This window comes from Monodon monoceros, unplaced genomic scaffold (assembly GCF_005190385.1).
Source record: "Monodon monoceros isolate NGI ecotype Baffin Bay Population unplaced genomic scaffold, NGI_Narwhal_1 Super_Scaffold_7, whole genome shotgun sequence".
Classification (NCBI taxonomy): domain Eukaryota; kingdom Metazoa; phylum Chordata; class Mammalia; order Artiodactyla; family Monodontidae; genus Monodon; species Monodon monoceros.
The window spans coordinates 45,018,723-45,162,901 of NW_021703784.1; the positions used below are offsets into that span (position 1 = coordinate 45,018,723).

General features: G+C 37.9%; 2 protein-coding genes across 4 annotated transcripts; both read right to left on the reverse strand.

Moving 5' to 3' along the window:
• Positions 1–6,088: 6,088 nt before the first annotated feature.
• Positions 6,089–38,683, reverse strand: HIKESHI (heat shock protein nuclear import factor hikeshi). 2 transcript variants are annotated; one of them, XM_029208444.1, is made up of 5 exons: positions 37,823–38,353; positions 35,989–36,226; positions 13,379–13,530; positions 7,574–7,692; positions 6,089–6,641 (listed from the first exon to the last, which is right to left on the reverse strand). In XM_029208444.1, the coding sequence occupies exons 2-5, from the start codon at positions 36,137–36,139 to the stop codon at positions 6,587–6,589; spliced, it is 477 nt and encodes a 158-aa protein (XP_029064277.1). In that variant the 5' UTR covers positions 36,140–36,226; positions 37,823–38,353; the 3' UTR covers positions 6,089–6,586. The 2 variants fall into 2 exon arrangements, with proteins under 2 accessions (XP_029064277.1, XP_029064276.1); XM_029208443.1 differs by lacking the exon at positions 37,823–38,353 and adding an exon at positions 38,428–38,683 and having other exon boundaries at positions 6,292–6,641.
• Positions 38,684–56,536: 17,853 nt separating this feature from the next.
• On the reverse strand, positions 56,537–90,202 carry EED (embryonic ectoderm development). 2 transcript variants are annotated; one of them, XM_029208419.1, is made up of 13 exons: positions 89,239–90,202; positions 83,862–84,014; positions 81,813–81,905; positions 78,474–78,539; positions 77,077–77,202; positions 76,344–76,425; positions 71,373–71,464; positions 69,443–69,576; positions 66,833–66,938; positions 65,586–65,660; positions 58,177–58,335; positions 57,376–57,449; positions 56,537–56,957 (listed from the first exon to the last, which is right to left on the reverse strand). In XM_029208419.1, exons 1-13 carry the CDS (start codon positions 89,350–89,352, stop codon positions 56,831–56,833), a joined length of 1,401 nt encoding a protein of 466 aa, XP_029064252.1. In that variant the 5' UTR covers positions 89,353–90,202; the 3' UTR covers positions 56,537–56,830. The 2 variants fall into 2 exon arrangements, with proteins under 2 accessions (XP_029064252.1, XP_029064253.1); XM_029208420.1 differs by lacking the exon at positions 65,586–65,660 and having other exon boundaries at positions 56,622–56,957; positions 89,239–89,836.
• Between the last annotated feature and the right edge of the window lie 53,977 nt (positions 90,203–144,179).

Below are 144,179 nucleotides of genomic sequence, written 5' to 3' on the forward strand. Positions count from 1 at the left end.
GAGCAGGCTCAGTTGTTGTGGTGCACGGGCTTAGTTGCTCCGTGGCATGTGGGATCTCCCCAGACCAGGGCTCGAACCCATGTCTCCTGCATTGGCAGGCGGATTCTTAACCACTGAACCACCAGGGAAGCCCATGATAGAGGATTTTAAATAACCATGATTAATATGTTAAAGGCACTAATGGAAAAGATGGACAACATGTAAGATCAGATAGGTAATTTCAGCAGAGAGATGGAAACTATAAGAAGAAAAATCAAGTGAAAATACTAGAAATTTTAAAACTCAGTAAGAGAGATGAAGAATGCTTTCACCAACTTATCAGTAGACTTGACGCAACCAAAGAAAAATTTAGTGAACTTGAATATAGGTCTGTCGAAAATAATCAAACTGAAACACAAAGAGGGAAAAATGTGAAGAAGAAAAAAAATAAAATAAAAGAGCTGTGGCACAATATCAGTGGTCAAGCATACATGTAATTAGAATTAAAGAAAGATAAGACAGAAAGAATGAAACAGAAAAAAACTGGAAGAAAATAACCACCAAGAATTTTCCAAAATTAATGACAGACATCAAATCACAGATCCAAGCAGCTCAGAAAACACCAAGTAAGATTAAAAAACGAAAACCACTTAAGGCAAATCATTTTTCAAACTGCTGAAAATAAAAGACAAAGGGAGAATCTTAAAGGCACCCAGAGGGGAAAAACAACAGTTGTGGTGAATGAGATGGAAGAGTTTATCAAAAAACATAAGATTGCTGAGCAGCTCTGACAACCAAGGTGAAGTTAGAGATTGTGGTTACAGGATTTTTTTAATGCAATACTCGGTGGGCTTTTACCAATAATAAAAAAAAAAAAGTACATGTGGTTGAACTTATTCAGAACTCAGGCTTTTCTGGTCCAGGTGATAGAAAAGGAATGGGACAAGGGGACTGAATATCAGTCTGGAATATATGCTAAAAAATCAGTGGAAGTAAAAAATGCCTGAGAACATCTAACTCTACAGGCTACAATATAATGCAAAATGATATCACAATATACTTTCAAGAAACAATGTTTTTAGGGTTGTTTTTTTTTTCTTTTCTGCGGTATGCAGGCCTCTCACTGCTGTGGCCTCTCCCGTTGCGGAGCACAGGCTCTGGACGCGCAGGCTCAGCGGCCATGGCTCACGGGCCCAGCCGCTCCGCGGCATGTGGGATCCTCCCGGACCGGGGCACGAACCCGTGTCCCCTGCATCGGCAGGCGGACTCTCAACCACTGTGCCACCAGGGAAGCCCCATAAGTGTCTTTTGAGAGGTTTTAAATTTGTGGAATTCTTATGCTTCCATAAGACTGCCATAAGGACTTCCTGTGTCAGCCTAATTTGTAATTTCCAGAGCCTTAGTTATCTTTAAGAGTATTAATGAACATCAATTTAATTGAAACATAATCTTGGATAAAGAGACAATATAATTTTACTATACATGTGCTCTTATTTAATAACTGGAGTAGCTCTTAGCTACCAGGTTCAAAAGGATATTCAGATGCCCTTATATTATGTTGGTATGCATATACATTTTGAAAGAATATAAAAGACTTTGTGTAGGTAAGGGGATGTCCATGCAGAGTAATAAACACTTTTTCTACCTAGATTAAAAAAAAATTTTTTTTTGTCTTAAAACAAAAAGTGTCTGGTTGTGCTAGAATACAAGAGTACTTTTTGTAAAGACAAATTTAAGAGTATACAGAAAATGTAGAAGGTTTGAAGGGTGAACTTTGTTTGGGTTCATAATGAGCTACAAATAATAGGTTGGAAATGATTAATAAATATGTTAAAACTGTTGACAAAGTTGGTTAAGTATGATGAATGTATTCACAAAGATAGGCTCATGAAACCATTACTAGATGTTGTTACATAGAAGATAAACAGAAAGAGTAAAACTATAATTTAGACTTTTTTTTTTCTTCTGGTAAAACAGCAAAGCTATCTCTGTGCTCAGCTGAGAGTTGTCTTCTCTCATTATTAAAGAATACCACTCTGAACATTTTGATATACTCAAATCATTTTTGAAAAAAGTTCCCCACTTTTGAAAATATTAAAGTTCCTAATAATCTCAGTCACATACTCTTTCATCTTTTATGCTTATGCATCAAAATTAACAAAAGTAGACTATGTTTCAACAAATGGTATTGGGACAGCTGGATATCCACATGCAAAAGAATGAAGTGGAGCCCTACCTCAAACCATTCACAAAAATTAACTCAAAATAAATCAAAGACCTAAATGTAAGAGCTAAAACTATACAACTCTTAAAAGAAAACATAGGAATAAACCTTTACAGATTGACAGAAAAAATCTTTTCTTAGATATGACACCAAAAGCATCAGTGAAAAAGAAAAAAGATAAATTAGACTACACCAAAATTAAAAACTTTTATGCTGCGACTATTACTCTCATCAAGAAAATGAAGACAATTCACAGAATGGGAAAAATATTTGCAAAATCATATATCAGACAAGGGACTTGTATCCAGAGTATATAATGAACTGTTAGAACTCAACAATAAAAAGACAAATATCCAAACAATGGGCAAAGGATTTGAATAGACATTTTTCCAAAGAACATAAACAGATGGCCAATAAGCACACACAAAGATACTCAATATCGTTATTAGACAACTGCAAATCAAAACTAGGAGATTACCACTTTACACCCACTGGAATGGCTACAATCAAAAGAAAAAAACTAGTGTTGACAAGGATGTGGAGCTATTGAAACCCTCATACACCACTCATGGGAAAGTAAAAGCTTTGAAAAATAGTTTAGCAATTCTTCAAAAAGTTAAACATAGTTACCATGTAACCCAGTAATTCCACTTTTAGGTATATTACCCAAGAGAGATGAAAGCATATACCCACATAAGAACTGATAAATGAATATTTATATGGGCATGACTCATAATAGCCAAAAACTGGAAATAACCCAAATGCCCACCAATTGATATATGGATAAAATGTGGTATAATCATACAATGTAATATTATCAGCAATAAGAAGGAATGAAGCTCTGATACATGCTATAACATGGATGAATCCTGAAAAATTATGCTAAGTAAAGGAAGTGAGTCACTAAAGACCACTATACTACAGTGGTCTTAGATAGTAAATCACTATACTATAGTGGCCTTATAGTAGACCACTCTACTATATGATTCCATTTATATAAAATACTCAGAAAAGACAAATCCATGGAGACAGAAAGTAGATTCATAGTTGCTTAGAGCTGATGGGGCTTCTGGAGGCTGGGGATTAAATACTAATGGGTATGGAGTTTCTTTTGAGGGGATGAAAATGTTCTAAAATTAGATCATGATGGTTGCACAATCCTGTGACTATACTAAAAAACACTGAATTGTACACTTTGAGTGAATTTGATGTTATGTGAATTATATCTTAATAAGATTTGTAAGCAGGCAAATGCTGAAAGCAGGTATACATAGAAAAGTTATGGAAATAGAAGATGTGGAAATAAAAAATTATTTGATCATTCTAATAAATCCACAAATCTAAAATCTAAAAATGAAAATGGCTTACAACTATTGACCTAAGACAGCTATCCTCTCTTCAACAAAATTATTGGCTGTCAGTTTTCAATTAATTCTTCATGTGTTGCATTTTGACAATACAAGAACCAAAACGTAATAAGGTAGAACCTATTAGACATGTACTTGAAATCTAGAATCAGCATTTACAAGATGGATATGTTCCCGGTTCATACATGACAACTCAAGTATAGTTAGTTAAATTCAGAAGACAATGCCCTTATCAGGTACAAATATCATGAAACTATGAAACACATGTTTGAGCCTGCTATTTTCTCATTATTTAACATTCTAATAAAGTCCCTTACTATCCTTTTTTTTTGTTCAGTAAATTATTCAAAAAGTGACTCAGAAGCATTTTTAAAAGTGGATCCATTGGGCACAGATGGTAAATGGTGTTACTATTTTTCCCAGTATACTAAATACAGATATCGGCTGAGACTATTTCTTGCCTTTGGATATTTTTCACTCATGTTCATATCTTGTCTCCTCTGACCACTATGATTTTGCCTTTCCCATATTGAGGCATAATAAAACTGTTAAGATGTCTTTTTTGCCTAAACTCTCTTGACTTTCCTTCATTTTATGGAAAAAATGATAATAGGAAAAATTAAGTTTGGCATTCTCCAAATTTTAATAAATTCAAAACTATTCTAAAAGCCCTTTTTAAAAATCAAACTTAAAAGAAAAAGAGATTGACACATCCAGAGTTCAGCCTTCCTAGGTTAAACTGTGTGCAAGTAAAATTTGTTAATAAAATGCTTCAATGTGCCTTTGTCCCTTCAAGCTGCTATAACGAAATACCACAGACTCACATAATCAACTGAAATTTGTTTCTTACAGTTCTGGAGGCTGGCAGCCCAAGATCATGGTGTCAGCATGGTCAGCTGAGGGCCCTCTTCCAGGTCACAGAGGTCTCCATATATCCTCACATGGCAGATGGGACAGACCTTTAGGAGAAAATTGGTCTCCTAGGAGTTTAAAAGAATAGATATTAAATCTTTTACGGTGAAATTTGACTCTGAACCTGCTAAATTCCACTGCAGAAGATTTAATAGTTGTTCCTTTAAACTCCTGAGACAAATTTCCTCCCAAAGTCTCCTTCTAATATTTGAGCTTTCCTCATACCATTAGCCCCAGTCTTCATTATTGTAAAAACTGGAACTTTACTCCAGGTCAACAAAATACTTCTGCTATAATCATTATAGCACTGTCAGCAGAACCAACATCACCAAGGGAGGAACAAATGCTGGAGTTATTCTCACTGTACTGGTTATTTTCTCCAAGATTTTCCAGACGTCTATGAAGGAACTAAGCTCCACTGAGAATGTGCCCACCACAAGGAAACAATTATTGGCTTACTCTTGTTGTGATAAAATATAGATAAAAATCTATATTCCTGATATTATCTGTAACTCACCAGGAATTACAACATCAATACCAGGCTTTTGCCCACCTCCTACACCCAAACCTATCTTGGGTGTATAGGATAATTAAGAGGTTTTCTGATATTTAAAGCCCTTTTCTCTCCAGTGTAGCATGTATCCTTTAGAAGGGTAACAAGAGACTTCCAAAATGAAGTAGGTATTGGCTGCTCAGGAGAGCTCTCAGAAGTGATAACTGAACCTCTTTATGCATACCGTGCAAGACTATTACTCCAGCAGCAAGAATACAATTAGAAAAGTGGTCCAAATTTTGCCTCATCCTCTGCTGTGAAAGCCCAACAAACCAGTTTAAATATACTACCCAGGGGACTTCGCTGGTGGTGCAGTGGTTAAAAATCCGCCTGCCAATGCAGGGGACATGGGTTAGAGCCCTGGTCCGGGAAGATCTCGCATGCCGCGGAGCAACTAAGCCCGTGCGCCACAACTACTGAGCCTGTGCTCTAGAGCCCACAAGCCACAACTACTGAAGCCTGCACACCTAGAGCCCGTGCTCTACAACAAGAGAAGCCACCACAATGAGAAGCCCGTGCACCGCAACTAGAGAAAGTCCGTGCGCAGCAACAAAGACCCAACGCAGCCATAATTAATTAATTAATTAATTAATTTTAAAAAAAGCCACTACCCAGGACTGTCATGAACAATCACACTGTCTTTATATCCTCTTGGCAAGCCAAGGGACACTTTGTTTTTAGTTAATACTTCCTGTTGTATCTCTATAAAAATCATTGGACAGGTGAGATCCTGGTGGTTTCTGGTCAATGGGCATCACCAGTAAAAGTCAAAGGGTTCCCTTTGAATGAGACACAAAGGCTTTACCTTCATACAAAGAAGTAATGAATCCTATAGTCTATACACAAATGTGTAACATTTCCAATATTAAACAAAACCTGATCAGTATTATGGCAATTTTGTTAATAAAAAACGTATGAATTTGCAGATATAAAAAGTGACAACAAATCTGTTAATTGAAAAAACTTTTTTTTTTTGACCGCACCACGCAGCCTGTGGGACCTTAGCTCCCCAACCAGGGATAGAGCCCAGGCTACGGCAGTGAAAGCGCCTAGTCCTAACCACTGGCCTGCCAGGGAATTCCTCTGAAAAAACTTTTAATCTAAAGAAATACTAACTGAAAATAATTTCTCCATATGTAAAAATGTATATTGGATATGTTTTTCCAAAAGTCCCCAAATTTTTATATAGTTGATTTTAAGTTAACTATTCTAGCAAACCACTGTAAATATAAATGAAAGATTATAAATGCAATGCATTTGGCACAATATTGTGACTATGCTTTATTTTTAAGTAAAAAATGAATCATAGCCAAAACAAAATGTTTTGCCTCTGAATATTTCCAGCTTAAGGGAAAAAAGTCATTAATGATGAACATATTTTCATTTTTCAATGTTTTTAATTTTTTATAAAGATTTTAATTAACCTTCATAGTCACTAAGCAGTTTTTAAACTTAGGTTTCATGATCCTTTTGACTTCATGCTTTCAAATAGAATGATTATCTTCAAAACATGACAAATTTCAGAATCCATTAAAAATTATTTTATTCAAATTATGTTTTCCAAAAGAGAGGGTTCTGTGCTAGTCGTCTTTGAAAGTTTTCATACCTACAAAAGAAAAACATATTTATAAGAAATTTAATTAGAATCTTTCATAATGTGACAAATGACTCATCAAAAAGCAAATAACTTTACAAGTCATTTCTAAAATGCTAAGATTAAAAACTTAGAAAGTTAAAAGTTAATCTGGGAGTTTAATTATTAATTTATAAAAGACAGTAAGCATAGTGATTTAACTGGCTGTATCAGAAAGCACAAATCATAATAAATTTTATTAATTTTTTTATCTTTTACAATGAGAGCTAGAAGGGACCTAAGAAAAAATGAAATCTAACTCCTTCTCCCTCATTTCATAGATGAGAATAATTTGCTCAAGGTCACATAGCTACATTATTACAAAGCTCAAACCTAACACATTCTAGTACAATCCATGCTATACCATGCTACCACTTCTCAGCAAACTCTCCTTATGTATCTCCCCAACACTGGGATATTCAAAGTGAAAAGAAATATCTATAAAACAGAAACGTAGAAAAGCTGAAGAAATAGATTCATGTACAGGGTGCAGTATAAACCACTCTGATGTTTCATACATGTTTATTTTAGATCAAGACTTTCTACTAGTGAAAAAAAAAGTTCATTGATATTTCAAGCCTCATATACAGTACTTACAATTCAAAATATAAAAAAATGTACAGCCCTTAATTGTGGTCCCTAAAACATAAGCAATTTTATTTTCCTGTCTTTATAAAGCCAAAATGGCTACTATATAACAAAATATTATTTGGGGTAAAAATTATTCCTAATGTGAACTCTAAAATACATACTTTTTAATTGCATGCAAATGTTAATGTATTCTGATGTCCACAATAAAAGAATATGTTTAAATGTCAAAGAAGAAATACATTCACAAGCAAAAAACACACATTTTTTGTAGGTTACTAGAAGCCTTAATATGAGAGCTACAAAATGCCCCATACCATTTCAGAACCACATTTGCCGGAATGAACATTTCAGATGGACTTGGTGTCATCTGGGCCTGAGAGACAGCAAATGATGAAGCAAAATTGTAGAAGTTGTCTAACATCTTTTGTGTGAACTAAAAGTTAATAATAAATAGATTAATGGATTATACTAAATACTCCATTTAGACCTTAATATTTTTAATTAAAAATGCTGTCATATTAACTTGGTTTAAGGACTGTGAGTTCTGAGACAATCTAATGCTGAACATTAAGGCAAGTCATAAAATAACATTATGCCACAAAATCATAACAATCTGCCTTTAGTACTTTCTTTATATCTCAAAGAATTTCTATGATTATCAAATATTTTAAAGTTTATAACATGTTCAGTTTGGGAAAAAAAAAGAAAAAATGTTTTTTCATTCAAAATATCTTCTTTTATCTCCACCTTTGGAGATGCCCCTCTCCTCAAATACCACCCTCATCAAATCAACCTATTTTCTCATATAAAATAGTAACCATATCCAAGAAGTCTTTTTCTTACCAGAAAGATAAAAACTTAAGTATAAAAAAGGAACAACTGGTTACTCACCATCAATTACAAAGAAGAGAAAAGTAACACTATTTCATTTCTATTTCCTGGTCTGTTCGTTCTCACTGACCCTCAAATGGGCAAATCCACTAACATCCTCCAAGACTCCTTTGTAGAAGCAAGAAGTAAACTGATTCACATTTCTTGAGAATCAAATGGGTTTAAGCACTAAACCCCAAAATTAATGAACTACTAACGATAATACTACCTTTTATTCACTCAAAAATAATCTTCCCAACATCACTTTCTCCAAAACACAAAACTAGCCATGAAGGTTCTTGCTGTCTCTTTTCTACATGGAAGAAACATCTTATTAGGGTTTTTGTTTATTTAATAATATCGAGGTAGTTTAGTCCAAGAGACTCTACTGTTAAGGTACTTGAACCAATATCAGAGTTGAACCAATAAGATCACTAACTAAAAGATCAGTACCAGGAGAAAAAAAATCAACAGCAACCCTCCATACAAGCAAGAAAAATTTTTAAATGTAACTTTAAGAAGATCCAATTCATGACAGAAACAAAGTCTGTAAGATACCTAGGGGAAATGCTAAGACAAGCTAATAGTAAGACTTTTGTGGAAAATATTTTAAGACTGTCTTGAGAGATAAGAAAGAAAACAAATGAAAGGACTTATATACCATGTCGAGTGGAAAGATACAATATGTTCACGGATGGGAATACTTAATGTGATAAAGGCACATTAAACCTATAAATCCAATGTTATTTTCAACTAAATTCCAACAAGATTTTTCATGGCACTTGACAAGCTGATACTAAAATTATTACGATAAATACCTAAGCCTATTTTGATGACTAGGAGGAGGGACTTGGCCTTCCAGATATTAAGATTTTTCCTGGCAAAGGGACAGGCAAATTAACTGGAATAAAAGAGAAAGCCCAGGAACAAACCTAAGCATATGTGACACATGAAATATAACAAAGATGCTATTATTCACAATAAAAAAAAATATGGACTAACTATTCATTTAATGGGACTAGAACAACTAGTTTTCCATAGGGGGGAAAATGACTTTAGATCCCTTCCCATACCACACACAAACACAATTCAAAAAGTAAAACATTAAAAGCCTTAAGAACTATAAGAGAACATAACATCTTTACATATCAGCATAGGGACGAATTTCTCAAATACAAAAAACCCACAAATCATAAAGGAAACAACTGATAAAACTTGTCTACAGAAAATATGTCTGTATGCAAAAGACACCATAAACAATACTAAAAGACAAGGTAGGGGAAAAAATTTACAACATATACAACAAAGGATTATTATCCAGAACACATAAAGGCCTTTTCCCAAAATTAAAAAGTGCCAAAATTAATACAACAGAAAATTGGGGAAAATTATATAAACAGTCAATTCCTATAAAAGAAAATACAAATGCAGGCCAAAAATCTGAAAAGATGCTCAACTTCACCAACAGTCCAAAAAAAAACCCAAAACAATAGTAATATTCTAATTTCACCTATCAAGTTTGGCAAAAATTTAAGGTCTGATAAATATTAAGAATGTATAAAAACATCTACCATTGGAAATGGAAAAACAAACTGCGGCTCATTCGTACATATGACATATGACAATTAAAACAAACTAAATCGATTGCATGTATCAACACAGATAAATCTTTAAAAATAATGCTGAGTGAACAACAGTAAGTTGTAGAAGTTTGTGCAGTATGATACAAACATTTATATCCATTTTAAAAACATACGAAAGGGTAAATAACAAGAAGTAAAAATAGAAGAACCAGAAAAAAAGGGATTCAACACAGAAGAGAAATAAAAGGAATTTCTGGAGTAATGGTGAAAGAAAACCATACCTTAACAACAGCTATGCAACAGACCCAGAGAATAATCAGTCCACAGTGGAACAAAAAAGAGAGTTCCAAGAGAAATGTTTCCAAGACAAATTTTAAATTGCTATATTTAAATATATTGAATGGGAATTTACAATTGGCAGAGTTTGGGCATAAATTATTAGAAACGGAAATACAGAAATCCATGCAAAGGAAAAAAATGAGAAATTTATTAACCAGGATAAATGAAAAGTTATACAGAACAAGAAATATAATCATAGCACTACACATGGCTCAGTTCTGAAAAACATTTACCAGGTCATAATACTGAAAACTTTGAATACTAACTTAATGAAAATCTATATTGGAAAGGTGGGGAGAAAAGATATCTGTGTATTTTGGAGAACAGAGGATTAAGAGAGCTAAATCATGTTATGTATCGGTAAGTCAATGGAAAATACCTATAATAAATAAATTAATAAAGAAAGATTAATCAAGTTTCTTCTGACACATGGAAATAAATACAAGGAGAAGGAGGGAAAAAAAATGAGGGGGAGGTTGAAAGTGACTGCTGCTGAGAGGCAGAATAAAGCAAAATATAAAAGGTATAATAGAGGACAGCTGTTTTACATGTAAAACTATTTGACTTTCTAAACCATGTACTACTGATAAAAACTAAAGTGAAGTAAGAATAACTAAGAGCATAAATTAGAAACACATTTAAACACACATACAAATAGTACTATACATGTTTTGTGAACAAATATGAAAATTTTTTTAAGTACTGAAATACAGATAGGAAAGATATATAAAGTTAGAAGAGTAGCTACCTGGAGAGGAAAGGGAAGAAGAGAAGCAGAGAGCAGTGGGCTGTATCTGTAACACTTTATATAATTTTTTAATTAGTAGCAAATATAGCAAAATGTAACAGTTAAATCTAGGTGGAAGACATATGGAAGTCTTCAAATATACCCCACTATAAAGAGAGCTCTGTAAGGATGGGTATTATTTTATTTTGTCTACCTATTTTTATCTGTTTGTTCTTAAAAAATGCCTCGCACACAATAGGTATACAATAAATATTTGTGGAATGCACTTTTCTATATATTAAAATATTTCATAATAAAACATTTAATAAAAAAATATGCTTCATTAAAAAGCTCAAATAACTTATAATTATAGAGTAAAAAGTCTTCTTGCCCCTCCCCAAGGATAACATCACTTTGTCATGTATTTTCCAGACATTTTTCAAATACAATCTATATGGGACACTATAAGTATTGTTTTACAACCTGCTTTTTTCAGTATAGTTTATTTTTTAAATTACTGACAAAATTTTTAACACCCAGATTCTGCCATTCTTTAATTTGGCCCATTCTCAAGAGATCATATGACAAGTCGGCACTTAAATTCATGGCCACAATCCTCAAAAATGTGCTTCCTAGCAAGCCCAGAAGGTTTCCCTAGTCCATTCACCCTCCTCCTCTCCTAGAGGACTTGTTTAATAATCCTTTTGGTTTAGATTTCCAATACTTCTTTTCCCCTCAATCTTAGCTAATGACCTTGCTTCCTATTTCACTGAGCAAAGAGAAGGAATCAAGAGAGAACTTGCACAACTTCTCATCAGCACATTTACCAACCTCCTGTGTCTGTCTGTGCCCATATGTCCATTACTACAAACACTGTCCATTATCCTATCGAAAACCTCCCAATACGGTCTTATTTCCTACTCAAGGACACCACTTTCACAAGCCTCCCCACTCTCCTGCATCATCAATTTTTCTCTCACTAATGCTTCATTCCTGTCAAACATGATATAATATCTCCGATTAAAAACAGAAAGAAAAAAAAATTCCTTGTCCCCATAGCCCCCTCAAGCAACCAGACCATTCACCTGCTGTCCTTTATGACAACACTCGTCAAGAGTCATCTATATTCACTGTTTCCATTTCCTCCTCTCCAATTCACTCAACCTCGCTGCAAACACCCTTTCCACCTCTATGAACTCTTGTCAAAATCTTTAATAACTTTTACCTTGCTGAATCCAATGGTTAATTCTTAGCCTTCATCTTACTTGACCCATCAGCAGTGAATAATATTGATCACTCTTCCTTCTTAAAATCCAGTCTTCGCTTGGCTTCCAAAACAGCACTTTTGGGGTGTCCTCCTACTTCAGGCTGCTCCTTTCATTTCTCCTTATCTCTTAAGCGTCTCAACTTTGAAATGGCCCCAAGCTCTGTCACTGGCCAATTTTTCTATTTACAGTTACTTCTCAGTGATCACATCCCCTTCCCAACTTTAAATACCACCTCTACACTGATGACTCCCAAATTTTTACTTCTCTTAAACTCTAAGCTTGTCTTCTCCAGCTGGATATCTAACAGGCATCCCAAACATAGTACAATCAAAATTCAACTCCTGATTCCACTCCCAGCCCATACTTGTTCTTTTCACAATATTCCTGTGTTCTTGCTCCTGGATCCAACACCCTTGGAGCCATAGTTGATGTCTCTATCGCAGACCTCACATGTGATCCACACCATGAAACACTATTGGCCCCATCTTCAAATTATCTCCAGAAATAAACTACTTTTCATCACCTCCATTTCTACTTCCCCATACTTCCTGGTTCAAGTCATTAAAAGCTCTCACCTAGATTTTCACAAGAGCCTCCTAACTGATCTTCCTCCTTTCCTCTCTGCCTCACTACAGTTTCTCTCCAAAGATGCAAAAGTGATCCTTTAAAAATGTAAGTTAGATCATATTACTCTCCTGCTCAAAGCTCTCTTATGTTTTCTCTTCCAAACAGAATATAAGCCAAAGTCTTTACAAAAGCCAATGAGGTCGCATATGATTTATCCTGCAGCCACCTCCCCCATAATCTCCAACCTCATCTCCCATCTCTCACCCTTGTTCACTCTACCCCAGACACAAAGTTTCACTTTATTCTTCAAACATAACAGGGCCTTTGTAATAGCTATAACTCTGCCTAGATCATTCTCCCCTTCAGGCCTCTGCCAGACAGGTTAAAAGTCAACCCTTATGGAATTGTGTCACTTTAAGCTCCACAAGGACAAGGATCTTGCTCATCAGGTTTACAACTGTATACTCACAGCCTAGCATACTAATTGTGGAAGGAAAAGAGGAAAAGTTAATATTTAAACCCATTTTAAAAAATCACTTTGAGCTATTTTATCACTATAAAAACTTAAGTCTCATCAAAGCATTTATAAATTTTAAAATACCTATAGAGAGGAAGACAAACTGAAAATATTCATGGAAGCCAATAACTTATATCATATGTGTTTACCTTCATTTTTACATGAATTCTACCACCAAGCTAATTTCTAAAGTACAGAATGTGATCTTTAAATTATTTTAGAAAATAATGAAATGTACATTCCATTACCTGAGTAAATGAGTCAACTGAAGACACAGCAGCATTACCTACAGGAGTCTGCTGAGCCAGACTGTCCAATAATTCCACTGAAATTCCAATCTGAGCAACAGATGGAGTTCGGACAATATTCATGGCTCCGAAAGGGTGCTGGCTTCCTTCTCCTGAAAAAAATTAACATGTGCCACATATTTTAAATTTAACTTGTATACACACAAATTCCTTTATAAATACGTGGGGCTTCCCTGGTGGCGCAGTGGTTGAGAGTCCGCCTGCCGATGCAGGGGACGCGGGTTCGTGCCCCGGTCCGGGAAGATCCCGCATGCCGCGGAGCAGCTGCGCCCGTGAGCCATGGCCGCTGAGCCTGCGCGTCCGGAGCCTGTGCTCCGCAACGGGAGAGGCCACAACAGTGAGAGGCCCGCGTACCGCAAAAAATAAATTAAAAAAAATAATAATAATAAAAAAATAAAAATATAAATGTGAAGAACCTCTGATCTATATGCACTAAAAAGTTCTGTTACATGAAAGTTTGTCTCTTCTCAGATAAATGTAAAAGGATGCCTAGCTTTTACCATATTAACAAATAATTAAGAAAACCGAAATTTTCCTCACCAGAAAAATAGCTGTTACTTTTCTAAAGCTTACAAAATTATTGCAGCTAGAAATGGAAATTAAGAGAATAAGAGAAAAATAAATAAATGAGCATTAATTAGGGCTTCCCTGGTGGCGCAGTGGTTGAGCGTCCTCCTGCCGATGCAGGGGACACGGGTTCGTGCCCCGGTCCGGGAAGATCCCACATGCCGTGGAGCGGCTGGGCCCGTGAGCCATGGCCGCTGAGCCTGCGCGTCTGGAGCCTTGTGCTCCACAACGGGAGAGGCCACAACAGTGAGAGGCCCGCGTACCACCAAAAAAAAAAAATGAGCATTAATTAGATAACAGATTCTCAATGCTAACTCTGAGGGAAGGATATTTTTAAAAATTTTTAGAATTAGTTTTAATATTTTCTGATTATTCCACTAAAGAAAGAGATTTCATTGCCATTAATACTGATAACGACATGGCATATTTTACTAAATGTCATAAATCACCCCACTCAACACCTGATGATCTGTTATCAAATAGGCAATAAAGAAATTTGCAGCTTATTCGGAAAATAGTAATTTTCGCCTTTACAATATATTTATTTACAAGTAAAATATATAATACATCATAAATATATAAAATATATCAAATGTATATTTGATATATCTGAGCCTCTAAGCGTCAGCTAACTTATACATGAAAAAATATACCAGTTTTATTAATCCACATTAAGACATAATCAGAAAAGTTAGTCTAAGAAAAAAAATCATACAATGAATAGATTTTTGGTTTAAATGCTCTTTTTATATGACTATGTCTAAACAAATACTACAGAACTCTAGGACAACACACATCCCTAATAACTAGAACATTTACTGCAAGTATCAAGACTCATTAAATTTTCAAGCATATGAATACAAACATAACTGTATTATTCTGTGCTTTAAAAATACACACACTTCACTAAACATGACTGGTTTAAGATATTTTTGGTATTTTTAAATTATTTGTTTTACTTAATTTCCGCATATTTGTGAATTTTCCAGGTTTACTTTTGTTACTTCTAATTTTTATCAATGTGGTTGGAGAACATACTTTGCATGATTTCAATCTTTTAAAATATACTAAGACTTGTTTTGTGGCCTAACATACAGCTATTCAAGGAAATGTTCCATAGGCACTTGAGAAAAATGTATATTGAGAAGAATGTATATTCTGCTTTTGTTGCATAGAATGTTCTACATAAGTCTATTACGTCTAGTTGGTGTATAGTGTTTTTCAAGTCTTCTGTTTCCTTGATGATCCTCTGTCTAGTTGTTCTGTCCATATTGAAAGTAAGGTATTGAAGTTTCCAACTATTATTGTTGAACTGATTATTTCTCCTTTCAACTCTATTTCTGCTTCATGAGGCTCTATTAGGTACACAAAAGTTTGTAATTGTATCTTTTTGATAGAGTGACACTTTGGTTTCGATTTGCATAATTTTTTTCATCCTTTACTTTCAACCAATTTATATCTTTGAATCAATAGCTGTATCATGTTTTTTAATCCATTCTGAAAATCTCTACCTTTTAACTGAAGGGCTGAATTTCATGTTAAATAGATACGTGCCAGTGTACCATTTTAATTCCCTTATCATTTCCTTTACTATATATATATTTTTTATTATAGTCTTTAAATGGTTGCACTGGGGATTACAATTAACATCTTAAAATAGAACAACTCTAGTTTGGATTAATACCAATTTAATTTCAATAGTATATAAAAACTTTGCTCCTATGTAACTGCTTCTCTCCCTTATATTGTTATTGTCACTAATTACATCTTTATACCTAGTATGCACATAAGCAGACTTAAGGGTTTTTGTTTTATGCCATTGTCTTGTATATCAGATAGGAAAAAAAGCAAAGTTACAAAGTATGTATTAAGGCTTTCATAATTACCTGTATAGTCACCTTTAGCTGTGTTCTTTTTTACTTAACATGAATTCGAATTACTATCCCAGGTCCTCTCATTTCAGCCTGAAGGACTCCCTTTAGCATTTCCAATAGGGTAAGTCCTCTAGCCACTATTCCAATTTCTGTTTATCTGGGAATGTCTTCATTTCTCCAGTTCTGATGGCTAGATAATTCTTGATTGACCTTTTTTCTTTCAGTACTTTAAATATGTCATCCCACTGCCTCTGGTCTACATGTTTCTGATGAGAAATCAGCCATAATCTAGTAAGGACCCTTGTATGTGATGAGCTGCTTCTCCTGCCACTTTCAAGATGCTCTGTCTTTGGCAGTTTATCATGTCTTGGAGTGAAGTTTATCCTACTTGAGTTTGTTGAGCTACTTAAGTGTGTAGATTAATGTTTTTCATCAAATTTAGAGTTTTAGGGCAATTATTTCTTCAAATATTCTTTCTACCCCTTCTCTCCTCTTCTTCTGGGACGCCCATTATGCATATGTTGGCATGCCTGATGGTGTCTCACAGGTCTCTAAGGCTCTGTTCATTTTTCATTCTTTTTCCTTTCTGCTCTTCAAATTAGGTATTTTACCTATCTTCAAATTCACTGATTCTTTTTTGCACCTACTCAAATCTGCTTCTGAAACCCTCTAGTCAAATTTTCATTTCAGTTACTGTACTTTTCCACTCCATAACTTATTTCCTTTAAAATTTTTTTCTATTGGTATCTTCTATTTGATGACACATCATTCTCCTGATTTCCTTTAGCTCTTCAAAAATATTTGAGACAGCTTCCTTAAAGTCTTTGACTATTAAGCCCAATGTCTATACTTCTTAGGAACAGTTTCTATTCATTTCTTCTGTGAAAGGGCCTTGTTTCTTGCATGCTTCATAGCATCTTGTTGAAAACTGGATATTGAATAATGTGGCAACTCCAGCAATCAGATATTTCACCTCTCCTTAGGGTTTATTGCTACTGTTTATTGTGGCTGTTTCCTTGTTTAATGATTTTTCTGAACTAATACTATAAAGTCTGTATTTTTTGTCATTTGTGACCACTGAAGTCTCTGTTCTATTAGGTTAGTGGTTAGCTAGTGAATGGAAAGAGATTTCCTTAGAAGCCTGGAACCAAAAATTCTCCCAGTGTTTGCAGGTGGGCTTTGTGTGTTGAGACATGCCTTCAATGCTCACGCCTTCGGGCTTCCCTTGTGGTGCAGTGGTTAAGAATCCGCCTGCCAGTGCAGGGGACACGGGTTTGAGCCCTGGTCCGGGAAGATCCCGCATGCCGCGGAGCAACTAAGCCCGTGTGCCACAACTACTGAAGCCCACATGCCACAACTACTGAAGGCTGCACGCCTAGAGCCTGTGCTCTGCAACAAGAGAAGCCACTGCAATGAGAAGCCCACACACCACTACAAGGAGTAGCCCCCGCTCGCCACAACTAGAGAAAGCCCCTGCACAGCAACAAAGACCCAACGCAGCCATAAATAAATAAATAAATAAATTTATTTAAAAAAAAATACTCATGCCTTCAAGGTCAGCCAGCAGGAAGAGCTTAGGACCTTCTTAGGTCTTTCCCAAGCATGTGCACAGCCCTGGACACCCATGTGGTCTTTTAGATTCCCAGGAATCCCCAGGAGAATTTCAAAACCCTTGTTCCCCAAAGCATCTTATTCCCAGCCTTTCCTTCCAAGCTTTTTGGTTAGTCTGTTATTTGCCCCAACTGTTGTCACTGCCTCAGGCAGCAGTGACTAATACATTTACCTGTAAACATTTTTGACAAACATATGCAGAAAGTCATTTTAGCAGTGGAAGAGTTCCAAGTTAAAAGAGATAAAGGTGAGCCTTTTAAATCAGTCTTCCAGGGAACCACAGAACAAAACAAGTTAATTACAATTAATTGTGAATAAGGTCCATTCTGCTCCCTCTGGTATCAGTACCAGTACCAAGAACCTGGTCTGTTATTTTCAAGGCTACCACTGAGCTGAGGAACAAGGGTTGGGAGCAGGGTAGATTAACTACCACAAAGCTCACCGTTCTTACAGAGATTCAGTGTTTTTTCTTGATTAAATGTCCCTCTGGTTGCGATAAGCCTTTGGTTAGTTTCCAGAGTCCTGAAAAAGTTGATTCTGAGAGTTTTTGCCAGTTTTTGCTGTTGTTGCTTTTATGGAGGGATGAACTTCTGGAGTTCCTTACTCCATCCTTTCAATTGTTTTAAGCCTAGAATTATGCTAAGTCCAGAAAACGTACTGCTTTTTGCCTGTATAACAGGCTCCAATGATCTCAATCAAGGAAAGTAGTGTCAATACAACCTACTACTGCCTTAGTTGTAACTACCCAGAGAGTGATCGGCCCAAGCAGAAAGCCCTGTCATCTCTAACCTCCATCCTTTATCACATACAAGCTCTTGGCAAATAAGTGAAGCCCTAAGGAAAACTCTCTAACATCTGTTGAAAAAACTGGGGCTAAGGAAGTATTCTGACTCTTTCATTTTAAAGCTCTCTGGGACTAAGACAACTTAAGATGGGAAAAACAAAAAAACCCTCAGTCTTCAGTAATCTTTAATCTATATTTTCAAAGAAATCCACTGTGCAGTTAAACCATTCCTTTAGTCAATCTTATTCTCAAAACGGGCTTGACACAGTAATTGGTACCTTCCAAGTACAAAGGTTCTTGTTTGCAAACTATAAAGTATTGGAAAGAAACACTGGAACATAATGTACAAACTTAAAGTGAGTGTTTAATTTTGGATATGAATTCTTGACAGCCAAAGTAAAAAGAAAAACATCAGTTACACTGAGTCTTATAACCAAAAAATTAAAAAACAAAAACAGCAGGGAAAGTAAAACATCTGACCTGGTCTTTAAAAAAAAACATACATTACAAAAAGTTCTCAGTAACATTCCAATAGTAAAAGAAGCAGCAAATCTTTTAAGGTTGTTTCTCAAAGTATCCCTCTTCACTAGCCTAACACAACTCAGAGGAGAAAATCCTATAGGAAACTAGTGCTTTACTGTCAGTACACAAGGAAAAGCAGTCATCATCATTTACTATCTGGGTGTGGCTCTTTTTAAAACTATATACACTTCATTTCACAAAAAATGTTCAAAAGAATGAAGAGATTTTAAAAAACTTTATTAGAATTTTAGTAAGTACTAAAGTACAGCAAACTCAAACATCCATTCGAGATTTCCCACATTTGCCTGGTTTTTAAGTTATAAATAGCCAAAATGGGCCACGTTCTCTGAATACAACTGTTCCTCAAGTGTCACTAATAAATGTGGATCTCTAATAGATTCGAGCTTATCATCACTTCTGGTCTTTCTTCTGGCAGCTGCATTGTCAAAGTGCAATACTTGAAACCTTGAAATTTTGAAACTTTTAATGGCTCATAATTTACTGAAGAAAGAATGGCCATCTTCTTTGATCTGTAATTTGCAAAACATTGTCATTTTTAGACTTATAAACATTATTTAGAATAATCAATCCAATTAGTTTCATTCATTTCTACATTATCTTCTCATCACCTTTGTATACACACCCACTTTCAGCAATATCCACTTACAAACTGTATCCAAATTTGGAGACCAAACGTAAGAGATGAAAGAATACCAGCACACATCCTTTTACCACATGTCCAAGATTTTGTCACAAAATACTACGTGATTAATTCCTCCTTGCTGGATGACTAAATGGATAAGAATACCATATTTTCCTTTGGCCCTTAGAAATATACTGTTCAATCATCCATTTTTTTATTTGAGAAAATTCACCTAAGAGACCATCATCTGAAGATTCAATCTTGAGATTTTGCTTATATGATCAACTTCACCACCATCATGAGTCTAGAATGCTGCTATCTGCCTCACTGTATTCATTTTCTTTAATAAATTTATTTATTTTTGGCTGTGTTGGGTCTTCGTTGCCGTGCACGGGCTTTCTCTAGTTGCGGCAAGTGGGTACTACTCTTCGTTGTGGTGTGCAGGTTTCTCACTGCAGTGGCTTCTCTTGTTGCAGAGCATGGGCTCTAGGCACGCAGGCTTCAGTACTTGTGGCACACGGGCTCAGTAGTTGTGGCTCGCGGGCTCTAGAGCACAGGCTCAGTAGTTGTGGCTCACGGGCTTAGTTGCTCCGCATGCATGTGGGATCTTCCCAGACCAGGGCTCCAACCTGTGTCCCCTGAATTGGCAGGCAGATTCTTAACCACTGTGCCACCAGGGAAGTCCTTGTATTCATTTTCTGATTCACACAAAATTGTGAAACTTGTTCCCCTGTCAATTTTCTTCTCTTTGCCATCATGAACAAAATATGAAAAATTATTAATTCCTAATTCTGTCCAATAAAAGCAAAAAGCAGACAATGAAGATGGTGTCTCCAGTCTCCTTTTATACTTCTTGAAACATGACATAGTCCTTTGGACAATGCAATATGAAAACCATAGGATAAGGCAATAGCAAACTAAGGTGCACATGCTAAATCTGGCCCATAACCTGTTTTTGTATGACCTAGGATAGGTCATACAATAGTTTTCACACTTTTAAGGTTGTTTAAAGAAGAATATGTCACAGAGACCATATGTAGTACACAAAGCCTAGAATATTTACTATCTTAAGCTTTACAAAAATGTTTGCCAACCTCTGCTTCAAGTAATTCCATCATTTTTCCTTTTTCTTATTGTTTCAGCCTTTCTTTTCTTCCATAGTTGAGAATTAATGAGAAACGATGAAATAATTCCTTGGATGAAACAGCAAAATGTTTCAAGATATAGACAAAATAAGATCACTAATATCCTCAAATGCACATTAAATTTATAAAATGGTCCAGTGGACCCATATGGTAACTGCAAGATAGAATGAGTTTAAAAAATATATAAGTAAATGTTTTCTCTGGAAGACCTCTACGGAAGAATAAAACTCATGAAATATCAACCTTTCTAAGAGTTATAAGCGCCCCCAAAAAGAAACCAAAAAACTAAAAGTGAGTCCACTGGTTAAGATACTTTGGTGTGCACAGCAGCAGGGATGAAGACTAAAGAAAACTGTTATGCCAAAAATAAGCAATTCACTATGAAGTGGCATTTGAACATGACATATGCTAAAAAGCTACAGAAAAACAACTTAATTATGCCTGCTGAAAATCCTCTTAGTATTGAATATAAATATTTAGAAATCATATATATGTATATATATCCTTAAAACCTCTGCTTTATTTCTATTGATAGCCTGACAAGCCTGAAATTACATTTTTTACTCATGTATATTCTAAGAGCTATGTGACTTCCAAAGGTCTATCAATAATAAGTACTTTAAACCAGACAAAAATAACTTACCTGACATTGTAATATGTCTAGAATTTGTTTGTCTGAAATGTATTTAAACTATCAATATTTACCGAGTATCTAAAGTCCATCACTGTGCTCTATACACTCTAAAGAACACAAGGTAAAAGATACATAAACAGTCCCTACTCTCAAGGAGCTTACACTCTAATAAGTCAGTAACAATTACTTAACCTTTCTGAATAGATTTCATTATCCGGGTGATTTTTAAGATCCCTCCTACAGCTGTCTTTCTATGATTTTATAAAAACGTAATAACCATTCCTTGAGCACCAACTACGTGCCAGGCACTATTATGCATTTTGCATTATCTCTAATGCTCCGCAAAACACATGCACTGTAGGTATTATTATCCCCGTTTTACCTGGATTCTCTTCTAAGGCTTAAAGAACTTGGTCAAGACTACCCAGCTAGTCATGAGTACCACTGGGATTCAAACGGGTCTAGCAAACTCCAAGGTTGATGCTCATTCCCGTCCATTATCCTACCTGTTTACACCAAATTCTGTAGTATGAACTCTTAACTGCTTTTTATTCATTACTTACTTCACAATAAGCCATTCAAGAAAGGAAATCAAGAAACATCAGGAAGTAAAAGGTTCCCATTCTGGCTCTAGTTCCACCGCATGCAAACAGACTAATAGTAGTATCTTGAGGTGTTGTTTTGTCCTTTCTAATCCCCTTGACAAGCTCAACCCAATCTTAAAATGAAAACTAGAAAAAGTTTAAAAGTTTCTTCTTGGCAACTGAGCTAGATGAAATGAGAGACTGTATATGTCATGTGTAGAAGCCAAAGCAATGACATTAAAATATGGCAGCAAACCCAAAAAGAAAAGAGCAGAACTATAAAGAAGAAAGTTAAGTGATGATTTATGACAAACTCTAATTTTAACATTTCTTAAAAATTCCTTTTTGGTGCTAAGCCTTCTTTTCATAGATATTTTTAATGTCACTGCCATGAAAGACAAAGAAAGGCTGAGCAATGTGTCAGATTAAAGACTAAAGAAGTGTGACAATTAAATGCAATGTACAATACTGACTGGATCCTAGATGGAGGGAGCAAGAAACTGCTATAAAAGGCATTATTGGGAAAACTGGCAAAACTTTAATGTAGAATGTATATCAGACAAGGTACTGTATTAATGTTAAATTTGTTGAATTTGATAATTATACTGTGATTATAAAAGAATATCCTTGTTCTAGGAAATGTATGCTGATGTATTTAGGAGTAAGGGGGTATGATATCTACAACTTATTCTCAAAAGTTTCAGGAAAAAAAAATATCCAGAGAATGATAAAGAGTAACGAAATTAATGAATATGGGAGAATATAAAAAATTCTTTACACTATTCTTGTAATTTTTCTCTAATTTTAAAATTATTTCAAAATAAAGTTGCTCCAATTCCCTAATGCAAAAATTTTTTCAAGTATCAGAAGTGATACTTTTAGAATTTCATTCCAAACTCACACTACCTCACAGTAGGGCCCTGGCCAAAAAAATAAAAAACAAAAAAAAAGGTAAAACCCCACCATAAGGTGCATAGTTCAGGTGCCTAAAACACAAAGTATCAGCCTTTTCTCATAACAAGAGTATTCTACAAAGCTCTACTGCATTCATTACTCTATTTTATTCATATAAATATATAATCCCTCTTTATAGCACAGGTAATTTAATCAACTATTTCTTATTCTTCTATTAAGTACAATCACATACTAAAGTGCTAAAGACACACAAAAAAGTATTTAAGTTCCACATAAGTGTTTTTATTATATCTGACCTAATGTCCTACTCCCCCACCTGCTCTTCCAATCTTGGCCTCTTCCGTTGCCCATTCTCCACATAATTCTCCACTGTAGATGTCACTGGAATTCTCCCTGACTGAGGCATTGAGCCATTTCCTCATTGTATCTTGAAACACTTTAAAATAGTTAACCTACAGAGAAAAGGAAGGTTTTAAGTTGAACTTAAGTATGTGTATGAAAGAATATGTGGATGTGGCTTAAACAAACTCTTCAAATAGGATATGAACTCTACAAATAATTACCTTTGACAGACATATACATATAAACATGTATAAATATGAATAATATAAATTCTTTCAGTTACATATTTTTGGTAAAAGAAACTGCTTCCACCTTCCAAGTTCAGAATTAAAAATTTAAACCTTAATTTAAAAGATAGTGTGCTCATGTTCACATTACCTGGCATCTCATTATTCATATATAACAGGTTTTAACAGATGTTTAAGTTGTTATAAGTGAACACCAGCACTCAGCTGACCTACTATATGAATGCTGAGTTTTTTTGTGCATCTTACAGTTTAATAATGCTACTAAGGCTGGATATCAACTTCAGAACTCAGGTAAGACATTTTAAGAAAAACTTTCCAAAATTACTGTGAAAAAAATTCAAAAAGTACTGTGAGACCTGATAATACTTAATATCATAGAACTAGAAAGAAATACTAAAATTATGTGGAAAATGAGTTTCTAATTCTAATTACAGATACCTTTTGTGTTAATGAGATGGACATAATCAAAAATGGACATACATCAAAAAAGCAGCCTATCTCCCAAAAGACTTCATTAAGAAAATGAAAGATGCAGTCCACTGAGAAAATTCCCAGTACAAACCATGAAATGTTTCTCTGGATGAGATTAAGACAAAGCAAAGGTGAGCAAATAATCCTTTTGCCTCTGCTATTCAACTCTGAAGGATGTGAAAATTCTGAACTTTGGGGAAAAAATGTAGAGTATTTATAACGGATCTTTTGGCTTCCTATTACACATATCTGATTCTCCCACATGCTACTAAGAGATGCAATGTTTAACTTCAGTATGAAGATGATGAGAATGGAGATAAATATTTTTAATTCAAAATAAATTACCAAAATGTGATTTTTGCCCTAAAGTTTTCATTGTTATATTCAGAATTTCACTAAGTGGGCTGACATAGCAAGGAAAAGTGGAGATGACAAGCTATAAAAATGACCAAATCCAGGTTCATAGTTGTCAAATACAGATGTTTATTTTGTTAATATTAATTCATGGTACAGTGTAAAAAGTTAATGATTCATATAATAATCCATAGAGGAACCACTAAAAAAAATGCAAAGGTAAAAGTAAAAACCCAATAGAAGAAATATGGATTTTAAAAATACTCGATCCAAAAGAAGGCGGAAAAAAAAAACCCAAGATAAAAACTTAAACCTAACCATATCAGTAACATTGAATATTAATGGTCTAACCACCTCATTTAAAAGGCAGAGACAGAGGTCCAAAAAAAAGGCAGCACCTAACTATACACTGTTTACAAGAGATACATAGATTTATCTCAAAGTAAAAATACAGGAAAAATATAGCATGTGAACACTGGAGAGTAAGAACCCTGGAGAAGCTACATAAATTTTAGACAAAGTAGACTTCAAGACAGAAGCATTACCATAATAAAGGGTATTTCATATTGATGAAAGGGGCAATTCATTTTCAATCTTAGACACTCATAAAACAGAGGAAGAGAGAACAACTGTTATGTTTCTTTTCTTTTTCTTGCCTCACTGCACCCTTACTACTTCTATCCAACATGATGCTCAAAGGTCTGGGCAATGCAATAAGGCAATAAAAAGAAATAAAAGACATAAAATTTGGCAAAAAATTGGAAAGAAAGTCTTTCCAATTTATGAAAGCCTTTTTCATAGATGTTATGATCATCTATATAGAAAATTCTAGGGTGCAACTAGAACTATTAATAAGGGAGTTTAGCAAGATATTCAATGTGTTACCCTTTCCTTCATCCTTCAGGATACAAAGTCAATATACAAAAATCAATTGTATGACAACACCAAATGCTAGCAAAATATTTAATTTCTCTGACATCCAGTCTCTTGAAAACCAGAAGCTAATAATAAAGATTAAATAGATAATACACATGAAAGCCTAGTACAATGCATTGCATGAGCAGATATTCAATGTTACCCTTTCCTTCATCCTTCAAACATTATAAAATCTTCCTAATTGGCTGCTCTGGCTCTAATCTCAACAAGATTCTCCAACCCATCCTAGACAATGATTTTACTAAAACATCATTTTTTAAAATATCATTCTCTTGCTCAAACATTTGCCTACCAGAAAAAAAAGTAAACCCCCCATAGCATAACCAGCACACAACAGCTCCACTTTACCTTTAAACCTTACCCCTTGCCCCACATGTCCCAAATAGAAGTCTATCAAGCTACCTTTAAAAGTCTCCTCCTCACTGTCACTTGAAGGTGCAGTGTATACTATTACTTTCATGACTGATGATTTCCAAATGCAATTCCCATCCTCCCACTTCCATCCCATCCAAACCTATTCATGCTTCAGGTTCATGCTCCAGTCTAATCTTCTATAGAGCCACTTTCAATTATCTCAGCTCAGTAACCTGCTTCCTTTGAATACTGTCTTGGAGTGATCTTAATATTCATACACAGATACAGAGACCCTAAATGAAAGCAGTCATCAATTTGAAATGTATGTGCTAAGAATGAAGTTGATATACAACAAAGTCTTTACATAAGCAAGTACTTTTTTCTTCTGTAACTTGTTTAATGGAAATGTCTACAGTAATTTCTAGTATATTTCCCAAGCATTCACAATGTAAACAGACAACTTAAAAATCATGATATAGCAAAAGACATATAGTTACCCACTTTTTAAAATACAAGTTCCATACAAACAAATTTTAATTTTGTTAATATTCCCTTTTATGTGCTAATTTGAGTTTGCATACAATTTCTGTAAAGCAAAGAATCTCTTTATATAATACTCCCAGTATTTCATGATTTTTACTATGTTTTTGATTAAATGTCTCTTCCGCACTAAACACCAAGCACAGCATCTAAAGATAAAAATTGCAAGAGACTCATTTAAACTTCTCCAAGTCTCTAACCACCAAACTGTATCTAAGCTTGTGCCTTTTATTTACTTTTTTTTAGGATTTCTAGATCCCATGAAGGGAGGAAGGAAGAAGGGAAGTTTCTTCTTGTTTCTTAACATCAAACCCTCCCTTCTATATTTTCAAGTTTAGTCCCATCCTAATTCTCAACCATCACCCCAGATTGTTCCATCATCAGCCGAAAAGTATATGCATCGTATAACTCCTTTTCAAACCCAAAAGCTACAAAGAATCTTCTCTCAAACAAAATAAAACTCACAGTAACTTGTTTTAAGATGTCCTACCAACTGCAATTCTCTCAAGAGAGCAGTCCTGACCCTCTCTGACCAAAACCTTTCTGCGCAAAATTAAGAAATCTGTTCATCAACCAGCAGAGAACCAAACACTGCCAAAGTTTAACATGAAATTTGCTTCACTTCAACTAACCGTCTACCCTCCCTACTCCCATAAAATTCTTCTAGATTTCTTACTTAATAAATTCTCAGTTCAATCACAACTGCCTAAAGTTACTTCAGCAAGTCTCTCTTCCACCCTGATGTGCTAGTTAGCTAGGTTTGCTCAATGTAATAAAACTTATAAAGAGCATCTCAAAGGTTCAAAAATATAAATCCATTACAAGTCCACCTATTCTTATATTTGAATAATACAAAATTCCCTAATATGAATAAAAAGTCTAATCTTCTCTGTATAAATTAAGAATTCTAATACTGTAAACATCCGAAAAGCGCATTTTCCAAACACACTAGGAAAGAACCACCCAAAACATTTTAACAGCATTTTATCATTTGTTTAATGTTGATAATCAATAAGTCTCTAAATATTTTAAGCTGTTTTTCCTTTAATAAAGCATTGTGCTTTACTCATTAAAAATACTGCCTTGAAATTGCATTTTGTTTTCATAGATAAAAGCTATCAAAAGCCATGTTATAATGGAAATGATGAGAAATAATTTATTTTTTAAAGGCAGGAGAATAAAAGAATTACTTTTATCATAATGGAAATAAATCCATTTTCCCATAATGGATCAAGTATTACTCTGGGACTGGATTTTGGACTGTTTTAGTTAACTCCACAGAAAATATGTCACTGAGTAATTATTATTGTTAAAGTTTTGGTTAGAGCAACTGTATTAACTCATTTTTGATTGCTGAATTTTCTCCAGATTGGATGAGATAACACAATAAGGAAATGTCTGGGTTTTTATGATCTCAGAATGTTATGCCCACTGCCCCCAACCTTTTGGGTGTCACAGAGAAAAGGGAAAAGACAGCCAAAGGCAGTGCAAAAGTGACAGAATAAAGCACTTTTCACTATTTCCAAGGCATCTCCTTCACGGAATATAGTGATGATCATAAATGAAAAAGAGATGTTGCACCCCTTTCCCTACTCAAAATGTTGGCAAAGCTAGAGCAAAGAGAAGAGAAGGTAAGGTAAGGTAAGGACAATTAAATTGACAATTTAATTAGTATGTCTCCAAAAACAACCAGTGGGTCCTGGTATACTAGATGGTGGCCAATATTAACCTTAATCAATGCAGATGAGTCTGGGTACAAAATAAGCCTGCACTGTCCAACTATGCAAAGGTTAACAGTTGGCTGGCTACTAGCCTATTGCTATACAAACAAAACCCACCACTTTATGTTTAAGGCATTGCTATCGTGTTCCAAAGGTTCCTCACACCCAAACCAAAAATCTCTCTCTCTTGTCCCAAGTTAGTTGCTCCTCCGCCTATATCGCTTATTACTATTAATATCTACCAGTATCCATTTAATTTTCTAGCATGCTTTCCAACTAGTAATTTGATTAAAAAACTGTATAACAGTATCTATTTCCATTTCTCTTTCATTTTTAAATCAATATATATTCATATAAACATCTATACATTACTTTCTCTTTTCAACAAATGGTGTTGGAACAGTTTGATATCCACTTGCAAAAAAAAAAAATTCGAACTTCAACCCATACCTCGCACTAAATACGAAAATTCATTCAAATTGGATCCCAGATACAAATGTAAAATCTAAAACTAAAACCATCTAGGAGAACACTTTTGTAACCTTGGGTTAGGCAAAGATTTCTTAGACACAACACTAAAAGCATAATCCAGAGAAGAACAAACTGAAAAACTGAACTTCACTGAAATTAAAAACATGCTCTAAGTAAATCAACTATACTTCAATAAAATAATTTTTAAAAAGATGCAAGGGAACAAATCAATGAACAAGATGTCTGCAGAAAAACAAAACAAAAAAACACACAAAAACATATGCTCTATAAAAGACATAAAGAGAAAAGACAATCCAAAAACTAGAAAAACATGTCAAATCACATATCTTATAAATAACTTGTATCAAGAATACATAGAGGGCTTCCCTGGTGGCGCAGTGGTTGAGAGTCCGCCTGCCGATGCAGGGGACACAGGTTCGTGCCCCGGTCTGGGAAGATCCCACATGCCGCGGAGCGGCTAGACCCGTGAGCCATGGCCGCTAAGCCTGCGTGTCCAGAGCCTGTGCTCCGCAACGGAATAGGCCACAACAGTGAGAGGCCCACGTACTGCAAAAAAAAAAAAAAAAAAAAATACATAGAGAACTCTCAAAACTCAGTAAGCAGGAACTTCCCTGGTGGCACAGTGGTTAAGAATCTGCTTACCAATGCAGGGAACACAGGTTCAATCCCTGGTCCAGGAAGATCCCACACGCCATGGAGCAACTGAGCCCATGTGCCACAACTACCGAGCCTGTGCTCTAGAACCTGCAAGCCACAACTACTAAAGCCCGTGTGCCCTGGAGCCCGTGTGCTGCAACTACTGAAGCCCACATGTTCTAGGGCCTATGTGCCGCAACTACTGAGCCCGCAGGCCTAGAGCCCGTGCTCCACAATGAGAAGCCACCGCAATGAGAAGCTTGTGCACCACAACGAAGAGTAGCCCCGGCTTGCAGCAACTAGACAAAGCCCGTGAGCAGCAACAAAGACCTAGCACAGCCAAAAAAATAAAATAAAATAATAAACTCAAGAAAACGCAATTTAAAGAAAACAGCAAAAGATTTGAATAAACACTTCACCAAGGAAGATACAGAGAAAGCAAATAAGCACTTCAAAAAATAAAATGCTCAGTATCATTAGTCATTAGGGAAATGCAAATTTAAAACCTAATGGGATACCACTATACATCTATTAGAACATGTAAAACTGACCATGCGTTGACAAGGACAGGGAGGAAGTGGAACTTTCATATACTGCAGACTGAAATGTAAAATGGAACCACCACATTGCAAAATAGTTTGGCAGTTTCTTAAAAAGTTTAACACAGAAGTACCAGCCATTCCACTCTCAAATATTTATCTAAGATAAATGAAACCATATGTCCATACAGACTTATATACAAATGTTCACAGCGGCTTTATTTTTATGAGCTCAAAACTTAAACAATCCAAATGTCCATCAACAGGTGAATGGATACACAGATGGTGGTATACCACACAACTACCCAACAATAAATAGGAATGAATTACTATTGTAGTGAGTCATACTACAACATGGATGACTGTAAAAGTAATCATGCTGAGTTAAAGAAAACCCTAGAAAATGCAAACTATTTTATAGTGACAGAAAGCAGATCAGTAGTTTCCTGGGGTGGAGGAAGAGATAGGAGAGGGGATTACAAAGGAGCACTAGGAAACTTTTAGGGATGATGGATATGTTCATTACCTTGATTTCGGTAATGGTTTTACAGATGTATACATATACCAAAATTTACCAAACTGTATACTTTAAATATATGCAGATTACTGTATGTAAATTATAACTCAATAAAGCTATTAAAATTGTTAGTCACAAAAAAACCTTAATTTTCTCTGTTCTTTGGGGGATTTCTTTAGAAAGAATAAAAGTCATGAAATACCAATATCTGCCTAAAAGAGAAACTGAAAAATTAAAATTAGGTCCAATGGATTCTGATGATACACAAATGGTTAGAACACGTCAAATATAAATAAATACACACACACATCAATGATCTAATTCTTTAAAAAAAACCTTATTACTTCCAGAGTACGTTAGGGTATCAACTCATTTTTTTGAACACTGATATATTAACAATCAAGCATTTATCCTGCCTTATAATGACGCTACCCATAGCAAATGTCTCTTTACAGCTAATAAATGACAATTAGAATATTATCATTTTGAATTAGCGAATCTAAGCATTGCATATAAATGGCTGCTAATTTCCCAAAGAGATAACTATATGTGTGTGTGTATACATATATATAAAATACACTTCCTGATCAAAGAACACACCATTGCCTATAATAAACTTGCCAAAAAAAATTTAAAATGCATTCGAATGAAATCTGATCAAACCTCTAAATCCAGATAATTTACTGGAAATACAGACAGAATACATTAAATCTTTGATTTTTATAAAAGATACTTGAGAGATCTATCAACCAATTAATTGCAATGTAGGGACTTTACTATTCAGGTGCTGACTGAAAATATTTTAAAACTTTAAAATACATAAACATTAAGACTTCTGAGACCACTGGAAATCTGAACACTGATTAAATGTTCAATCCGATATTAAGAAATTATTTGTTTTTAAGTGTTCAGGTGTACAACAAAGTGATTCGGTTATGAGTTGGTCATTTTTGAAGCTGCGTGATGACTAGAGAAGGGTTCAATATTCCATTTGGTCTGCTTTTGTACATCTTGAATTTTCTATAATGAAGTTTTTAAAAATAAAGCTATCTTATTAAATTCACTTTTTAACTTGTATATGTACAAAGATATAAAAATCCAAAATAAATAAAACTGGCTTAGGCCAAATTTCCTCTTTCATATTGTCCTTGTCCTTTTTGATAAGGTTATATTAGCTTCAAAATCTAAACTTAGGGTAACTCTGCCTCTTTCCCTATTCTCTGACACTTTATATGAGATATGAACAATCTGTTTCATAAAGGTATAGTGGAAATTTGTAAACCATCTGGGTCTAATAGTTGTATGTGAAAGGGAGAGGTTTTTTTTTTTTTAATTGGAGTAAAACTGCTTTACAATGTTGTGTTTGTTTCTGGTGTACAATGAAGTGAATCAGCTATATGTATATGTATATCCCCTCCCTCTTGGATCTCCCTCCCAAGCCCCCCAATCCCACCCATCTAGGTCATCACAGAGCACACGCTGAGCTGCCTGTGCTATACAGCAGGTTCCCACTAGCTATCTATTTTACACATGGTAGTGTATTTATGTCAAACCTAGTCTCCCAATTCGTCCCACTCTCCCCTTCCCCCACTGTGTCCACATGTCCGTTCTCTACGTCTACATCTCTATTCCTGCCCTACAAATAGTTTCCTCTGTACCGTTTTTCTAGATTCCACATATATGCATTAATATATATTTGTTTTTCTCTTTCCAGCTTACCTCACTCTATATGACAGACTCTAGGTCCATTCACATCGGGAGAGGTATATTTTTAATTACTCATTTTAATTTCTTTATTGATATTGTATCTATTCATGATTTAAATTTATTTTTTTTAATTTATTTTTTTATTTTTTTTGCGGTACGCGGGCCTCTCACTGTTGTGGCCTCTCCTGTTGCGGAGCACAGGCTCCGGACGCGCAGGCTCAGCAGCCATGGCTCACAGGCCCAGCCGCTCCGCTGCATGTGGGATCTTCCCGGACCGGGGCACGAACCCGTGTCCCCTGCATCGGCAGGCGGACTCTCAACCACTGCGCCACCAGGGAAGCCCTAAATTTACTTGAGTCAGTTTTCTTTAGTATATTTTTCTAGAAAATAGCCAATTTCATCAGTTCCTTTGTTGTTCTCAAATGTATTGGCATAAAACTTCTTGTAAATTTTACTTAGTCTCTACTACAGTTATAGTCATGTCTCCATTTTCACATTTTCAATAACATTGTCTTCTCTTTTTCCTAAATATATCTTTTCAATAGCTCATCATTTTATTAGTCTTTTCAAAGAATCAAATTTTTATTTCATTAAGGCCCTCTATCATTTCTTTGCTGTCACTAATTTCTATTCTTAGCATTACCATTTTTCATCTACTCTTTGCATTGCTATGTTCAATACTTAACCCACTCATTTCAATCTCTTTTCATATACACACATTTAAGGCTAAGAGTTAATCTCTTTAGTACTACCTTACCTGCATTCAAAAGGTTTGATATGTGATGTTTTATTTTGCTTTGGTTTCTGTGGAAGTTTAATTTCCACGGTCATTTCTTCTATGACCCATTAGTTAAAATATTTTTGAATTTCTAAACATGGCAATGTTTTATCTTTTGATTTGTAATTACACTGCATTGTGGGTTGCATACTGATAATCTTCCATTTGCTACAGCTTGCTTCATGACTTGGCATGTGGTCAAATTTCATAAATGTTCTGTGTACTTAAAAAGTGTGTATGATCTAATTATTAGTTTCAGGGTTCTACAGTGTCCATTAGCTCAAGCTTGTTAATTCTTTATTCAAATTTTCCTTCTTTACTAGTATTTTATTTACTTGATGTATTAATTATCAAGAGGTATATTAAAATATTAACTGTGGGCTTCCCTGGTGGTGCAGTGGTTGAGAGTCCGCCTGCCGATGCAGGGGACACGGGTTCGTGCCCCGGTCCGGGAGGATCCCACATGCCGCGGAGCGGCTGGGCCCGTGAGCCATGGCCGCTGAGCCTGCGCGTCCGGAGCCTGTGCTCCGCAACAGGAGAGGCCACAACAGTGAGAGGCCCGCGTATCGCAAAAAAAAAAATATATTGATTGTAAGGTTGTCCACTTATCATTGTAAAGTCAATTTTTTTATATATTTGAAGTTATGTTTTATATACACACAAATTCATGACATTCACTTTTTCCGAGAAATATTTAAGTCTTCCTAGTGAATGATTTCATTCCTAGTGAATGAACCTCTTAATCCTTGATAATGCTTTTGCCTTAGTCCCATTTTTCTAAAACACACCTATGACAGCTTTTTGGGGGGTTCCTTGTGTTAGACATGTTACTGATAAACATCACTATAATTATTAGTTTGCTGCCTTTAAAAAACAAAATCCCATCCTGGAGTCTCCATGCTTTCTCTGGTAAGTTTAGTCAGTTTAGATTTATTTTGATAACTGATATATGTGAAATTATTTCATTTTGTTTTTCACATACCATGTATTTTTCCGTCTTTTTCTTTCTTTTTTTTTAAGTTTTCCTTAAAATTTTAACAGGATTACTTGAAAGTAGAATCAATTTTATTACTCTTTCTAAACCACAGGACCTCAGAAAGCTTACTCAGATCACTACCCCTCCTGTCATATGCACTGTTTTCCAGTACAGTATTTAATTCTTGTGCATTTATTTGTTGTATTGTTTTATGTAATCAGGTTGTCCTGATTTGTCTATATGTTTACCAATTTCTTTGCTAACTTTGAGTCTGGCATACCCTTCTACATTCAGGGATTCAGTTCCTTCCTATTAAAGTACAACTACCTTCAGTAGTTCTTTCAGTAATGGTCTATTAGTAGTAAACTCTACATCTCCACATGAAAACACGTTTATTTCTCCTTCACTTTACAGTGATAGCTTTGAGGGTTATTTTATTTTTCCTTGGCACTTTGAAGATACTCATCTACTGACTTTTGACCTCTATTCATGCTGTTGATAAATATGCTAAACTGACTCATTGCTGTTCAGTTATTAATGACTTGTCTTCTCTCTCTGGTGTCTTTATTACTTTCTCTTTATATTTAACTTCATTAAAGTGTATTGAGTTGTCCACATTTTTTTTCTACTTATTTTTTCTATTTAGGCGCAGCTACAGAAAAGAGAAAAGGTGATTTGATAATGACTGTTTTCTTAATTCTCCCAAAGACTATTCAGAACTAATACCATGCTATATGTACAAGTATTAATTCATTACATACAGTGGATGCCCTAGGACAATGATTCTCAAACTTCAGAAGGCAACAAAAACACCTAGGGAACCTATTTAAATACTTGGATTCCATCCAAGTTTTCTGATTCAGTAGGTCTGGGGTCCTACCACAAATTTGCATTTCTAACAAGTTTCCAGGTAATGCTGATGCTGCTGGTCAGGGGCTCATGCTTTAAGAACCACTGCCTTAGGATTAGGGATAATTATCTCAGGGAACCCCCACTGAGAAGGACTGTAAGAATCTGTCCTGGTTCTTAAATCTAGAGATTAGTATTTATCATCAATCTCAACAATTTTTAGCTTTAAATATTACTCTTTCCCATTTCTTCTTGTAGAATTCCAACTACATAAATAACAGCAGCTAACAGTTCATCATCTGGCCAGAACTGCTCCAGTTCATTCTTCACAGTCCTCAGGATAAAAATTAAATTTGATCATATCATTCCCTTACTTGAAATTGTTCACTGGCTCCTCTATACATACAGGGACAGTTCTTTACGGGGAGGGACACATGGATGGGCTTCAGAGTATATGCAAATTTTTTAGTATTTACATTATGTTTATATTATATTACACATACTTTTTATGACACTATCAAATAGGTCTGTGATCTAAGCATGTTAAAAATTGCTAGCCTATTAAATTCAAATGAGTCAGTGTGATACATAAGCTTTTCAGCTTTTCATGATACGTGCCTGCCTATCCTATACACCATACCTTGTGCCGTTCTGAGCATACCACGATTTCAAACTTTCATCATTATACCCATATTACCTCTACCTAGAAAAGAATGCCCAATAGGCCTCTCACAGGCCTGACAAACTCCTACTTATCTTCTCAAAAGGTCCAATATCATCTCCTCCCAGAAAATTTCCCCAACCTACTTAAGAGTTAATTGTCCCTTACCTAGTCTCTCTCAGCACTTTGTACAAACATCCGCAATTACTTTTCACCCTTCTAAATACTGGTCCATAGAACTATCTTCCTTTGTAAGAATATGAGTGATCTCAGGCAAGAACTTAATCATTATAGCAGATACTAAAATGTTTGTTAAATATATAAACATGTTATCTAAATATAACTTTGCCTTGGACTTTACAGACTATTTCCAGGAGAACACATATTTATAATCTAAGACTTTTCATGTCTGCTTTTATCTAGACTTTCAAAGGAACCAGATATTCAATGGGAGTAAATGCTACCTAGTATCATTCTCAATTTCTAAACAAAATACCTCAAGCATCAAAGCAAGGACTGTCCCTGTAAGATCTAACACCTGCAATGTCAATACAACAAACAGAAGAACACTGAAGGGGTAATCAAATCTAAGAGCTCAAAAGATCTTCGTAGAAAAAAAGGACTCTCATTGTATTTCCTATACAAGTCTCCTTGGTTTATCTGTTTATTTAAACACTGATGTGCATATTACAAATTATGAGAAGATTCCTCTCATTTTTATTAAAACACCCACTAATTCAGAAAAATCCCTTTACAAAGGTATACAGCATACAAAGAAAACCACAGTGAGTGGTTCTCTCCAGAGGCAGAGGATGGATGGGAGTGTAAGTGTAAGGTCTCTTCACTTACCATTTTTCAAATGTGTCAGTACCATTTGATTTTTTTTTTTTTTCCGGCCGTGCCATGCTCACAGCATGCAGGATCTTAGTTCCCTGACCAGGGATGGAACCTGTGCCCTCTGCAGTGGAAGCATGGAGTCTTAACTACTGGACTGCCAGGGAAGTCCCTGATTTTTTTTTTTTTTAAATAATGTTACATATTACTTCAGCAATCAGAAAAATATAATGAAAAGTAAAAAAAGCCACATTCTGTGTTATGCTATTTAAGAAAAAAGTTTAATTATGAAACTGTTTTAATATATTATTCTTACCAGATTTAAGACCTGAAATTTTGAAGATGGCACTTGGTTTCCCATTTGTGACAAATCCTAGGAGTTGCCATACTGGCATTCCATTTGAATCAGGATAGGAAAAGTAGACAGATCCTCCCATTCCCTCAGGAAATGGGACTGTTCCCAGCATAAAAACCACAACATGGTTGATATTTTCATAATCAGGCAAGTCAAAAACAAACTTATCCTCTGCCACTTGCTGTGCAGCTGTTTGCACCTAGAATATAAGAAACTCGCCTTAGTGAAATGGTTTGGTAAGTTTCTATAGCCCTTTTAGTATTGCTGTAAGCTCTGTTACCAAATATAGTCAATTATAGTCATTATATCAAGTATAACATTGGATCAATCTGATACTCTAATTATGGAATTACCAAATACACCAAAAAGAGTGCTTATTTTAATAGAAAAATCTAAAAATATACATTCAGCCTTAAAATGACTTAATGAATGTAATCTTTCAAAAACAAAACTAAATTATTTCAGAAGTGCCCTGAAAGGATTTTACTTACATAAATAAATCACTACGGTTTCAGAATGTTATAAAAATGAAAGGTTGTTCAAAACACCATGCCACCAAAGCTTTATCTTCTAGTTTGAAGGTAAAGAACCTCGGGTAATTAAAATGGGTAAGCAGTTCAGAAGTTATTACAGTCAATCCTCATTATTTGCAGATTCATTATTTGTCATTTTGCCTACTCACTGAAAAATATTTGTAACCCCCAAATTATTAAACCCTCCAGTTTAAATACAGAGAATAAAACAAAGGAAGGAAGAACATAAATATAAACCAAAATGCCTATTAGTATTAAATTCAATTTTACCAGTTTTTGGCATGCATAATCTTAAAAGGCACTTAAAATCATGGTATCTACAAGTCTTGAAATAATCATCAGGTAAAATAAATATTTCTTAAATGTCAACTCTGTCAAAGGCACCAGACATTCTGTTAATCTGTATTATGACACTCTAATCCTCGACCTTAGGAAAAAGGGTACATCTTTTACTGAGTCCATAACTTTAGATTTGGTGAATTTTTCTAGTCAAAGAATAATGTAGTTAAACGTTGAGGCATCGCTAGGTCTATTTGCCCTTCATTTTTTTTTTTTTTTTTTTTACCCTTCATTTTGATTAACATGTTCAAATATTCCAGAATTAAAAAGTCAAACACCGTCAAAGAAAATCTTGTCATGAAGGAACCCCTACTGTATATCCATTATGTAGGTTAGGTGTTAGGTAAATAAGACACAGGCACTGCTATAACTAAATTCCTTACAAATTAGTAGACAACATGGATTCCATAGGGCCTTTCTATTCTTTAGAAAAACACACACATTTTAAATGTTATTCGTTAACGAAATTCGTCCCACACTCAATCCCAGGCTGGTCCTTTCATTCTTCCTATCCGGAGCAGAAGCAATACAAAGTTATCCCACCAGTATTATCAATTACCACCATCACCAAAAGGGGCCTCCCAGTCATTCAAGGGACAGACAATAAATCTTCTGAGGATAGCCATCTCCAATTTATCTCTGTGGTTCCTTAGAACTGTGTACACACTACATTATCAAAAATTGATGAAAAAATTCAACAAAGGGGCTGCAACATTTAATAAAGCAGGGAGAAAAAAATAAAGAGAAAGAATTCTAGGTGAAAGGAATCAGGTCTGAAATGTATTTCTGAGTGGCTTCTACGGAGGCAAGCAAGATTCACCCTCCAGATTCTTCCGGAACAATCCCAGGTACTTAACTCATTTACCTAACAATTCACCAAGGAAGGTAATCTCTTTTTACCAATAAGGAAATTCACTGCTCACCTCCTTCTGGGGTCATCACAGATATCGCTCACGCTTTAAGTTTCGGGCGTTTCTATCAGCCCATTTCCAATTACGTTAAGCATATTTTTATTAGGGCCCTTCCAAAAGGACCCAGCAGTTATACTTTGCCCGAGTACCTTCATCTTCAACAAACAGGACGCTACAGACTAGATTCAAACACCACATTTACCTCGAACTCACTTTATGAGCTCAAGCGAGTATTTATACTACCAACTGAGCTTTAGTTCCTCAACTGCAAAATGAGAATGAGAACCACCATCTCACGAGTTACGGTTAAGTGTGCAGTGCCAAATAAGCGCTACATAGATGGCTGAGATGACTAGGAACAGACAAAAGGCGTGCATTGCCTAGGATAATGCACACTCGATAAATGGCAGCTAATGGTGTGACTGCTACTCTGAAAAGAGCTGTGGGGAAAGGAGAGCGAACATCCCAGCATCCCACTGCCCACCCTCACACTCTCAGCAGTCAACTAGAGGTGAGGGGGTTTCCCCGCATCCCGCGCACCGACGCACCCTCCCCTTCCCGGGGCCTCGCCCTCGGCGTCCTGCCCCCTCCCTGAGACCACCCGGCCCCATCCTCACCAGCCTCCCCGCCACCAAGCAGCCAAACATGGCGGCGGCGGCTCCGCTCAGCCAGCAAGGACCCGAAGCCGGGGACTAGAAATCCTGGGGCTACTGCCCTAGTCGAGGCCAAGAACCTTCCAGAACGTGGCGGGGGGTGCCTACCCCTCCGCTACATAGCGACTAAGCCAGCGGCAGGAACACCTTCTACACCCGCGACCTCTAACCTCGCCTTCCTAACCAGAACGCCTCTCAGGCGACGAGTACTTCCGGGGCTCACACCGCACCGCCCTTACTAAACGGGAAAGGCGGGCCAGATCCCGTATAAAACTACAAGTCCCAGAGGGGCCTGCGCCGGTTTCCGGGAAGGGAACGCGGAGGATTTGCCTGTTGGGATTGGTAGTCCGTATCCCAAATTTAGAAATCCAGAGCCGGGAGGAAAGGTTTCTCACGTTTGTCTAACATTTTAGAGATTACAGTGCACTTTACAGTCTTTTCGCTAGATCCTTACAAAAACTCTAGGAGGTAGGTATTATTATCTGCATTTTGTAGGCGATAAAATTGCCCAGAGTGACCAGCCCCAAATCTTTACACAGCACTCAGGGATGGGGCTTGAATCCAAATCCTGATTCAAATCCAGGGTTCGTTCTGCTACACAGTAGCTGAAAAGTACTGATTTTTAATCAGCTGTTTTGTACTTAATGACAACTTTACTGTAGTTCTTTCCAGCCTCACACCTCCATTTATTTGCCGAAAACAAACAACACTAAGCAAGTTATATAATATCTTCGTGCTTTAATGGCGCCATTTGTAAAATGAGAATAATAATTGTGCCTGTCCCCTAGGGTTGCTGTGAGGCTCAGATGAATTTATAAACAACCACTTAGAACCTGGCAGTACTTAACTAATGGATGTTTAATTGTAAAATGTCTTTTTTTCCCTCTATGCATTTGCAGAAAAGAAGAACTGGCATCAAGTACTGACTGCCAACAGTACTCATTCTCCCTTTCACAGCTTCAGTTCCCTTTCCTCTTGATAGGAAGGTAAGATATCTCCTCCCTGAAGGTCTCTGCCCAACTTGAAATATCTGAGCTTAGTCCACCAGCCACCAGCAAGTCTGTGCTCCTAACCCCAGGTTATATGTGGAAGATCAGAATGTTGGAACAGTCCTCTGGTCTCCACTCTGGCTCCATAAACTTGGACCACCTATCTTGTCTCAGATACTCCTTTGAGAAAGCCAAAGATGAATAGATAGAAGAGGATCTTCCTACCAATGTCTCCAACTTTCTACCTAAGAAGTCCCAGAATCTTCAAAATAAAAAGGCCACTCATTATGAGACCATTTCATGAGGGGCATACAAACTGCCTGGATTCAGAGCCCATCTCCGTCATTTATTAGCTGTATAATATTAGGCCAGTTACCCTAACACTACCATGCCTCCTTTTCCCCCTCTGTAAAACAGGATAATAATAAGGTTGTAATGAAGGTTATTACATGTAAAGTACTAAGTAGTAGCCAGAATATAGCTTAATAAACTGTTAGCATTTAGCATTATTACTTTTCCTGACTAACTTTTCATGTCTTCATACCCACCTTACTATGAAATAGTAAATAAATATATTGGTCTCTGCCTCATGTACCTGACACAGGGCTCCTGAAACCCCTGTACATTCCCAAGTGATAAGAGCACTAAGAGCATCTTTTGTTCTAATGAGGGGACTCTGGTGGGCTTCTGGGTGGCTCCTAGATGGGGGCTGGTCACCAGAAAGATGAAGCCTGATTAGAAGCTTGGGATTTTCAGCCCCTCCCCACATTCTATAGAGAGGGGAGAGGGGCTAGAGATGGAGTTAATTGATCACGACTACATGAGGAAGCATCCATAAAATCCCAAGAGTATGAGGTCTGGAGAGCTTCCAGGTTGATGAACACATCCACATACCAGAAGGATGATGCACCCCAACTCCACCAGGAGAGAAGCTCCTGCACTCCCAGACCTTGCCTATGTATCTGTTCATCTGATTGTTCATCTGTATCCTTTATCATATCCTTTAATAAATTGGTAAACATGTTTCCCTGAGTTCTGTGAGTTGTTCTAGCCAATAATCAAATCTAAGGGGGGGAGGTCATGGGAACCTCCAATTATAGCTGTGTTGGACAGAAGTTGTAGGTAACCTGGGCACTTAACTACTTGCAGTTGGCATCGGAAGTAGGGGCAGTCTTGTGGGACTGAGCCCTTAACCTGTGGGATCTGATGCTATCTCCAGGTGCTGTCTCCAGGTTGACAGTGTCAGGATTGAGTTCAATTGTAGGACACCAAGCTGGTGTCACAGAATTGCGCAGTGTAGGGAAAACCCACACACATCTGGTTTTAGAAGTACTGTGAGTACAGTAGTAGTGTGAGAGTAAAGGAGAAACATGGGAAGAAGACAGGGATTTTTCCTTTACATACTGTAACTATGTATTCTATGTATTTGTATTCTCTGAGCAACTTGTATTTTTCCACCTTTCTGTGCTTATGCAACTTGTTTTATCTGCCTGTAATATTCACCTGGAAATTTTTACATCCTCCCAACTGGCTCAAATATTTTCTTCAGGTTGGACAAAGAATTGGAGGCGGTGAGTTTAGTATCCTTTCTCCAGACTATGAAAGCCAGACTTCTATTCACCAAACTATATTATTTTTAAATACAAAAGTTCTTTGTAACTAAAGAGAGCAGAAATAGATACAATGTATGGAAGTGAAGAAAAGCGTTTCAGAGGAAAATATGTCTCCAATAATCAGAGCTCTCTGAAATAAGAATAGGTAGATATAGAATAGTGAATTCTCCCATTCACACTGATATTTTAACCAAAGCTGAAATCCACTTATATTGTTAAGGAGATTCATGGAAAACTTGGGAAAATTTACCTAGGACCTCAAAGGTACCTACCAGCTCTCGGACTACATTTGCTTCTGTGGAGAAAGAACAAATCATAGTTCAGTTTTGGCCAGGGAATCACGAACTGAATACTGGTTTTAACTCTTCCATTAACTAGCCTAGGGATGAGTAATTTATTTTATCCTTTTAGGCATTAGGTTTTCACACTTCTAGAATGAGGGCATTGAATTCTGATTTCAAGAGCAAAAATATTTTTTCTCTTCATCTAAGGAAAGTTTCCTCTCCAAAACAAGGAGAACAAGAAATAAAAGCACAGGGACATCCCTGGTGATGCAGTGGTTAAGAATCCACCTGCCAATGCAGGGGACACAGTTCCTATCCCTGGTCCAGGAAGATCCCACATGCCTCAGAGCAACTAAGCCCGTGAGCCACAACGACTGAGCCTGCAGTCTAGAGCCTGCGCGCCACAACTACTGAAGCCCGCGCACCCAGAGCCCATGTTCAGCAACAAGAGAAGCCACTGCAATGAGAAGCCGGCGCACCGTGACAAAGAATAGCCCCCACTCTCCAAAACTAGAGAAAAGCCCACGTACAGCAACAAAGACCCAACACAGCCAATAAATAAATAAACAAACAAATAAATAATTTTTTAAAAGGTGAGACAAATACAATTAAAAAGATACCAAAACCAGACAAAGATACTATAAAAAAAGAAAATTACAGACCAATATCAGTCATGAATACACATGCAAAAATCCTCAACAAAATACTAGCAAACAGAATCCAACAACACATTAAAAGGATCATACCCTATGATCAAGTGGGATTTATCCCAGGGATGCAAGGATTCTTCAATATATGCAAATCAATCAATGTGATACACCATATTAACAAATTGAAGAATAAAAACCATATGAGCATATCAATAGATGCAGAAAAAGCTTTTGACAAAATTCAACACCATTTATGATAAAAACTCTCCAGAAAGTGGGCATAGAGGGAACCTACCTCAACATAATAAAGGCCATGTATGACAAACGCACAGCAAACATCATTCTCAATAGTGAAAAACTGAAAGCATTTCCTCTAAGGTCAGGAACAAGACAAGGATGTCCACTCTCACCACTATTATTCAACATAGTTTTGGAAGTCCTAGCCATGGCAATCAGAGAAGAAAAAGAAATAAAAGGAATACAAATTGGAAAAGAAGAAGTAAAACTGTCACTGTTTGCATATGACATGATACTATATATAGAGAATCCTAAAGATGCCACCAGAAAACTACTAGAACTAATCAATGAATTTGGTAAAGTTGCAGGATACAAAATTAATGCACAGGAATCTCTTGCATTCCTATACACTAATGATGAAAAATCTGAAAGAGAAATTAAGGAAACACTCCCATTTACCATTGTAACAAAAAGAATAAAATACCTAGGAATAAATCTACCTAGGGAGACAGAAGACCTGTATGCAGAAAACTATAAGACACTGATGAAAGAAGTTAAAGATGATACCAGCAGATGGAGAGATATACCATGTTCTTGGATTGGAAGAATAAATATTGTGAAAATGGCTATACTACCCAAAGCAATCTACAGATTAAATGCAATACCTATCAAATTACCAATGGCATTTTGTACAGAACTAGAACAAAAAAATCTTACAATTTATATGGAGACACAAAAGACCCCAAATAGCCAAAGCAGTCTTGAGGGAGAAAAACGGAGCTGGAGGAATCAGACTCCCTGACTTCAGACTATACTACAAAGCCACAGTAATCAAGACAATAAGGTACTGGCACAAAAACAGAAACATAGATCAATGGAACAAGATAGAAAGCCCAGCAATAAACCCACGCACCTATGGTCAACTAATCTATGACAAAGGAGGCAAGGATATACAATGGAGAAAAGACAGTCTCTTCAATAAGTGGTGCTGGGGAAAATGGACAGCTACATGTAAAAGAATGAAATTAGAACACTCCCTAACATCATACACAAAAATAAACTCAAAATGGATTAGGGACCTAAATGTAAGACCAGACACTACAAAACTTTTAGAGGAAAACATAGGAAGAACATTCTTTGACATAAATCACAGCAAGATCTTTTTTGATCCACCTCCTAAAGTAATGGAAATAAAAACAAAAATAAACAAATGGGACCTAATGAAACTTAAAAGCTTTTGCACAGCAAAGGAAACCATAAACAAGATGAAAAGACAGCCCTCAGAACGGAAGAGGATATTTGGAAACAAATCAACAAACAAAGGATTAATCTCCAAAATATAAAAACAGCTCATGCAGCTCAATATTAAAAAACAAACAACCCAATCCAAAAATGGGCAGAAGACCTAAATAGACATTTCTCCAAAGGAGACATACAGGGGCTTCCCTGGTGGCGCAGTGGTTGAGAGTCCGCCTGCCGATACAGGGGACACGGGTTCGTGCCCCTGTCCGGGAAGATCCCACATGCCGTGGAGTGGCTGGGCCCGTGAGCCATGGCCGCTGAGCCTGCACATCCGGAGCCTGTGCTCCACAACGGGAGAGGCCACAACAGTGAGAGGCCCACATACCACAAAAAAAAAAAAAAAAAAGACATATAGATGGCCAAGAAGTACATGAAAAACTGCTCAACACCACTAATTATTAGAGAAATGCAAATCAAAACTACAATGAGGTATCACCTCACACCACTTAGAATGGGCATCATCAGAAAAACAACAAATGCTGGAGAGGGTGTGAAGAAAAGGGAACCCTCTTGCACTGTTGGTGGGAATTTAAATTGTTACAGTCACTATGGAGAACAGTGTGGAGGTTCCTTAAAAAACTAAAAATAGAATTACCATATGATCCAGCAATCCCACTACTGGGCATATACCCAGAGAAAACCATAATTCAAAAAGACACATGCACCCCAATGTTCATTGCAGCACTATTTACCATAGCCAGGTCATGGAAGCAACCTAAATGCCCATCGACAGACGACTGGATAAGGAAGATGTGGTACATATATACGATGGAATATTATTCAGCCATAAAAAGGAACGAAATTGGGTCATTTGTTGAGACGTGGATGGATCTAGAGACTGTCATACAGAGTGAAGTAAGTCAGAAAGAGAAAAACAAATATCATATATTAACGCATATATGTGGAACCTAGAAAAATGGTACAGATGAACCGGTTTGCAAGGTGGAAATTGAGAAACAGATGTAGAGGACAAACATATGGACACCAAGGGGGGAAAGCCGTGGGCGGGGGGGAGTGGGGGTGTGATGAATTGGGCAATTGGGGTTGACATGTGTACACTGATGTGTATAAAATGATAACTAACAAGAACCTGCTGTATAAAATTAAATTTAAAAAAATTTAAAAATACAATTAAGAAAAAGAAGAAAGAAATAAGAGCACAAACTCTGTCTTCTTTGACCTAAGTGATATCTATAACTCCAAATCACAAAGATATCAGTGGAAAGTGGATAGAAGAAAGACAAGTGACTTAGCAGAGCAGAGGAAGGTCAAACTCAAGTACCTATAGAGAAAGATAATAAGTACCGCAGAAGTTCAGGAATTGGAGACACCAGGAGCCACAGAAGGCAGGGGTAAGGCAGTAGACTGAAACATGTTGATTGCTTGAAACTGATGTAAGATTTTGTGTCTGACTCTCATCAACACCTCAGCCATTGGTATGAAATCTCTGGGAAAAAAGTGAATCAGAGAGGCCCCAGGCACTAGGAAACCAGATACTGAAAAAATAAATGGTTGTGGGGCAAGGCCTCCATGTACAGATTAGGTCCTGAATAAGAGTGCCGGGGTAAGAGAGGAGCATCTTGCTCACCTGCTCAAACACACTAACAGTACTGTGCCACCCAAAGTGGGGGTGGCTTTTCTAAAACATCCACTTGGAGGATGGAGGTGCCTTTTTCTATATCATCCATGCAGAGAGGGATATCTCTTATTAAGTCATCCACAAGGGATGAGGGTCACTTTTTAAAAACTCATGTAATAATACAAAACCCTTTCATGATTAAAAAAAAAATTCTATTAACCAAGAATAAAAGGGAACTTCCTCAACCTGATAAAGAGCATCTATAAAAATCCCACAGCTAACATCATACTTAATGGTGAAAGTTGTATGCTCTCCTCCTAAGATCAGTAACAAAACAAAGATGTCTTCTCCAGGCACTTCTATTCAACATTGTACTGGAGGTTCCAGCCAAAGCAATGAGGCAAGAAAAAGAGAAGGCATCCAGATTGGAAATTAAGAAATAAAACTATCTCTATTTGTGACATGAGCTTGCATATAGAAAATCCTAGGGAATCCACTAAAAACTATTAGAAGTAATAAACAAGTTCAGCAAGGTTGTAAGATACCAGATCAATATACAAAATTCAGTTGTATTTCTAAACACTTAGAATGAACAATCCAAAAATAAAAATATGAAGACAATTCCATTAATAATAGCACCAAAAAAATAAATACTTAGGAATAAATTTAAGAAGGAAAGCATAAACCTCATACTCTGGAAACTATAAAAAATAAGAAATTAAATATCTGAGTAAATGGAAAAACATCCCATGTTCATGGGTCTGCAGACTTAACATTGTTAAGATGGCATTATTCCCTAAATTGGTCTATCAATTCAATGCACTATCAGAATCTCAGCTGACTTTTCTGTAGAAATTGACAACTTGATTCTAAAATGTATAAGAAGGGAGACCCAGAATAGCCAAAACAATCTTGGGAAAAAAATGAAAAGAAAAGAAGAAACTAAGATGATTAACACTTCTCAATTTCAAAAGTTATTGCAAAGCAATGATAATGAAGACAGTGTAGTATTGAGACAGAAATAAATATGTAAATCAATGGAATAGAATTGAGAGTCCAGAAATAAATTATATCGTCTACGGTCTGCTGAATTTTCAACACGGGTGCCAAGACAATTCAATGGGGGAAAGAAGAGTCTTTTCAACAAAGATTCCGAGACAACTGGATAGCCACGTGCAAAAGAAAAGCCTCATGCCATGTATAAAAATTAGCTCAAAATTGATCAAAGGTCTAAATGTAAAACCTAAACTATAAAACTCTTTGTAGAAAACATATGGGTAAATCTTCATGACTTTGGATTTGGCAAAGGATTCTTAGATATGACACCAAAAACATAAGCAAAAAAGAGAAAAAAATAGATCATATGAACTTCATAAAAATTAAAAACTCTTCCAAGGAAACCATCAAAAAAGCGAAGAGACAACCACAGAATGGGAGAAAATATTTGCAAACCATAGATCTGATAAGGGACTTGTATCCAGAACAACAGAAACTAACACAACATTGTGAAGCAATTATACTCCAATAAAGATTATAAAAAAATAAATAAAATAAACATAAAGCCACCATATGACCCTGTGATTCTACTCCTAGGTATATACTCAAGAGAAATGAAAACAGATGTTCACACAAAAACTTGTATATGAATGATTATAGCAACATTATTCATAATACCGAAAGGTGGAGACAAATGTCCATCAATGGATGAATGGATAAACAAAATGTGGTATATCGTACAATGGAAAATTATTCATATGTTATTATATATGATTCCAACCATATGAAATATTTAGAATAGAGAAATCTATAGAGATGGAAAGTAGATTAGTGATTGCTTAGGGCCGGGGTAGGTGAGGATGTGGAGATGGGGGTGATAGATAGCTAAAGAGCATGGTTTTTTTTTTAACCATCTTAACTATTTTTTAAGTGTACAGTACAGTAGTATTAACTATATCACCTTGTCGTGCAGCAGATCTCTAGGATTTTCTCATCTTGTAAAATGAAACTCTATGCCTGTTGAACAATTGCCCTATTCCCCCACCCCTAGACTTTTTTGAGGTGATGAAAATGATCTGAAATTGACACTAGTGATGTTTGCACATATCTGTGAATATACTAAAAACCATTGAATTATACATCTTCAATGAATTGTATGTGAATTATATTTCAAGAAAACTATTTTTAAAATCAGTACCATTTGGCCTCTCACCTTCTGAGATGGCCCACACTCTGTCTGTGGAGTATGTATCTCCCTGAATAAACCTTCTTTCACGTTAAAAGAAATTAATTAATTAATTAAAATCAGTACCATTTACAATAGTATCAAAAAAAAAAAAAACTCATGCAAAAGTACCTATGAGCAAGTGGGTAGTGCTGGAGTGGGGACAGGGGGATTACATGAAAGTCTTCCCCCTCCTCCACAACAATGACATCAAGGCTCATATTTGCCAGGTAGGAGACTGAAGCATCCTTCTCAGGAAAAAGTGAACACCCCAGAGCTACAGATATCTTGAAATCTCCAGTGACAAAACTGACAGGCTGCCTAATAATAGTGAAACATGCTATTCACAAGTAACAGCCTCCTCACAGTTTGTTTGCTTTTTTTTGGCCGTGCTGTGCAGCTTATGGGATCTTAGTTCCCTGCCCAGGGATCGAACCCATGTCCCCTGCAATGGGGGTGCAGAGTCTTAACCACTGGACCATCATGGAATTCCCCACATTGTTTGCTTGTAAATGGAACATGCTACTAAGGATCAACACACATTTGAGGAAAGTCACTATCATGAAAGAGAAAGACCAAGGCAAATAAATAGTCGGGGCAGCAGGGGCAGGAGAATGAATTCAGTAGAAACAAAACAGTACAAGGAGCAAAAAAAATAGAACGCTGTAGGTATTATCCAGAGAGAGAAATAGAGTGTGTCATTGAAACAAAAATTGAATGCTATAAAAGGAAAATCAGAGAACAAGAAAGAACCCATGGAACTTGAAAACATGAGGGCTGAAAAGACAGTTTTTAGAGTTTAGAAGTGTTGTAAGATAAGGTCAAGGAACTCTCCCAGAGAAGTGAGGGAAAGAAAGAAAGGGAAATGAAGAGAAAAATGATAAAAATAGAAGATCAATACAAGAGTTTCAATATTGGACCTAGTGGGAATTCCTGAGAGAATAAAGAAAACACTGGACAATAAATTGTCAAATAAATACTATTTTCTTTAAAAAAAATCCCAGAACTGTAGAACATGAGTCTCCAGAAAGAAGAGGCTCATGGACTACCCAGCAATATGAATAAAAAACCCACACCAAGGCTCATCCTCATGCAATTTCAGAATGTGGAACTAAATAGAGATTCCATGAAGCTAAAAGAAAAAATTATGTACAATGATTGCAGGCCAAAGTGAATTGACCTCTGTGTAGCAACACTGAACACTGAAAGACAAAGGAAAGGTGCCTTCAAAATTCTGAGTGTAAATTATTTCCTATATCGAATTAAATATCCAGCCAAAATTACAATCAAGTAAAGGGCAAACTAAAGATATTTTCAGACCTGCAAAGTCTAAGAAAAAAAAAATTACCTCCCATATGTCCTTTCTCAGTAAGTTACTGGATGTGCTCCTTCCAAACAAGGGAATAAAGAGGAAGACATGAGACAAGATTCAGAACACAAGAGATTCCACTAAGGAGAGTGATAGAATTTCAAAGGTAATGGCAAAAAGAAGTCCCAGGAAATAATGCAAAGAGCACCCAATTCAGGAATCCTCAAAAAAAATGAATAGATTATTTGACATGTCTGACAACATGCAAAAGTTATACAGAGAGGTGTTTCATGGAGCTGGTGGATGGATGAAGACTTAGCCTAAGTCAGATATTCAAACTAAAGCCGAAAAAGGGGCCATTACTTAGGCCAGTGCCAATAAAATGACTTAGTACAGAACAATATTTACATGAATGTATTTGTTCCGTATGGCTGCTGTAACAAAATGCCACAAATTTGGTGGCTTAAAACAGCACACATTCAGAAGTCTGAAATCAGTTTCACCTGGCTGCAAACAAGTTGCCATGAGGGCTGCACTTCTTCCAGATGCTCTAGGGGAGAATCTGTTTTCTTGCCTCTTCCAGATTCTAGAGCTGAGTTCTTTGCTTATTCCATCTTCAAAGTCAGCAGTGTAGCATCTTGCTTCAGTCCTCACTTTGCCTTCTTCTCTGTCAGATATCACTCTCCTTCCCTCTTATAAGGATATTTGTAATTGCATTTAAAGTCCAACGAAATAATTAAAAATAATCTCCATATCTCAAGATCCTTAGCTTAATCATATTGGTAAAATCTCTTTTGCCATATGAAGTAACATTCACAGGTCCTGACTATTTGGGGAGGGCATTATTTAGCTGGGGAGGGCATTATTTAGCCTCCCAACACTATCTTAATAAAAACTCCAAATGTGGGTTAACTAGAAATTATTTAACTACATTAAGAAGATGGAAGAACAATGGAAAAGAGTATGAAAAAGAATATACATATATATGTATGCATGTATGTATAACTTAATCACTTTGCTGTACAGCAGAAATTAACACAACATTGTAAATCAACTATACTTCAATAAAATAAATTTAAAAAGAGGAAGATGGGAAAAAAGGAAGAGGAAGTGTAGATAGCTGAAATCCTCTTCTAACCAATGCTGTCAGAAAATCATCAATAACAATCATATGGTACAAGAATTTCAGCTCAGAAAAAGACATATTGGTGATTTGAAACTTTCCAAATGATAGTTCTGTCCTGAAGGGAGATCTGAATGGCTTTCTCCTGTTACTCATCTTATCATTTGTGGTAGATTGCAGAAATAGCACAAATCCTTCCTCTCCCTGTGTCCATGACCTTGCAGTGTGACTTTCCAGACAGACTCTGTTTCTTTACCCTCGTGGCCTTCTTACTTGATTTGACCAAAAGAATGCAACAGAAGTGATGTTGTGCCATTTCCATGCCCAGGCCTCAAAAATATTTGCAAGTGGCTTCTCTAGTCCTTGGAACTTTGCCAATCTACCACAGGAACAAGCCAAGGACAGCTTGCTGGATAATGAGAGACACCTGGCCCCGTTGCCTCAGCCAACAACCAGTCAAACCCCCGGAGCGGAGCTACCTGACTGCAAGCTTACCAGACACATGAATGAATGAACCCAGTCAAGACCAGAAGAACCACTCAGCTGAGCTCAGCCCAAATAGAATCATGAGATAAATAAATTTGAGATGTTTTGTTATGCAGCAAAAGCTAACTTCTGTGTAGTTCTTTCACTATCTGTGATTACATTTTATTTATTAATTTTCCTTCCCTGTAACAAATACCGGTAGTTAGCTATTTAATATCCATTTCCCCCCTTCTTCCTTGTTAACCCCAATTTTGTTCAGGAAGGCACCCCTCCTCCATGAGACTCAGGAGCCCCAGAAGAAGACCCTGCTTAATCTAATCAACAAATTTCCATTCCCTTGGTAGTGACTGGTTTAGGATCAGTCCCATAACCCAATTCTGGTCAGTGGCACTTGGGAGGAAGTCTGCTGGGGGCTTCTGAGAAAGGTTTCTTGGTCTTAAGAAAGTCACACGAAAAGATGGTCACTTTCTCCCTCTACATTGATATATCTGAAAGTGACACCTAGAGTTGTAGCAATCATCTTGAGAACAACCTAAGAAAAAAAGCACACTCAGGAAGAGCAAAGAGATGAAAATAACTTGAGTCTTTATTAATGTCTTATGCTGTTAAACCAACCAGCCCTGGAGCCAATGTCCTACCTCTGTACTTACGGTCATGCAAAATAATATATTTTTTTCTATTGCTTAAGCCAATTTTAATTGACTTTGTTGTTACTTATGGCTGATGTTATAACTAACACAACTCTTACTAGAATATAAGCTCCGAGAGGGCAGGGACCATGTCTGTTTTGTTTGCTACTGTATCTCCAGTGCCAAGCCCAGCATCTACCCCCTAGTAAGCATTTCATAGTTATTTACTGAATGAATGAAAGTATATCAATGATCATTAAATGCATCTGCGGTTGACACTTGACTAGATAGTATAAACATCTAATTAGGGAGCCTGACTCTTCTTGATTGTGAGCCCTTCAAGAACGGGACTCTGTTTGCTCCCAAGTACCTGGCATACAGTAGATCCTCTCTATACGTTTGTTGAATAAATGTTCTATGATACTAAATTCTGCCAACTTTCCAGCAGGGGGTGCACACAACTAGGTGTTCTGGGCGCTAGGCACTCTCCTTTATCGGCTCATCAGTCTCTCCTCTGCCACCTTCCCCTCCACCTTCCCCACAAGGAGCTAAAGACCACAGCAATGCCTATGGGGAAGCCCAGGAGAAGGGGCTTTTCCATATTCAGAACCTCTGTGTCTGTCCTGTCCCAGCTTCCAGCACCTGTTAGAGAAAGCTGAGAACATGTTCTATAAACAGAGAAAGTTCTCTTTAGGTCAGGGTCAAGCAAATGTTTTCTGTAAAAGGCTAAATAGTACATGTTTTGGGCTTCCTAAGCCGTAAGGTCTCTGCTGACATGCCTTTATAACACCAAGAATTGTGGAACCAACCAGCCTGGGAGACTGCCCTACTTCTGTACTTCTGGTTATGCAAGATAATATATTCCTTTATTGTTTAAGCCAGTTTTAGCTGGCTTCATTGTAAATTATAGCTGAAGATATAATTAACCACCCACAACTAGAATAAAAATTCCAAGAGGGCAGGAAACTTAATAAGTACATACATAAAAGAATAAGTAAAATAAGTAAAAGGAATGGCTGTGGCTCTGTCCTAAAAACTTTATTAACAAGAACAGACGGGGACTTCCCTGGTAGTCCAGTGGTTAAGAATCCACCTTCCAATACAGGGGACATGGGTTCAATCCCTGGTCAGGAAACTAAGATCCCACATGCTGCTGGGCAACTAAGCCCACGTGCCACAATTACTGAGCTCACGTGCTCTAGAGCCCATGAGCCACAACTAGAGAGCCCATGTCACAACTACTGAGCCCATGTGCCGCAGCTAGAGAGCCCACACACCACAACCACTGACCCCGTGCACTGCAACTACTGAGCCCACGTGCTCTAGAGCCCGTGCGCCACAACTAGAGAGAAGCCCACGCACTGCAACAAAGAGCCCGTGTGCTGCAACGAAAGATCCTGCAGTGAAGATCCCACGTGCCACAACTAAGACCCAACGCAGCCAAAAAAAAAAAAAAAACACAAGAACAGACAGTTGGCCAGATTTGGCTGAGCCCTGCTTTAGGTAAACAGGCACTGCCTAAGGCAGTGGTTTTCAAACTTTGTCAGAATCACCTGTAGGGTATGTTAAAACACTTATGGCTGGGCCTCACCTGAGTTTTTCAGTAGGTCTGGAGTAGGGCTGAGAATTTTAATTTCTAAGAAGTTAGGGTTGCCAAATAAAATACACGATGCCCCGTATATCTTAAATGTGAATTTCAGTTAAATGGTGAATAATTTTTAGTTTTAAGTATGTCCCAAGTATTGCATTATTATCTGAAATTCAAATTTAATTTGGTATCCTGTACTTTAAGTCTGACAGCCCTTAGGCAAGTTGCCAAGAGATGCTGATGCTGCTGGTCCAGGAACCACTTTGAGAAACACTGACCTGTATAATCTCTTACATACTGGAGCTCTGCTAGTTCAGAGGTCTTAAGCTGGAAAGAATACCCACCAGCTCAACTCAAGAATCTGAACAGTCTGTACATGTGAACATGTTCCTCCTTCATTCACAAAAGGGTTTTTTGCCAAAACTAGATACTTTAAATATGCACTATTTTTTTTTTTAACAATTATCCATTTATTGTGCACTTACTATGTGAGAGCTTGTTTCTAGGCTCTAGAGATAAAACAAGAAATAAGGATGATCAGGCCCCTTGCTCTCAGAGCTTATGTTTAGTGGCTGTCTGGGGTAGATATGACTGGTCATCCATCTGAGAAGTTACTGGCCTGCACATTGTCAGGTATTTACTTAAGACACATAAACTATTTTGTCTATCACCATGGCTATAAACAGGGACCCCGCAGTCAGAAATTAGTTCAAATCTCAGCCCTGCCACTTACGACACTGGGCAAGGTATTTAACAGCTTTAGTCCTCAGATTCCTCCTCCGTAAAATTGGGACAATAATTTATACTTCATGAGGTTGTTGAATGGTAAATAAAATCACTCATATAAGGAACTTAGCATAGTTCCTTGGTAGGGAATAAAATGGTCAGTACTCAACTAATAGTATAGCTACTACTACTGAAAATTCAGTGGTCTTCAAAGTATGGTCCTTGGGCCAGTGTCATCAACAGACCCATGAACTTGTTAAAAATGCAGATTCCCTGTGCCCCACCCCAAACCTACTGCATCAGATACTCCGGGATGGGGCACAGCGATGCGTGATTTAACAAACCTTCCAGATGATTCTGATGCATGTTAGAATTTGGAAAACACTACTAAAGAAAATATTATAAGAAGCCAGGAACTATATGTGCTAGGGGTTAAGAATATCAAGGCCAATAACGCACAAATCTTCCCTTTTCCCAGGACAACTTTACATAAGGCTTAGTGGTGTTCTATAAAGTGTGTGTGTGTTTGTAGTCCATATGCCCGAAACCCATCAGAAATTCATTTAAGCAAAGACTTCTTAGCTCATTTTTCATTCATTCAACATCCCACTGAGTGCCTACTGTGAGCCAGTGTGTTGAGATTGAGATTAAAAACAGAAGGAAACACTTCTGTGTTTCAACAGCTCTTACTCTGGCACTGATTTCGTAACAGGAAAACAGTGCACGCATTTCAGTGGGATACCAAAATGAGTTTCTACCAGAGATATTATGAAGGGAAGTGGAAGAAAGGCAGTAACTGGGAAACGTAGAAACTCTTTCCAGAGGACATTTAACTGAGCCCCTACAATGTGAATACAGAAAACAGCTCAGCTACCTGGAAAGCCTCTGCCAAAGCCTGGCAAGGCCACCAGAAGAAAAGAGAAAGCGCATTGGGTAAGTGAGGGGCCCTGGCCAGGAAGAAGAGACTCCAGTCTATGTGGGGTCTTGAACAGTCCCTGTCAAGTCCCAGTCTGTTCACAGCTGTCTCTCTTGGATGTCCTTATCTTGGTTGTGGCCCAGAAGACTACAGAGAAAGGCCGTAGAAAGAGGGGAGGCCTGGCAGGAAGCTGAATCAGGCCCCAATCTGAGAACTGGGACAGAAACAATGCTAAATCCCAGACACAGAGGTGACCCAACAGACAGAAGTATTAAGAATTCTCCACCACTCCCACCAGTAGCCTTGAACATGAGTTTGAGAGGTACTAGTTAGCCACAGAGAGGAAGTTTCAAATGACTGTGGAAAGTTGTATGGGGCTGGGTTAAGATAAGCATAATCTGTGCAGCAGAATCATCTGGGTGAGTTTTTTAAAAAATACTGAATTCAAATCTCTCAGGTTGGGGCCCAGAGATCAGTCATATGCTAATGATTCTGGTGCACTCACTCTTTCCACCGACCAGCATCTGGGAACCATTGCACAGCACAGGTTTATACAGGGAGCTAATTAATGCAATGCTTTGCACACCTGGCCAATTAAGTTTATAAATAAGTGATTGTCTCCTGTCTACTAGGAGCTCACATTTTAAGGCAAAGGTAATAAATTATTTTAGAAGGCCCTTCACAAAGGGTTTTGACTTCCAAGAGTTACAAACCCTGTTGCAGCCAGCTATTTTCAGGGATTTGAGGGAAACAATACAGCAACATAGGTAGCTACTCAGAACTGGGATTATTAAAACCTTGATTTGCAATCAGTCTTTCAGAATGATAAACATTTTTTTATACAAAATTTTAGTGGTTTAAAAAGTAATTTTGCATCAAAATAATCAAATAATGGCCAATAGAGTGCTATACATTACTCACAATGATTTTCTGACAACCCATGATTAAATGGTTTTAGAATTAAACACAAATACACATTCACTCATTACACAAAACATAACAGAAATCACCTGTTTTACATTTCACATCAGCCTGGAGTAACTGAAGCGAGGAAGGTGAAATGAGTCTGCTTTTATTCATCTGAAGTCTTGCTCTGCATCAGAAAATAACCACAAAACACCAAGAATCTCTTTAGAAATTCACCAGTTCAATTCCAAAATGATAGTCATTTTCTACAAATCACAACAGGTTAACCACTGCACCACCAGGGAAGTCCCTTTAATTCTGTTCTTGCCACTGTGCACAAAGCACCCTATGTTTGGGACAAAAATCACCAACTACTTTTTTTAAAATAAATTTTTATTAATTGATTGATGGCTGCATTGGGTCTTTGTTGCTGCGCGTGGGCTTCCTCTAGTTGTGGCGAACGGGGGCTACTCCTCTTCGTTGTTGTGCGTGGGCTTCTCATTGTGGTGGCTTCTCTTGTTGCGGAGCATGGGCTCTAGGCGCACGGGCTTCAGTACTTGTGACACGCAGGCTCGGTAGTTGTGGCTCAGAGGCTCTAGAGTTCAGGCTCAGTAGTTGTGGTGCACAGGCTTAGTTGATCCACGGCATGTGGGATCTTCCCGGCCCAGGGCTCAAACCCATGTCCCCTGCACCGGCAGGCAGATTCTTAACCACTGTGCCACCAGGAAAACCCACCAACTACTTTCAACCCTATGATATCCTCAATTTACTTGTGTCTCTCAACCAATACCCTTCTAGAAAAGGGGGCAATAACTCAATATACAAACATACTCCCCATTTCTTTCATTTTTCAACCCACTGCATTTAAGCTTCTTTGTCCTCTCCTCCCTTGCTCTACTGATAGTATTTCCACTAAGATTACTAATGACCAAGTTGTAAATCGAATGGCAATAATATATATTTTTTTAATTTAAAAAAATTTTTTTTTTTTTTGCGGTATGCAGGCCTCTCACCGCTGTGGCCTCTCCCGCTGAAGAGCATAGGCTCCGGACGCGCAGGCCCAGCGGTCATGGCTCACGGGCCCAGCCGCTCCACGGCACATGGGATCCTCCCGGGCTGGGGCACGAACCTGTGTCCCCTGCATCGGCAGGCGGACCCTCAACCACTGTGCCACCAGGGAAGCCCAATAATATTTTTTAACTATAAAGATAGGTTATTAAAACATTACATGTCACATCTCTTATAGAATTTACTTATTACAAAATTATTATAGAAGAAATCATTAAGAAATATAAAACCATAGGAAATACAATTTCCAATAAAGGTAAGGGTTTAGTGTAGTCAAGTACTGTTCTAATTGCTTCACATGTATTAAATCACTTGATCCTTTTACTTACCCAAGGTCAGTTAGTGGCAGAGCCAAGATTAAAATTCAGTTTGTTCTAGGGCTTATACTTAATCACTATATTATATAGCTTTCTCCAGTTACACAAATAAAACAATAATAATCACTGCAAAAAGATAAGGTGTAATTTTATTACTTTCAACATTTCTTTTCATCACAATGAACAAAACAAAATAAACTAAAATACAACACAGCTTTACAAAAATAAATTTTTATTAAAAGCAGTAGAGTCTGAGCAGGAGACAGTACAAAGAGTGTAAACAATGTAAACATCACTACATTCAGCTCAGCTTGATTGAATGCTGAAAGACAACTCTAAATGCTCTATGTGCCCTTACTAGCAAGATACGTTAGTTCTACTGTACACAGAAAACACACTCTAATTTTGATTGAGAAAAAGTATTTTATCGAAGTCGGTCCCAGCGCCAAATACTGGCATCATCACAAACAGCTATAAGAATGCTGCTATCCCTGCTAAAACTGGTTTGTCGAATAGCAGCACCACATTTATGATGAGTCAGTGTTGTGCATCTAGGGAGAAAACATGACAACAGGTTAAATACCATGCATATATAATGCTGTCAGTATCTTAACTTAAAACAATGAATCAGAAAATGAATACACATTCCAAGTCATATAGAAAGCACTTGAAAACAGAATACAGTTCACTAAGAGCCCAATCTGAAATTTCATAAAATTTGGGTATATTTTAAATCCAAGAGGTACCATATAACTTATATTCAAAAAAGAGAAATAACTTATTACCAAAGTACTTGGGAAAAACAATCATTATTAGAATAAAAAAGAAATACTTTACAATACTCTGAGAATGTAAATGTTACAAATGATTTAAGGTTGGCATTTCAAGTATCAAATTACTTCCTCTATGCTGACATAACACTTTGGAGAAAAAGTCAGAGATTATGAAGAGGAATTTCTAAATACTTACTTGGCTTTATGAGGATCTTCTACTTCTAAATCCCAAACATAAAGTTTGCCAACCTGATTGCCCAATGCAAGCATCTGTATAAACATATTAAAAAAAATCAAATTATTAAAACAAGCTATGAAGATTTCAAACAATCCTAAGACATCTTTCTTATTTCAGAAAAACCTCAGCTCCAGCCTATGGCAACACTCTTGGTTATTTCTTTGCATCTTATATTTCTTATATTGTGTAAATGAGGATAAGAGCAACTAATGCTTCACAAAGATGTCTTGAGTAAAATAAGGAGGTTATTTTGTAAATTTACGAAGAACTTTACAATTTATTTACATAGTTAGCATGTACTCTTTATTCTGCCTTAAAGAACTGTAGTAAAAGCCATAGGAAATTTCCAAAGCTTTCATATAGAAATAAATACCCAAGTAATTTATCACAAAATTCTAACACCAAATTTTGAAAAAATGTTAGATAACTAATATTTTGTCTCTATCTTCCACGTTGCTTTTCTATATAAAAAGATTAACACTCTAATCCAAAACATTAAATCTTAGTAACAGATGTTACGGAAAGTAAACACCTAACTGCCACCATTGACACCTGTCAATTTCATTTATAATGAGCACTGCAGATGGTGTGCAGAGCCACAAGGGTAGAATAAATAACATCAAAGGCCAAAGCAATTAATACAAAAAAATCAAGGTAGATTAAACTTAGAGGTAACAGAATACAGATACACTACAGTGAAAACTAAAATTGCCATGGTTTTAAGTCAAATAATTTCAAAATGTAAAAATATGTTGCTACCTTTTGCCAGAAATCCATAGAAAACCTCATGTACCAAATGTCACACTGGCTGTAATCAAATCGCCCAAGAATAGTCACATTAGACTCACTGGGTTTAATTTTATCTATATCATCTTCCATTTTGCCAGGTTTCCAGCATACAATGGCATTTTCACAAGACTTTAAAAAAGACAGAAATGAGAAAAAAAGAAATGTTAATCAAAGAACTGAATTTTAAACATTAAAAACAAAGCTTTTTCTCTACTATCATTTCAGAACTCACAGCTCTTAGAACCTGGTTATCCATCTACTGAGTCCAGTAATATACATTCATTTATATTTACAGAGTCAGTACCCACACTTACAGACAAGAAGTCTGATTATCAACAGATTTTAACAATACAAAAGCATTACACTGTCTAGAATATTCATTTTTGAAGTCACAATTTCTCTTCCAAACCAAAACAAATTCAGCTTTAGATACTTCAGCATCCAGAGACTTGAAGTATTTTATAGCAAAGGTAAAATTACAAACACTGTATTAGAATACACAGCTCTTCAATATGGCCCCTGCTTACTTCGCTGGTTTCATCTTTCCCCATTCCACTTCTAAACCCCCATGGTTCCCTTTATATCTGGTTAACTATTAATCCTCCTGTCTGCACTACATGATAGGTGCTCAAGAGATGTCATAGGAAAGCTAATGAATTCATAGAAGGGGCCTTAGAGGTCAGATTATACAGAAGGCAATAAAAGCAGTGGTTCAATATCAAGACACTGATGAGGGGATGGGATTAAAATAGGCTGAGTTACACCTTCCCTATCCTGCAACACTGAACCTTTACATACATTCTATTTAAGCAGCAAGTGGTAAAGAATAGAATGGGAGGAAAAAATGCAAAACAGAGGGCACTATTTATATTCCTGTGTAGGTCAGTGATTTGCTGGCTAAGGGATATTTGGCAATGTCTCTGGCTTCTAGTTAATAGAAGCGAGAGATGCTGAACACTTTGCAAAGCACAGAACAGCTCCTCCCACAAAAAAGAACTGTCTTACCCAACTTCCACAGGGCCAGGATTGAGAAATCCTGGTGTAGGTGAAGAATGCCTCCTGGAACTTTACAGGACACAGCCTAACAACCACATGTGGTAGCTCTGTGGGGTCACAGGGAGATTAGGGAGTGGACAATATGGTTTTTATCTTCTCTGCCCTTTTTGGATTATATAAAATCCCAGGGATATGGATCTGTTACACAAGTTCTTTATTGTAAAGTATCTTAGAGATTACCTAGGCTGATGACTCTTAACTAAGTGAACAATTGGATTGATATAGACTGTACGGCTTTCTTTAAAAACTCATCTTGACCCCAACCCTACTGAATCACAAACTCTGGGAGGGGAGGCCAAAGCAGCAGAATTGTAAAATACTTCTTCAAGTGCTTCTTACTGACTGTATTGGTAAAGGATCCTTAATCAATAGAGTTCCCTCATGGAGAACTAAATAATCTCACTAATGGATGGCTGTACTAGAAAATCATCTAGAGAGTCTTTAAACATTACAAATTCCCAGGTCCTTATGCCAGATTTAGAATATCTGGGGATGAAGCCTAGGAATCTATTTTTACAATGTCCTCCCAATAGTTCTGATGTGGAGCCAGATTTGAGACCACCAATATTCAGTTCAGCTTCCCACCTAAAATGCAGAAATCCTTTCCTGTCATCTGATTAAGCTCTAAGAGCAGAAATTTTAGAGCTACTCCTTTTTTAATTCTGCTTCCAAAACAGATGAAGTAGAGGTACTTTTTCCTATTTATCTCGTTAAGTACAGCTTAAAAGTCTGAAGGCTAGGGAGGAGGCAGACTGGTTAGGGGCCCTGGGACATGAAGAACATTGAGTTGCTTGGTTTTCTTTTGCCTCTTTGTGTATCCCAGACTGGATGCTAGAGAAGGTAGCAACTCAACAAAGCTAAGTGAAGACAAAAAAAAAAAAAAAAAAAAAAAAAGCCCCAACAAAAGCCTACTCTCTACAAAGGACCAGGAAACTGGCAACCTAGCATGAGAGAAAATTTTCAGGTAAACACTTAATACCACAGAGAAAACAGTGGACCCATCCACACATGTGGACCAGCGAAGTCCCAGTGGGGTCCCTTCTCAGGTGATAACTAAACACTTCAAGTAGGTAACACCCTGACTCCTCCCTACCCCTCATGGTAATGAGGTGACTCTCCTCCTCCTCCTCTGCCTGGGGTGGTATTAGAGGAAGCCTAGCAGAGAGTCAGAATGTTCACAACCACCCACCACTCTCAGTGTCAGTGGAGGCCACTCGGGGAGCAGTACTGAGGCCTCCCAAACCCTCTTGCTAGGGTGCTATCACCTGAGGCCCAGTGAAAAGCCTGAACTCCCACCCCAGTAGTAAAGAGACAAAATCACCAAGTCAGCCAAGTGGGGAACCTGAACTTCCCTTGCCACCTGCCAATAATGAAGCAGCACTCCCCTTCCCCAGCTGAAAATTTATCAAAGGAAGCCTTCTTAAATATCAGTAAGATCCAGAGTTTTGTAACAGTAACCAAAATATTGATATCTTAATCAAAATTCACTTGTCATACCAAGAAATGTAAAAATCTCAACTTTAATGAGAAAAGATTATCAAGAGATACCAACACTGAGATGACATAGATGTTAGAACTATCTGACAAGGATTTTAAAGCAGCTATCATAAAAATGCTTCAATGAGAAATTACAAACACATTTAAAACAATAAAAAAAAAGTCTCAACAAAGAAATAAAAGATAAGAATCACATGTAAATTTTAGAACTAAAAAAACTATAGCTAAAATAAAAAACAACTGAAGGGCTCACCAGCAAAAAAAGAGAGATGAAAGAGTCAGTAAATTTAAAGTTAGAACATAGAAATTACCCAATTTGAACAAAAGAAAACAGACTTATTAAATAACAGAGTCTCAGGGACCAAACTAAAAACATAATATTCACATCATTAGAGTTCCTAAAGGAGAGGGGGAAGAAAGTGGGACTAAATAAGAATTTGAATAATGGCTGAAAAGTTCCCAATTTTGGGACAAATTATGTCCCCAAAGACAAACCTACTACAGATTTAAGATGGTGAGTGAACCCCAAAAAAGATAAACTCAAAGAAATCAATATCAGGCATATCACATTCAAACTTCTGAAAACTAAAGACGAAGAAAAAAAAATCCCGAAAGCAGTTAAGACAGAAAGAACACCTCACCTATAGGAAAAAAAACAATTCAATGATGGCAGATGTCTCATTACAAATGACAGAGACCAGAAAGAGGGGGAACAACATTTTTCAAATGTTTAAAGAAAAGAACCATCAACACAAAATCCTATATTCAGTGAATATATGCTTCAGGAATGAAGGGGAAATGAGGACATCCTCAGACTAAGAAAAACTAAAAGAATTTGTCACCATTCTAAAAGAATGGCTACAGGAAGTTCGATGAACAGAAAGGAAATGATATAAGAAGGAATCTTGGAATATCAGAAAGGAGGAATGAACAACAGAAAAAGCATAATGAGTAAACACAACATTCTTCTGCTTGAGTTTTAAAATTCTGTTTGGCAGTTGAAGCAAAAATTGTAATACTCTTCGATGAAGTTCTCAATTGTAAAGGGAATATTTGAGACAATTATAAGTGGAGGAGAAAGAGAGAGGTAAGCTTCCTATACTTCACTTGAAGTGGTAAAATGCTGATATACTGACTGATCACATATATATCATATATATATATATAGTAACACCCAGAGCAAATACCAAAATAGCTACACAAAGAAATATACTCAAAAGTAATATAGATAAATCAAATTGGAATTCTAAAATATGTGCACATGGGCGAAAAAACCCAGAGAAATGAAAAGGATGAAAAAAATTAAATAGTAAACTTAATGTAATAATTGGTAAGTTAAGGCTCAAATATAAATGGTCTGAATGTACTAGCTAAAAGACAGTTTGGCAAAGTGAATTAAAAAATATGACCCAACTATATGCTATCTTTAAGAAACTCACTTCGGGGCTTCCCTGGTGGCGCAGTGGTTGACAGTCTGCCTGCCAATGCAGGGGACACGGGTTTGTGCCCCAGTCCGGAAGGATCCCACATGCTGCGGAGCGGCTGGGCCCGTGAGCCGTGGCCGCTGAGCCTGAGCGTCCGGAGCCTGTGCTCCGCAACGGGAGAGGCCACAACAGTGAGAGGCCCGCATACCACAAAAAAAAAAAAAAAAGAAACTCACTTCAGGTATAACAATACAGGGAGATTAAAGGTAAAAGGTTTGAAAAAGATGGGACTTGCCTGGTGGTGCCGTGGTTAAGAATGCACCTGCCAATGCAGAGAACACAGGTTCGAGCCCTGGTCCGGGAAGATCCCACATGCTGCAGAGCAACTAAGCCCGTGCGCCACAACTACTGAGCCTGCCCTCTAGAACCCGTGAGCCACAACTACTGAGCCCGTGTGCCACAACAACTGAAGCCCATACACCCTAAAGCCCATGCTCTGCAACAAGAGAAGCCACTGCAATGAGAAGCCCGCGCACTGCAATGAAGAGTAGCCCCCACTCGCTGCAACTAGAAAAAGCCCAGGCACAGCAACCAAGACCAGAGGTAGTCAAAAATAAATAAATAAACAACAACAAAAAAGGTTTGAAAAAGATATACCATTAATTAAAGGAAAGCAGGAATGGCTATACTACTGTAAGACAAAGGATCCATCAAAGCAAAAACTTTACCAGAGACAGAGATGGACCTTACATAATGATAAGAGGGTCAAGCTACCAAGACAAAGCAATACCAAATGTGTATACACCAACCAACAGAGCTGCAAAATGTAACAGAACTGAAAGGAGAAAGGGAAAAAGCCACAATTATAGTTGAAGACTTCAACACTTATTTCTCAATAATTTATTAATTATTAGACAGAATAGTGGACAGAAAATCAACAAAGACATAGAACAATTCAACCACACTGTCAACTGACAGGATCTAACTGACATTTATAGAACACTCCACCCAACAGCAGAATATACATTGTTTTCAAGCTCCCATGGAACATACCCAAAACAGGGTCATAAAACAAATCTCAAAAAATTTAAAAGAATCAAAATCATAAAGAGTATATTCTGACCAAAATGGAATCAAACTAGAATCAATAAGAGAACGATAACAAGAAAATTTCCTAGCACCTAGAAACTACACAACACACTTCATATCAAAATTTTTGTGAGATGCAGCTAAAGCAGTGCTGACAGGGAAATTTACAGCACTAAATGCTTACATTAGAAAAGTCTCAACTAAATAATCTAAGCTCCCGTCGTAAAAATAGAAGAACAAAAACAACTCACAGCAAACTAAAGGAAAGAAGGAAGACAGGAAATAACAAGAAAATTTGACAAACCCTTAAAAAGACTGACAGAAGAGAAGATATAAATTACTAACTTCAGGAATGAAACAGGGGCTATCACTAGAGACCTTGCAGATATCAAAAGGATAATAAGGGAATACTACAAACAACTCTCCACACATAAATTTTATACTAGATGGAATGGATCAACTCCTCAAATAGCACAAACTACCACAATTCACTCAATATGAAACAGTTCATTCGAATAACCTTTTCACTTTTAAGGAAACTGAGTGTTTAATTTTTAAACTCCTCCTCAAAAATTTCTAGGCCTAGGGGCCAGTATTATTGATACCAAAACCAGACAAAGGCAATATAAATAAGAAAACTTCAGACCAATATCATATCTCATTAATACATATAAAATCTTTAACAAAATATTATCAAATAGAATTCAGTAACCTATAAAAAGAATTATACAGCAAGACCAAGTAAGCTTATTCCAGTGATACAATATTCAGAAACAATCAGTGCAATCCAATGCATTAACAGGCTAAAAAAGAAAAACCAGTGATCATATCAGTTGATGCAGAAGAAGCATTTGACAAAATTTAACACCCATTCATGATAAAACTCTGAAAAAATTAGGCAGAAGGAAAGCTCTCAACTTGATAAAGAACATCTACAAAATTGTGAAAGACTGAATTCTTTTCCCCTTTAACATCAGAAACAAGCCTAGGATGTCTGCTCTTATCACAGCTATTCAACACAGGACTAGAAGCTTACCAGTGAAATAAGACAAAAAAAGGAAATGAAGAAAAATACAGTTCAGAAAGGAAGATATAAAAACTGTCCTTATTTGCAGATGAAATTATAATCTATGTAGAAAATCCCATGTAATTAACCAAAAACAAACAAGCAAAAACCTTCCTGAACTATAAGTAGTTCAAACAGATTGAAGGATTCAAGGTTGATACACAAAAATCAATTTATTTCTATCTACTAGCAATGAACACAAAGAAATGGAAATCAGAAATACCATTTATTACAGTCACTCTAAATGGAGAGACATACCATAGTCAAGGACCAGAAGACTAAGCAGAGTAAAGATATTAATTCCCCACCAAACTGATATACAGGTTCAACACAATTTCAATCAAAATCTCCCCGCCCCCCCAAAAAAATCCCAGCAGATTTTTAGTAAATGTAGACAAGATTATTCTAAAATTTATATGGAAAGACAAAGCAACTAGAATAGCTAAAATAATATTGAAAAAGAATAAAGTGGAATAAATCACTCTACCAACTCCAAGACTAATTATACAGCTAGAGTAACCGAGCTTGTGTATGTAGTACTGGTAGAGGGAACAGAATAGAAAAACCAGAATCAGCCTCATACAAGTATGGCCAAACAATTTTGAAAAAAGTACAAAAGCAATTCAAAGGAGGAAAGATAGGCTTTCAACAAATGGAGCTGGAACAACTGGATAACTATAGGCAAAAAAAGAACTTTCTACCTAAACCTCATACAAAAATTAACTTAAAATGGACCATTAAATTTAACATAAACCATTACAATACTTCTTGAAGGAAACACAGGAGAAAATCTTTAGGACCTAGGGCTCAGTGAAGAGCGTTTAAACACAATATCAAAAGCATGATCCATAAAATAATAATTTTTTTAAAAAATCAATAAATTAACTGAACTTTATCAAAATTAAAAACATTTGCTCTGTAAAAGACCCTGTTAAGAGGATGAAAAGACAAGCTACAGACTGGAAGAAAATATTTGCAAACTATTTATCTGACATAGGATTTATATTTAGAATATATGAAGAACTCTCAAAACTCAACACAGTAAAAAACAAAACAAAACAAAAACCAATCCAATCAGAAAATGAGAAGATATGAAGAGACATCATTGAAAGGATATATGGATGGTAAATAAGCACATGAAAAAGATGTTCAACACCACTAACCATCAGGGAAATGCAAATTAAGACCACGATGATGTATCACTACACACCTATCAGAACAGCTAAAATAAAAAATAGTGACAATACCAAATGCCGGCGAAGATTCGAAGACACTGGATCTTTCATACATTGCTGGTGGGAATGTAAAATGGCACGGCCACTCTGGAAAATAGTTTGGCAGGTTCTTAAAAAACTAAACGAACTTAACCATGACCTAGCAATTGCTCTTCTAGGCATTTATCCTAGAGAAGTGAAAACTTAAGTAAGTCCACACAAAAACCTATACATGATTGTTCAATAGCAGCTTTATTTGTAATAGGCCCAAACTAGAAAGGATGAAAATGTCCTACAATAGATGCATAAGGTTAAATAAACTGTGGTACACCCATTCCATGGGATACTACTCAGCAGTAAAAAGGGAGACCTATTGATACACACAACAACTTGGATGGCATTACACTGAGTGAAAAAAAAAATCTTAAAAGGTCCCATACTGTAACATTCTTGAAATGACAAAATCACATGTGATAAAATGACATAGAACTACACACGCACATTGTACAATGTCAATTTCCTGGATCTGATATTGTATTATAGCTATGTAAGATGTAATAACCAATGGGGGAAATTGGGTGAAGGGCAATATGGGACTTCTCTGAACTGTCTTTGAAACTTCCTGTGAATCTAATTTCAAGATCAAAAGTTAAAAAATAGAAAGGTAAAACTATACCCTCATGGCCAAGGAAAAAATAAATCAGGCTCTGCCCAAGAAAATGTGAAATGCCCTGAAACCTGTATCAAGAAAAGAAACTAGATAGCAGTTTCTCCAAATTTGACAATCCTAAATGTTCAGATGACATCACCACCAACTTCTCTAAATTATCAGTAAAAATATATATATATAAACATATGTATCAACATACTAGAGCAGGGGTTGGCAAACTACATCCCATGAACCAACTCCATCCGTCTGTTTTTGTACATGTAAGTTTACTGAAATGAACACAAACATTAAAAACAACAACAACAAAAAACAACCACACTACTGGCTTTAGATATTGGTTATTTTACAATAACACTGGATATCAGAGAACAGTATCAACTTGCAAGGTAACATTTTTCATCTTATTGGAACACAAATTATAATTCATCAGGATGTTTTATGCCTAAAACAAATTTCCAAATCTTTCAAAGTTATCATAAGACTTAAAAAAAAAAAAAAAAGCAATTTCCCATCTGTTATCCAATTTACCAACTGCATAAAAAACTGTGCTCCCTGCAAAGTTCCAACTCACACAAACAATGGAAATACAGCTTAACAGCAGTTACCATACCTTGGAAAGTATCAAATCACCTAACCATCGCACACAATCGACATAATTTCTATGTATGTCTCTGGTAGAAAAGTCAGGAAAATGAATTTTCTGAGAAATAAATGGCCTGAAATGGAAATATCAAAAGTTAAGAGAAAAACGTGTAGCAAAAGCTCACTAATTTTCCTTTTTGGATTTATAAAACTTTGAAAAATAAAATATATGAATACTAATTCTTCTGTGTTTCTACAAAACTAAATACCTTCTTATCTGTTTACTCGGAGCTAAAATCTCATTTCATTTTTGTTTCTACATTTACTCCATTATTAGCTCTCAACTGAATTTTGTATTCATCCTATGAAATTTCATTTACAAAAATTGCACCTTCCTGCCTTACTACATATAGGCCAAAATTAGTCACTTCAATTCTGGCTATCTAACCAATAACCAAAGACACTTGATTACACAGCTGAAAATTTCTCATAGAAAATACTAAGCTACCTACTCAATCCTTTAAAATTAAGCATTAATGGTCTATGAAAGTAAACACATCTAGATTACTTTGAAAGATAATTATCTTTTAGGAACAATGACATCATTTCAAAGTCTGCTAAAGGTAAAGTTAAGTGAGAATCCTTCCTAGAACAATTTCTGAAGATGATATCTGACAACAATTTGACATTTATTAGTTAGAACTTCTCCTGTATTTAGAAAAGTAAAATACGGTGCAACTTTTCCTTAAAGATGTTTGTGAGAAGACCATAAACTAGAGAAGTTGCTACCAATTCTGAAGTTAATTAAATGTATACCTAATATTTCTAATCTAGTAAGTGATTCAGTTTTATTTATTTTTATTTTATTTTTGGCTGCATGGGTCTTCGCTGCTCTACGCGGGCTTTTCTCTGGTTACGATGAGCAGAGGCTACTCTTCATTGCAGTGCATGGGCTTCTCATTGTGGTGGCTCCTTTTGTTGCGGAGCACGGGCTCTAGGTGTGTGGGCATCAGGCATTGTGGCACACAGGCTCAGTAGTTGTGGCTCGTGGGCTCTAGAGCGCAGGCTCAGCTGTTGTGGCTCACGGGCTTACTTGCTCCGCGGCATGTGGGATCCTCCCGGACCAGTTCTCAAACCCGTGTTCCCTGCATTGCCAGGCAGATTCTCAACCACTGCGCCACCAGGGAAGCCCTTGATTCAGTTTTTAAACTGAAGTAACTGCAGAAGTATCATATACCATGAATTAGTTGTGTCTTGGGCAACTCATATGTCCTCTCTTTGCTTTTCCCTCATATGTAAAAAGGATGTTGGGCTGAATTATTCCAAATACTCTTTCCAATTCAAATTCTGGGACCTTTTTTTTCTTTTTTTTTTTTTGCGGTTTGCAGGATCTCAGTTCCTCAACCAGGGATTGAACCTAGGCCACGACAGTGAAAGCCTGGAATCCTAAACACCAGGCCACCAGGGAACTCCTGGATTTTTTCTTTATTAAAACATTAAAATGCTATTAATGATCTGATATAAATTCTTAACTGATATAATTTTATTAATTACTTTTCAGCCAAATATGTATTATAATCTATGGTTAAACCTCTCTCAAGAAGACCAGCATAATTCACTGTTATTTTCTGTAAGCTGTAAAGTATAACTTCTATTTATTTCAGAGCTCTAGAAAATATAAAAACATAAACTGAATATTATACTAAGCCCTGGTGTTTTAAAATAAAAATCGAAAGTCATACTAATTCTTAGAGGCTTGAGATCTGACGCATGTCTATTAAAATATTTACTGATAATTACAAATTCAACTACCAATCTATTAATAATCTGGCTTGATAACCAGAAAATTAACTCTGCTAAAATGAAAAGTGCAAACAAAGTTAACATTTACAAACATATGACAGTTACAGTGAAAGTGTTAATAATAGCTTGATAAGATCCTGAAAAAGATAGTAAATGAATTAAGAGTTGAGGTTTTTCAAAAATATACTAAGAAAACTGCCAAGTTCCCACAGCTAGTCCCTCCCTTTGGTTCAAAGCTCCTGCTTTTGAATTTTCTCCATTTAATGAAGTGAGTATCACTTAAAGGAAAGCATTATTTTATCATGAATTAAAGCTAAGAACCCCATTTAAAATTATGATTTACTTCTTCTGTTTATATAATCACCTTCCACAGATGTGTGAGTTTTCAAATAATTTATTTTCTTAGAAACATAATCAATATAATAGTTTCAAGGCATATGAAATTTAAGGACTGAAAATAAAGCTCTTTCATTATGAGTGAAAAATAAAAATAAAATTATTATTTACTGTCTTGAATTAGAACTTACAGTAGTGACAAGCAGTGCTAATAACATTAGCACATGCATACCTAAATAAAAATAAGTGAAATGTGCTACTAAATTAAGATAAAAATACAACTGAAAGGGATTTTGAAAAATAAGCCACAAACATATAGACAAAAATAAAGGCCTTCCATTTAAAATCAGTGAATTTTATGGCATATAAGTTATACCTTAAAGTTATTAAAAGGGGATTCTAAAATCAGTGTTGGAGACTTATACAATAATTTTGGAAAAAGTGAAACGCTATTCAACAGCATGAGATAGTAAATTGTTTTAAGCACTACAACTGTTACCTGTTAGTTTTATTTGGATTATAATCATAAGATTCCTTAATTGCATTCATCATTCTCTTTGAATTGATCCTCCAAAGTTTAAGAGAGTGATCCATACCACAGGACATTATTTTTTCACCCAAAAGATCATAATCCTGTATGTAAAACAGAAAAGCTTAAATTAAATATATAAATTATTTCCCCAAATTATGCTATCTAATTTTCATCTGATGTCCAGTATTGTGAAAATTGTATTTCAAACCACCATACTAACATTTTGGGTTTCATATATGTAGGCCATAAGCCACAAAGTTTTTACTGCTCGAGATTTATTTTAACTGATGTGTCACCACCACAGTATATGAGCTTATACAATACGGAAGGCAAAAAAGTAAACTGAATTTAATTTTATCTATTCAATGATCTTTATTCAAATATTTCCTTTGCTTGATTTTGAAGGTGAATCGAATGATGAGGTAAAACAATTATTCTATGACACAAAAACCTAAATGGTTATGTTACTTTTCTTTGTCTAACCCTGATCAAGCAATGAAACTGACATCTGTATGTGAAATTATGAGTCCTTAAACGATTGAAATTTTACTTTATTTGTACACCTAAGTCACAAGACTTCAGGTACCTTGGTTTTAGAGTTCACTTTTTAAAAGAATAAAGGAAAAAATGTCTTAAAAAGGAAATAACATATTTAAACTTTTTCATTTGCTTTTTAACTAAGCTCCTAACAGATCATCCATTATAACCTTATTCCACCTCATTGCATAGATGAGACACTGAGGCACAGAGATGATATTTAATTTAGCACATGGTACATACATGTGTTAAGGAAAATCTCACACATCAATCCTTCTAGCAGTGAACTCCTATTGTTACAGAGAAGAGACACAGACTCCTGCTCTCATTTTAAGAAATAACAGTAGAGAGTTCTATTTAAGGAGAGTATTTTTCCCACTAAACTAGATATTCTGTTAATCCAACCTTTAAATTAATCATGAACATTGTTTTACACAGCCTGAGAACTTTAGGTTTGGTGTTTATTGAATCCACAAGTCTGGTAGCTGCTCTTTTCCTAATAACCTCACTGTCAACAGCAACAAGACACCCTTAGAGCCAGGAGCTCTCATTAGTCTTTAACTAAGGACAGTAGTCTTTTCACACATAGAACCAGGTGGATATTGCTATTGCAACTTCTAGAAAATCCAAGTTGCAAGTTCTAGAAAATCCTTTAAGGTAGGTATAATTCTCACAAAAGTATACAAACCCTAACTATAGGAATAGTTAGTACCTCCAATTAAAATGTCACATGCTTCAAAATATGGTGCCCCTTTAAATAGTTTTTAAAAAAAAGAAGAAAAGAAATGAGCCATAAGACTACTAAATAAGTAAGCTCTACACGAAACACAAGTAAATCTGAAATAACATAAAAATCTGAAACTTGACTAAAAACATTTATATCATTACAATAGATCAACAGATTATAATACGTAAGTATAAAGATAACACCATGCCATCAAAGGGAAGAGTTATCTAAAACTCAGTGTGAACAACACTTCCTAGAAATGAGTAACTTATATTTCAACTTCAAATAAAAGATGAAAAAGTTTCTTAATTGCCAAGTAGGTTAACCTTTTCCTTTAATAACTGAGAAACAACAAAAGTTAACTTGGTGATTTTAGATTAAAAAAGGAAAAGAACAAGTTCATAGTATTCGTTCATGAGAATCCAGGCACTGAGTACAGATAAAACACAAAGAGCCTTTTTGCTTTACTTCTTCATCTGTAAGTTAAAACCTTCTCTGTCACAAGTAAATGAAATAACTGTCTGCCAGACTAGGTGAAACAAACCACATGCTTTCTTATAAGGAAAGAGTTCTATGGGTATTGTTCACAGCTTTGTACACCTGAAGGTCACTGCCCTGTAGCTTTCAACTTACAGCACTTAGAACTTCATCTCTGTGCCCTTCTACACCTCCAAATATTGCCACCAGAGTGTCCGTTTGGATATTCCATAATCGTAAAGCATGATCTAGTACAGACATAAAAAAATTAATATGAACTTTTATCATTCATTTACTGTGGACTTTCAAAAGCTCTTTAAAGAAGAAAAAGCTACCAAAGTTTGGACTAAACTTACTCACAGTAAAGATTAAGAAGGAATCCATACCATATAGGAACTTAAAATATTTATATCACCTGTAGATTTAACTAGGTATGAGCTCATACTTTCAAGATAAGAAAGAAATATTTCTCTGGTCCTAAATTTGATTATTGCATATGCCATAAAACAAGGTACTAGCTTTTCTGTCTACCATATCCACATTTACAAATTGAAGAGGACAAAGTAGAATTATAAGATTTCTATAGTAAATCCCAAAATAGGATTGAAACATTCATAGTGACATAATTTTAGAGTATTATAGACCTTACAAACATGCTATAACTGTAATTTGAGCAATCTAATTTCCCACTAAACATCAGCAACAAAATAAACAGACAGCAATACTCATAAATATAGCTTGAAATATAGCAATGTCCATACTGTACATGAATATTGACATATTACATAGGTAACACTAAGAGGCAGTAATATATTGTGTTAGGGGAAATTAACATTGCTACAAAAATGATTTCTTGATTCCAATTTGTGTCCAAGTTTTTGTGCAGACATATTTTCATTTCTCTTGCAGACATACACACCTAGGAGTGGTAATTCTATGTTCAACATTTTTGGACTGCCAGACTGTTTTCCAATGTCCTTACATTTTACATTCCCACCAGCAATGGATGAGGGGGGTTCCAATTTCTCCATATCCTAATCAACATATTTTATTGTCTTTTTGATTATAGTCATCCTAGTAGGCGTGAAGTGGTATTTTTTTTATTAACATCTTTATTGGAGTATAATTGCTTTTCAGTGTTGTGTTAGTTTCTGCTATAAAACAAAGTGATGGCCCCATATCCCCTTCCTCTTGCATCTCCCTCCCACCCTCCTTATCCCACCCCTCTACGTGGTCGCAAAGCACAGAGCTGATCTCCCTGTGCCTTGCAGCTGCTTCCCACTAGCTATCTATTTTACATTTGGCAGTGTACATATGTCAATGCTACTCTCGCAGTTCATCCCAGCTTACTCTTCCCCCTCCCCACGTCCTCAAGTTCATTCTCTACATCTGTTCCTTTATTCCTGTCCTGCTCTAGGTTCATCAGAACCATTTTCTTTTTTTTTTTAGATTCCATATATATGTGTTAGCATACGGTATGTTTTTCTCTTTCTGACTTACCTCACCTTGTATGACAGACTCTAGGTCCATCCACCTCACTACAAATAACTCAATTTCGTTTCTTTTTATGGCTGAGTAATATTCCATTGTATATATGTGCCACATCTTCTTTATCCATTCATCTGTCAATGGACACTTAGGTTGCTTCCATGTCCTGGCTATTGTAAACAGTGTTGCAATGAACATTGTGGTACATGACTCTTTTTGAATTATGGTTTTCTCAGGGTATATGCCCAGTAGTGGGATTGCTGGGTCATATGGTAGTTCTATTTTTAGTTTTTTAGGAAATCTCCATACTGTTCTCCAGAGTGACTGTATCAATTTACATTCACACCAACAGTACAAGAGGGTTCCCTTTTCTCCACACCCTCTCCAGCATTTATTGTTTGTAGATTTTTTGATGATGGCCATACTGACCAGTTTGAAGTGATACCTCATTGTAATTTTGACTTGCATTTCTCTAATGATTAGCGATGTTGAGAATCCTTTCATGTGCTTGTTGGTAATCTGTATATCTTCTTTGGAGAAATGTCTATTTAGGTCTTCTGCCCACTTTTGGATTGGGTTGGTTTTTTTTTGATATTGAGCTGCATGAGCTGCTTGGATATTTTGGAGATTAATCCTTTGTAAGTTACTTCATTTGCAAATATTTTCTCCCATTCTAAGCGTTGTCTTTTCGTCTCGTTTATGGCTTCCTTTGCTGTGCAAAAGCTTCTGTTTCATTAGGTCCCATTTGTTTATTTTTGTTTTTATTTCCATTTCGCTAGGAGGTGGGTCAAAAAGGATCTTGCTGTGATTTACGTCATAGTGTTCTGCCTATGTTTTCCTCTAAGAGTTTTATAGTGTCTGGCCTTACATTTAGGTCTTTAATCCATTTTGAGTTTATTTTTGTGTATGGTGTTAGGCAGTGTTCTAATTTCATTCTTTTACATGTAGCTGTCCAGTTTTCCCAGCACCACTTATTGAAGAGGCTGTCTTTTCCCCATTGTATGTTCTTGCCTCCTTTATCAAAGATAAAGTAACCATAGGTGTGTGGGTTTATCTCTGGGCTTTCTATCCTGTTCCATTGATCTATATTTCTGTTTTTGTACCAGTACTATACTGTCTTGATTACTGTAGCTTTGTAGTGTAATCTGAAGTCAGGGAGCCTGATTCCTCCAGCTCCAGTTTGCTTTCTCAAGATTGCTTTGGCTATTCGGGGTCTTTTTTGTTTCCATACAAATTGAGAAATTTTTTGTTCTAGTTCTGTGAAAAATGCCATTGTGAGTTTGATCTGAATCTGTAGATTGCTTTGGGTAGTATAGTCATTTTCACAATGTTGATTCTTCCAATCCAAGAACATAGGATATCTCTCCACCTGCTTGTATCATCTTTAATTTCTTTCATCAGTGTCTTACAGTTTTACACATACAGTTCTTTTGTCTCCTTAGGCAGGTTTATTCCTAGGTATTTTATTCTTTTTGTTGCAATGGTAAATGGGAGTGTTTCCTTAATTTCTCTTTCAGATTTTTCATCATTAGTGTATAGGAATGCAAAAGATTTCTGTGCATTAATTCTGTATCCTGCTACTCTACCAAATTCATTGATTAGCTCTAGTAGTTTTCTGGTAGCATCTTTAGGATTCTCTATGTATAGTATCATGTCATCTGCAAACAGTGACAGTTTTACTTCTTTTCTGATTTATATTTCTTTTTCTTCTCTGATTGCTGTGGCTAAAACTTCCAAAAACTATGTTGAATAATAGTGGTGAGACTGGGCAACCTTATCTTGTTCCTGATCTTAGAGGAAATGGTTTCAGTTTTTCACCATTGAGAATGACGTTGGATGTGGGTTTGTCATATATGGCCTTTATTATGTTGAGGTAGGTTCCCTCTATGCCCACTTTCTAGAGAGTTTTTATCATAAATGCGTGTTGAATTTTGTCAAACCCAAAAGCTTTTTCTGCATCTATTGAGATTATCATATGGTTTCTCTCCTTCAATTTGTTAATATGGTGTATCACATTGATTGATTTGTGTATACTGAAGAATTCTTGCATTCCTGGGATAAACCCCACTTGATCATGGTGTATAATCCTTTTAATGTGCTGTTGGATTCTGTCTGCTAGTATTTTGTTGAGGATTTTTGCATCTTTGTTCATCAGAGATATTGGCCTGTAGTTTTCTTTTGTTGTGACATCTTTGGTTTTGGTATCAGGATGATTGGTGGCCTTGTAGAATGAGTTTGGGAGTGTTCCTCCCTCTGCTATATTTTGGAAGAGTATGAGAAGGATAGGTGTTAGCTCTTCTCTAAATGATAGAATTCGCCTGTATCACTGTGTTTTTGATTTGCATTTCCCTAATGATTAATAACGCTGAGTGCCTTTCTATGTGCTTATTGGACATTTGTGCAAGTTCTTTGGAAAGATGTCTATTCAAAACCTTTGGCTGTTTTTAATTTGGTTGTCTTTTTATTACTGAGCTGTATGACCTCTTGTTACAAGTCCCTTATTAGATACATAATTTGCAAATATTTTTTCCTTTTCTATAGGTTGTCTTTTCCTTCCTTGAGCATTACTTACAGAAAAATTCCTATTCATTTCGAAAAGCTGTCTGAAAAATGCTCTTACTGACACAGTGGGGGAAGAACAGGGTTAAAAAGTTGTGACATTAAGAACAAGTAACACATTATGGCCTATGTTACTTGTAAAGGAACACCTGAGCCCAGCTAATGTTATTAAGAGAAGAGAAAAAGTTATTAGCTCTCTTCTTAGGTGTCTATTTCCAAACAAGCCTTGATAGTTAAAGAAAAATCACACTGAAACATGTTTCATGTAAGAGTTTTAATTTGAGGACATCTTTTAACATGAGCAGACTGTGGGGGTTAGGTTATCAGTGTGACAAGCCATTAAAAGAATAAACTTGACTAGAATAATAATGTAGAAATGAAACGAGAAAGGGCAATTGAAAACAGAATGTAGAGATAAGAACAACCCAAATCATTTTAGAGAGCTCAGAAATGATTAAGAATGATTAAGAGCACTGTCTGAACCCAGAATAAACTTACAATGCTGACACAGCCATACAGAGCAAAGCAGTGCTTTCTCTTTATAAATAAGGGAAAAATTTCAAAGAGCTTACACTGGATAACTTAGCATTTTAAGGAATTCTACAGGGAATCCTTTATAAAACAAAAGTTTTACATAGAGAGAGTCAAAAGAAAGCAATATCGATCTTCAGATGCATTATTTCTTACTACATGATTGGAAAGAATGGTAAGGTGATTTGCAAAACTACCTTCAAACTATTAAAAATGTCATAACTTTGGTGATCTGCCACTTAAAATTAATGAAGCTTAACATGAAAATTCAATTGCACATAAAGTTCTAAAACTATCATAATGCAATATGGTAAATAAGGGTAATACACACTTAATCCTCAGTACCAATTATTTTATTTACATCGTATGTTAACAGTGTATTTCAAGGTCCCACCCTCCAATTCTTGGTTTGGAGATGCTAATGTAGGCTAAGATTTTTCTAAAACTTACTTCTTTTTAAATTTGGCTTTTTTCCTTAGAACAGTTTGTCCCTAAAATAAAATACTCACTCCCAAATAACCGAACTAAAGAAACATTTGCTTCTCTTACCTTTACTTACTGACAGGAGAAGATTTGGATCTCTTGGATGGAATTTCAGCTCATTGATAGCATTTCCATGGCCAACATAGTGCTATAATAAATTTAAAACATTTCTTCAACTTCCATATAAAAATCAATAAATTCTTTTTCATTAATCTTAGGAGAATGGAAAAATAGTTTCACTTGAAATAGTGGTTCTCAACCTTGGCTGCATTATTAAAAGCACCCAACTTGAAGGAAAAATAAAAGATGTTCAAGTCCCATTTGCAGATATTCTGAGCCACAGCAAGGGTTTAAAAGATTATCAGGTGATTCTAATGTACCCCCAAGGTTAATGTGATTTGTGAAATTTTTTTAGTATCAACTTCCAAGGCTTCACTTTTCAGTTCTTTACAAGGTGCTCTTGACTCTATAGCCCCTATTTAGGGGATTTTGGAAAATGAGCTCACTCTTTTCTTATTGTTCATTTAAAGCCTCTCAGACTAAAGCAAGACAAAAGGACAGAAATTATTTTAAAAGAAAATAGTTCAAATGATAAAACTTTCCCACTTATTCCTTAATTTGCATTACCCAAATGTGACAAAGGTCTCAAAAGACTTGTCTAAATGAAGCAATAGGCAAAGTACAAACCAAATTAGAAATTGCACAGACATTGACTCTGTTTTAAATTCAACATGACAAGCTTTTGCAGGTGTGCATTCAAAAAAAAAAAGCAGATCTATAGTTTAACAAGAAAACCCACCTTTATGCACTGCATTGTTATGGGATTAATTATCCTAATTATGCCTCTAGATCCAGCTACAGCCAGCAGAGGATGGCTTGTATTGCTATCATATGTCCATGCACAAGTGTAAAAGTTCTCATCAGCCTAAGAAATGCCAGTTAAGAAATATAATTTGTTTTTGAAAAGTAAACACATCAATGATCACAATACTATACACAAAAACCTCCAAAGAACTGCTGAAGTTTTTGACAAAGAAGTTCCCATTTTTCTTTACACTACCAGGTTTAACCAATGGAGATTTTAGGTCTAAAATCTATACCAAATGATCAAACAAATCCAGTCCTTCCACTCAGTTTTGATTACTATTTTGCTGTTTGCATAACTATTTACCTGTCTTTTTAGCAGACACAGCCAATGTGTAAATGAATGGGCACGGCTGTGTCCCAAATAAAAATTTATTTACAAAAACAGGTGGCCAGGGGCTTCCCTGGTGGCGCAGTGGTTGAGAGTCCGCCTGCTGATGCAGGGGACACGGGTTCGTGCCCCGGTCCGGGAAGATCCCACATGCCGCGGAGCGGCTGGGCCCATGAGCCATGGCCGCTGAGCCTGCGCATCCCGAGCCTGTGCTCCACAATGGGAGAGGCCACAACAGTGAGAGGCCCTCGTACTGCAAAAACAAACAAACAAAAAACAGGTGGCCAGCTCTATAGGCTGTAATTTGCTGATCCTGGCTCTGTCTCAGTAACTCTATGTGCCTCTAGATAAAGATCAATAACTATTCAGTTTTCCACCTTTTCTGTGTGAGACCTTCCCAGTATGGCTACAGGTTACTTTTTTTCTTATCACCTAAGGGAAGACTAAATGTTCCTGTTTTTTCTTAGTTGCTAGCTTTTTCAAATGGATCTGGAAGAAATCTTATCACCAAGCTTTGACTGTTGTACCCTTTGGCTTTTTAAAGCTTTTTCTTTATAAACCCATGTTTTACAGTATTTCCTAAACAAACTGCACATGTTTATTTTTTCCCTGTAGGCTTTGATGACCAAATACTTGGTATGACTGCCAGGCACAGCTTCTGATTAACCCAAGTTCACCAATATAACTGCCCTGAAATGATAAAATTCCAAGCAAGGTCAAAGAAACAGGAAGTTTCTGCTTTCATTTTCTATTACAGGATTTCCAATGCTCATCTCCAGACACCCACACTGTCCTCCTTCATATCCACCCTACAATGGCTTTCTAGGAATCAGGAAAACTAGATACTAGGAATCTTTTGGGTGACAGTGAAAGATAGCATTGGTTAAAGTTAAGAAAGGACAATATAACTTTAGAGAACTAACTAATTTACAAAAGTTTTGGGGTACTTATTGAAAGTCAATTTCTTTAGCCAACAATATGGAAAACCCAGGAAAGGATACATCAGCATCCACATAAGATTGCAACAACCGGATTTCTCCTTGTGAGTGACATTCATATAAGGTAACCTAATGAAAACAAAAATACAGTAAATTTTATCTCAAATGTAGAAACACACTCTTCAGCTTTTGAACATATTTTAGTCACAAATGTATCTCGAAGATGCTACAGAAACTACTGCTTTAAAAGAGCTCCTTTAAACTTAAGGAAGCTATTATAAAGCCTAATGCATTACATAATTTTCAGAATATATTAAATACTACAGTAATAATAATGGTTTCTATTTCCAATGTTTTCAACTTTTATCTCATCCATGTAATTGCACCAACTCTTCCAAGTAAATAAAGTTGAATGCCTCACAGTAAAGTATAACTACTCCCTAAAATTGTAGTTTATCTTTTTTTTTTTTTTTTGGCTGCACCACAAGGCTTGCAGGATCCCAGTTCCCTGACCAGGGAATGAACCCAGGCCTATGGCAGGGAGTCCCAACCACTGGACCATCAGGGAATTCCCATGGTTTATCCTCTTTTAAAGCTTTAAAGTCTCTGGATAGTTTTAGAACATTATTAATTACATATAAGAAAATCTAGGACTTCCCTGGTGGCACAGTGGTTAAGAATCCGCCTGCCAATGCAGGGGACACAGGTTCGAGCCCTGGTCCAGGAAGATTCCACATGCCACGGATCAACAAAGCCCGTGCGCTACAACTACAGAGCCTGCGCTCTAGAGCCTGCGAGCCACAAGTACTGAAGCCCGTGTGCCACAAGTACTGAAGCCCATGTGCCTAGAGCCGGTGCTCTGCAACAAGAGAAGCCACTGCAATAAGAAGCCCGTGCACCACAAGGAAGAATAGCCCCTCCTCGCCGCAACTAGAGAAAGCCCTCGTGTAGCAACGAAGACCCAACACAGCCAAAAATGAATAAATAAATTAAATAAATAAAAAAAAGAAAATCTAAAATTTGCCTAATAAGTTTCTCATGGACATTGCTCATCAAATATTAACTTTCTGATGTACAGTGGCCTTTTCGTCACATATTCTAAAATTAATAATATATACACTTTATTCAATTATGTACAGTTGTCCCTTGGTATCTGCCGGGGATTGCTTCCAGAACTCCCCACAGATACCAAAATCTGAGGATGCTCAAGTTCCTTATAAAATGGCATAGTGTACGCATATAACCTCACACATCCTCCCATATACTTTAAGTCATCTCTAGACCACTATGACACCTAATACAATGTAAATGCTATATAAATAGTTGCCAGCACAAAGCAAATTCCAGTTCTGCTTTTTGGAACTTTCTGGAATTTTCTTTGAATATTTCTGATCCACACTTGGTTGAATCTGTGGATGTGGAACCCACAGATACAGAGGGCTTACTCTATAATACTAAATTTTTTATAAATTTCTTTCCATTCTTCTTACAGCTTAGTCATGTTAGCAATAACCTGTTATTAATCTTAATAAGAGTCTATAAGAACTCTATAAAGATCCTTTAAATCATCTATCATCACCTATTAACAAGATAATTGCTACATTAATATTCTAAAAAAAATTCCTTATATGGATGCTAACTAGGTTGTCTTAAGAGATTATTTTGCTTTATTTTTCTTTCTTTTTTTAAAAAAAGAAGGCCAAACAGCAGACCTTTTTATAATTCAGTAACGTATAATTCAATGTCATTTTAAATGAGAACAGGGGTTCTTTTGGTTAGAAAGCCTGGAACATTACAATGAGCATACTGGAGCACAAACTATACTAATTCTAATTATACTAATATGATGGTGAAGTTAGTGAAGTATAATCAGGCTTATAGTGATGTCTGAAAAGTGGATTCAAATGAATTAATGGATTATGTTCCCAATTTTCGGAAAAAATAACCTTAATCTCTTCTTCAAACTACATCAATTTCCCTCTGAATTGTTGTTTTCAAGCTACATATCACAACCTACATTTGGCTAATAAACACCAAAAAACGCTGTTATCCCAGGTTATCAACTTGAGTATACAGTTTCAAATTTTCAGAACTTCAATGACCAGTAAAAGCAACAGAGCCTTAAATTTAATTAAAACTTCCTTAAAGACTTCCAGGAAATTACTTAAAGCCAAATTTTACTTTTTAGAAAACAGGAATAGCAAAGTTCTAGCCCAGAATAGATGCATGTGTGTTTGTATGATCCTCAAACTTTCAGAATAAAAAAGGAAAAAAGCTTGGAAATATGCTGACATGTGAGAAATACTCAGCTGACAACTCCCAAGTTAGTTTTGATTGAGAACAGAATACTAACACTAAAACAGCAAACAAATATAGGAAACATCATGCATTAAAAATCATGGTCTTTTATTTCTCTAAAAAGCTTAGCACAATTACTAAAGAAGCATAAATTTAATTTCACTCAATTAAAATAACAATTTATGGAACACCTCTCAGATTCACCTCCTTCCCCTACCCTCTTGTGCTAAAGGTAAAGAAAGTGACTTTGTTTATTGTCAATCCATACCAAGTAGTCAATTTCCTCCACCTTTCTTTTTCCAAATACGCCAATCTGTTTCTCTGTTACTTCTCATAACTCCTAGTACAGTACTAATGAATAAGCAGAATGTCAGCTAATACAGTAAAGACTTATCAGGAGGACAATTCTTCCGAAGTGATTTCAGCTTAACAGAAAACTCCTGATTCTCCCTGGTAAGCACTAGGGAATCTTCCTTTTTCCCATTTATTTAGAAGTGAATGGAAATAAACAAACAAGTCTTTGCAATCCACTTTTTCAGCCCCAGGTTTAACTAAAAAGTTTAATCATTTACATCAAAACATGGCCAGCATGGTTTTTTCTATGCATTCTCTCAGTTCAAGATACTCTGGCTTCCTAAAAACAATTCAAAACAAATGTTTATTGCATATAATTAAAATATTTTCAGTAACTATTACATAAATCCACTGGATTTACGCCTTCCATTTACAGAGAGCAACTAATTATGTTTATTATTTTTAAGAAATCACAGACTTCTTACCCTAAATTGACAAACAACTATCACAGTCACTTCTAACAAGCAAGGTCAATTTTTTCAGCCACTCAAAACAAAATATTTATGAGTACAAAATGTAAATAGAAACCTGTTTCATGAACAATTGGGAGTATATATGAAATTAAGATATATTTTCAGTCATGAATATTACTTTTAATTTTGTCAGTTTCTAGAATGCTTCACTTTTACATAAAGGAACAATATTGTCAAACCACCTATACAAAGTTTACTTCAAAATCATTACACTTCAATGTTATATTAACACCAGACTCTGATAAGCCAAATGCCAAACAGCCCCCTTAACACTCACTCTGTTGCTTCCTACAGTTGCAAACACTAATGGATCTCCTTCTTTACTGTGCCAGTTAAACTGAACTCCAAACAATGGCTGATTATGATCTTCCTATAAAATAACCAAGAAATAAGAAAAATTAATATATTTTAGAAACCAAAAAACGGTACTAAACTGACCATTCCCATTATAACTTTTTTCCAAAATGCAAGCTGCAGTTTTATATATCATATATAAACTGACTTTTGACACTTAAAAGGTATCTGTTAGTCCAGTTTTCACATTTTAAAATACTGGTGCATGATAAAGCTTTATAACAACTAAAGATTTAAATCAAAGGTTAGGTAACAAGTACTTATCAATGAAAATACTTTGATAGTTGCCTTCTATATCCTTAAACCCAACTGCATGCTTCTGAATCAAAATAAAATGGGTAATTGTGGCAAAGGCATTTAATCCCTTACGACAAAAAGGACATTTATTTTTCTGAAATAACAAATAACCTAACAGTTAATATAGTTTCTCCAGTACTCATTAAACTTTATTAGGTTTAATTTCCCTAGTACAGTGAAGCATATCAGACTCCATTCAAATCACTGCTTTCTACAGTTCTATAGAAACAACTTTAAGTAACCTTGAATTTGGGTCCTAAAAGAAAAACAACCCAAGAAGTTTTATAATGAACAGGAATACTTGAACAGTGGGGGCCAGGGGAGGCAGTGGGCTGTAACTTCACAGTTACCAGGAGGCTATAAGGAGATGTACGAAAAACAAGTATTCAGGTTTTTTTAAATTTTTATTTTACATTGGAGTAGAGTTGATTAACAATGTTGTATTAGTTTCAGGTGCACAGCAAAGTGATTCAGCCATACATATACAGCTTTTTCAAATTCTTTTCCCATTTAGGCCACCACAGAATATTGAGCAGAGTTCCCTGTGCTACAAGTATTCAGTTTTGTTCACAAAGTTATTTTTCAGCCTTAATTATACTGGCAATCTCCTGGTGTTTAATAGTAACTTTCATGTTCACTTTAAGGCACTGATTTCACTTTTAAAGTATAACAACATTTATTTCTTATCCTTCAAAAAGCCATAGCTTTAGGCTTTGGAAATATTTAATCAAAATATCCAAATGGCAGTTAAAACCACCTTCCAGATATACTATGTAAAAATAGGTTAATATACCTAAATATTAACATGAAACTACAATGGACACTTTGCTTTAGAAGAAGGAAAAAAAAAATAACAACCACTGAGATTAATTTCCCTCCTTTTAAGACAATATAATTTGACACACTGAGCAAGGAATTTTGCTACATAGACAGGAAAATAATTTCCATAAAGCCATAGCTTCTTATGCTTTCCGAAGACTTTAAAGTATATTTAGATATTTTTAAAAGAATCTATCTAACATATGTATAAGATAATATAATGTATATTTTTGCTCAGCACAGGAAAAACACTCCCAAATTTAAAAAACAGGAAATGAATACATGTAAAACATTTAAAGTAAATATCAGTAATCCTTTTTAAAAATAAAAACACTATTGAGGAAGGTAGTAATCTAAATAACTCCAACTTATTTTTTCCAAATATTGAATATTCAAAAAAAATTTTAATTTCTACCTTTTTCTTTGAAAACAATTACAAATAAAAGAGTTAAATTTTTAAAGACTGCACAAAGACATCTGTTTCAATTTATGCTAACTCAAAGTTAATGAGTCACATTCAGTTTTTTTCAGTAACAGGTACCAGAAAGTGGCTTATGCTTTTAAGTTTTACCAAAATATGAAGAGTAACATTTCTCAAAATCAATAAAAACAGTAAAGAAAAACCAGATGCAATACTAGGTACTACCCATTTAATGTAAAACAAACAAAAAAAACCTAAACAAATGTGGAATGGATTATAATAACTATGCAGTCTGCCCTACAAACAAAACTTCAGATTATTATAATTTTATAATTTTTTAACTTGACAGAGTATCTTGAGCATAAAATGTTTACCACTGAGAAATAACTCTGGAACCCATCATTCAGCACATAGACTGTGTCTTTCTGTACATACCTTGAGACTATTTACACATTTGAAAGAATATTTGCATTTCTTTGACTTCCATTTTCCCTTCCCCCAACTTTTCCTTCCAGGCGCATTTGGCGTATTTGTAGGTGTATCAGGGCGTTCAGTGTTTGTACCACTTTCTATACTGACAGCATCATCCTATGAGCAGCAAATCAGAAAAAATTATATGAAACAGCAATACTGTACTTAGGAAATGAGTTCATACTGCGTAGCTACTGACTGGCCTAAAAGAATTAATTAATAAATCCTGCAAGAAATGAAGAAATTTATTCTTGTCTCCAAATAAAAATAAAACACAAACACATTAGGATTTGTGGATATTTGATATTTCAGCAAAAATATAAACAAAAAAGTTAACCATGATGATGCTAATGGTAAGAATAATGCTGCCTTTAAATAACAAGGCACTGGTCTGTGCCAGCCACTTTACTACATTGCCTCACTTCATCTTTACTGCTCTTCATACAAGGTACTGTTAGATAAGGAAGTGTTGCTTAGAGAGCCTAAATGGTGTCTTGCTGGTTAGGGCTGCTGGTATTCAAAACCAAAAGCTATGACTCCTAAATCTGACTGACCTACATGTCTTCATAATTTATTTGACTGCTGCTCAGTTTGGAGCATGGGAGTGGGTGGCCGTTTGAGGCTACAGTGTTAGCGCTTCCTACTTTAGATGAAAATCCTGATTATCATTCAAACTCTGCTTATTTATAACACTTAAACCATTTAGAATTTTTTTAGGTTCTACATGTTATGTGCTATATACAAGTGAAATCTGACTCATAGCTCTAAAATACTCATATAATAGAGCTCCAGAAACTCACTGTAAATCCTTCCAAATGTAGAAATGACTGCAGGAAACCTTGAAAATTCACCTAACTTATACCTTGTCTCCAGTCCACAAGCTATATTAATGGTCCTCTACTCTGAGAAGAGGATTTCACTACCTCCTTTGATTACATATTCCAAAGTGTTTCTTGGAATAAAGAGATTTATTTAAACCTATATCACCTTAGGGCAGTAGTTACTAAATTCATTCCAGAGGAAGCTTTTTTTCATGGAGTGCCTATTAACACCTATGAGAACACATATTAGGAACCATTGTCTTAGAGGTTATTTTTAAATTACTGCTTCCTAAAGTTGGTTTTATGATATTACAGAACATTAAAAATTAACTGGAGTATCAAAAAGTATATTAAAAATTCATATTAATTCCTTAAAAACTATATGGTATTATACAGTAGTTCTTAGGGGTGGTTTTTCAAAACGAATGGTTCCTACCAAAATGGAACGCTTTAAAAAAAAAATACACAAATCATTCTAAAATATACTGGTTATCTAGGGTGAAAGAGAATGAAGTGGATAGACAGCACATAGTAATGCTCAATATCTAGACTGTAATTTAATGTAAATACAATCAGCTTTTATAGATATAGAAATGTAAAACTTTAGAGTTCAGTTCCTAGGTTGAAATCACTGGGGTTTTTTTTGTTGTTGTTGTTTTAATATATATTTACTTATTTATTTAGGCTGCCCGTGGTCTTAGTTGTGGCATGCACGTGGGATCTAGTTCCTTGACCAGAAACTAAACCCGGACCCCCGCAATGGAAGTGCAGATTCTTACCCACTGGACCACTGGGGAAGTCCTGAAATCACTGTTAATCTCTATTTCTCCCTACCTTTCAGTTGTATTTACACAGTTAAAACCTAGTATAGAAAACAATTTTGTGTTTCACTGGAAAACTATATAACTACTGCATGCTCCTCCGTGTTATCAGATTCTAACCCCCTTCACTGCCTTTGAACAATCTTACATCTCTTACACTGTGCATAATCCAAAGGTAGAGGTTCAAAATGTCTTCCCTTTCACGCTGAAGAAAAGTTTTTGTCTCCATTTGCAATTTCATCTGTACATTCCTTTAATCCATATACATTTGTACTGTTTGACTCACACTTGCCCAGTTCCCTCATATGAGTAAAATAAAATGTTTCTGAAAATTTATTCTTTTTCTGAAAATTATCTTTCAACACTAGAGAAATGAAATAATAAAACGGTTAGACATTTATTCACTAGCTTCTTCCCAGTCTGGAAAATTCTTCTTTCCATTCTAAAAATTCAACTGCTAATCAAGAAGCCACACAAAACATTGTTAATAATTGGGGCACATTACATGTATGTGTATGCGTGTGTGTGTATGTGTATAAACTTTTAACCACTTAATTTACCCATCTCCTCAAATAGGCAAATCAAGATCAAATGGAAATCAAGCAGTCAAATGGAAATGAAATACAGTCACAATGCTTTCATTTTATCTTTAAATTCAAACCTTTCCTAAGTATCTAATATGTGTACAAACTGACTTCCACCTTGGCCCCTCCTCAAAATACAGAATGGTACTATGCAACATATATGGCACTACCATCTACATTTGCTCAACAGGGAAACAGGGATAGTAATTTGGCCCTTAATCTTGCCACAGGCTGCTTAAGCAAAAGACATGTCTCCAGATTCAGCCTTCTGATCTCAGTACCAGACAACTATTAGTATTCTTCCATAAGCTAATTACTCTGCAGTCATATGAAAAAGTTAATAGAATGGCAGATACATATAAAACAAACTTAAAATAGGTCAGATGTTAACTAGATTTATTGTGCTGATCATTTTGCAATGTATACAAATATCGAATTACATTGTGCATCTGAAATAATGTTATTAGTCAATTATACCTCAATTGAAAAAAATTTTAATGTCCTTTCAATTCTTTGATTCACTTTAACCGTAGCAAGCGCTCAGACTACTACCTTCACTCCAACTCAAAAACACCACATTCTTTCCTCCACTTGCTTTTGGCCTTCCTGTCATTATTTGGCTCCCTCAAGAGTAAAACCACTGCCCTTGTTAGCTTTTTCTGAACTCATTTTTATAGAGTTCTCTACTCGCTTCCCTTAACTTATGTCCTAGATCTGGGTCCCTGGATGAAATTCAGAGGACCTGTGAACTTAAGCAGCAAAATAAACAAATACATAAATAAATTTAAAGTTGCATTTTAAGTTTCACTCTCTTTAAGTGAAATCTATTACTTCCTTCTATTATAATGCAGGCAGCATACATGCTAATGTTACTGTAGCTGTGACTTTCTCACCAATGAAATCAGGTATTTTTATATCACATTATAGTTGTTGCAGATCTCAAAAATTGTCTATGCCCATCATAACTATCAGAGTCACTGCAGACCTAGTTACTTAATGTGCTAATAAAGAAGCACTTGATATTAAAGCACTTTATTAAAACAAATCTTAAATGTTTTTTAAAATTCTGTAACTTTTTAATAATTTTATCACTGATTTTGTTTGTAATCTTATATACTGTATTTTATACATTTGAAACTATTATTCTGAGAAGGTTTCACAGGATTTATTAAGGTGTCCAAAGCACAATAAAGGTTAAAAGTCCCAGCCAAATGGAGGAACCAAAACAACGGCTTAGTCCAATCATCTAGTTCTGAATAGCTTTAGTATGCATCAAGGAGTACATTCCTCTTAAGGGTCTGTAAAAAGAAAATAACCTTTCAATTTATTTGGTTCCCTGAAATTTTCCTCAGTCTAACAGGTTATTGACATTTTCATTACATTTCTGCCTGATTAATATGTGGAAGGGCCAGAAACATAAGTCTAGACAATGTGATTACAAAAGAAGTAATAGTAATTAACACTTGTATGGTACTTATTAAGGAGCAGGCACTCTTTTCAGCACTTTACCTATATTATCTCATTTAATCCTCACAAACATCCCATGAGGTAAATACCGTTATTATCCCCATTTTTAAGATAAGAATCTAAGGCAACTAGGTCAAGCACCTTGCTCAAGATCAAGCAACCGGTAAGCAGTAGAGTGGGGATTTTAACCTAAGAGATCCAGTTTGTGCTCCTAGTCACTAACCTAATCTGCCTAGAGAAATTTAAGAAGAGGTGGAAATAAAACAGACACCAAGGGCTGGAATGAAGAGGGTCAAAAATGTTAGATCCCAATATATAATAAGATTGGGAAGCACAAACAGGAAAAAAACAGATTTAAAGTAACATTCAACACCTAAGCCTTCCAGAAATTTCAAGTCCAAATCCCACAAACTGACAATCTGCCAAATATCTTTCTTCTATCTGCAAAAAGAATTCTTTCCCATCTGTTCAGTGAAAATTCTGGTCTTGACACCATGCCATATATATGCTTCAGTCGGTAATGCAGTGATGTAGAACTTAGGAACTGGGTGTGTAAGGTACAACATTTATTCTTAAAACTAGCTAAACTGAGAAAAAGAAGAACTTACACCACCTTCCTATAACACTTTAAAGGTTTAAAAAAGATAATCAGATGTTGTTACCTCGGAGGGTTCACATTTCAGAGTAGTAATTCGTTGAGTGAACTGTGAAGACATTTTGCTGACCTTATTGGATATAAACTTAAAACATGAAACTGAAAATTAATGTCAGTTCGGTCATTACTGGCGTCTCGCCTAAAAACATTGGGATCAACTGTTGGGACGAACTAGAGCACTACCAAGATCCATTTAAGAGTTAAAAAAAAAAAATCTGATTCCAAAACACCTTACACATGCGAAGCCACGAGCCCACACCTAAAGACATCTACCCTGACCACAGCGGCCTAAAATCTTCCAGGTCATCCCCTTTATCTTAGTGAAAACTTACAAAAGAGTAACTGTCCCTTCTCATTCCTTCCTCAAGGGTCGTTTCCCCCTCCAAGTCAGTAGACGACCCTCTCAATCTTCCTCCTCCTGAAGAGAAGCCGACTGTCAGGCACGCCCCTTCTCCACGGACAAGACAGGAACGGACACAAAAGCCCCTTTAAAAGAGTCACCGAAATCTCTTACGTCTAAGAGCTAATCTTCCCATCCTGGACAGTCGGTATGGGTCTACGAGTGACACGGACCCTAGATTCCTTTTTTAAAGTCCATTAACACACGCTGGCCCCTCCTTCCAACTGTCTTAGAAAAACCTCTAACTTGCCTTTTAAACTACTGGAATCTCAGATCCGCAGTCTCCCAAAATCTGCCTAAAGGCCCAGACACTCCGCATGCACGCAAAAAGATCTCAGAGCCCTCTGACCTCCACCTCCACGCTCTCTCTAAAACCACTCTCCTTCGTCAAGTTTCCGCTCGCTCTCGGCCGCAGCTCAAAATCCCCGTAGAGACAAGTTCGATGTTCTCCTCCACGCCCGCGTTTTCCTGAGTAGAGGGTGACACCTCTCCCTCCCCCCACAGCCGCCTGCCCGCCCCCGCGCCTACAGTTTAAAAAGAATTTGAAACTTTCACTCCAAAGTCCCGTCCGGACTGCTCAGCGCTGCACTCACATTCTCGTCTCCAGAGAGGTCCGGGTTGCTGTTCTCGTCGCTGCTCAGCTTCTGCTTCTTGGCCGCAGGCATGTCTGTTCCCGCCGGCGCTGTAGACACTTCCCTCTCGGACATATTCCTCCGCCTCCCTCCAGGTTCCTGCCGCCTAGGGCGGGGCCTCCGCCACACCGCCGTCAAGCAAGCCCGTCCGGAGCTTGCCGCAAAGTTGCCACTGCCGCCGCCACCTCCACCACTCCCCCCACTGTCGCAAACCGCGCCCAGCCGCCGAGGCGGGCGTGCGTGCGACCCCGCCACACTGCTGAAAAAGGGGCGCGCGCGCGCGCCCTCCCGCGCGGCTTCCTGGATCCTTCCCTTTCCCCACTCCCGTCTTGCCCTTTTCCCGCCGCCCTCCCGGCGGTTTGCACGGAGAGGTGTGATCCTTGGCTTTCGAGGGCAATATTTCGTACGTCACCCTTCCCCACGACCGCCTCGAAAAAGGAGAGGCGGAACTCAGAGGGATGCCCCCTCACCACCTTCCTCCTTCCAAAGACGTTTCAGCCGCTATTGGCCCAATCCTTCGATCCCCGACCCGCTGCAAGGACTCGAAAGTCTGTGGAATGGACTAGCCTATCAATGTCCCAGGAGACGGGGGACGAGACGAGAAGTCACCTCTTGGTTTAGCGGTGTATGCCAAGGGTCCTTAATCTTGAACTCGGAGAATAACGCTCTCACATTATTCACGGAAGCTGATCACAATCTAATTTTCGGTTGCGAAGAGAAATTTTAAAATTGTAGACTGCTTCTCACTTTCCTCCCCTACCTAGCAAATGGGAGTTACCCGCTAATGGGTGCGCATGCGCTGGGGCGTATTCTCGCGCTTGGTTGTCCGGACCCGCCTCCTCCAAGCCCCTCCTCTTTGAAATCTTGTTTGTGAACCAGGTAGCCTTCCACCGGGTTTCCGTAGTCCAGGATGGATTTCTAAACGTTACAAAATCATAATCCCTGAATGCCCCCTAGTTTCTTGATGAATATTTATTCTAGTGAACGTTTATTGCGATGAATGTTTATCCTCGTCCAATTGGTACCAATATTGGGTAGGGTTTAGGTAGGAATATACTAAAATTATAATTCTAGACTCCAATGAGTTACATTCCAGAGTGCTTCTTTTACCTGTTAAAGGATTATCAAGGCCCTGAACGACAAGGCCTAAAAGTCAATGGTCATCTCCAAGCATGTATGCGACTGTGAGACAAATGACGGACAATAATTTTTGGCACACCAGATACAATAAAATTCTAGGGGAAGGCAACAAAACTGTTATGCTTCACCAAAATGTTTGCTGTGTTACTGTATCTGGGCGGTTGACAGGTGCCAAATACATTGGTGAGCCTCGTGGATTTGTTAGATGGGTGATTAAGACACATAACCAAATGAATAGCCCAGAAAAGGAGAACTATGACAAGAAATAAAAGCCAGTTCCCCCTCCCTCCCCCTTTTTTGGAACTTAGCTGTGACAACATATTTCTGGGCCTCATCTGTAAAAATGAAGCTATAGGAAGGCACCTAATACTTCTTGATCACTTACTTGATATTATATATTTTTTTGTCTTTTAGACCTCATTACATCACCCATTGGATAAACAGTATAGAGTGACCCACGATAAAATTCTAGTGTATTAGAACTACTTCTGCATGATGCCTTAACACAGAGAATACCATTATCTCTGTTTCATTAACTGCAGATTGCAAGTACTCTTGGGGATAAGGAGAGAAGTCAGTTGAGAATGAGTAAGGGAAGGTAAAGCAAACGCAGGGCAGAATAAGAAGTTTTTGCAATGAAGACTCAGGAAAAATAACGAAGCTGAAAAAATTAAAGTTAATATCTTAGTAATAGTAATTGCCCTTGTTTGTTGAACTCCTAATGTGCCAGGCGCTGCTAAGCACTCCTCAGTTGGTGAGAGAGAGATGAGACTGGTATGGAATCACCACTGAGAAAGTAAGATGTGCTTTGGTATGACATTTTCACGGACAGAGACAAACATACCCCACTTATCTGTTGATAAGGATGTTTGTGAATATAGTTCTACAAATAAAGGATAATTAACTAAAGCGTTTCCAATCCAAATTACTCTGTGTATCTGGGATCAGTGGGAGTCACCTTCTACTAATAAAATCAGAAAAGTGCTGAACATTTGGATAAAGGACATATGGAAGGAAAGTGCCTTTCAGCATGCACGTTATCCATAACAAAGCAAAAATATTTTTAAAAATATTTTAGTTTTATTAAAACTAGGAGAGATATTTTAAAAATTTGTCTGATGAGTCAGGGATAATAAATGGAAATTAGTTAATGTTCATTATTGCTAATGTTAAAAAATTATTCTGACACTTGTTAAAACAGTAAGGAACCTTAGGACTATTGTAATAAGTGTCAAGACTATCACAGTAGGAGAGAGAGATAGGGCTCAACTCTGAATACAGCAAGGATAGGTGGGGATTTATAATCAAAGAGAAGAGTGGCGGGGCGGGGGGTGAAAGAGTTCAGGACGTGCCACCTGCCGTATGCTGCTTTGGAATATTGATTTTTTTTATTTTTAATTTTATTTTTTTATACAACAGGTTCTTATTAGTTATCCATTTTATACATATTACTGTATATATGTCAATCCCAATCTCCCAATCCATTACACCACCACCCCTCCACTTTCCCCCCTTGGAGTCCATACGTTTGTTCTCTATATCTGTGTCTCTATTTCTGCCCCGCAAACCAGTTCATCTGAACAATTTTTCTACGTTCCACATATATGTGTTAATATACGATATCTGTTTTTCTCTTTCTGACTTTCTCTCTGTATAAGTCTCTGGATACATGCATGTCGCTACAAATGACCCAATTTCGTTCCTCTTTATGGCTGAGTAATATTCCATTGTATGTATGTACCACATCTTCTTTATCCATTCATCTGTCAATGGCCACTTAGGTTGCTTCCATGTCCTGGCTGTTGTAAATAGTGCTGCAATGAACATTGGGGTGCATGTCTCTTTTTGAATTATGGTTTTCTCTGGGTATATGCCCAGTAGTGGGATTGCTCGGTCATATGGTAGTTCTAGTTTTAATTTTTTAAGGAACCTCCATACTGTTCTCCATAGTGGCTGTATCAATTTACATTCCCACCAACAGTGCAAGAGGGTTCCCTTTTCTCCACACCCTCTCCAGCATTTATTATTTGTAGATTTTCTGATGATGCCCATTCAAACTGGTGTGAGGTGATACCTCATTGTAGTTTTGCTTTGCATTTCTCTAATAATTAGTGATGTTGAGCATCCTTTCATGTGTTTGTTGGCAATCTGTGTATCTTCTTTGGAGAAATGTGTATTCAGGTCTTCTGCCCATTTTTTGATTGGGTTGTTTTTTTTTTTTTAATATTGAGCTGCATGAGCTGTTTATATATTTTGGAGATTAATCATTTGTCAGTTGTTTGTTTGCAAATATTTTCTCCCATTTTGAGGGTTGTCTTTTCATATTGTTTGTAGTTTCCTATGCTTTTGCAAAAGCTTTGCAAAAGGTTTTAAGTTTCATTAGGTCCCATTTGTTTATTTTTGTTTTTATTTCCATTACTCTAGGAGATGGATCAAAAAAGATATTGCTGTGATTTATATCAAAGAGTGTTCTTCCTATGTTTTCCTCTAAGAGTTTTATAGTGTACAGTCTTACATTTAGGTCTCTAATCCATTTTGAGTTTATTTTTGTGTATGGTATTAATTTAATTCTTTTACATGTGGCTGTCCATTTTTCCCAGAACCACTTATTGAAGAGGCTGTCTTTTCTCCATTGTATATTCTTGCCTCCTTTGTCATAGATTAGTTGACCATAGGTGCATGGGTTTATCTCAGGGCTTTCTATCCTGTTCCATTGATCTATATTTCTGTTTTTGTGCCAGTACCATATTTTCTTGATTACTGTAGCTTTGTAGTATAATCTGAAGTCAGGGAGTCTGATTACTCCAGCTCCATATTTTCCCTCAAGACTGCTTTGGCTATTCAGGGTCTTTTGTGTCTCCATACAAATTTTAAGATTTTTTGTTCTAGTTCTGTAAAAAAAATGCCATTGGTAATTTGATAGGGATTGCATTGAATCTGTAGATTGCTTTGGGTAGTACAGTCATTTTCACAATGTTGATTCTTCCAATCCAAGAACATGGTGTATCTCTCCATCTGTTTGTATCACCTTTAATTTCTTTCATCAGTGTCTTATAATTTTCTACATACAGGTCTTTTTTCTCCCTAGGTAGGTTTATTCCTAGGTATTTTATTCTTTTTGTTGCAGTGGTAAATGGGAGTGTTTCTTTAATTTCTCTTTCAGGTTTTCCATCATTAGTGTATACGAATGCAAGAGATTTCTGTGCATTAATTTTGTATCCTGCAACTTTACCAAATTCATTGACTAGCTCTAGTAGTTTTCTGGTGACATCTTTAGGATTCTCTATGTATAGTATCATGTCATATGCAAACAGTGACAGTTTTACTTCTTCTTTTCTGATTTGTATTTCTTTTTCTTCTCTGATTGCTGTGGGTAAAACTTCCAAAAACTATGTTGAATAATAATGGTGAGAGTGGACATCCTTGTCTTGTTCCTGATCTTAGAAGAAATGCTTTCAGTTTTTCACCATTGAGAATGATGTTTGCTGTGGGTTTGTCACATATGGCCTTTATTATGTTGAGGTAGCTTCCCTCTATGCCCACTTTCTGGAGAGTTTTTATCATAAGTGGGTGTTGAATTGTGTCAAAAGCTTTTTCTGCATCTATTGAGATGATCATATGGTTTTTATTCTTCAGTTTGTTAATATGGTGTATCACATTGATTAATTTGTGTATATTGAAGAATCCTTGCATCCCTGGGATAAATCCCACTTGATCATGGTCTATGATCCTTTTAATGTGCTGTTGGATTCTGTTTGCTAGTATTTTGTTGAGGATTTCTGCATCTATATTCATCAGTGATATTGGTCTGTAATTTTCTTTTTTTGTAGTATCTTTGTCTGGTTTTGGTATCAGGGTGATGGTGGCCTCATAGAATGAGTTTGGGAGTGTTCCTTCCTCTTCAATTTTTTGGAAGAGTTTGAGAAGGATGGGTGTTAGCTCCTCTCTAAATGTTTGATAGGATTTCCTGTGAAGCCATCTGGTCCTGGGCTTTTGTTTGTTGGAAGATTTTTAATCACAGCTTCAATTTCATTACTTGTGATTGGTCTGTTCATATTTTCTATTTCTTCCTGGTTCAGTCTTGGAAGGTTATACATTTCTATGAATTTGTCCATTTCTTCCAGGTTGTCCATTTTATTGGCATAGAGTTGCTTGTAGTAGTCTCTTAGTATGCTTTGTATTTGTGTGGTGTCTGTTGTAACTCCTCCTTTTTCATTTGTAATTTTATTGATTTGAGTCCTCTCCCTCTTTTTCTTGATGAGTCTGGCTAATGGGTTATCAATTTTGTTTATCTTCTCAAAGAACCAGCTTTTAGTTTTATTGATCTTGCTATTGTTTTCTTTGTTTGTATTCCATTTATTTCTGCTCTGATCTTTATGGTTTCTTTCCTTCTACTAACTTTGGGTTTTGTTTGTTCTCCTTTCTGTAGTTCCTTTAGGTGTAAGGTTAGATTGTTTATTTGAGATTTTTCTTGTTTCTTGAGGTAGGCTTGTATAGCTATAAACTTCCCTCTTAGAACTGCTTTTGCTGCATCCCATAGGTTTCGGATCGTCGTGTTTTCGTTGTAATTTGACTCTATTTTTTGATTTCCTCTTTGATTTCTTCAGTGATCTCTTGGTTATTTAGTAACGTATTGTTTAGCCTCCAAGTGTTTGTGTTTTTTACATTTTTTTCCCTGTAATTGATTTCTAATCTCTTAGCATTGTGGTCAGAAAAGATGCTTGATGTGATTTCAATTTTCTTAAATTTACTGAGGCTTGATCACATCCAAGATGTGATCTATCCTGGAGAATGTTCCATGCACACTTGAGAAGAAAGTGTAATCTGCTGTTTTTGGATGGAATGTCCTGAAAATATCAATTAAATCTATCTGTTCTATTGTGTCATTTAAAGCTTGCATTTCCTTATTAATTTTCTGTTGGATGATCTGTCCATTGGTGTAAGTGAGGTGTTAAAGTCCCCCACTATTATTGTGTTACTATATATTTCCACTTCTATAGCCTTTAGCAGTTGCCTTATGTATTGAGGTGCTGCTATGTTGGGTGCATATATATTTATAATTGTTATATCTTCTTCTTGGATTGACCCCTTGATCATTATGTAGTGTCCTTCCTTGTCTCTTGTAACAGTCTTTATTTTAAAGTCTATTTTATCTGATATGAGTATTGCTACTCCAGCTTTCATTTGATTTCCATTTGCATGGAATATCTTTTTCTATCTCCTCACTTTCAGTCTGTATGTGTCACTAGGTCTGAAGTGGGTCTCTTGTAGACAGCATATATATGGGTCTTATTTTTGTATCCATTCAGCAAGCCTGTGTCTTTTGGTTGGAGCATTTAATCCATTCATGTTTAAGGTAACTATCAATATGTATGTTCCTATTACCATTTTCTTAATTGTTATGGGTTTGTTTTGTAGGTCCTTTTCTTTTCTTGTGTTTCCCACTTAGAGAGGTTCCTTTATCATTTGTTGTAGAGCTGGTTTGGTGGTGCTGAATTCTCTTAGCTTTTGCTTGTCTGTAAAGATTTTGATTTCTCCTTCAAATCTGAATGAGATCCTTGCTGGTAGAGTAATCTTGGTTGTAGGTTCTTCCCTTTCATCACTTTAAGTATATCATGCCACTCCCTTCTGGCTTGTACGGTTTCTCTGAGAAATCAGCTGTTGACCTTATGGGAGTTCCCTTGTATGTTATTTGTCATTTTTCCCTTGTTGCTTTCAATACTTTTTCTTTGTCTTTAATTTTTGTCAATTTGATTACTATGTGTCTTGGCGTGTTTCTCCTTGAGTTTATCCTGCCTGGGACTCTCTGTGCTTCTTGGACTTGGGTGGCTATTTCCTTTCCCATGTTAGGGAAGTTTTCAACTATAATCTCTTCAAATATTTTCTTGGGTCCTTCCTCTCTCTCTTCTCCTTCTGGGACCCCCTATAATGTGAATGTTTTTGCATTTAATGTTGTTCCAGAGGTCTCTGAGACTGTCTTCATTTTTTTTCATTCTTTTTTCTTTATTCTGTTCTGTGCAGTGAATTCCACCATTCTGTCTTCCAGGTCACTTATCCGTTCTTCTGTCTCAGTTATTCTCCTATTGATTCCTTCCAGTGTATTTTTCATTTCAGTTATTGTATTGTTCATCTCTGTTTGTTCTTTAATTCTTCTAGGTGTTTGTTCTTTAATTCTTCTAGATCTTTGTTGAACATTTCTTGCATCTTCTCATTGTTTGCCTCCATTCTTTTTCCGAGGTCCTGGATCATCTTCACTATCATTATTCAGGATTCTTTTTCTGGAAGGCTGCCTATCTCCACTTCATTTAGTTGTTTTTCTGGGGTTTTATCTTGTTCCTTCATCTGGTACATAGCCCTCTGCCTTTTCATCTTGTCTATCTTTCTGTCAATGTGGTTTTTGTTCCACAGGCTGCAGAATTGTAGTCTGGCATACCAATTATTTTGAGCTGAAGGCACCTGAAACACAGACTTCTCTGAGCTCCACTTATCTGCCTAAAGATAGATCCTCCAGAAGGAACTCGACTCTCATATATCCCCTCTCCAGCAGTTTCATCAACCAGGGAAGATTGACTCTTATCATGGAAGAGGAGACTAGAAGTCAGAACTCAACACCACATCCAGAGAAAATTTGTCACAAATGACCATTGTCTCTCTTCTATTCTATGGGCCCATTCATCTTTCCAAAACATTACTCTCCCCTAAGCGGCATACATCCTCTTTCCCCTTTCCCTACTGAGATGATATAAACTCTCAAATATCACTGCTTTTTTTTGATATTCACTTTTATCCCCTGGCCATGCTCCTGTGCATACAATATTAAAAATAAATAAATTTGTAAACCTTTTCTCCTGCTAACTAGCTTGTTTTTGGTTTATTTCATAGATACAGCTTTCAAACATAGGACGGTAGAGGGAAAGTCTTTCCACCCCTACAGGGGGGTTGATGGATGGAAATTTATTAGAGGAGACCCCAAGCGTAGGGGGATTCTTCCTAAACTGACTTGCCAGGGTTATCAGGTATCAAAGGTGGAGGATTCTTTCTAAACTGACTTAGCAGAATTCTTGCTACAACTGAACTAGGCAGGTCGAAGGATAAGGTCTAGTTGAGAACAGGGCTCATAGGAGCCTGACTAAAGTTTGGTTAAGGAGTCTTTAGTCAGGATCCTCTGAGCCCTCTTTTTTTTTTTTTTAATTTTTATTGGAGTATAGTTGATTTACAATGTTTCATTAGTTTCATGTATACAGCAAAGTGAATCAGTTATACATATACATATATCCACTCTTTTTTAGATAGTTTTCCCATATAGGTCATTACAGAGTATTGAGTAGAGTTCCCTGTGCTATACAGTCGGTCTTTATTAGTTATCTATTTTATATATAGTAGTGTTATATGTCAATCCCAATCTCCCAATTTATCCCTCCCCCCAGCCCTCTTCTAATTTAACATATATAAAACATCACAGGTATGCTATTTAGAGTGATATTGTTATGGTATTAGTTTAATAAATGCAAAAGATTAGTTACCTATAAAAAGTCATAAGTTTTTTGTTTTTTTTGTATTTTTGCGGTACGTGGGCCTCTCACTGTTGTGGCCTCTCCCGTTGCGGAGCACAGGCTCTGGATGCGCAGGCTCAGCGGCCATGGCTCACGGGCCCAGCCGCTCTGCGGCATGTGGGACCCTCCCGGACCGGGGCACGAACCCGTGTCCCCTGCATCGGCAGGCGGACTCTCAACCACTGCGCCACCAGGGAAGCCCAAAAGTCATGTTTTCCAACACTGAATTCCCTTACTGTGAAAGATTTCAGAAACCATCGCAGTTGGAGAGGTCTTACCACCTCCATTTTACAAATGTGGAAACCATTGCTTAGTGTAATTAAACAATTTGCCCAAAGACACACAGCTTTTCAAAGTGGCAGAGCTAGGGATCATATTCAAGTCTGGCTGATTGGAAAGTACTTTCGCCTCAAGATGAAGGACACAGGCCACTGTAGATTTATGGGTTTCTATTCAGAGCTTGATATTTAGAGTACACAATCTTTTATAGACCACTGAAGAACATCAAAAAGCTGTCTCACTTGGGACAGAAAGAGGACATAACTGGAGAAATGGGAAATCCAAATAAAGTCTGGAGTTTAGTTAATAGTTATGTGTTTCAATTTCTTAATTTTGGCAAATGTACCATGGTGATGTAAGATGTTAATGAGAGAAACTTTGCAACTGTTCTGTTAAATTATCCCCTACGAAAAACCTTATTTAAAAAAAAAATCTATCTTAGATTGTTGAGAACGCAAGTCAGAAATATCCCTTAGGGCTTCCCTCACGGCGCAGTGGTTAAGAATCCGCCTGCCAATGCAGGGGACACAGGTTCAAGCCCTGGTCCGGGAAGATCCCACATGCCGCGGAGCAACTAAGCCCGTGTGCCGCAACTACCAAGCCTGTGCTCTACAGCCCGTGAGCCACAACTACTGAACCCGCGTGCCACAACTACTGAAGCCTGCATGCCTAGAGCCCGTGCTCCGCAGCAAGAGAAGTCACCGAAATGAGAAGCCCACATACCACAACAAAGAGTAGCCCCCGCTCGCCACAAATAGAGAAAGCCCACACGCAGCAACAAAGATCCAGTGCAGCCAAAAATAAATAAATTAAAAAAAAAAAAAAAAGAAATACCCCTTAGCCCTTAAACAAGTAGTTGATCTATCTTGGGAAACTCTCAAAGATCATGTATTTTCAAAGAAAAAGAAAATTCACAGCCTCCCTTTGTATTGTCTTCTAGTATCTTGTAAACTTCATGTCAGGAAATGAGTTTCAAAAGCTAAATTAAATCCTTATCATTTCAATTGAAGTCTATTTCTCATTCATTCAACGATTTTTGTCTCTTCTGCTTCATAAATAGCAGCTGTTCATCATCACCCCGGCAGTGTGTAATCATATGCTTGCAGATCCACTTTTCTGTGAATAGAACATCTATGGCTTCTTTGAACATTTTTAAATCAATCAGGAGGAATTTACTGAATGCCATTTATGTGCAAAGCAGTAAGGTAATTGTGAGGGGTGGAGTGGGGGAGGAGGGAAAAAGGGAAAATAAGATACAGACTCTACCTTCAAAAAGCATAATATTCTTCCAGCAGTAAAAAATGTCTCATGTGTTTCATAAATATTTACTGAGTGCTCACTCTGTGCCAAGCACTGTTCTAGGTGCTGGAAATACTTGATAACAAGCAAAACTAGAGCTTACTGTCTAGTGGGGGAAATAAATATTAACCAAATAATCACACAAATAAATGTAAAATTACAACTGTGAAATACTATGAAGAGGAAGTACAAGGCCAGGGCTGCTGCTAGCCTGTGTAGTATCTTTGTGCTATATTTTAAGAGGCGCTTCAATAGACAGAAGCAACCTAAAGTAGGCACAGCTTGGCAAGCGGACTATGCCTTTGATGAATTAGAAAAAGGCAGCCCTTTTCCAGGCAACACAGCCCTGCTCCATGTGCAAGTCTTTGTAAGTAGAGTACAAATTGGATTTTAGCCACTATTACCTCAGCTGGGAACCATTGTTAAGATGAACAACCTGCACAAGTGTACACAGTAGCCCTACAAAAGTTTCCATGGACATACAACAAAGTGAGATTTGGTAGGGTTTCCCTGAGGGACAGACAAAAGAATGAGAACCAAAGAAGAATGGGAGTTAACCAGGTAAAAAGGAAGAAACATTCAAGGGAGTAGTAAACAACCTGTGCAAAGGCCCTGGAGCAGGATAGGAATACATGCCATTGGGAAAGTGAAAGGTTAATGTTGATGAAAGACTGAAAAAGTGACAGAAGCAGTGGTGACAGATAAGGCTAGAAAAAGTTGGTAGGGGGTCAGATCATGCAGGACCTTACAGATCATCTTAAGATTGCAATGTAAAAATAGATCTCCTGCTGATAAGACTTATACAGAAAGAATTCAAAGAGCATTACTTTAAGTTTTTGTTGGCATTGCATTTAAATACAGCAAAATGCACAGGTCTTCAGTAAACAGTTTGATGAGTTTTGACATAGGCATAAACCCATGCCATCTGCTTTCCTCATGCCTTTTTCTGTTCGAATCCCTACCCCGACCCCTTACCCCACCCTCCAGGGCAACTACTATTCTGGTTTCTTTCACCTTATATTGGTTTTGCCTATTCTAGGACTTCATGTGAAAGGAATAATTCTTTTGTCTCTGATGTCTTTTGTTTGGCATAATGTTTTTGAGATTTATAGAATGGTGTTAACTGCCTGGTCAGTGGTTCTCAAACTGTAACAGGCGTAAGAAGCAGCTGGATAGCTTGTTGAATCACAGTTGGCTGTGCTCCACCCCAGAACCTCTGATACGCTATGTTGAGGTGGGGTCCCTTCGTGTGCACTTCTAATAAACTCAAGGTGATGCCCGAGCAGCTGATTCAAGGACCACCTTTGAGAACCACTGGTCTAGATGATAAACTCAGAACTGTCTTATGAACAGCTTCTAGAAATTTATCTATTCATTCAGTAAACATATTTTTAAGGACCTGCTATGTGCCAGGTACTTTCTAGTTTCTGGGGATTCAAAACAAAACAAAACAAAACAAAACAAAACATCTTGCCTCTCCTCTAGTAACTTACAGTCTGGTGAGAAGACAGAGGTAAACCAAATGAATATTTCTAACTGTCTGAGAAAGTCTCTTCACTCAATAATGGACAAAATGTTTTAAAAGAGAAAGTGCTCTTGCTTTCCCAAATCGATAAACCACTAAAAGTAAAAGCAAGGCTGTATAATCGATCCCATCCTAGTCACAGGATTCCTCACTGCCATGCTGAATGCAAAGATGATCAGTAAGATTGACTTTATTGAGTGTTTTCCATGCATCCAGTACTGTGAAAATTGTTTTCGATGCAGCTTGTCTTTTAATTCTCTCAATAACTCTGTGAAGCTAGTACCATATTATCTACACTTTATGGATGAGGGAACAGTAGCTCAGAGAGGTTAAGGGACTAGACAAAGGCCACTCGACAAGTAAGTGGGAGAATGAGAATTCAAACCCACTTCTGGTTGACCCAAGTGCTAGTCATTTTTATCACTAACACTTGCAGCTTTCTAGGAGAAAGCAACCTTCATAAATAACTATAGTGATAAAAATACTAACGAGTCCTATAGTAGAAATACCCAACACTGAATACGGGACTAGGATAGGATGGGCAGGGGAATATGTAATTTTAACTGGGTGGAAATATGAGAAGGCTTCATAAAGAGGTGGGAATTAGCTAGGAAAATACATTTTTATCAGTCTTTCCTAATAGAGTCTGAGAGACAGAGACAACGCAGTGGATGCAAATACTGTATTCCAAACACTGGAAAAGCACACTCTATTGTGGATAAAGGAAAGTTTATTGGGATCAATTATAGCCAGAATAAAATCTCCCTCGTGATTATGCAGTGACTTTGCTTACCAAGCACTGCCTTATGATCGCTAGTTCAACCTTCTGGTTTCCTTGATAACAGGAAGGGAGTGCCCTAAAGAGTGGTTATTTGTATTTTAGTCTTGGAGAGGTATATTTCACAGCATAATGTTAATACTTGGGTAGATGGTTTATAAATAGGTATCTTGTTAGTTGGGAAGGGGCCGGATTATGAAAAGCCTTCTGCCATTAGTCTGTGGGTAATGGGTGGTCAAAGAAGAGTTTTCCCTTTGGCAGATATCAGCAGGTAACACTGGAGGCAGGGAGGGGAACTCCAAGGCCACTGCAACACTGCAGACCTGAACTCAGACAGTGCCAATGAAGGTGCAAAGTAAAGGGTTGTTTCCAGAGGTATTTAAGAAATATAATCAACTGGACTCTGTAATTCATGGACTGTGAGGGATGAAGAGAGAGGGCCATAGAGTGACAGGTTTATAGTTTGGCTGACTTCCTGGGTGGTGGTATCTCTAAATAAGAAAAAAGGGAGGAAAAGCAGGTGGACTTTTTAACTTTTAGTGTTGAGCAGAGAGACATGTAATTTTACTTCTCCCCATATCTAAATATGGTCTTCAAGGGCAAGTGGAAATGACAATGACCTATCATTAATCTAAGGGAAGAGTTAGCTCAAAAAATGGAGATAATTCTAATGTCTTGTGCTTTCAAAAGAGTTTTGTATGAGCATTAAATGAGACAATCTGTGTGGAAGAGCTTGAAATATTTGTTATTGCATGAAAAATTGTTGAATGATAAATTTGTTTTGTTTTATGAAAGAAAAGCTTGCTTGTGCTTTAAAATCACCAGCCTTGATTTTAGGAATAGCAAGATTTTATCTACAATTTTCCCCTTATAAAATAAAAAAGAAGTATGAAGAAAAATATGTTTTGATTATAACTATCTTCAGTGACTTTCTTCCGAGACACTCAGTGCTCTTTTCAAATGTAAATCAAACCCAGCAATGTCCCTGGATGAAAATGCTAAGACAAAAAGAATCTAGAAAGTTGAACAAAGAGTTAACGTTCATTGAAAGTTTGCTATATGCCAGGGACATTGCATGATTTATCTCATAATCTTCACCACATCCTTGAACCTCTATTTTGCAGACGAGGAAGAGGAGACAGAGAAATTAAATTACTAGCTCACAGAGGTGGTAAGTGGTGGAGCTAGGTTTGAATGCACACAGCCTAAGGCTGGAACCTGAGTTCATCTCTGCACCATATGGCTTCCCACTGAAATGTCAACATGTTTATCTCTGGGTGGGTGGACCTGAGTATATCCTTTACTTCTTTCTTTCTACTTCTCTGTGTTTTTGGTAATAAGCATGTATTACCTTGGGATTGAGAAAAAAAGGTTATTTTAATTTAAAAAGCAATCAGCTAAATGAATTTATTTTAAATAGCCCAATTCTCATTCATTCCCTGAAAAAAAAAACACCTCTGTATCTAATTTTGATTTTAAGCATTAAGTACCTTGCTGTTTGAAGACCAGGTTTTGTCTGGCACATGGTTCATATTGTGTGCTTAATTCTCTGAAAAATAAACCACAATTATTGCCAGGTTAATTAACTGTCATTATCTTAGAGTCTGGAATATTAGAGATAAATGCACAATTCTGAAATAAAAGTTTAGCTATCAAAGCCAGAGAAACAGGAGCTGTTTTTTTTTGTGTGTGTGTAACATTTATAATGTTTAAATTGTCTGAAAGACTGTTAATCAGCCTTAAGAAATTCACTACTATCTATAAGTTAAAGCCAGTGCCCAAACAGTCCTGACGTTTAAGTCAAAAATGTGAGTTAGCACCGTAGAAGTGCAAAATTGCGTTTCTAATTTCTTTGCCAATATTTGGTTTTCCTTTTTCCCATGCCCACGTTGGATTGTTATTGTATGATGCCTCAGGAGTGTTAATCTGTTGGATCAGATAGTGCTATTTTTGTTGGAATAAGACAACATCACGGAAGTTTTTGTGTTGAAAAGGTAATTACATAGATTAAATTACATGGACTTTGCAAAAAACATGAGCACTTGGGAACAAAGAACAGCCTCTAGAACAGCGTATACTTGGATTCACTGAACAGTCCATCATCAGTATATATAACCAAGGCAAGAAAAGAAATATACTTAATGTAAATATGCTTGATACAAAAATTACTTGCTGCTTTTGAAGATCTGTGTATATTTAAAAATATGCCTGAGAACCTTCACTAGGCTTTAGGTACAAGGCAGTTTTTGCCTAGTGAAGATGTGATAAGTAAAAATAAATGTGCTTTTAAAAACGGGGTAAGAACTAATTTAAAAACTGTACCTAGGGCTTCCCTGGTGGCGCAGTGGTTGAGAGTCCGCCTGCCGATGCAGGGGACACGGGTTCGTGCCCTGGTCCGGGAGGATCCCGCATGCCGCGGAGCGGCTGGGCCCATGAGCCGTGGCCGCTGAGCCTGCGCGTCCGGAGCCTGTGCTCTGCAACGGGAGAGGCCACAGCGGTGAGAGGCCCGCGTACCCCCCGCCAAAAAAAAAAAGAAAAAAAGAAAATGTACCTTTTGGGCTTCCCTGGTGGCGCAGTGGTTAAGAATCGGCCTGCCAGTGCAGGGGACACGGGTTCGAGCCCTGGTCCGGGAAGATCCCACATGCTGTGGAGCAACTAAGCACATGCGCCACAACTACTGAAGCCCGTGCACCTAGAGTCCATGCTCCGCAGCAAGAGAAGCCACCGCAGTGAGAAGCCCGCGCACCGCAACAAAGAGTAGCCCCTGCTGACTGCAACTATAGAAAGCCCGTGCACAGCAACAAAGACCCAACACAGCCAAAAATTTTAAAAAATTAAATTAAAACAAATTGTACATTTCGAATTTTACTCCAACTTGGGTTCTGACTTTATTTCATTTCTTTGAGCAAAAGGTGACTTCTGGTTCTTAGAACAAAGACTTGATAGAGCTAAAGCATTCAGAAAGCTCAGATTGACAACTGTGAAAAGAGATTTTGTTAAGTGTAAATGAATCAGAAACATATGGATTACACTCCTCAAAGTGCCCATGAGTTTAAAAGTGTAGAGGAAAACATTCTCTGTAAAATGCTCAAGGGCAGTCTAGAACTGAAATACTTGAAATATTTCAGATTTGAGGTGTGCACTTAATGAGACCATGGCCATCCATATCTAGGGTAAACGTGATAATTTCCCTTAACTTCATTTATCCATTCCACATTTCCTAAATCTTATGACAAGAACGAGGATGCTATATTTGTGAGCGTCCTCCAGAGAAACAAAAACAGTAGGGGTGTGTGTGTGTGTGTGTGTGTGTGTGTGTATGAGGGGTGGTGTACAAAGGAATTGGTTCACTCAATTATGAAGGCTGGAAAGTTCAAAATCTACAGTTCAAATTCAAAGGCCATCTGCTGGCAGAATTTTCTCTCTCTTGTGGGTGGTCATTTTTTGTTCTATTCAGGCCTTCAACTGATTGGATGAAGCCTACCTGCATTATGGAGGACAATCTGCTTTACTCAAAGTCCACAGATTTAAATGTTAATCTCATCCAAAACACCTTCACATGTTTAATCCAGAATAATGTTTGACTGTATATCTGAGTACTATTGCCAAGCCAAGCTGACATGTAAAATTAATCATCACAGATGCCTAGTTGGCTGATGTTGTCTGCTTATTTTATTTGATATTTAGAATAATAAAGCAATACCAGTGGAAATGAATGACTAGAATTCACTAAAAAACTTTTAGATCTGGAAAGGCCATTGGAGACCTTCTAATGGTATTTCTCAATGCAGATGCTATTAGCATTGAGGGCAGAGTGATTTGGGTATGTGGGAGATTGTCCTGAGCATTGCAGGGCATTTAGCACCCCTGGCCTTAACCTCTGAATGCAAATAGCTCTCCCAGTCATTGTGACAAAACCATCCCTCAGATTTCCAAACACCTTAGGGTAGGGTTCTTCATTAGGCCACTCCCTACTCTCTTATAGAGGAAGAAATAGATTTAATAAGGTTACTTTTACTATATCTTAAATGCAAACTATTACTTTCTTTTTTTTTCTGATTTGACGGTGTAATTAATTGTATCAGATTATTTCACAGTAAATAATGTGTAAATCTGTAATTAAACTACATAAAATGAGGTTTACCATATAAACTGTGGGGGAGGGATAAATTTGGAATTTGGGATTAACGATACAGACTACTATATATAAAATAGATAAACAACAAGGACCTACTGTATAGCACAGGAAGCTATATTCAATACCTTATAATAATCTCTAAAGAAAAAAATCTGAAAAAGAATAGATGTATATATGTATAACTGAATGGCTTTGCTATACACTCGAAGTATTGTAAATCAACTATATACATAGTTATGCAAAGTTGGGTGAGGACTTCAGTCATGAAACCACTAGGGTTTTGGTTAACACCCATGTACATTTTTGATATTAAACTAAAAGCATGGATAAATTACCCCCAATTTTGAAAAACTTTTTGAAAAACTGGTTAGTTGGGGACGCATTAATCCACAGCAGTATTCACAAAAAAATTGTATGTCACTGTTGATACTGAAAGGGATGACATTTCTGGGGTGACAGGTAGCTTTGTTTTGGTTAACTAAAACTCACTCTTTCAACATGAGCTTAGATGTTAACTGTTCCAGGCAGTCATCGCTAACCACACAAATGCACTTCACTGACATCCTATATTCTCCCAATCACAGAAATCATCATTGTAGATTGTAGTCCACATTGCTATTTCCCCCTTGAAACTGGAGGCTCTGGGAGGTCAGGGACCTTGTGAAGATGGTTTACATGACTTTGTAAACTTCTAACTTTAAGCCAAATGCCTGGCATGTAATTTGACTTCAAAAAATATTTGTTGGATAGGTGAATTAGGAGGGACAGTATAAAGAAAACAAACTTCTATCGTTACTGAACCCTATGCACATTTCATTTTCTACTGGGAAGCCTAGGGAACTGTAATATCTAATCATCTGTGTGTTCCACAAGGCCCTAACATTGCACCTGGCATGCATAGTATCTCATACTTTATTGAGGTATAATTTATATATAATAAACTGCATTTATTTAAAGTATACAGTTCAATGAGTTTTGACACCCTTGCCACCAAGATATAGAATTTTCCATTATCCCAAAAGTTCCCTAGCACCCCTCTGCACTCATTTTCCTCCTCTACCTCCATCCTATGCAAACACTGATTTGTTTTCTGTTGCTATAGATTAGTTTGCATTTGCTGGAATTTTATATAAATGGAACCACACAGTATGTAGTCTTTTACACATACAGACTTCTTGAGATTCAGCAGTGTCATTGCATCCATATGTACTTTGTTCCTTTTTATTGCTGAGTATGTATTTCATTGTATGGACACATAATAATTTGTTTATCCACATACCTGTTGCTAGACAATGGGGTTGTTTATAGTTTGGGGCTATTATGAATAAGGCTTCTATGAATATTTATGGACAAGTTTTTGTGTGGGCGTATGTTTTGATTTTCCTTGGATAAATGCCTAGGAGTGGAATTCTTGATTATATGGCAATGTATGTTTGCCTTTATAAGAAACTATCAAACCATTTTCAAAGTGGTTGTACCATATTTTTATTGCCACCAGCAATGTATGAGAGTTCCATTTACTCTACATCCTTCTCAGCACTTAGTATTGTCAGTCTTTTTAATTTTAGCCATTTTGGTGGGTATGTAACGGTATCTTATTATGTTTTTTTTGTTTTGGCCGTACGCGGGCCTCTCCCTGTTGTGGCCTCTCCCGTTGCGGAGCACAGGCTCCAGATGCGCAGGCTCAGCGGCCATGGCTCACGGGCCTAGCCACTCCACGGCATGCGGGATCCTCCCGGATCGGGGCACGAACCCGCGTCCCTTGCATCAGCAGGTGGACTCTCAACCACTGCGCCACCAGGGAAGCCCACACCCACTGTCTTTTAATAGAAATCTCACACCTGGTCTCAGGACTTAATGAAGCTCAGGTTCTTTATGTCTCAGTGCAGAAGGAATTCAGCAAGAGGCAAAATGATAGATAAGAAGGGGATTTATTTAGAGAGATACACATTCCATAGACAGAATGCAGTCCGTCTCAAAAGGCGAGAGCAGCCCTGGGAAAAGCACACGCCACAGACAGAGTGTGGGCCATCTCAGAAGGGTAAGAGGCCCAGAAATATGGGTGGTTAGTTTTTATGGGCTGCGTAATTTCATAGGCTAACGAGTGAGAGGATTATTCTAAGTATTTTGGGGAAGGGGCGGGGATTTCCAGAATTTGGGCCAACGCCCACTTTTCTGGCCTTTTATTGTCGGCCTGGGAACTATTATGGCACCCGTGGGCGTGTCACTTAGCATTCTAATGTATTACAATGAGTGTATAATGAGGCTCAATTTGACTTCTACTGAAAGTCAAATCTTCTGACATCTTGGACCTAACCGATTCTAACCAGTTTATGTCATATCCTCAACGGCTATGTCATTCTTTTAAAGGCTGTGCCCTGCCCCCTTCCCTCCTGTTTCGTTTCCACAAGATCTGTGCTGAAACTTGATGACCAAGTTCTGTTCTTTCAGGTCAAATTCCAGGGAAACAATTTTCACTATCACAGGGTGGATTATAGTGAAAGTATTTCTAAGCTTTTGCAGGCCCATAATAATAATGCTGTGTTAATATCTTTATAGGTATTACCGAGTCCATGCTCCCTCTACTCTCTGCACAACCAGCCAATAAATCAGTAGATGAGGTGTTGAGGCAAAGAATAACGACTTTATTCAGAAAGCCTGCAGACCGAGAAGATGGCAGACTAGGGTCCCCCCAAAGCCATCTTATAGGGGCCTGGATGCCAGTTTCTTTTATAGAACAGAGAGGGGGAGGAGGTGAGGAAGTAAAGTAAAAAGGCCATTTATCTTACAAAATATCTCGCACGGCCTGCATCAGGGAGGGGATGTGTTAATTTCTTCTTTTCTGCAGCCGTTCACAGGTGGGCAGGGTCAGAATATCTTTCTGTGAGCTGAACAAAGACACTTTAGTTTAACAGTCAGGGAGAGGGGTAGGGTTCCCTGTGACAGGCCATTACGTATGCTTACAGCTATAGACAGTGATTATAATAACAAAAGCAACGAAAAGCAAAGGTTAAAGTAAAAGAAACTGATCCAACATGGAGTCAGAATTGGCTCTTCCCTGTCACATAAGGAGATGGTTTACTTATCTCTAACACTCATTCATGTCATGCTAGTGAAAACAACACAGGGTATCTCCCATGGCCAGTACATTTGCATGAAATAAAGAACATTGTGTGGGGTAGAACAAGGCCTTAAGAAGTCCCATAGTTTGTGCTGTACTGATTATAATATAGAAAAGATGCTATTTAGTTTATGTTCTGAGCACATATATTTGTATGCAAACCGTTAATGCCTTTTTGCTTGTGAATGCTAAAGGATTGGAGTTTTAGGTAATTTTTGATAAGAATTGGAGTTTTAAGGTAAGGTGTTAATGCCGAATCAAATCTCGGAGACAGAGTTTTGGGTGAAGTAGAAAAGGATAGCTTTATTACTTTGCCAGGCAAAGGGGGAGCACAGTAGGCTAGTGCCCCAAGAACAGTGCTCCCCTCCCTGGGGAACAGGGAGAGGTCTTACAGTCGGGGCTCGTGGTCAGGCGTATGCGATAAGGATCAAGGTAGTAGTAGTCGTGCATTCTTCTCATGGGTTGGTGGTGAGGTAAGTAGGAGTCAGCATCATCAACCTTCAAGTCCAACTGGTCTGGGGTCTACATATTTGTGGGCAGCACACCATCATTAATCCGTAACTTCTCCCACCTAGAGGGGGTTTCAACATCTGCAAGATAGCTCAAAGATATTTTTGTGTGTTCTCTTGATGGTGAAACAGGACCTTGCCCCAAGGCTACTCTTGACTGTTTGTTTCTCCCTGGTCTGGCATCCCCTCCCTTCCCTAATTAGCAACGGCCTGAATCTGCCATTGGAACTCAAGGAAGGTCATGGAGGCTGAATGAAGGCTGTTCCCTATAATCAAAGAAATGGAGGACAGAGAAAGGCTTTGTGTCCAGGAGCGCCACAGGGCCCTGCGCAGTATCAGTGTTGTCAACTTAAAAAAAATATGTACAATCTAAATGTTGAAGATTATGTTTTATTCAGCGGACATTCTGAGGACTTCAAGCCTCCGAGTCAGCCTCTCAGATAGCTCTGACAGACTGCTCTGAAGAGGTAAGGGAAGAGCCAGGATATATAGGAGTTTTGCAACAAAAACCAGGTAATCGGAACATCAAAAGGTTACTGTTAATTAAAGAAAACCAGACATCTCAAGTTAAGAATTTAGAACTTTTCTATTTGTGGGAAGGTGCAAGAGTCTGGCTCACTGAAATCGTTCCTTTGATATTCACCTTAGCTGTCTAGGGCCAGTATTCGGCTGTTTCCCATCCAAAGTTCCCTCAGGGCTCACCTTGAGTGTGGGGAGGGGGGCTGTAGCATGATGGCCTGATGGACACAATATCCTTTGTTTACTGGTATGGCATCCTTAGTCCACAGCGTCTTTTTTTTAAATATATATATATATTTTATAAATTTACTTATTTAATTTATTTATTTTTGGCTGTGTTGGGTCTTCGTTGCTGCATGCAGGCTTTCTTTAGTTGCGGCAAGCGGGAACTACTCTTCGTTGCGGTGCGCGGGCTTCTCATTGCGGTGGCTTCAGTAGTTGTGGCTCACGGGCTCTAAAGCACAGGCTCAGTAGTTGTGACGTATGGGCTTAGTTGCTCCGCGGCATGTGGGATCTTCCTGGACGAGGGCTCGCACCGTGTCCCCTGCATTGGCAGGTGGATGCTTAACCACCGCGCCACCAGGGAAGGCCCCCAGTGTCTTTGTAAACTTCTCCGAGGCTTAAATTCCTACTGTATAAAAAACTTGGGAATCGGGGTTATTGAGGGAGGTTGATAATGTACTGGCATCATCTCTTTCCCACACCTGCTTTCCTGGTTTTGCTAGTCTGTATGTCTATGAGTCATAAGCGACTTAGAGTCAGCATGGTGGAATGAAGATCTATAGAAGACTTCTTATATTTCCAGCTCTACTATTTAAAAACTGTGAAATTGGGACTTCCTGGTGGCACAGTGGTTAAGAATCCACCTGCCAACGCAGGGTACATGGGTTCAATTCCTGGTCCGGGAAGATCCCACATGCCACGGAGCAGCTAAGCCCGTGTGCCACAACTACTGAGCCCATGTGCCACAACTAAGCCTGCGTGCTTAGAGCCCGTGCTCCACAACAAGAGAAACCACCGCAATGAGAAGCCCGTGCACCGCAAGGAAGAGTAGCCCCTGCTCGTCGCAACTAGAGAAAGCCTGCGTGCACAGCAATGAAGACCCATGCACAGCGACACAGCCAAAAATAAATAAAAATTAAAAAAAAATAAATAAAAGTAGTGAGTCCTATTAATTGAAAAAAAAAAACAACTGTGAAATCGTGGGCTAGTCATCTAAATCAGCTTAAGTCGCCTCTAGAATGGGACTCTGATAGTAACATCTGCTTTAAATACCGTGGGGTTGTTGTGAATTTCAAGCAAGATAAAATTATTTGAATCCTTTATTATGCCAATATTCAAGTTCTTTGTTATGTCAGTTTTTCTGTTTGTTTGTTTTTTTGGCACGTGGGCTCAGTAGTTGTGGCTCTCAGGCTCTAGAGTTCAGGCTCAGTAGTTGTGGCACACGGGCTTAGTTGCTCCATAGCATGTGAGATCGTCCCAGACCAGGACTCGAATCTGTGTCCCCTGCATTGGCAGGCAGACTCCCAACCACTAGGCCACCAGGGAAGTCCCATGTTATGTCACTTTTATTTAATTTTTGAATGTTCATTGAAGGCCTTTTTTTTTTAAACTGCTTTCCTTGGCTTCTTTTCTTCCACCTACCACCTAAATGTCTCCTTTCCTTAAGATTCCATCATCTCTTCCTTTTGTTCTATCAACAAATATGTAACCCTTAGTTGACCTATTCCATTCTCATAGTTTCTACTAGGGAATATATGCTGATAACGGCTATTGGTGTGTAGCTCTCTTGTTGAGCTTCAGACCTATATGTTCTACTACTTATTTGACATAACCACCTACATGCTCCAGGAGGTCAACGTCAAATGTTCAAAACTCACTGAACATCCTTCTCTGTTTACTTGCTCCTCTTGCCTTGGTGACTAATACCATCCACTGAGTGGGCCAATCCAGAAACCTGGTATTCATCTTAGATTCTGCCCATTCAATCACACCCTTGGGCAGTCAGTCCAAAGTACTGTAGTTTTACTCCCTTAATAGTTCTCTAATATCATACCCCTCCTCTTCAGTCCACTGCCATCACTTAGTTAAAATCATCATAAATTATTTCCTGAGTTACTTATATAGTGCTCCTGGCCTCCCTACTTCTTTTCTGGTTCCACTGTATTCTCCTCATTCTTTTTACAGTAAGTTTCTAAAACATAACTATAACCATGTCATAGCCATTCTGCTTAAAACCAGTTAGTGGCTCTGAATAACTTTCAGGATAAAGTCAAATTCCTTAGGTTATCACATGAGGCCCTTTAGGATATTGCTAATTTTGAATTTAGTTTCCTAGCTAATCATTCTGCCACATTACCCTCTTTCCAGACACAGATTCTTCTCTTCTTATGAACAAATTCATTTCCAAATGGCTGTTCTTAGGTCCACTTGTTCCCAAGACCAAACAGACTAAGAGACGTTTAAGCTTGCAGGCCTAGGATACAGTTCCACCAAAAAGATTCTTTAAAGATTTCAAAACTGACAGACTTAACGGTTTATAATAGCAAAAGACTACAATATAAATTCATCTATGGAGTGTTGATTATATAAGTTATGGCATATTTTTATATGTAGCTTTTAAAATGAATAAGGTATATCTATATGAATTAATATAAAACAATCTCCAAAATATATTAAATGGGAAAAAAGTTGCAGAAATAAATGTATAATATGGGCTGACTAATATGAAAGGAAATATAAGAAACTCTTAATAGTAGTCACCTCTAGGAGGAGAAATGGGGGTTTAGGGCAAAAGAAAGACTTGTTTGCCACTGTATATCTTTTTAAACTATTTGGACTTTTAAACATTTACAATGTTTGCTTTAACAAAACCAGTTAGTCTTTAAAATCACAAACCAGACATGCTCTTTTCTCTTGCCTTCTAATAATCTGTAAGTTATCTTTTCCTATAGACCAGTTTCCACTATGTTGAACGTATGCCAGGAGAGGTGATTCCCCTCCTTGGTGATGGCTACAAGTGTGGGAAACTCCTTGGAAGCTAAAATATCCGTAAACTATGGAACCTAACTGTGGCTGTGTCAGAAGTTCTCACAGCAGCATTTTTATCATGTTCAGTGCTTAAGTTCCTAAACACACGGCGGTCTTTGTCCAGAATTAACTTTATTTAGGCGTTTGGCATTGATCTCCCTTTTCTAGGTGCACACTCGTTAAAGCCTTTCACTCTGACAGTCACTTTTCATTCTTTTTGCTCATTATTGCTGATGGCATCGGTATAGGAATGATTGAAAGATTGGATCCTTGTCCTTCAGAATTGTCATTATTAACGAACAATTTATCCTACAAGTACATACGTTTGTCACTTTCAATTCTTTACTACATCTATTTTTGTCTATACTAACTGTATGTCTCTTCCTTCCAACACTGTTGATACTCTAGCTGCGTTTGTTCTTACTGAACATGAAGGGTTAATACCATTTGTAGTTTTTGTGAAAAATTGGAAGCTAAGAGCAAAGATATCAAATATACAAAGATCAAAGGTCATAAAGTGGTGGTCAGCAGACTGAATTTGGACTGCATAAGTTGTTTGGCCTGCATAACATTTAAAAATGTTGAGTTAGGGCTTCCCTGGTGGCGCAGTGGTTGAGAGTCCGCCTGCCGATGCAGGGGACACGGGTTCGTGCCCCGGTCCGGGAGGATCCCACATGCCGCGGAGCGGCTGGGCCCGTGAGCCATGGCCACTGAGCCTGCGCATCCGGAGTCTGTGCTCCGCAACGGGAGAGGCCACAACAGTGAGAGGCCCGCGTACCGCAAAAAAAAAAAAAAAAAAATGTTGAGTTAGTTATCACCATTTCAAAGTTGTAGGAGGTTTCTGGTTTGCTTTGCGAGAAGCAAGGCAGCGCTGAGGCTGCCTCTGGTGAGGTACAATCAGCTGATGTCGCAGGCTGCCCGCCCCTGTCGATGGACACAGCTCCCCTCAGCCCTCACTCCAGTTCACCTCAGTCCCCGACCTGCCAGCTTCACTCATGGTAGCCATTTGAATTTGCCACCCTGCAAACAAAGGAATTAATGAAAATGGATTTAGAACTAGCCTAAATCCATTTACGTCACTTGACATGACTAGGACTAAAATTACCTCACCTGACCACTAACTCCTTCCAGCATATCTGAAAGAATTGATGTAGTACTTTCGCTTGGGAACAGAGCTTTGTATTTATTAATGTTCATAGATTGAACGTTTTTATGTAAAGATCTGTCATGAATTGTAGTTTACTGATTAAGTCATGAGCTCTTTCATATATATGTTTCCTTTTGCTTAAAATAGTCTCTCCTTCTTACCTTACCCTTTTTAATTTGTTTGTCTTTTACCTTATCCTTTTTATGTAGCTCATCCTTCAAAACTTAGCTTTCTGGGAAATCTTTCCTAATCCCCAATCTGATTTGTTTGCCTTTCCCTCATATTTCTGTAGAATGCTTCTTTTATCTTAGTATTTAATTATAGATTTTGTTCTATAATCTTTTGTTCTATCAGATTGGGAGCTTCTTGCTAGTAGCTTGAGTCCACATCACATCCTCTAGGCCTCCTATTTTCATTTTATCATAGAGGTCTCCTACATGCCTAGTGTCAGGCATTCAACATAAACTTGAGGGAATGAATGACTTAATGTCTTAATCTGTATGTTGTATATGATTTGCTTTCTCTTACCCTGTCAGCAACAATTTTGAGCAGCAGTGTGTAAATTGACAAGGTCTGGATTTTTCCCCTTAAATTATCAGCTTAGTTATAGTTTGTACTGGAAAGTATCTTTTGATATATTAAATGTTGGAGCATAGGAAAAGTAAAGAAAGTTTAGATCTAAATTCATGAATCTTGTATGGGGGCTAAGGTTATTAAAAGGCATTCACCCCTCTCTTCCTAGAAAAGCTATCATAGAGCCAGAATATGTAATTCAGCCACACATTCTCAAGAGTGTCTAAGACATCTAATTATCAGATAAATGATTCAGAGTAAGATGGTATTGGGGCTAGATGAAGTGGGGAGGGGAGTGCTGTAATTACTGAGTGAAGACATGCTGATGTCATGAATTTCCCCAGTGAAGAAGTTAATGGGAAATTAATTGTGTTGAAATACAAGTGTAACCTAATGACTTACTATTACCTTTGAAACCTTGGTTAACAACTCTGCCAACATTATAATTACAAACTACTTATTAGCTGTATATACCCTTAAATTTATGCCCTTAAATTAATTCCCACCCTGTGGTATCATAGAAGGATATTTTTTTTTATCCCCAGTTCCTGGCATAGCTCCTAAGACCCTTGGAATTTCCTGAGTGATAAGGGTGATAGGAGTGTCTTTTAATGACGCCACTCTTGGGAAGCCTCTAGATAGCTTCAGGATGGAGGCTGGTGTCCAATAAGACCAAACATTGACTGGAAGTATGGAATTTTCAGCCCCACCTCCTGGAAGGGGAAAGGGGGCTGGAGACAGAGTTTAATCACCAATGGCCAGTGATGTAATCCATCATGCCAATGTAATGAAACCTTCATAAAAACCCCTAAATGATGGGGTCCAGAGAGCTTCTGAGGTGGTGAGCACCTCAAAATGCTGGGAGGGTGGCAAAACCCAACTGCACAGGAACAGAGGCTCCTGCACTGATGAAACCGTGCAACTCAGATTTGGAACTTGAACCCATGGTCTTTTAATTGAGATCACACACCTGGTCTCAGGACTTAATGAAGCTCAGGTTCTCCATGTCTCATGGTAGAAAGAATTCAGTGAGAGACAATGTGATAGGTAAGAAGTGGATTTATTTAGAGAGAAACACACTCCACAGTTTGAGTGTGGGCCATCTCAGAAGGTGAGAGGCCCCCAAATGTGGGATGGTTAGTTTTTAGGGACTGGGTAATTTCATAGGCTGATGAGTGGGAGGATTATTCCAAGTATTTTGGGGAGGGGTTGGGGATTTCTAGGAATTGGGCCACCACCCACTTTTTGACCTTTTATGGTTGGCCTCAGGACTGTCATGGCGCTGGTGAGTGTGTCATTTAGCTAATGTATTACAATGAACGTATTCATTATGTGAATATGTTCAAGGTCTACTGGAAGTTGAACTGTCCACCATCTTGGACCTAGTTGGTTCTAACCAGTTTTTATCATGTCCTATGGCTATGTCATTCTTTTAAAAGTTGTGTCTTGCCCCCTTCCCTCCTGTTTCACTGGGACCCTTCTGGATCTCACGCTACGTACCACTTCATCTGGCTGTTCATTCATATCCTTTATTATAAACCAGTAAATGTAAGTAAAGTGGCTCCCCAAGTTCTGTGAACCATTCTAGCAAAATATCGAGCCTGAGGAGGAGGTCATGGTAATCCTTGATTTATATCTAATGGGTCAGAAGCATGAGTGGCCTGGGACTCAGAATTGGCATCTGAAAGTGGGGCGAATCTTGTGGGAGTGAGCCCTTTAACTTGTGGGATCTGATGCTAACTCCAAGTAGATAGTGTCAGAGTTGAATTGAATTGTTGGACTCCCTGTTGGTGTCAGAGAGTTGGAAAAGACATCAACATATATACAGCCAGGAAGAAATAAGCCTCTCATGCCCTCTCACCAAGTCCTCATACCTGTAAGATTCTGTCATTGATTATTAGCAGTATGCTAAGTTACTTTAAGCAGCCCCTTTAAATCTATGTTTCAACTCCCTCTACCCTATTGCTTTTCATGTAAAAATATTCATTTACTCTACAAATATTGAAATCCTATTATGTGCTGAGCTCTGTGCTAGGACCTAGGGTACAACTGAGACAGGAAGGGGGCAGGGTACAACCTCTAAAAGAATGACGTAGCCCAACACATGACATAAGCTGATTAGAACCAAGTAGGTCCAAGATGGTGGATGAGTCGATTTCCACTAGACCTTGAGCCTCAGTATATGCTCATTGTAACACATCAGCAAGCTAAATGACACACCCACAGGCACCATGACAGTTCCAAGGCAGACCATAAAGGTCAAAAGGTGGGCACTGGCCCAATTCCTGGAAATCCCCACCCTTTCCCCCAAATAGCTGGAATACCCCTCCCACTCATCAGCCTATGAAATTACCCAGCCCTGTAAAAACTGACAACCCCATACCCTGGTGCCTCTCTCACCTTCTGAGATGGCCCACACTTTGTCTATGGAGTGTGTTTCTCCCTGAATAAACCTTCTTTCTCTTTACTACGGCTCGCTCTTGAATTCTTTCCTGCACGAAGCCAAGAATCCACACTCAGCAGGTGTCCCAGGGACTCGCCTGAGACCTGGGATCTGACTATCCTCTTGGCCTCACTCTCTTTCCTGCAACACAGTGGTGAACAAAACCAGATATGAGGCCTTACTCTCATGAGCCTAGCGGTAGGAACAGATACCCATCAAAGAATCTCATATACAGATAGATTTATAATTATGGTAAATGCTGTAAATGAGAGGTACAGATGCTATGATTGTTCTCAGCAGAAAGAGCATGAGACACTTTCCTAAGGAAGCTGAAATCTGAAGAACTGTAGGAGGATTACTAAGTGAAGATGTGGGAGTGGGTAAACTTAGACCTCGCTTCTTATAGTCTTCTGAGACTGAGCATTCTTTATCTCCACCCTCCTGGGTCAGCACCCTCCTCCTCAAGATTTTGTTCCCCACAATTTGGCTTCTATGAAGAGCCACTCAGAATATACTCAGAACAGCATCAGGAGAAAACATTTCATAAAGTTTAAAAAAAAATAAACAGATCATAGTATGTAATATTAGATGCTCAGTAAAGTAAGGCCCCTAACTTCTTGTAATTGAGTACTGCTGTCCTGATCAGTTTCCTCCTCACTTTCCATGCTGATGCCAACTGAGTGCACCTGCCTTCACCCAGCCAGAGCCCCAGTGATTATGAAAATAATAGAGCTCTGAGCCAAGACTGTAGGACGACAGTGGGAGCAACGTGCTTTGCTGACTGGAGTCTGGGATGTCTTCACAGAGATTTGAAATATGGTTTGAAGGATGAGGGAGAAAGGAGGACTCCAGGAGGAGGAGATAGCATCCACGATGGCACAGAGGACTGAAAGAACATTACATATTTGCAGGACAGTGGGTAGTTTGGAATTCTCTTAAATAAGTCAGGAAAACATCATAATAAAATATTGAAATTTAATCAGCTTTTTAGAAATCAAAAGAACTAAACTTTAGCAAACTCTAAAAGTCCCATAGGTAGACCTCCTCATTTCTACAAAATCCTTGATAAAGAGTTGTTGCTACATGTATTAATCTGAATTTCTGCAATCGTCCTAGGTTCCAGAAACTTAGTTTAATCCCTTAGAATCTGTTTATTTTCCTGGCATACCTTCTTAAAATTCTTTCCCATTTTTCATTGGCTTCCAAGTGTTACCCTTCTCTTTTCTTGCTTACCATTTAAAGTCTTGTCAAATGATTTTCCACATCTTCCCAGACTATGACACGGTTGACTAAGAATTTGTTTTGGCATAGCTCTTTTTCAGTTTCCCATTTATTTGCTGGAATGGAAGCTTCTACCTAAAATGACATATGGCAAGACCTAGAGGAAAAAAATGGTAAGAAAAACAATTTCAGCCTAATGAGAGACCCAACCACTGAAAGTTCTCCCATAAAGTACATATCCAGAGGCAAGACAAATGTTTCAGCAATATTTTTGATTAAACAAGTTGTATGGTTCTTTATTACCATATTATCAGACACATAGTCCTGTATGCATCCATCTTCAGTGGATAAAGGCAAAATTTCCCTTTCTTAAAATTGAGAATGTTGCAGAATGTTCCCACTATGTGTGAAAAAAGAGTAACTATTATACCATTTATTAGCACACATGTTATGCTAGGCTCTGTGGTAGGTGAATCTGAATGAATTATATCTTGTTTAATTAGCTATCAGTGGGCCTAAATAGGGAGATGGTCATACAATTTCAGCATGGTGATAAACTATAGAGTTCATATAACCCACTGCCTTGGTTCTTTAGAGGATAGTTTAGTGGTCATTTAGTTTATTAACTTGGGACTAGAGCCAGGGTCCCTGATGTTCAATCCAATGCTCTTTCAACAAGAGGCTGAGATTCTCAGGACATTTATCTTCTCATTCCTTTTCTCTTCTTTCTCTCTTTTCCCCTCTTTCTTTCTTTTTTTTTTTTTTTTTTTTTGCGGTACGCGGGCCTCTCACTGTTGTGGCCTCTCCCGTTGCGGGGCACAGGCTCCGGACACGCAGGCTCAGCGGCCATGGCTCACGGGCGCAGCCGCTCCGCGGCATGTGGGATCCTCCCGGATCGGGGCACGAACCCGTGTCCCCTGCATCGGCAGGCGGACTCCCAACCACTGCGCCACCAGGGAAGCCCCCCTCTTTCTTTTTTAAAAGTGCAATTATCTCTGTTCTTTGCAAATGGGATGTTTGAAATTGAAACAGGAGGGAAGGGGGCAGGGCACAACCTTTGAAGGAATGACCTAGCCCGAGGACATGACATAAACTGATTAGAACTCAATAGGTCCAAGATGGCAGATGAGTCGACTTCCACTAGACATTAAGCCTCAGTATACGCTCACTGTAACACCTCAGCAAGCTAAATGACACACCCACAGGCGCCATGACAGTTCTAAGGCCGACCATAAGGATCAAAAAGTGGGCAGTGGCCCAATTCCTGGAAATCCCCGCCCCTTCCTGAAATAGCTGGAATACCCCTCCCACTCATTAGCCTATGAAATTACCCACCCCTATAAAAATGACAACCCCATACCCTGGTGCCTTTCTCACCTTCTGAGATGGCCCACACTCTGTCTGTGGAGTGTTTCTCTCTAAATAAATCCACTTCTTACCTATCACTTTGTCTCTCACTAAATTCTTTCTGTGTTGAGACATTAAGAACCTGAGCTTCATTAAGTCCTAAAACCAGGTGTGTGATCTCAGTTGGAAGACCGTGGGTTTTGGCTCGGTTTGAGTCCCGGCCATGTGGGTTCAAGTCCCAGTCTGGGTTTAGGCTGGATTTGAGTCCCGGCCGCATGGGTTCAAGTCCCAGTCTGAAGTGCACGGTTTCAAAATCATCCTTCAACAACCAAATTCAACATTTATCTAAGGATTATTTTCTGCACACTAGTCATTATGCTGGGCATTTGGTTGGATACAGTAAGATAAGCTATACATAGATAACTAAAATACAAAGCAGCATACATAAGTGCATTATAAACAAGTTCTACAGGATTTCAGAGGTGGGTATGGGGAAACTGCCCTGGGACTTGGGCTTTTAAGGGATGAAAAAGATTTTCAGAATGGAGATAAGGGCTGAGGGTAAGGAAAAGAATTCTAGGTAATATGAAGGGTAATAAGGATACAGAGGAAAGGAACACGTTGGGGAGATGTCAAGTAGAATCATACGCCTAACAAAGTGTTTGTATTAGAAGAGAATGGAAGACAAGACCGGGAAACAAGCTGTGCTCTTTGTGCAGCTGGGTAAGGGGCCCTTTCTATCACCAAGATTAGAGTAGCTAAAATACAAAGAGCATGGAAGCCCCGGTCAGATGTCGTGGAAGTTGTAGACAGGTCACCTAGAAGATGACTGGAAACGGGCAAAAGTCAGCAACCAAGTTAACTAAGGTCGCTGCTAAGAGGAACTGGGTGGGGTGAGTCAGGAGCCACAGTCCAAGGAGACTCTTACTAGCACACTCCTACCTCCAGGGGGAGCTCAAGGTTTCCATCCTTCCTTCCAAAGTAAAGAGAACTCAAGTGACTAGAACAGAAATGGAGAATTTACAGAAACGGTGATTCTGTGGGAGATTCTGTCGCGGGATTGAAATTGTTATAAATGAAAGTGGCTGAGAGAATATTTTCCCCATCAGTCATCTCTGGCGACTCTTAGCTTTTTGCTCTTGTAATGCTCTTATCTCTTCACCTCTTCTATGCCTGTGATTAGTGTCTGGGACATTCTTAAGTCAGAACGTCAAAAGTATCCGTAGGGGAGTCCACACTGTCCCACGCAGCTGCTGAGCAAGAGACCTGATAGGATTTGGGGCCAGCATGAGCTGGTAATAAAGAGTGGGCATTTACCCCAAGGGTCCTTCGCGTATGTGCCTGGTGAGAAGCTTTGTGCAGCCACATGCATGATGCAGGATCCTGGTCAGGCTGCTTTCACCTAACTGTATGTGATTAGCATCTGGTGTGGTCATACAGGGGACCAAGATTTCAGAAGTAGGATTTCATGGGTGGGATTCTTGTTGAGAAGGGATCTTGCTCGAAGCTTCAGCTGGTGATTACCAATAGGCAGAGACGGAGAACTATTTCTGGCAGCAGAAAGGACTGAGACTACAAAGGCACCTAGCTGCACATTGGTGCAACTCCATTCCTCATGGTGACAGCAGGATCTGGCCTTGGTCCGCATTCACTTCTGGGACTAGAACAGTCTCATCAGCAGGAGCCTGGATTTGAAGAAATGCAAAGCCAAATGTGAGGCACATACCTTCTGTAAAATAGTCTGTCTTCTTGTGCAGAGTTGGCCCTCACTTAATTTAGGAGTGAGGAGCTGGAAATACCAGGAGAAATGGCATGAATCTAGGGCCCTGGAAAGATGTTTAATCTCCAGGAATGAAGGAGACCTGTGAATGACCTAGGGGAGAGAGATGCCAATGTTGAAAATTTTTAGTTTTGCTAGTTCACGGTGATATTAGGTGCAAATCTCTGGGAGGGCAGGCAGCCTGCACAGGCGTTGGACTTACCCTAGCCTGTGAGTATCAGAATATCACAATTTTAACCTTATCTTTTCTGCATACATTCAGAGAACATTTTTTGGTTTTGGTTTTGGTTTTTACTGTCTTCTATGTTCCAGTTATAGGAGCCACATTATTATTCTAGCACACGCTCTTATATTCTAACATGAAAGCCTATGGGTTCTAGCCCAAATAATCTCTTATTCTATCATTTATGTGCTTCTAACTTTTCTTATTTATTTAGTAATATTTCTATCTCATTATAGAATTTATAAATGACTAATGCAGGATATTTGAAAACACAAAATACAATGTGGAACAAAACTTAGCCATAATTCAAATACTTAAAGATAAGCACTATTCTCTGTAATGACCAATATGGGAAAGGAATCTAAAAGAAGAGTGAATATATGTATATGTATAACTGATTTGCTTTGCTGTACAGCAGAAACTAACACAACATTGTAAATCAACTATATTCCAATAAAAATTTTAAAAAAGAAGATAAGTACTAGTAACATTTTGGTGTATGCACTTTTAGTTTCTTACTATGTATGTACATATTTACATTTTGTTTGGTAGTTTTTGGTTTTTTTCACTTAGTAATCTATTTGTGAAGCTATTTCAACATCGATAAATAATCTACATAATTACTTTTTCTCTCTCTCTATATTTTTATTATACAAGTACTATCAGTGTATTGTGTGAGCTTAGAAAATAGAGAAAAATTATACCAAAGGAAATAAGTCATCTAGAATTCTATCATCCAGAGATTAATTGCTTTTGATATTTTAGTCTATATCCTGGCAGTTTGTTTTTTAAAGTTCCATAAGTAATAAGTAAATGCATTCTTGCTGTAATATTTCAAATAATAGATATATTTTAGTCATTTTTCTTTGCATGTAATAAAAAATGGTTTTGTTGGGTTTTTTGAGTAATGCATATATATTTTAATTAAATACAGGGAAGTATAAAAGAAGGCATAAATCACACCAAAACCCACCATCCAAAGGCAACTATTATTGGGACTTCCCTGGTGGCACAGTGAGTAAGACTTCACGCTCCCAATGCAGGAGGCCCAGGTGCAATCCCTCTGGTCAGGGAACTGGATCCCACATGCATGCCGTAACTAAGAGTTCGCATGTCACAACTATGGAGCCCACCTGCTGCAACTAACACCGAGGGCAACCAAATAAATAAATAAATATTTTTTAAAAGGCAACTATTATTAAAATTTTAGTAATTATTCAGACAATATTCTTTGCCATTACTGATAACTTTGCGTAAGTTGTTTCTTTAAATTTTCACAACATGCCTAAGGGGTAGATACTGTTATTATCCTGAATTTACAGATGAGAAACTAGGGCTTAGGTGGGTCACATTATGTGCCCAAGCTTCCACAGCCAATAAGCAGCAGATCTCAGAGCTGTGAGTGCATGTCTGTCTGATGCTGAAGCCTTGGATCTGACCCATTACATAACGCTGCCTCTCAAATTTGTGTACCTGAGCTCATTTGATACAAGTTGTTTTGAAACTTTTATAATTTGACAGTATGATGTAGAGATCTTTTCATGTCAATGAATTATAAAATATTTCATTACCATTTTCGATAACTACAATATTACCTTGTGTGGTATCCTAACATTTATTTAACTGATCTCCTAGATTTAGATTATTTCCTATTAGTTTTTCCTATTATAGTTAAGACTGCAGTATGAATTGTAGTACATCGCTAGTTCCTCTGAATTATTTCCTAATAATAAATTCCTGGAAGTGGAACTACTAGTCAAAAAGTATATATATTTTAAGGTTTTTGATGTATGCTGAAAATTTGAAAAGTCATAGTCACTTATACCAGAACGACCAGTGTAGGACAGTGCTCAGTGCCTACACCCTCTAGATAAGTGAATATTGGCATTTCTTTTTCATTTCTTTGATTCTTATTCAGTTTGAATGTTAATTGCCTATTTGTATTTCTTTTTTTGTGAATCCCCTGTTCGTAATCGTTGCTTATTTTTCTATTAGAATGTTTGCTTATTTCTTCATTAGAATATAAAATCTCCTTTTACAATGAAGATTCCAACCCTTCAAGTGTCATTTTGTTGCAAATTTATTTTTCCAAATTTCTCACCATTTATTTTATAATTTTGTCCTTTAAAAGACCTTAAATATGATGACATTGTTTCACTTTGTTTTTTAAATTTTCTTTTAATTGAAGTACTGTATAGTTGATTTATAATGTTGTGTTAGTTTCAGGTGTACAACAAAGTGATTCAGTTATACACATATATATTCTTTTTCAGATTATTTTTTATTATACATTATTACAAGATATTGACTAGTTCCCTGTGCTATACAGTAGGAACTCGTTATCTACTGTATTTTATATATAGTAGTGTGTTGTTGTTAATCCCAAGCTCCTAATTTATCCCTCCCTGCCCCCCCCTTTGGTAGCCATAAGTTTGTTTTCTATGTCTGCAATTGTTTCACTTTTAATACACTGCAATGATGCTTTCATAATTTGATTTTTCCACTTTATGGATAATTCCATTGTAAAATTCTCAGATTTCACCTTAATATTCTGAAAAAATATTCTGGAAAAAACGCATTCAATTTGATTATAAGCCAATTGACTCTACATTTGAGGGGTGGAGTCAATTATTCCTGTTTGTTTTAAATTAATAGACTGTTTTTTGAGCCCTTTAAGTTTGCAGAAAAATTTAGCGGAATGTACAGAGTTCCCACATACTGCCTCACGCCCATCCTGGCCCCAGGCCCCCCTATTATTAACATCTTGCATAATTGTAGCACATTTGTTACAATTAATAAGCCAATGTTGGGCTTCCCTGGTGGATCAGTTGTTAAGAATCCACCTGCCAATGCAGGGGAGACGGGATCGGGCTCTGGTCCCAGAAGATCCCATATGCCGCGGAGTAACTAAGCCCGTGCACCACAACTACTGAGCCTGCACTCTAGAGCCTGTGAGCCACAACTACTGAGCCTGCGTGCCACAACTACTGAAGCCCACGCACCTAGAGCCCGTGCTCTGCAACAAGAGAAGCCACTGCAATGAGATGCCTGCACGCCACAATGAAGAGTAGCCCCTGCTCGCCGCAACTAGAAAGCCCACCCACAGCAAGGAAGACCCAACACAGCCAAAAATAAATAAATAAAATAAGTTTATTAAAAAAGGTAAGTCAATGTTGATACATTATTATTAACTAAAGTCCATAATTTACATTAGGGTTCACTCTTTGTGCTGTACATTCTCTGAGTTTTGACAAATACATAATGACATATATCCAGAGTTACAGAATCATGCAATAGTTTCACTAATCTAAAAATCCCCTGTGCTCCACCTGTTCATCCCTCCCTTCCTCCTAATTCCTGGCAACCACTGATTTTTTACTGTCTTTGTAGTTTTGCCTTTACCAGAATGTCTTAAAGTTGGAATCATGCACCTGCAGCCATTTGAGATTGACTTCTTTCATTTAGCAATATGCTTTCAAGTTTCCTCCAAATCTTTCTGCAGACTGATAGCTCATTTCTTTTTATTGCTGAATAATATTTCATTGTATGGATGTACCACAGTTTATTTATACATTCACCTATTAATGGGCATCTTGGTTGCTTCCAAGTTTTGGCAATTATAAATAAAATGGCTATAAAAATTTCTGTGCAGGTTTTTGTCTAGACCAGTTTTCAACTCATTTGAGTAAATATCAGGGAGTGTGAGTGCTGGTAAGGGTATGTTTAGTTTTGTAAGATATACCTTATTTTATTTATTTATTTATTTGCGGTACACGGGCCTCTCACTGTGTGGCCTCTCCCGTTGCAGAGCATAGGCTCCGGACGTGCAGGCTCAGCGGCCATGGCTCACGGGCCTAGCCACTCTGTGGCATGTGGGATCTTCCTGGACCGGGGCACGAACCCGTGTCCCTTGCAACGGCAGGCGGACTCTCAACCACTGCGCCACCAGGGAAGCCCTGATTTACCTTATTTTGATTGTAGTGTTTACGGTTATTTTTTTTCTATTTCATTAAATAGCCCAACACCATTACTATTAATCTCTTTATAGAAATAGTCTTTGGGTTCACAGAAGATGAAATCTGAACAACTACCACAGATTGATGGGAAATCCGGAGAAACCAAATTAATAAAGACATTTCCCTTTCCTCTTCTGTTCTTGCTTTCTTAAAAAGCCAATAACGTCATGGGTAACTAATCAACCCTGTTTGCCTGGGATGTGGGACTTTTAGTGATCTAAACACCTCGTGACTGATAACAGCAATATGGTTCTAGATTGTAATATACAATGTAAATTGGATTCTGGGGATTCAGCTTTTGCTTTGGAAATTCTATTATGGCAGCTAGGCAGTTGTAAGATGTTGGCAGTTGTCTGTGATGTGGTTCTGTGATTTCATTGTGTTTATGTTTTGATCTTCAATTTACTGGTAATGTGGGCCTTGTATGAGGAAGTAACTTACTGGATCTTTGGATAATAATAGAGACTTCTTTTTCTGGGTTACTGACTCATCCTGATTTGCTGGGAAATTTCCCAGTTTTAGCACTGAAAGTCCTGTATTCCTGGAAACTCCTCAGTCTTAGGTAAATAAGAAGGGTCTTGGATCACTTTCTTTTAGGTAGTAGACTTGCCTCTTTGCCTGTAGGGTTTTGACCAAAGGAGCGACATACTCATAATACATTTAAGGAAGATTTGTCTGGTGGTAGTAATCTGGACTGGAATGGAGTGAAGTTAGAGTCAGGGAAACCTGTCTTCATACAAGGCAGCAAAAGCCTGAACCACTTCAGAAATGCAAAGGAAGGGGGAAAGATTTAGAGGATATTCTCTAGAATACTGGTTTTTCTTACTGTGGGGTAACTGCTTTTTTGAAGTTCACTAATAACCTCTTTACCACAATTTCAGCAGTATTTTTAAAAATTCTCCTTAGTTTCACTTCTCTAATTCATTTCACATTATTTAAAAACCCTTGTTGAATCCCCCACCCCGCCTCCCTCGATCTAGCATCCTTCAACATCCTCATTTACTGAGACTTTTTTCATCCTGGTCACAGTGCTTCTTACTCCTCCCTCCTCTCTCTGCCCTAAATTCACACATCCTAGGCAAACGGCTCCCATATAGAAGATCAACCCAACATCCTGAGTTCCCAGTTCCACGAACTCCTGACACCAATGCCCTTTGCCATCACCTTACTTAAGCTACTTGAGTTCTCCTTCGGGACCTTGACATCACCCACAATGGCTCCAACCCTTACATTATGTCAAGTCTTAAACTCCTCTGACCACCTCTTTCCACTCCAGCTTCATTCCTTGGCTTTTACTATTATCTCATTAAGATCTACAATTTATTGATTCTTCCATTTCTTTTCAATCTGTCAGTCTCCTGGCTTCAAGACCCTTTCTATGTAGACTAAAGAGAGTCCAAAGGTCCAGACAGGTTAAATGGCCATGCTTTTTCTAAAAATATAGAGAAACTGGTCAATTTAACCTTTCTTTCAGTGTCTAGGAAAACTTTTCAGGATTTTGCAAAGTCTTAAGGACATCATTTTGAAGACCATCATCATACTGAAAATCTTAGAAATATTGGTTAATTAATGGAGAGTTTGGTTGAGAGAATACCAAGCACACTAGTTTTTACAATACTTTCTTTTCCATTAATTATTTAGAGTAAAACAAAATAAAGAAGAGAAAGTAACATTCCAGAAGCCTAAAATTCTTGGAAAATGTCATATGTTGTTGGCAAAAATGCTTTCCTTTCCTGGAAAAGAGAGGAAGAAGGGGTGGTCATCAGAGTTACTTGAATTAAACTGAACAGGCAGCAGTGAGTGAGAAGCAGTAGAAAGATGTTTTGTGCGTGGCTGCTGTATTGGTTTCCTGTAGCTACTATAACAAACTGCCACGAGCTGGGTGGCTTAAAAGAATCTCCCAGAGAGTAGATTATTCTCTCACTGTTCTGGTGGCCAGCAGGGCCACTTTCCCTGTGGGAGCGGGCTGCATGGGAGAATCAGTTCCGTGCCTCTTCCAGCTTCTGATGGCTTCCAACATTCCTGAGCATGTGCTGTGTCACTCTGATTTTCAAGGCCAGAATCTTCAAATCTCTCTGTTCTATCTTCACATCACCTTCTTCTCTGTGTGTCAAATATCCCCCTGCTTCTCTTTATGAGGACACTTGTGATTGAATTTAGGACTCACTCTCATTACCCAGGATAGTCTCCTCACCTCAAGATCCTTGACTTAATCACACCGGCAAAGAAACCTTTTCCGAATAGGGCAACATTTTCAGGTTCCAGGGATATCTTTGGGCAGCCGTTATCCAGCCTGTTAGAGCAGCATCATTGGGCAGGTTGGAGTTTCCCTGAATCGATAGGAAGAAGAAATGAGGAGAATCTTCCAAGGGCACCAACCCTCAAGTCAGTTCCATTTCCTGGAAAAAACCACGATAGGAGGAGTCAATATATTGGATCAGGGAGAAGAAAAAGACAATGACCGTGAGGAAACTAAAGTACAGATTTCGGCCTTCTTGTCAGTTTAGAGCTTGAGTGTTCTGCATGTAGACTGTGGGTTACAAATTTTTTAAGCTGCTGAATACTCAACTGCCAATGTGCCTGAGATGGCAGAATTTAGAAGTGGAGCCCACAGCTGTGGTCCAAGACAAGAGCTAGAGGCGTAAGTGGATCAGAGGCCACTGGCAGAGGCCACAGATAGAAGCTCCAGCAGAAAGATTCCTAATCTTTCCAACAGCCATGAGTGAAGTGGAGGGCATTCAGAAGATAGGGTCTTTGGTGGCACAGAGAATCTTCAGCTTTAACAGTCTATCTACTCATTTAATGCTAGTTATTGATTATATTCTACCAGTTAAGCTTTTTGATAACCTTGCTTTAAGTTGCCTCACAAGGGGTTGAGCCAGACCTGCCGGTCTCTCTCATGTGCTGTTCTCAGGAGTGTAGGAGGGGAAGTAAGCTGATAGGGGTGATAATCTTTAATAGGTGACTGGTGACTAGAGGACTTTATGGACAGAGTATGCCAAATATAACTGTTGCATGTGTACTCCCTTCTGAAGGTTAAGTCTGTCATCTGACTAATTTGGGTGATTTATAGGGATGGTATACTTTTCTTTGAGAGGATAGAGAATTTGGGAAGGTTCAAGTAGATGAGCCTGAAAGGTTGGGTATGGGTGGGGACACTTGCTTCAGCCACCTCTCCCCACCAAAAGGAACCATAGTAGAAGCTCAAGCTCTTAATTCAAATGTCTTCAGAGATGACTGAGCTGGAGTTCCCCAGCCACAAACAGGAGACACCTCAAGTGAGGGGTAAGGGCGAAACTCTGTAGGTGGCACTGAGGTTTTCACCCAGGTCTCACCCCTGCACTGGGCATTTCCTCCAGACAGAGGCCCTGCTTCAAGAGTGAGCACTGTGGGCTGTGCTTTTGCTGCCCTCAAAGGGGCTCAGGTATTTTCTGAGTAAGATGGAGAAACATTTGATGACTAAGTGAAGCAGAAAGGGGGCAGTGATGGTGATAGGCCCCACGTTGGGACATTCCAACCATGAAGTTAAGAAGAAGGGAGCTGACAGCCACTGGGAGGGAAGAGGAAGAGGACAAAGGAGACACAGAGCTTTGGGACAGTTTATGAACTTCATCTAACATTAGGTGCCAGAGAAAGAAAGAGGAAGGGATCTCTCCTTTACCAATCTCTCTCTTCCCCTGTTGATGCCAAAAACTCGGCCCCTGTGCACCAGTGCTGAATTGAATCTCAGAGACAGAGTTGTGGGTGAAGTATGAGAAAGAATTGCTTTGCCAGGCAAAGGGGGGCATAGCAGACTCATGCCTCAAAAACTGTGTGTCCCAGCCTGGTGGGGGATTTGGTGAGGAGTTCTATAGCACTGGTTCAAGGGCAGGATTGCTGATAATGATCAGGGTGTGTGCAGGGCTTGCACTCCTTTAACCTAGCCTCCTGATGAGCTTCTCTGGTTCCTTTAATTTGGCCTTTGGAACTCAGAGACGGTATGGAGGCTGGAATCTATTCCCTACAAACAAGAAGTGGGGGACACAGAAAGGCTTCTGTGTCCAGGAGCCACACAGGGTCCTGCTTGGTTTCACTATTAGCTACTTTTACATCCCTAACTTGCATTCTATGTCAACACTGAGTAATTCTAATGAGAAAATACATGTGATAATGCTTTCTGAGCTTAAAGCCATAATAGTAATAATCAATAGCATTTATTGAGAATTATTGACCTAAGCACTTTACATTCATCTCATTTAATCCTAATAACAATTTATTGTGCCCCTGGCTCTTGCCTTGGACCACAGCTGTGGGCTCCACTTCTAGTTATGTCATCTAAAGCACACTCCCATTGAATGTTCAGCAACTTAAAAATTTTGTGACCTTACAGCCTACAGGCAGAACTCAAACTCTAAACTGATAAGAAGTCCAAAATCTGTACTTTAGTTCCCTCTGGGTTGTTGTCTTTTTTATTTTTCCTCCCTTGACACTTAGTGAAATCAAGGTTAAGGAATTTGCCCAAGGACGTATAGATAGTAAATGATAGAGTGGGGATTTGAACACTTCTAGCTCCAGAGCGCAAACTTTAACCATTTTGCTATACTGTCTTGCCAAATAAATACCTGTTAAAGTATTTATTTTCAACTTCACTAAATACGAGTAAATGTGGATAGAACACAGACACCAGCAGAACTCAGATTTGATTAAAAACAACAACAATAAGAACAACCTAGTATGTAATGGATGAGAACAAATCAATGCAAAGTCACTTTAAGGAAGCAAAATGGTACCCAGTGCAAAATCAGGAACCTTGGCTCCCAAGTCTCTCCTTCCCAGGCAGAGTCTTAGGGTGGACTCACTCATCCCAGGTCTTCATGAAATGCCCAGAAGCTAGGGTGCCCATCTCTCAATTTCACTGCCTCGAAGGCTCTGCTCTCTTCTCCTGCAGTGGCTCCCAGTGACACTCTCTGGTCATGGGCTTTAACACTGACCAACTGAGTTCAGGCTTCCTGTCCCCAGCCACACAGTCCTGCTTGCTGAGGCTGCTTGCCCTGAAGTGTGGGGAGTACTGGGCAGGCAGAGATATAACTACTGTCCTCACAAACAGGCTAATCTTGCGTTTGGGCTTTTATAGCCTCCCTACAGTCAGATTTTTATTAGGTGTATTTCCTCAGTTTCTCAAAGAGCTTGGGCAAGGAACTGGGGGGGGCCTTCCCTTCAGCCTGAGTTAGAGAATATTTGAGATGCTCTACTCAGTGTCTGACTAAAGGGAATTCCTCCCTATTAATTGTCAACTACTGTGCTAGGACTGAGCTAGAACATCTGATGCCTTTTCTGACTTGAGGAGAGTCCTTTCATCTGGCTCATTACCTAGAGATAAGGGAAAGTCTCTCCCCCCTGGAACTTCCACTCCTTCTAACATGTCCAAATACTGGTGCTTCTACCCATTAATCCCATGACCTTGGACCTTGCACCTTCAAGCATCAATCTCCTTACCTGTAAAAATGGTGGTGGTAGGGGGAAGATTTTCTTTTCTACTAGAATATTAATAAAAATTATAGGGCTCAAATTCAAAGGCTTTAGGTTTAGGCTTTATGCTTTTCCTTTTCCTGGAATTCTCTTCTTCCCCTGGAAAACTACTTATCCTTACACATGTAATTTAAACTTCCAACATGAAGTCCACCCAACACTTCCAGATTGTTGTCATCTTTTGTTTTTTTTTTGCGGTACGCGGGCCTCTCACCGTTGGGGCCTCTCCCGTTGTGGAGCACAGGCTCCGGATGCGCAGGCTCAGCAGCCATGGCTCACGGGCCCAGCCGCTCCGCGGCATGTGGGATCTTCCCGGACCGGGGCACGAACCCGCGTCCCCCCAGTCGGCAGGCGGACTCTCAACCACTGCGCCACCAAGGAAGCCCTGTTGTCATCTTTTCACACTTTTTCACACTTTTGTTCTTCTTACTCTGGCTATTCAGTAAAATCCTTGAGGAAGTTATAGATATTTTGTATATCTGAGTCCCACTCAGATTTACTAAGTTAGGTAGGACATAAGAATTTATAGTTTTGGGCGATTGGGATTGACATGTGTACACTAATGTGTATAAAATTGATGACTAATAAGAACCTGCAGTATAAAAAAACAAAGAAAAAAAACAACTAATACTAAACTTTCTTTGGGTTATTTGTATGGAAATATGTTAATATAAATGTTTCAGACATTACATGAAATTTCTAAAAATCTTAAAATTAAAAAAAGTTAATTTGTAGTTTTAAAAAATTCACCAGTGGTTCTCATTCTGGAGCTGAGACTATCTGACCATAGCATTTATTTGCATCATAACATAACTGGAATATGAATTACTGGAGTATAAAGGCTGTACTGCTTTCATTTTGTTTCCCCAGCTCGTAGCATGTTGCAAGCACTCAGTAAACGTTTGTTGAATATATTGAGTGAATTAGTTAGTAGATAGAGCTGGAAAATACCTGATGTGGCAGAATGAGTTTTAATGAAGGACTCTTTCTAGAAGGGCAGGACAAGAGTGGTGTGGGTGCATGGCATCAAGTGAGGTATGAGTCCAGAAGAGGAAGTCTAGAGGGAATAGGGTCTCAAGGGCACTGAAAGAAAAACATGTGTCAAAGATCAACTCAGCTTGATCTACGTTCCTTTGATATAAGTTTGCCCCACCCAACTGAAAAAAGTTCATGGAACAACACGGCAATTAAGCTGAATGGTTGCCGTTTGTGAGCGCTTACTAGGCGCCAGCCTTTACACTAACCACTTGGTAAAAATGACTTACTTGAAAACCATTACTGTCACCCTCGATAAGGGAATGCCATCTAGGAGAGAATAAGTAACTTGTTCAAGGTTATACAGCCAATAAGTGTTGGGAACTAGGTTTGGACCCCGGTTTGGCTGCCTCCAGAACTCGTGCTTTTGTGCAACACACCACATAGCCCCTTTCCTCAAATCCATCTTCTACATGGCCTCTGGTCTAAGTGACTCCCTAAAATCATGGCAAATTTTACCACGTCTTCAAAGCTTAAAACAATTCCTTGGCTCTCCAGCGTCTCGAGGATGTGTTAGGAAATGGAGTATCTGGCAGAACAAAGTAAAGAGGTAATTGAGTGAGGTGGGGTGGTACTGATTTCCAAAAGCAGCAAGTTAACTTGAAATTTACTTCAAGAACATAAAGGCTGTGGAGGAGAAGGAACAGAGCAACATTAAATCAAGACCTGGACTGTTTGAGGGAAAACAAACCCTCAGATTCACTTCTGTATCTACCAAAGCTTTACTCCAAACTTCTCATGATTCCACACAGAGAGAACCTGTGAGATGTTGCTAGATACTAACTTTTCAACAAATAGATAGAATAGTAAGATTAGAAAGGTATATTTAATCAGGGTGAGCTGTTTTTACTCATAACACTACTGACATGAAATGTATGGGTTTTTTCCTCACACCAACCAACTCTCTGGACACCAGCTGAGTGTCCTATGATTTGTTCTCTTCTGACACTAACTTATCTGGAGTTAGTGTCAGACCCACAGGTTTCAGGGCTCAGTCCCATAAGACTGCCCTCACTTCAGACACCAGTCACAAGTATCAGATCACCTGTCTCTGACCAACCGGCTATAAATTAGTGCTTCCCACTACCCTTTCCTCAGGTTCAATAATTTGCTAGAATGGCTCGCAGAACTCGGGAAACCACTTTACTTCTGTTTACTGATCTATTATAAAGGATACAAATGAACAGCCGGATGAAGGGGTACATAGCGCAAGGTCCAAAAGGGTCCTGAGGGCAGGAGCTTCTGTCCCTATGGAGTTTGAGGCCCCTCTCAGCACCTCGATGTGCTCACCAGCTTGGGAGCTATCTAAACCCCATTGTTTAGGAGTTTTTAGGAAGGTTTCATTATGTAGGCATGATTGATGAAATCACCAGCCATTGGTGATTGAACTCAGCCTTAAGCCCTCTCACCTGCCTGGAGGTTGGGGATTGAGGCTGAAAATTCCAAGCTTCTAATCAAGGCTTGGTCTTTCTGGCCACCACCCCATCCTGAAGATTTCTGCAGGCTCCCAAACACCAGTCATTTCACTAGCATATAAAAGACACTCACCTCTCCAAGGAGCTGTGTGCCAGGAACTGGGGACAAAGACCAAATATTTCTTTTTAATTGTTGTTGTTGTTATTATTATTATTGTTATTATACCACAAGGGATACCACTGCAGAGAAAGAGTGCTGCTTTCTGCTCTCTGGTGATGTTAAATATGAGGGAATCATCCTGAAACCTGAGACAGAAAGTTCATATAAATCACTGAAATCATAGTACAGGTTTAAGTGTCTCTTGACCCAATTTATGGTACACATCACATCATAAGATATACTTGCTGCCTGTGCTGTGGAAAAAGGGTAATCCAAGAGGCTCTGCAACTTTTAGCAGTTTAGTCTGTACGTGGAGTTTTTATTTCCTCCCTTGCTTTTTATATTACATGGACTTGTCTCATGATGGCACCATTGTGACATGTGTACAGGCTGGTCACACCCTGTTCAACTGTTATGTGTATTTCAAGCCTTCTGTCCTGGCGGACCAGCCCAAAGCTTACCTGATTCCCCCTGACTTTAGAATGGCAGGTGGATAGTGAGGCTTCTCCCCAGGAGATTCCAGCTTCTGTTATTTCCACCATTAACTTTAGCCACTCATCTTCAGTTAAAATTGGTAACTCACACATACGTATATACAAATTCGTGAGCAGCTTTGTATGGTTTAAACTTATGTTTGACTATCATCTCAGCCACTGTCTCTATTGTTATGGACACTTATACCACATTACTCCTAAACTACTTGTGTTTTTTTAAAAAATTTTTATTGGACTATAGTTGTTTTACAATGTTGTGTTAGTTTCAGGTGTACAGCAAAGTGAATCAGTTATACAAATACATACATCCACTCTTATTTAGATCCTTTTCCCATATAGCTCATTACAGAGCATTGAGTAGAATTCCCTGTGATATACAGTAGGTCCTCATTAGTTACCTATTTTATATATAGTAGTGTGTATATGTCATACTTGTGTTATATTGTTCTTATGTTTTATTTGGTTCTTCTTTTGGGGGTTTCTTTTCTATTGTTTTATTTCTTACTGCATATGATTTAAATTTGTGTGTCTGAGACACTGTTGAAAAAAGTTCATTTTACATTTGAATGGCTTATAAATAATATGATTTTAGTTGACATTTATTAAAATAAATCAAAGAGAAGAGTGAGTTCTTGTGGGTTTGTATGAAATCAGTTTTCTCGTGGCATTATACTCACGTAACATATGAATATCTAAACAAGAGCATTCCTGTACTCAACAATTAGCAGCAAGTCCATAGCCTTCACTAAATTCTTATTGAGGACTTACTGTGGGTCGAGGCTCACAGGACACGCAAGACACTGCATGCCTAGAGTTAAGAAGAGAGCAACACTTCCTATCACTCTTCTGTTTAAAATCCTTGAAGGACCTCAGGTCCAAGTCTGAAGGAGCCTGGGAAGGAGAGAGGAGGCTTTAAGAAATCACATGAGGCTGTGCCTCTGGTCCTCTCTTTTGACCTCTTTGCTCTGTCTGAGTACCTCTGGTTCATGTCCCATATTAATTATTCCTGGTTTTTCCTCTCAACTTTGAATTAATCTGGGATTCCCCCCGGGCCTTCACTTTCAAATCCTCTCAGTTCTATTTCCTGTATGTTATAGGGAAGCCTGACCCCACCCATAACCAGACCCAGATTCTGGAACTATAGTCCCAGAATGACATCCTAGATCCCACTTGCCTGGGAGAGTTCAGACATGTTCCATAGCTTTGAAATTAAAATTCCTTAGTTTAGCATACAAGCCCTTTTAAGATCTGTCACGTGCTCATCTTTCTAGCTTTGTCTCTGGCCATCCTTCAACTTGTATGTTACATTTCAGTCGTATTGAATTTCTTGAGCAGCTTCTCGCGCAAGTAATTTAATTTCCCGTCTCAGTGTTGGCACATGGCATGCTTACTTCTCATAAATACCTCACGTTTTACCCCAATTCCCTAGCTATTTCTTTCTCTTAACCTCAAAGCTAGTTTCAAGGGTCCCATTTCTGAAGAAGTCCCAGTCTGATTTAGATGCTTTTCCTCTAAGCCGGGGGTCCCCAACCCCTGGGCCGCAGACCGGTACCGGTCCACAGCCTGTTAGGAACCAGGCCGCACATCAGGAGGTGAGCGGCTGGCAAGCCAGCAAAGCTTCATCTGCCTCTCCCCATTGCTCCCGTTACTGCCTGAACGATCGCTCGCATTACTGCTTGAACCATCCCCCTGCCCCTCCATGGAAAAATTGTCTTCCACGAAACGGGTCCCTGGTGCTAAAAAGGTTGGGGACCACTGCTCCAAGCCGTAGCATTCATCACACTGCAGCAATTGTTTTACTTATCTGTCTCCCACTTTCTCCCAGATTTTGAAAGAGGTCACTGTGTCTTATTAACACATAATAGGCACTCGCTAAGTGATTATTGAATAAATCAATGAATGAATAAGTGAATAAATGAATTTACTGCCTAATACACCTATTTTTCAAAGCCTTCTAGGAGGTACATGTAGGCATGAATTGTAAACAAACAATAATACTACACTTCAATGTGAGAGGTGAGGGGTAGAGAGGTCATCAATTGAAAAACCATGTCTATTCTTTTTTTCCTAGACATGAGCAAGGGTCTAATAAGTGTCCATTGCTGAATCAAGATATATCCAAATGTTACCAAAACCAATGATCAATTCAGTCAATTCCAGGATCCATCAGCAAGCTAACAATTATTGAGTATCTATTACATGCAAATCACAGCTTAATCTATAAGAAGGTCACAATTTAGTGAGGGGGCATACATGTACAAAACTAACCCTGAGACAAGGCAGACTGATAATCACATTAGAGTTTCAAACAACATTCTATGGGATTCTCGTGGAAAACAAGATTAATTCTGATCAGAATTAATCAAGTCAGCAATTTATGGGATGTGCACAGACTGAAAATCAGGGCAACCCGCTAATTAATGTCAGACAGGCTAAATAGTGGGCTGAGTAATATCTATTACGCATCAGATGGTTGTTTTGCTCGTTGACGGCCTTCAACTCTGAGTGATACGGAAGTGAGTGAGTAGAAAAAGGAAGTGTGGCAGGACCCAGAGAGAAGGAATGACTCTTGTGAAAGAAGGAAGCAGAACCACAGGCAGGAGAGAAAGGGGTAAAGATTGTTTTGATTATGGGTGTAGCATTTTCTTTTTTTTCTTTTTTTTAAAAGACTTTTTTTTTGATATATATATATTTAAAAATTTTATTGAAGGATGGTTGATTTACAGTGTTGTGTTTAATTTCTGCTGTACAGCAAAGTGACTCAGTTATACATATATATATATTCTTTTTCATATTCTTTTCCGTTATGGTTTATCACAGGATATTGAATATAGTTCCCTGTGCTATACAGTAGGACCTTGTTGTTTATCCATCCTATACATAATAGTTTACATCTGCTAATCTCAAACGCCCAGTTCTTCCCTCCCCCACCTCTCCTCCCCCTTGGCAACAGCAAGTCTGGTCTCTATATCTGTGAGTCTGTTTCTGTTTCATAGATATGTTCTTCTGTGTCATATTTTAGATCCACATATGTGATATCATATGATATTTGTCTTTTCTGACTTACTTCACTTAGTATGATAATCTCTAGATCCATCCACGTTGCTGCAAATGGCATTATTTCATTCTTTTTAATGGCTGAGTAATGTTGCATTGTATATATATACCACATCTTCTTTATCCATTCGTCTGTTGATGGACATTTAGGTTGTTTTCATGCCCTGGCTATTGTAAATAGTGCTGCAATGAACATAGGGGTGCATGTATCTTTTTTTTTTTTTAAACTTATTTTATTTTTTTTTTGGCTGCACTGGGTCTTTGTTGCTGCACGTGGGCTTTCTCTAGTTGTGGCAAGTGGGGGCTACTGTTTGTTGCGGTGCACAGGCCTCTCATTGTGGTGGCTTCTCTGATTGCGGAGCACAGGCTCTAGGCAAGTGGGCTTCAGTAGTTGTGGCACGCAGGTTCAGTAGTTGTGGCACACGGGCTCTAGAGCGCAGGCTCAGTAGTTGTGGTGCATGGGCTTAGCTGCTCCGTGACATGTGGGATCTTCCCCGACGAGGGATCGAACCTGTGTCCCTCTGCATTGGCAGGCGGATTCTTAACCACTGCACCACCAGGGAAGTCTTGCTTGTATCTTTTTGAGGAACCTGGGTGTAACATTTTCTTGAATCTCTTTTGTTCCAAGAATAGGGAAAGGAAGGGAAAAGAGCCAACCATAGAACCAAAGGACGGCTTAGCATCAAAATAAGGAGAAAACAAAGAGAACAGAAGCAGAAATAACTTGTTCATATGGGAATTATGCTATGGTACCACTGGTTATAAAATGTTGATACCAGGAACATTTTAGTGATGATATACATAAAAGGGTAGAGGAGACATGGTGGTAGATATAAGTCTAAGAAAAAAAGTTTGTTATCATGGTCATTGTTAGAACTGTTCATTTACTCTCTCTCTCCATTAATGTACATGGGAATTTTGCACTTCCCACCTCTTTGGAGGATTGATGTGGCTACATGACTTTCTTTGGACAATAAAATGTGAGTAGAAGTGACAAACAGGGGCTTCCCTTGCGGCACAGTGGTTGGGAATCTGCCTGCCAATACAGGGGACACGCATTCAATCCCTGGTCCGGAAGATCCCACATGCCATGGAGCAGCTGAGCCTGTGCACCACAACTACTGAGCCTGCGCTCTAGAGCCCGTGAGCCACAACTAGTGAGCCCATGTGCCACAATTACTGAAGCCTGTATGCCTAGAGCCTGTGCTCTGCAACAAGAGAAGCCACCGTAATGAGAAGCCCACGCACTGCAATGAAGAGTAACCCTCACTTGCTGCAACTAGAGAAAGCCCCTGCACAGCAACGAAGACCCAATGCAACCAAGATAAATAAATAAATTTATTTTAAAAAAAAGAAGTGACAAACATGTACAGAGAATGAGAAAGACTTTTTCAGCAACTGAGACTTTGAGTGTAAGTATAAGTTAACCTATTTTACTAATACAAGTACCCAGAGATGAATAGATTGCTAACATTTATGCAAAAAAAATGAAAAAGAGATTTGTGAGACAAGTCAAAGGAGTACCATAAGTGATGTAAATAATACAATGAAAGATAAACTAGAATATCTGAGAATTGTAAAAGATGTATGGTTCCCTAGGGACAGGACAGGAATAAAGACGCAGACATAGAGAATGGACTTGAGGACATGGGGAGGGGAAAGGGAAGTGAGAGAGTAGCATTGATATATATATACTACCGAATGTAAAATAGATAGCTAGTGGGAAGCAGCTGCATAGCACAGGGAGATCAGCTTGGTGCTTTGTGACCGCCTAGAGGGGTGGGATAGGGAGGGTGGGAGGGAGACACAAGAGGGAGGGGATATGGAGATATATGTATACATATAGCTGATTCACTTTGTTATATAGCAGAAACTAACACACCATTGTAAAGCAATTATACTTCAATAAAGATGTTTTAAAAAAAGTATGGTTCCTTTTTTGTCTTCTAATACTTTATCTGTATGTCTGTCTCTTTGTAATATTCTTCTTCATACACAGCATCCACTTCTATGGTTTCAACTACTGCCTCTGTGTGAATGATTTTAAAGACTCTATGTATCTGGTCCTGACAGTCATATTCTCATTTCTAACTGCCTACAAAGATGTGCTCATCTTAGAGGATTTCCAGTAAAACTATTCAGACATGTCATGTCTAAAAATGAAACTATGAAACTCCCCAGCACACCAACCCTCCCCCTAAGAAATACCCTTCCACCCTTGGTGGTGACCTAAGATTGCTTCATCTTCTTTTCTTGTTTATTTGATCTCTTCTTCAAAATGCCTCTCAGATTTCAAAACACACTCAGCTCACACCTCGGCTATTCTAGTCCAGACTTACTTAACTAACACCTGGACCACTGTCACCATCAAATCTCCCCTCCAAACCATCCTGCGCACTGGTCCCTGACCACTCTTCCCTCCCCAAGAATCCTCTCCTAATCCTCAGTCTCATGTCCAGCACCCTCCATAATGTGCCCATCCAGCCCTCCCAGCTCTTGTGTTCAGGTCTGCATGTTAGCTGTGCTATAAACCGCTCCACTCATTCCTACCTCCCTACTTGATTAATGATTTTACTTCTAACTTGGTAAATGTGCTCACTTGTATCTTCCCACTCAAAAACCCCACCCATCCTTAAGACTCATCTTAAATTCCATTTTTTCCTTCGGGAGGCTTACCCAACAAATTCCACCCAAACAGTTCTCTCTCTCTTTTTCCACCCACATAGCACTTAGTCACAAAGTTCTAAGTTCTAAACAGTATAGAATCCAATTTCATGGTTGAGGTTCAGAGACTTGGCCAATCCTGCAACCAGTTAGTGACAGCTAGAACTAGATACCCAGGTGTCCTGGCTTTAGTTTTCTTTCCACTACACCTTAGTGCATTTTCTTTACCAACTAATGTATTTTAGAGTTTAATTCTATTCAGTCTTTCACTTTATTTAATGTTTATAAATCATGCATCCCTGATTAGATTACTAGTAGCTTAAGAATATTGAGTTCAGTCCATATTAGATGACAAGCCCTTATTTTTAGGTTTCTGAGGCCGAGGTTCAGAGTAAGGTTGAACTGCAGAGCTAAGCCATTAAACCAATAAGTTTTGGAACAATTGGGAATCAGCCAGGAACACAAATAGAACATTGGAGAAAAAGTAAGATAGTAATTTAAGGTCAGGAGCTTAGAAGACTAGAGTCAGGAGATTTTGGGGTGATTCCAAAGTACCAACTCCTTGATTGAATTACAGGTAATCAGAGAGTTACAAGTTCCTTACTCAACTCCTAGAATAGGGGGAATAAAGAGAAGGAAAGAAAAAAGACTCTCACCAGAGATCCCCTCAAATCTCTCCTGTCTACCTAGAGAAGGTGACCCTAAAAGAGGACACCAAGCATGAGAAAGCCTGATTTAAAAAAAAATAAGATATAATTGACATACAGCAATATATTAGTTTCAGGTATACAATATCATGATTTGATATTTGTGTGTATTGCGAAATGATCACCACAATTATTCTAGTTAACATCCAGTCACCATACATAGTTACATAATTTCTTTTTCTTTTGATGAGAACTTTTAAGATCTACTCTCTTAGCAACTTTCAAATATACGATACCATATTATTAACTGTAGTTGCATGCTGTATATTATATCCCCATGACATTTATTTTGTAACTGGAAGTTTGTACCTTTTAACTTTCTTCACCCATTTTACCCACCCCCCTACCCCCAAGCCTGATTTTTAATTACAGTCGTTCTGGCCATCCAGAGAGAGGCTGAGCAGGAAGGGCAGAGCCGCTCTGAGCCAAAAGGCAGTAGATGTTCTTAACTGGCTGTTGGTACACCCCCAGCCATGCTTCTCTCCTGGGAGCCCCAACGGCAGGCTCCTGAGTGCTGCATTGCTAGAGCCCATCCTTCCTGAATACTGGCTCAGACCTTTGGACTGAGGTCTACACCACTTTACCCCATCCTAGCTGCAGGGCAGTGGACCCAATCTACCAGCCAATCCCTGCTGATATCCTATATCCTATAAACATAAACAACTTAGCATGAAATATACAAGATATTGTATGCTTCTACCCAAACTTTCTTTCCCAATTTTACTTCCTGCTGGATCTCTTTACTTATCTTACATTACATCGACACTGGCAGCCACCATTTCTCATATAAAAGATACATTTTCATGCCCCCATGTCTTTGCTTGTGCTATTTCCCTCTGCCTAGGGTGCTCTTCCTGTTCTCTTTCCTCTCTATATCTGACTGACACAATCTTATTTATGTTTCAAGACCCAACACATATGCTCTCACCTCAGTCAAATATTCTAAGGTCCCCCCTAATTAGAATAGAGCCAATCATTCCTTTCTCTGGACTCTCATAATCAGTTTTAATGTCTTTATTATAGCACTTTAGAAATTCTACTTTATAATATGGTGTAGTTCTATAGCTTCGCCATATTATGTTTAAGTTCTTTGAGAAAAAGAACTCTGTTAGAGGGACTTCCCTGGTGGCGCAGTGGTTGAGAATCTGCCTGCCAATGCAGGGGGACACGGGTTCGATCCCTGGTCAGGGAAGATCCCACGTGCCGTGGAGCAAATAATCCCATGCGCCACAACTACTGAGCCTGCGCTCTAGAGCCCACAGCCTGTGCTCTGCAACAACAGAAGCCACTGCAATGAGAAGCCCACACACCTCAACGAAGAGTAGCCCCCGCTTGCCACAGCTAGACAAAGCCAGCGTGCAACAATGAAGACCCAACACAGCCAAAAATAAATAAATAAATAAATTTTAAAAAAAGAATTAATCCATTAAAAAAATATATATATACGTTAAAGATATATTCCTTTAGTATATCTTGGAGATCTTTCAATATCAGGACATGCTGCAGAATATACCAGAGGATGAAGGTGCTATAAAGCAATTGATCAGTTTCTTAATGGACATTTAACTTTTCTCTTTTTTTTTTCTTTTTTTACCTTAAAGAAATTCTGTAATGAATCATATATACATTTTTAAAATAAATTTATTTATTTTTGGCCATGTTGGGTCTTCGTTTCTGTGCGAGAGCTTCCTCTAGTTGCGGCGAGCAGGGGCCACTCTTCATCGCGGTGTGCGGGCCTCTCACTGTCTTGGCCTCTCCCGTTGCGGAGCACAGGCTCCAGACGTGCAGGCTCAGTAATTGTGGCTCACGGGCCCAGCCGCTCCGCGGCATGTGGGATCTTCCCAGACCAGGGCTCGAACCCGTGTCCCCTGCATTGGCAGGCAGACTCTCAACCACTGTGCCACCAGGGAAGCCCCATATATACATTTTTAGGGCAGTGAAACTATAATGGTGCATATATGTCATTATACATTATATAGGTGTATATATCTTTGTACAAAAGCTCAGTATTCTATAGGATAGATTCTTAGAAATGGAGCTGCTGAGTCAAAAATTACATAATTTAATAATATGATAGAAATTGCCCTCAAACTGCCATATTGTGTCTAAAAAGGCTGTTTCAATTTATACTCCCCTCAACAGTGTTAGAGAGTGGATTATTGTCCAGAAAAGCCTTCAAGCTTCCTAACAGTTGTTTTAGGGGTCATCTGGGGGAAAGAAGGTGGGAGTCCACACTACAGTCTCTTACCTTCTTCAATCAGAGCACATCTGCCTTGATTAATATTAACTATTGAGCACATAATATATAAAAGTCCTCTTAAGGAGAGGTTTCTGACACTAAACTAAGCATTTAAAATCATTTCAATAAGAAATTTCCTCTTCTGGTCAACAAATATTAGTACTTCATCAGTTATTTAGGGATGTTTCCAGCTGCAAGTAAGAGACAACCCAACAACAGCAATTGAATTAGTGGGGGTTCATTTCTCTCACATAACAAAAATCTAGAGAGAGGCTCATTGATCCTTTGGGGGTTTCCCTTATGGTTACAATATGGTGCCACTCCATCTCCAGCATCACGTTGGTATTCAAGGCAGGATGAAGCCAAGATAGTTTGCACCAGTCCCTCTGGCCCTTTTATGAGAAAAGAAAAAGACCTTTGCTTATATCTCACTGGCCAGAACTGGTTTTCTGCACAGTCCCTAATAGCTGCAAAGGAAGTTGGAAAAAGAGAATTTAGTTTTCCTAGCATTTAAAGGGGAGGCAGACAAAAAGATATGCAGGTTAGGAGTAGATGTTGGGTGAGCCAGCTATCGGGCTCTGCCCCCCAATTGCTCACAAAGACTAAAGACTAGAGGGACTTCCCTGGTGGTGCAGTGGTTAAGAATCCCTGGTCCAGGAAGATCCCACGTGCCACGGAGCAACTAAGTCCACGGTCCCTAGAGCCCGCGTGCTGCAACTACTGAAGCCTGCATGCCTAGAGCCCGTGCTCCTCAACAAGAGAAGCCACTGCAGTGAGAAGCCCACGCACCACAAAGAACAGTAGCCCCCGCTCGCCACAACTAGAGAAAGCCCGCACACAGCAACAAAGACCCAAAGCAGCCAAAAATAAATAAATAAATTAATAAAATTTAAAAAATTAAAATGTACACTTACCTGACACAGTAGGTGTGGTCTTGTGTTACCCTCAAGTTGAGGATCCAGAAGCTTGCAGATATTGGTGA

What these genes read in the sequence shown, in the direction of transcription:
- HIKESHI (XM_029208443.1), bottom strand. Translation starts at nt 38,457, where the DNA reads ATGTTTGGCTGCTTGGTGGCGGGGAGGCTG. An exon ending in AATTTCAGGTCTTAAATCTG is followed by an intron (nt 13,531 to 35,988) that starts GTAAGAATAATA and finishes AATTTTTTTCAG; the next exon opens with GAGAAGGAAGCCAGCACCCT. An exon ending in CAGTTGACTCATTTACTCAG is followed by an intron (nt 7,693 to 13,378) that starts GTAATGGAATGT and finishes ATTAACTTTTAG; the next exon opens with TTCACACAAAAGATGTTAGA.
- EED (XM_029208419.1), bottom strand. Translation starts at nt 89,352, where the DNA reads ATGTCCGAGAGGGAAGTGTCTACAGCGCCGGCGGGAACAGACATGCCT. An exon ending in AATCTTATGTGGATGCTGAT is followed by an intron (nt 77,203 to 78,473) that starts GTATCCTTTCCT and finishes GGCATTTCTTAG; the next exon opens with GCTGATGAGAACTTTTACAC. An exon ending in GAAGATCCTCATAAAGCCAA is followed by an intron (nt 56,958 to 57,375) that starts GTAAGTATTTAG and finishes TTTTCTCCCTAG; the next exon opens with ATGCACAACACTGACTCATC.